Source organism: Anas platyrhynchos, chromosome 1 (genome assembly GCF_047663525.1).
Source record: "Anas platyrhynchos isolate ZD024472 breed Pekin duck chromosome 1, IASCAAS_PekinDuck_T2T, whole genome shotgun sequence".
NCBI lineage: Eukaryota > Metazoa > Chordata > Aves > Anseriformes > Anatidae > Anas > Anas platyrhynchos.
This window is the reverse complement of record NC_092587.1, coordinates 139,456,662-139,578,557: the sequence shown is the minus strand read 5'-3', so window position 1 is coordinate 139,578,557 and position 121,896 is coordinate 139,456,662. Positions and strand designations below refer to the sequence as shown.

The 121,896-nt window shown below is 40.8% G+C and overlaps 4 protein-coding genes across 4 annotated transcripts; 3 read left to right on the top strand and 1 right to left on the bottom strand.

Moving 5' to 3' along the window:
- Positions 1–259: 259 nt before the first annotated feature.
- LOC140000617 (uncharacterized) lies at positions 260–2,963 on the top strand. The gene has a single exon (XM_072030746.1). It carries the CDS (start codon positions 438–440, stop codon positions 1,686–1,688), a length of 1,251 nt encoding a protein of 416 aa, XP_071886847.1. The 5' UTR covers positions 260–437; the 3' UTR covers positions 1,689–2,963.
- A 3,052-nt stretch (positions 2,964–6,015) lies between these two features.
- Positions 6,016–8,933, top strand: LOC140000620 (uncharacterized). The gene has a single exon (XM_072030767.1). The coding sequence runs from the start codon at positions 6,408–6,410 to the stop codon at positions 7,656–7,658; it is 1,251 nt and encodes a 416-aa protein (XP_071886868.1). The 5' UTR covers positions 6,016–6,407; the 3' UTR covers positions 7,659–8,933.
- A 3,161-nt stretch (positions 8,934–12,094) lies between these two features.
- LOC140000619 (uncharacterized) lies at positions 12,095–14,043 on the top strand. Its single transcript, XM_072030760.1, has one exon. The coding sequence runs from the start codon at positions 12,378–12,380 to the stop codon at positions 13,626–13,628; it is 1,251 nt and encodes a 416-aa protein (XP_071886861.1). The 5' UTR covers positions 12,095–12,377; the 3' UTR covers positions 13,629–14,043.
- A 4,638-nt stretch (positions 14,044–18,681) lies between these two features.
- On the bottom strand, positions 18,682–115,203 carry TMEM131 (transmembrane protein 131). The gene is made up of 41 exons (XM_027446652.3): positions 114,942–115,203; positions 95,512–95,573; positions 84,294–84,334; positions 76,819–76,887; positions 69,320–69,443; positions 68,324–68,440; positions 67,374–67,496; positions 66,187–66,267; positions 63,235–63,385; positions 63,093–63,149; positions 62,049–62,110; positions 56,552–56,660; positions 54,080–54,188; positions 53,564–53,717; positions 53,291–53,461; positions 52,805–52,915; positions 52,584–52,718; positions 52,036–52,140; positions 50,781–50,867; positions 45,915–46,067; positions 45,695–45,770; positions 45,478–45,595; positions 43,410–43,548; positions 43,158–43,267; positions 42,731–42,797; positions 41,648–41,799; positions 40,820–40,962; positions 39,708–39,894; positions 38,375–38,560; positions 35,489–35,647; positions 34,357–34,952; positions 30,300–30,475; positions 28,959–29,086; positions 27,329–27,453; positions 27,021–27,179; positions 26,098–26,278; positions 25,648–25,769; positions 25,448–25,544; positions 24,263–24,360; positions 22,803–22,966; positions 18,682–19,422 (listed from the first exon to the last, which is right to left on the bottom strand). The coding sequence occupies exons 1-41, from the start codon at positions 115,126–115,128 to the stop codon at positions 19,129–19,131; spliced, it is 5,685 nt and encodes a 1,894-aa protein (XP_027302453.1). The 5' UTR covers positions 115,129–115,203; the 3' UTR covers positions 18,682–19,128.
- Between the last annotated feature and the right edge of the window lie 6,693 nt (positions 115,204–121,896).

Sequence of the window (121,896 nt, the reverse complement as noted above, 5' to 3'; positions counted from 1 at the left end):
AGGGAAGTGGTGGAGTCTCCATCCCTGGAGGCCTTTAAAAGATGTTTAGGTGTAGAGCTTAGGGATATAGTTTAGTGGAGGACTGTTAGCGTTAGGTCAGAGGTTGGACTCGATGATCTTGAGGTCTCTTCCAACCTAGAAATTCTGTGGTTCTGTGATTGGACGGTCCTGTGTGGACCTAGGAGTTGCACTCAATGATCCTCATGGGTCCTTTCCAACTCGGGAGAGCCTAGTATTCTATGTGCAGACGGCTTTTCACTCTCCCTCTATGTAGTTCTGCAGCGTTCACCAGGAGATGTTCTTTTCAGCTTGATCATTTCCCCCAAAGCAATTCAAGAAATAGCCTTTCTATCTGAAGGAGTAAGAGCAGGTATATTTTGCGTCACATCTGAAGAGAAGATGCAATTTGTCCCTGGTTTAGGGAGCTTGTGTGTGACATGCTAAGCCTTCTCCTGTCCAAGAGCTGCAAGGACCTTCACCCAAACCTAGAGATGCGAGGCCAGGGGGATTGCTGTGATGCGGCTGTGACGCCGGTGACAGCACAAAGGACGGGTCACAGTGCGGGAGCTGTCATCAGGGCCAGCAGCAGGCAGCGCCACCCCACTGTGGCCTGGGCCGTTGGTGAGTGCAGCTCGCACCTCCTGCTGGCTATGGCTCGCCTGATCTTCCTCGCCCTGGCTGTGCTGGGCATTGCCCAGAAGCCGTGGTTGCTGGATGATCCCATGGATGCGGATACACAGAAGAGAATGCGAGAGCATGAAGAGCAGCTGCGTCAGGGCATGGCTCGGCTGCTGCAAGAGATGGAGCAGAGGAGACTGGAGCAGAGCCGGGGCGTCCTGGGAGCTCTGCTCTTCAGTGCCTTGCAGCAGTGGCACCTCTGGGCCTTGCCTGACCTCCTTGTGCTGCTCTTTGGGCTCTGCCGCTGGCTCAAGAAAAGGAGCCGTGAGCCGGGCAGCCGCAGCAAGCAGGGCGGCTCTACAAGCAAGAAGGAGGACAACGGTGATGCGGACCAAGACGGTGACTCGCACAGCACCTGGCATCTGGGCAGGGTTTGGGCTGATTGCAGCCAGTGGCCGGCGCCGTCCATGGCTGACAAGTGCAAGGTGGTGGAGGAGCTGGTGGACGAACTGCTTGGGGCCTGCCGAGGACTCTGCAGCAAGTGTCCCTTCAAGCCACAGCTGCAGCCGGCCATCGGCCTGGGCTGCCTCTCCGAAGGCTGCAGTGCCCGCCAAGACGACGTCGTCTACCGCCTGCTCGTGCCCCTGAGGCCTCCCCCTGGACACGCCTTCCACCCAGAACTCGGCGCCATGGGGAAGAGAGCAACGAGGAAGCCCGGGCTGCGCGTGGACCTGCAGTGCACCTGCGCCAGGGAGCGGCTGCTGGGGGACATGCTGTGCTTCCTCCACCACTCCGAGGACGAGCTGAGCAGAAGGCAGGAACCCAGCCTCCTACGCAGCCTCTGCACGGGCTCCTACCTCAATGTGGAGGAAACCACACGCTGGTTCCAGGCCTTGGTGCAAGCAGCCTGGCAGCTTCTGCCGCGCTCGCGCCACTGCCACCTGACGCTGCTGCCCTCCCGCCGCTCCTGCAAGATCAAGCTGGCCAACGCCTCCAAGAGCACCGTCTCCATCGAGATCACGCTTGGGGTGCAGATAGATGGCTCGGGCAGCTTCCTGAGTCTGCAGTAGGCCGCGCACAGCTTCGGCTGCAGCCCGGCGCAGCCGCACAACACCACTTTCTCCAGCAGCGCAACACAGACACCTGTGCGCAGCCGGGCACTGACCAGCCAGACCCTTGGGCAGGCTCCATTCCATCCAGGAGCTTCAGCCCATGCAGATGCCAATAAACTGCTTGTGTTAACATCCACTCTGTGCGCGACTGTCTGTGCAGCACTGTGGGGGGAGGAATGCAGGCATTGCCCTGCTCCAGCAAGGCCACCTTGAGCAGGCTGCCCAAGGCTGAGCCCAAGATGTGCTAATTCCAGGCCTGTCAGGCTCGCCTCAGGGCCAGCTTAACCTGTGCAGGAAGTTCTAGGAGTCACTGAGAAACACCTGAAAGACACTGTAGTCCTCAGTCCTAGACAGCACAAGTTCCTGAGGGGGAAGTCCTGCTTAACAAACTTCTTTGCCTTTTACAACGAGCTTTCCCATCTAGTTGACCTAGGGAAGCCAGCTGAGGTCATCTTTTGGGATTTCAGCCAAGCTTTGGATACTGCTTCACGCAGTATCTATCCTGCTGGGCAAAACGTTGCGCCCACAGCTAGATCAACGCATAGGATGATGGGTGAACAATTGGCTGAAGGCTCAGGCTCAAAGGGTTATGGCAAATGGGGTTCCATCAGGCTGCTGGCCAGCCACTAGTGGGGTTGCCCAGGGCCCCATTTTCGGTCCACTTCTCTTCAGTGTTTTACATAAATGACTCGGGTGCAGGACTTGAAAGTGTTTTGAGTAGGCGACACTAAAAGTGTGACGCTGAACTGGGAGGCACCGTTGACTCCCTTCAAGGGTAGAGCGGCCTTGCAGGGAGATCGTGACAGACTCGAGTGCCGGGCAGTCATCAACTGTATGAAGTTCAACAAGAGCAAGTGCTGGACTCTGCCCCTGGGAAGGGGCAATCCTGAATATACATGCAAATTGGGAGATGAGAGGCTGCATGCAGAGCAGCCCCACAGCAAAGGGGGTTCTGGTCCAGGGCAAGCTGAATAGGAGTCAACAGTTTGGGGCACTGAAGTAGAAGGAGGGTCCAAAAAGAAAAAAAGGATCGGGTATCCAAAGGAGGCCAACAAAGATGGTGAAGGGTCTAGAGGGGAAAACTTGAGGAGCAGCTGAGGTAACGTGGCTTGTTGAGCTTAGAGAAGAGAAGGCTGAGGAGCGACCTCATCGCCGTCTCCTGCTTCCTCAAGATGGGAGCGGAAGGCGGTGGTGCTGACTTCTCCTCTGGTGAGCAGCACTGGGACCCAAGGGAACGGCACGCAGTTGTGACAGGGGAGGTTGGGGCTGGCTGTGAGGAAACCGTTCTTCTCTGGGAGGGTGGTGAGGCACTGGAAAAGGCTTCCCAGGGAACTGCTCACAGCACCAAATCTGCTGCAATTCAAGAGGCATTCGGGCAATGCTCTCAGACGTGGGGCTTGGTAGTTGGTCTGTCAGCCTGACCCTACCCGTAGGGAAGTCTGCTGCTTCCCTGGGGCCAGGGTCAGGGACGTCGCCAGGAAGCTTCCCAACCTGGTTCGCCCCTCTGACTATTATGCTCTTTTGATAGTCCAGGCTGGCAGTGATGACATTGAAGAGAGAAGCCTGAAGGCTATCAAACGGGACTTTAGGGGGCTGGGGCGATTAGTGGAGGGAGCGGGAGTACAGGTGATGTTTTTGTCTATCCCGACAGTGGCAGGGAGGGGCACTGACAGGACACGAAAAGCCCACCTGATAAACACATGGCTCAGAGGCTGGTGCCAGCACAGACATCTTGTCTTTTTTTGACCATGGGGCGCTTTACTCGGCACCCGGCCTGATGGCCGCAGACGGGTCCCTATCTCTTAGGGGAAAATGGATCCAGGGCCAGGAGCTGGCGGTGCTCTTTGGGAGGGCTTTAAACTAGGTAAGATGGGGGATGGGGCTGAAACAAGGCTTGTTGGAGCTGAGCCAGGGGGAACAATGGCAAGGCCAGGGGATAAGGCAATGGCCCAGCTGAAGTGCATCTACACCAATGCACGCAGCATGGGTAACAAACAGGAGGAGCTGGAAGCCATCGTGCGGCAGGCGGGCTACGACTTGGTTGCCATCACGGAAACGTGGTGGGACCACTTTCATGACCGGAGTGCTGCAATGCCTGGCTATAAGCTCTTCAGAAGGGACAGGCAGCACAGAAGGGGTGGTGGTGTGGCTCTCTGTATTAGAGAATCTTTCGATGTTGTGGAGCTCGAGGCTGGGAATGACAAGGTCGAGTCCCTTTGGGTTAGGATCGGCAGGGACAACAAGGCTAGCATCCTGGTCGGGGTCTGTTATAGAGCGCCAAACCAGGATGAGGAGACGGATGAGGAGTTGTACAGGCAGCTGACGGAAGTTGTGAAATCGTCGGCGCTTGTTCTCGTGTTGGACTTCAACTTCCCTGACATATCCTGGAAGCACAACACAGCCCAGAGAAGCAGTCTAGGAGGTTTCTGGAGAGCGTGGAAGACAGCTTCCTGACGCAGCTGGTTAGTGAGCCTACCAGGGGTGGCGCCCCGCTAGACCGTCTCTTCACAAACAGAGAAGGACTGGTGGAGGATGTGATTGTCGGGAGCTGTCTTGGGCAGAGTGACCCCGAAATGGTGGAGTTCTCTATTGTTGGCGAGGCCAGGAAGGGAACCAGTAAAACCACTGTATTGGACTTCCAGAGGGCTGACTTTGAGCTGCTGAGGACACTGGTTGGCAGAGTCCCTTGGGAGGCGGTTCTGAAGGGCAGAGGAGTCCAGGAAGGCTGGGTGCTCTTCAAGAGGGAAATCTTAATGGCGCAGGAGCGGTCTGTCCCCACGTGCCCAAAGACGAGCTGGCGGGGAAGAAGACCAGCCTGGCTGAACAGAGAATTGTGGCTTGAGCTTAGGAGAAAAAAGAGGGTTTATAATCTTTGGAAAAAAGGGCGGGCCACTGAGGAGGACTATAAGGAGGTAACGAGGCTGTGCAGGGACAAAATCAGAAAGGCCAAAGCTCATCTGGAGCTCAATCTGGCTACTGCCGTTAAAGACAACAAAAGATCTTTTTACAAACGCATCAACACAAAACGGAGGACTAAGGAGAATCTCCATCCTTTCCTGGATGCGGGGGGAAACCTAGTTAGAAGAGATGAGGAAAAGGCGGAGGTGCTTAATGCCGTCTTCGCCTCAGTCTTTAGCGGCAATACCGGTTGTTCTCTGGATACCCAGTACCCTGAGCTGGTGGAAGGGGATGGGGAGCAGGATGTGGCCCTCACTATCCACGAAGAACTGTTTGGTGACCTGGTACGGCACTGGGATGTGCACAAGTCGATGGGGCCGGATGGGATCCACCCAAGGGTACTGAGAGAACTGGCAGAGCAGCTGGCCAAGCCCCTATCCGTCATTTATCAACAGTCCTGGCTATCGGGGGAGGTCCCAGTTGACTGGCGGCTAGCAAACGTGACCCCCTTCTACAAGAAGGGCCGGAGGGCAGACCCGGGAAACTACAGGCCTGTCAGTTTGACCTCAGTGCCAGGGAAGCTCATGGAGCAGATTGTCTTGAGAGTCATCATGCGGCACTTGCAGGGCAAGCAGGCGATCAGGCCCAGTCAGCATGGGTTTATGAAAGGCAGGTCCTGCTTGACGAACCTGATCTCCTTCTACGACCAAGTGACGCGCTGAGTGGACGAGGGAAAGGCTGTGGATGTGGTCTACCTTGACTTCAGCAAGGCTTTTGACACCATTCCCCACAGCATTCTCCTCAAGAAACTGGCTGCTCTTGGCTTGGACTGGCGTATGCTTCGTTGGGTTAGAAACTGGCTGGATAGCCGGGCCCAAAGAGTCGTGGTGAATGGAGTCAACTCTAGCCTCCACACAGAAGCAGTGTGGCCAGCAGGGCAAGGGAAGCGGTTGTCCCCCTGTACTCGGATCTGGTGAGGCCGCACCTCGAGTACTGTGTTCAGTTTTGGGCCCCTCGCTACAAGAAGGACATGGAGGTGCTCAAGCGAGTCCAGAGAAGGGCAATGAAGGTGGTGAGGGGACTGGAGAACAAGTCCTACGAGGAGTGGCTGAGGGAGCTGGGCTTGTTCAGCCTGGGAAAGAGAAGGCTCAGGGACGACCTTATTGCTCTCGACAGGTACCTTGAAGGAGGCTGTAGCGAGGTGGGGGTTGGTCTGTTCTCCCACGTGCCTGGTGACAGGACAAGGGGAAATGGGCTAAAGTTGCGCCAGGGGAGTTTTAGGCTGGGTATTAGGAAGAACTTCTTTACCGAAAGGGTTGTGAGGCATTGGAACGGGCTGCCCAGGGAAGTGGTGGAGTCTCCATCCCTGGAGGCCTTTAAAAGATGTTTAGGTGTAGAGCTTAGGGATATAGTTTAGTGGAGGACTGTTAGCGTTAGGTCAGAGGTTGGACTCGATGATCTTGAGGTCTCTTCCAACCTAGAAATTCTGTGGTTCTGTGATTGGACGGTCCTGTGTGGACCTAGGAGTTGCACTCAATGATCCTCATGGGTCCTTTCCAACTCGGGAGAGCCTAGTATTCTATGTGCAGACGGCTTTTCACTCTCCCTCTATGTAGTTCTGCAGCGTTCACCAGGAGATGTTCTTTTCAGCTTGATCATTTCCCCCAAAGCAATTCAAGAAATAGCCTTTCTATCTGAAGGAGTAAGAGCAGGTATATTTTGCGTCACATCTGAAGAGAAGATGCAATTTGTCCCTGGTTTAGGGAGCTTGTGTGTGACATGCTAAGCCTTCTCCTGTCCAAGAGCTGCAAGGACCTTCACCCAAACCTAGAGATGCGAGGCCAGGGGGATTGCTGTGATGCGGCTGTGACGCCGGTGACAGCACAAAGGACGGGTCACAGTGCGGGAGCTGTCATCAGGGCCAGCAGCAGGCAGCGCCACCCCACTGTGGCCTGGGCCGTTGGTGAGTGCAGCTCGCACCTCCTGCTGGCTATGGCTCGCCTGATCTTCCTCGCCCTGGCTGTGCTGGGCATTGCCCAGAAGCCGTGGTTGCTGGATGATCCCATGGATGCGGATACACAGAAGAGAATGCGAGAGCATGAAGAGCAGCTGCGTCAGGGCATGGCTCGGCTGCTGCAAGAGATGGAGCAGAGGAGACTGGAGCAGAGCCGGGGCGTCCTGGGAGCTCTGCTCTTCAGTGCCTTGCAGCAGTGGCACCTCTGGGCCTTGCCTGACCTCCTTGTGCTGCTCTTTGGGCTCTGCCGCTGGCTCAAGAAAAGGAGCCGTGAGCCGGGCAGCCGCAGCAAGCAGGGCGGCTCTACAAGCAAGAAGGAGGACAACGGTGATGCGGACCAAGACGGTGACTCGCACAGCACCTGGCATCTGGGCAGGGTTTGGGCTGATTGCAGCCAGTGGCCGGCGCCGTCCATGGCTGACAAGTGCAAGGTGGTGGAGGAGCTGGTGGACGAACTGCTTGGGGCCTGCCGAGGACTCTGCAGCAAGTGTCCCTTCAAGCCACAGCTGCAGCCGGCCATCGGCCTGGGCTGCCTCTCCGAAGGCTGCAGTGCCCGCCAAGACGACGTCGTCTACCGCCTGCTCGTGCCCCTGAGGCCTCCCCCTGGACACGCCTTCCACCCAGAACTCGGCGCCATGGGGAAGAGAGCAACGAGGAAGCCCGGGCTGCGCGTGGACCTGCAGTGCACCTGCGCCAGGGAGCGGCTGCTGGGGGACATGCTGTGCTTCCTCCACCACTCCGAGGATGAGCTGAGCAGAAGGCAGGAACCCAGCCTCCTACGCAGCCTCTGCACGGGCTCCTACCTCAATGTGGAGGAAACCACACGCTGGTTCCAGGCCTTGGTGCAAGCAGCCTGGCAGCTTCTGCCGCGCTCGCGCCACTGCCACCTGACGCTGCTGCCCTCCCGCCGCTCCTGCAAGATCAAGCTGGCCAACGCCTCCAAGAGCACCGTCTCCATCGAGATCACGCTTGGGGTGCAGATAGATGGCTCGGGCAGCTTCCTGAGTCTGCAGTAGGCCGCGCACAGCTTCGGCTGCAGCCCGGCGCAGCCGCACAACACCACTTTCTCCAGCAGCGCAACACAGACACCTGTGCGCAGCCGGGCACTGACCAGCCAGACCCTTGGGCAGGCTCCATTCCATCCAGGAGCTTCAGCCCATGCAGATGCCAATAAACTGCTTGTGTTAACATCCACTCTGTGCGCGACTGTCTGTGCAGCACTGTGGGGGGAGGAATGCAGGCATTGCCCTGCTCCAGCAAGGCCACCTTGAGCAGGCTGCCCAAGGCTGAGCCCAAGATGTGCTAATTCCAGGCCTGTCAGGCTCGCCTCAGGGCCAGCTTAACCTGTGCAGGAAGTTCTAGGAGTCACTGAGAAACACCTGAAAGACACTGTAGTCCTCAGTCCTAGACAGCACAAGTTCCTGAGGGGGAAGTCCTGCTTAACAAACTTCTTTGCCTTTTACAACGAGCTTTCCCATCTAGTTGACCTAGGGAAGCCAGCTGAGGTCATCTTTTGGGATTTCAGCCAAGCTTTGGATACTGCTTCACGCAGTATCTATCCTGCTGGGCAAAACGTTGCGCCCACAGCTAGATCAACGCATAGGATGATGGGTGAACAATTGGCTGAAGGCTCAGGCTCAAAGGGTTATGGCAAATGGGGTTCCATCAGGCTGCTGGCCAGCCACTAGTGGGGTTGCCCAGGGCCCCATTTTCGGTCCACTTCTCTTCAGTGTTTTACATAAATGACTCGGGTGCAGGACTTGAAAGTGTTTTGAGTAGGCGACACTAAAAGTGTGACGCTGAACTGGGAGGCACCGTTGACTCCCTTCAAGGGTAGAGCGGCCTTGCAGGGAGATCGTGACAGACTCGAGTGCCGGGCAGTCATCAACTGTATGAAGTTCAACAAGAGCAAGTGCTGGACTCTGCCCCTGGGAAGGGGCAATCCTGAATATACATGCAAATTGGGAGATGAGAGGCTGCATGCAGAGCAGCCCCACAGCAAAGGGGGTTCTGGTCCAGGGCAAGCTGAATAGGAGTCAACAGTTTGGGGCACTGAAGTAGAAGGAGGGTCCAAAAAGAAAAAAAGGATCGGGTATCCAAAGGAGGCCAACAAAGATGGTGAAGGGTCTAGAGGGGAAAACTTGAGGAGCAGCTGAGGTAACGTGGCTTGTTGAGCTTAGAGAAGAGAAGGCTGAGGAGCGACCTCATCGCCGTCTCCTGCTTCCTCAAGATGGGAGCGGAAGGCGGTGGTGCTGACTTCTCCTCTGGTGAGCAGCACTGGGACCCAAGGGAACGGCACGCAGTTGTGACAGGGGAGGTTGGGGCTGGCTGTGAGGAAACCGTTCTTCTCTGGGAGGGTGGTGAGGCACTGGAAAAGGCTTCCCAGGGAACTGCTCACAGCACCAAATCTGCTGCAATTCAAGAGGCATTCGGGCAATGCTCTCAGACGTGGGGCTTGGTAGTTGGTCTGTCAGCCTGACCCTACCCGTAGGGAAGTCTGCTGCTTCCCTGGGGCCAGGGTCAGGGACGTCGCCAGGAAGCTTCCCAACCTGGTTCGCCCCTCTGACTATTATGCTCTTTTGATAGTCCAGGCTGGCAGTGATGACATTGAAGAGAGAAGCCTGAAGGCTATCAAACGGGACTTTAGGGGGCTGGGGCGATTAGTGGAGGGAGCGGGAGTACAGGTGATGTTTTTGTCTATCCCGACAGTGGCAGGGAGGGGCACTGACAGGACACGAAAAGCCCACCTGATAAACACATGGCTCAGAGGCTGGTGCCAGCACAGACATCTTGTCTTTTTTTGACCATGGGGCGCTTTACTCGGCACCCGGCCTGATGGCCGCAGACGGGTCCCTATCTCTTAGGGGAAAATGGATCCAGGGCCAGGAGCTGGCGGTGCTCTTTGGGAGGGCTTTAAACTAGGTAAGATGGGGGATGGGGCTGAAACAAGGCTTGTTGGAGCTGAGCCAGGGGGAACAATGGCAAGGCCAGGGGATAAGGCAATGGCCCAGCTGAAGTGCATCTACACCAATGCACGCAGCATGGGTAACAAACAGGAGGAGCTGGAAGCCATCGTGCGGCAGGCGGGCTACGACTTGGTTGCCATCACGGAAACGTGGTGGGACCACTTTCATGACCGGAGTGCTGCAATGCCTGGCTATAAGCTCTTCAGAAGGGACAGGCAGCACAGAAGGGGTGGTGGTGTGGCTCTCTGTATTAGAGAATCTTTCGATGTTGTGGAGCTCGAGGCTGGGAATGACAAGGTCGAGTCCCTTTGGGTTAGGATCGGCAGGGACAACAAGGCTAGCATCCTGGTCGGGGTCTGTTATAGAGCGCCAAACCAGGATGAGGAGACGGATGAGGAGTTGTACAGGCAGCTGACGGAAGTTGTGAAATCGTCGGCGCTTGTTCTCGTGTTGGACTTCAACTTCCCTGACATATCCTGGAAGCACAACACAGCCCAGAGAAGCAGTCTAGGAGGTTTCTGGAGAGCGTGGAAGACAGCTTCCTGACGCAGCTGGTTAGTGAGCCTACCAGGGGTGGCGCCCCGCTAGACCGTCTCTTCACAAACAGAGAAGGACTGGTGGAGGATGTGATTGTCGGGAGCTGTCTTGGGCAGAGTGACCCCGAAATGGTGGAGTTCTCTATTGTTGGCGAGGCCAGGAAGGGAACCAGTAAAACCACTGTATTGGACTTCCAGAGGGCTGACTTTGAGCTGCTGAGGACACTGGTTGGCAGAGTCCCTTGGGAGGCGGTTCTGAAGGGCAGAGGAGTCCAGGAAGGCTGGGTGCTCTTCAAGAGGGAAATCTTAATGGCGCAGGAGCGGTCTGTCCCCACGTGCCCAAAGACGAGCTGGCGGGGAAGAAGACCAGCCTGGCTGAACAGAGAATTGTGGCTTGAGCTTAGGAGAAAAAAGAGGGTTTATAATCTTTGGAAAAAAGGGCGGGCCACTGAGGAGGACTATAAGGAGGTAACGAGGCTGTGCAGGGACAAAATCAGAAAGGCCAAAGCTCATCTGGAGCTCAATCTGGCTACTGCCGTTAAAGACAACAAAAGATCTTTTTACAAACGCATCAACACAAAACGGAGGACTAAGGAGAATCTCCATCCTTTCCTGGATGCGGGGGGAAACCTAGTTAGAAGAGATGAGGAAAAGGCGGAGGTGCTTAATGCCGTCTTCGCCTCAGTCTTTAGCGGCAATACCGGTTGTTCTCTGGATACCCAGTACCCTGAGCTGGTGGAAGGGGATGGGGAGCAGGATGTGGCCCTCACTATCCACGAAGAACTGTTTGGTGACCTGGTACGGCACTGGGATGTGCACAAGTCGATGGGGCCGGATGGGATCCACCCAAGGGTACTGAGAGAACTGGCAGAGCAGCTGGCCAAGCCCCTATCCGTCATTTATCAACAGTCCTGGCTATCGGGGGAGGTCCCAGTTGACTGGCGGCTAGCAAACGTGACCCCCTTCTACAAGAAGGGCCGGAGGGCAGACCCGGGAAACTACAGGCCTGTCAGTTTGACCTCAGTGCCAGGGAAGCTCATGGAGCAGATTGTCTTGAGAGTCATCATGCGGCACTTGCAGGGCAAGCAGGCGATCAGGCCCAGTCAGCATGGGTTTATGAAAGGCAGGTCCTGCTTGACGAACCTGATCTCCTTCTACGACCAAGTGACGCGCTGAGTGGACGAGGGAAAGGCTGTGGATGTGGTCTACCTTGACTTCAGCAAGGCTTTTGACACCATTCCCCACAGCATTCTCCTCAAGAAACTGGCTGCTCTTGGCTTGGACTGGCGTATGCTTCGTTGGGTTAGAAACTGGCTGGATAGCCGGGCCCAAAGAGTCGTGGTGAATGGAGTCAACTCTAGCCTCCACACAGAAGCAGTGTGGCCAGCAGGGCAAGGGAAGCGGTTGTCCCCCTGTACTCGGATCTGGTGAGGCCGCACCTCGAGTACTGTGTTCAGTTTTGGGCCCCTCGCTACAAGAAGGACATGGAGGTGCTCAAGCGAGTCCAGAGAAGGGCAATGAAGGTGGTGAGGGGACTGGAGAACAAGTCCTACGAGGAGTGGCTGAGGGAGCTGGGCTTGTTCAGCCTGGGAAAGAGAAGGCTCAGGGACGACCTTATTGCTCTCGACAGGTACCTTGAAGGAGGCTGTAGCGAGGTGGGGGTTGGTCTGTTCTCCCACGTGCCTGGTGACAGGACAAGGGGAAATGGGCTAAAGTTGCGCCAGGGGAGTTTTAGGCTGGGTATTAGGAAGAACTTCTTTACCGAAAGGGTTGTGAGGCATTGGAACGGGCTGCCCAGGGAAGTGGTGGAGTCTCCATCCCTGGAGGCCTTTAAAAGATGTTTAGGTGTAGAGCTTAGGGATATAGTTTAGTGGAGGACTGTTAGCGTTAGGTCAGAGGTTGGACTCGATGATCTTGAGGTCTCTTCCAACCTAGAAATTCTGTGGTTCTGTGATTGGACGGTCCTGTGTGGACCTAGGAGTTGCACTCAATGATCCTCATGGGTCCTTTCCAACTCGGGAGAGCCTAGTATTCTATGTGCAGACGGCTTTTCACTCTCCCTCTATGTAGTTCTGCAGCGTTCACCAGGAGATGTTCTTTTCAGCTTGATCATTTCCCCCAAAGCAATTCAAGAAATAGCCTTTCTATCTGAAGGAGTAAGAGCAGGTATATTTTGCGTCACATCTGAAGAGAAGATGCAATTTGTCCCTGGTTTAGGGAGCTTGTGTGTGACATGCTAAGCCTTCTCCTGTCCAAGAGCTGCAAGGACCTTCACCCAAACCTAGAGATGCGAGGCCAGGGGGATTGCTGTGATGCGGCTGTGACGCCGGTGACAGCACAAAGGACGGGTCACAGTGCGGGAGCTGTCATCAGGGCCAGCAGCAGGCAGCGCCACCCCACTGTGGCCTGGGCCGTTGGTGAGTGCAGCTCGCACCTCCTGCTGGCTATGGCTCGCCTGATCTTCCTCGCCCTGGCTGTGCTGGGCATTGCCCAGAAGCCGTGGTTGCTGGATGATCCCATGGATGCGGATACACAGAAGAGAATGCGAGAGCATGAAGAGCAGCTGCGTCAGGGCATGGCTCGGCTGCTGCAAGAGATGGAGCAGAGGAGACTGGAGCAGAGCCGGGGCGTCCTGGGAGCTCTGCTCTTCAGTGCCTTGCAGCAGTGGCACCTCTGGGCCTTGCCTGACCTCCTTGTGCTGCTCTTTGGGCTCTGCCGCTGGCTCAAGAAAAGGAGCCGTGAGCCGGGCAGCCGCAGCAAGCAGGGCGGCTCTACAAGCAAGAAGGAGGACAACGGTGATGCGGACCAAGACGGTGACTCGCACAGCACCTGGCATCTGGGCAGGGTTTGGGCTGATTGCAGCCAGTGGCCGGCGCCGTCCATGGCTGACAAGTGCAAGGTGGTGGAGGAGCTGGTGGACGAACTGCTTGGGGCCTGCCGAGGACTCTGCAGCAAGTGTCCCTTCAAGCCACAGCTGCAGCCGGCCATCGGCCTGGGCTGCCTCTCCGAAGGCTGCAGTGCCCGCCAAGACGACGTCGTCTACCGCCTGCTCGTGCCCCTGAGGCCTCCCCCTGGACACGCCTTCCACCCAGAACTCGGCGCCATGGGGAAGAGAGCAACGAGGAAGCCCGGGCTGCGCGTGGACCTGCAGTGCACCTGCGCCAGGGAGCGGCTGCTGGGGGACATGCTGTGCTTCCTCCACCACTCCGAGGACGAGCTGAGCAGAAGGCAGGAACCCAGCCTCCTACGCAGCCTCTGCACGGGCTCCTACCTCAATGTGGAGGAAACCACACGCTGGTTCCAGGCCTTGGTGCAAGCAGCCTGGCAGCTTCTGCCGCGCTCGCGCCACTGCCACCTGACGCTGCTGCCCTCCCGCCGCTCCTGCAAGATCAAGCTGGCCAACGCCTCCAAGAGCACCGTCTCCATCGAGATCACGCTTGGGGTGCAGATAGATGGCTCGGGCAGCTTCCTGAGTCTGCAGTAGGCCGCGCACAGCTTCGGCTGCAGCCCGGCGCAGCCGCACAACACCACTTTCTCCAGCAGCGCAACACAGACACCTGTGCGCAGCCGGGCACTGACCAGCCAGACCCTTGGGCAGGCTCCATTCCATCCAGGAGCTTCAGCCCATGCAGATGCCAATAAACTGCTTGTGTTAACATCCACTCTGTGCGCGACTGTCTGTGCAGCACTGTGGGGGGAGGAATGCAGGCATTGCCCTGCTCCAGCAAGGCCACCTTGAGCAGGCTGCCCAAGGCTGAGCCCAAGATGTGCTAATTCCAGGCCTGTCAGGCTCGCCTCAGGGCCAGCTTAACCTGTGCAGGAAGTTCTAGGAGTCACTGAGAAACACCTGAAAGACACTGTAGTCCTCAGTCCTAGACAGCACAAGTTCCTGAGGGGGAAGTCCTGCTTAACAAACTTCTTTGCCTTTCACAACGAGCTTTCCCATCTAGTTGACCTAGGGAAGCCAGCTGAGGTCATCTTTTGGGATTTCAGCCAAGCTTTGGATACTGCTTCACGCAGTATCTATCCTGCTGGGCAAAACGTTGCGCCCACAGCTAGATCAACGCATAGGATGATGGGTGAACAATTGGCTGAAGGCTCAGGCTCAAAGGGTTATGGCAAATGGGGTTCCATCAGGCTGCTGGCCAGCCACTAGTGGGGTTGCCCAGGGCTCCATTTTCGGTTCTCTTCTAACCTCCTCACCCTAGCCATCCTCTTGGGAACACTTGCTACCGGTTCCTCATCCACCGGTCTCTTGAGCTCTAGGGCCTCAAACCTGTTGCGTAAGAATCTGTGATTCTTGCCTAGAGGCAGCTAGGCAGCCCCACCCCCAGGCAATGTCCTTGGGCTCTTTGAGGGATGGCAGACTTCAGATCCCCTGTTTGGTTTAGGCCAAGTAATTCAGCTGTGATTTTGCACAGCTTGCAAGGGAGTCCGGCGCAGATTCCAGGATAGTCTGCCCGCTTCACCTCTACAAATGCTCCCCAGCACGTACACCCCATAGGCTCCTTCTGTCACAGTACTAGGAAGCCCCACTCTAGTCTAAAACTTCAGGAGGGCCTGGGTGTACCCACTGAAGATACCATGTTGTCTAGTGTTAATGGCACTAACGCACACTTTTGCTTCACGGTAGGCAATGAGAGTGAAGTCAGGTCCCAGATACACCATCCTTCTTGAAGGACCACCAGCTGTTCCTTGCTTGAAGAAAGCCCTAAAAAGTATTTCCTTAGATAGTTTCCATAAAATCCTTCTTGACACTTCCACTTTGTGCATTGCTCTTCGTGCAGTGCGATTTGCTGCTTCCATCCAACTGATCCAACCGATGCTTTCAGACCTGAGCATTTTGAGCAGACCTGATACTTTTACATAGTTCTGTTAATAAAATAAAATAAAATAAAATAAAATAAAATAAAATAAAATAAAATAAAATAAAATAAAATCTTTAATAAGTAAATATGATAATATGGAAATTAATAAGTAAATATGACAATGTTTTTTGCTCCTTAATACTCTTGATTTTTATTAGTCCCCCTGAGTTTAGGCTAGCATTTTATTGTATTTTCTATGTCTCTTGCGGATGTTTGAGTTCTCTACTACATAGGGGGAAAAAAAGAAAAAAAGCATGCTCTACTCACTGTTGGATCACAGAACAGCTAAATAACTAACTCCGGGTAGTGAGTATGGTTAGCACTTGCATTCGGTGTGCCAATCCAGACATCCTGGATACTGCTTCACTACCGATGCAACTAAAGCAGCATTTGGATGTGACGTCCACCCTTGACTGGTTTTAGACGAACCCGGGCACTGGGCAAAAGGCAGTTTTGAAGCAGGACCTGTTTGAAGTGAGGTGACCGAACCTCAGCGCTCCCAGTAGCTGCAGGCACACGCTGGAGGCTGGGCTGTTTCCAACCTCAGCACGGCTTTGTTCATGCGGTGACTCACCGGGAGCTGAGGCCACTGTCCTTTCATGAGGCCAAAACGCCGAAGCTCAGAAAACTTGCTCATAATTACAGGCTGGCAAAGCAGGCAGCGCCAAGTCAGAGCTACGCTTGGCAAAAACATCCCTCCGAGTGGGATAGCTGCAGCGAAAGGTGGCTCCTCACCCCGTGGAGGTCCCTGGCTACTCCCAGTTTCTCTTTTCAATGGGTCTCTAGGACCTCTCGTGCCTTCCGAGTGCTTTTTGAAACAGAGCTAGCGCTAACGAAAGTGATTGCACGTCAGGGATGCACTTAGCCAGGTCAGGCTCCCAGATTTCAACAGAGCAGGGACTTTGTAGGCTTTTAAAGTTTATTTCTTAAAGTTGGCAGAATAGAAATGCCATTTGGAGCACCAAAATAATTAAGTAGAATTAACAGTAATTATTTCCCCTCATTGCTGGGAACGCTGTATTCCCAGTAGCTTCCAGGTCTGGAAGAGGAGAGCTGACTCATGGTAGCCTGGCCCTGATGCTATTTTGGGACAGAAAAAAAAAAAAAAAGCTTTGAATTATCAGCAGGGCTGTGAGCTCCAGCCCATCTTCAAGGAACCCTACGTTAATTTTTCTTTTCTTTTCTTTTTTTTCCCTCTGGTCTTTTTGAGATGGGACCTCCCTTGGGGGCTGAGCTTCAACCTTGGTTATTCCACTTCTGAAAGCATGGCCTGCTCTCATTTCAGGGCTTATGACCTTACTCTGCTCCCTGGCTTTGCTGCCTTTCCAGCAGGCTGCAACATTTTAAGCCCTATCTGGATTTTTTTTTATGTAGGACATCACTTGTGTCATCACATCTTCTTTTATTTTTACATCATCATCAGAGGTCTGCCACCATCCACTATTTCCACTGTGCTGGGATTCTGGCTTATCACACCCCCCTCCCTGCTTCTCCCGTCTCAAAAGCTTTGGATATTGCTTGCTCTTGAATGATTTTAGTCACAGCAAAACTAGAAATAATACTTAGGACCTAAAGGTAACCACATCAGAGCCATCATCCAGCATTTTCAGTGCCTATGAGGAATGACTGCACCATAAAGCTGGAAAGGAGGTTTGCTGTTTCCTTCCTGAGCTGTGTTGTATGAACACAAACCATACAGAGTTGATTTAGAAATACCTGAGTTTTGTCCAATTTCATTTGACCAAAGGTCTGTGAATTAGTTAGGACTCATTTTTTCAGAAGGTAGCTCTTTTGATTACTGTACCTGGGCAGAACAGAGTGAAGGCACCCTCCAAAACAAATTTTGAATAGAGAAAAGACTCAGAAAGAAGCTTTTGGCCCAGGACTTTTTCCATATATTTCAGCGGAGAACGGCCTGAAGGACTTGCTGCTGCTTCTCTTGTGAAACTGAAAAGCACCTGTCGAAGATCTTGAACTTTTGGGTTGTGAAATTTAATAATATTTAATTGGTGTTTGCAAAGAGACTCTTCAAAAGCAAGAAATTAAAATATTCTAAAGGCAGCAGAGGTCATTTGCATTAACACAACAGCTCACATTTTGGGGGGAGAAGTCTAAATTACTTGTCTTGCCTTGTCCTGTTCAAAGGGAAATTTTCAAAGCAGATTTTTTTTTCCTGTCCCCACAACTGCTTAAGCCACTGGGACTATCAGTGCATCCAGAACTAATTCCTGCTGATAGCCTCCATGGAACAACTCTAATATAAAGAGCTGCCAGGGAAAGGAGGTGGTCCATTATTAAGTTCAGCAGCTTCCTTCACCCTGAGGTTACCGCTGGGTTACCTTCCCAAGCTCCATCTTACAGAGAAGCAGGCCCCGGCTTGCCAGTAGCTGAACTACTTACTCTTTATTTTGCATGCAGTAAGAGACTTGTTTGCCCAGTTGCTCAAAAGGAAATTACACATAAACCCAAGCTGAACGTTTCATTAGCTTGCATGGCCCTAGAAACGCTCAGATTTTAAGAACAAAGGAGTTCCAGCAAGTTTGCATTTCAGAGCCCTCTCTCTGCAGCTGCTGCTGGTGGCAGCAAGACAACAGCAACCTGACTTATGCGGAGATTTTGTTTGCATAACGCTAGCTGGAAAAGTAGTCAGTTCAACCCTTGTATTTATTTTATTTTTGCATATAATATTCTTCGTAGCATAAGGTTTTAACTAAAATATCCAAAAGGATGCTGATAAAAATCTGCTGTAAATGTTGAGCAGTGCCACTGAGCTGTAAGTGATTTTGTGGTGCTAGTGTCTATTGATGCTTTCTTGTAACAGAAGGTTCCTTTTTTTTTTTTTTTTTTTACCTGGCATTAGCACAAACGAATGTATTTAGTCACTTAGACTTGCCTTACAGTTAGTGGAGAAAATGACACATTAAAAGGGAGAGAGAAATTGTGTCTACTAATAGTGAAGTTCTTTAGATCTGTCGGAAAAGTGTTACAAAGGTATGGGTGCAGCATGAAGAACAGCAGCTGCTCCTATGCCCGATACTCACAAACTTTAATAGTCTTGGTGTTTTTTCAGCATTTTGTTATCCAGCAAATCTTCATGTGGGTGGCATCTCAAAGCGCTGTGTAGCCCTGAACACAATTTATAGTTCTTACACGCTATACAAACCCATGCTGCTGAGAAACCGGGTTTCAGTTGCAGTGAAGCTTCTGTTAATATAGGCACTGTGCACAGGAGATTTTGGCCTCAAGGCTACCACCGTCAAGTGGATTCATGCAGGCACAAGCTTAGAAAATAGCTGGAGAACAGAACTACAGTAGACAGATCTTGAAAAAAGCATTATTTATTTTAAAGTACAACCCAAAGTTGTATCCCTAAGAAATGCACAAGGTATCTTGTTTCTTCCACAAGTCTTGGCTGTGTGCATTTCAGTTCAACTTAAAAATGCATTCAGGTTTACAAATGTACAAACAGCACAGAAAGTGTATTACAGTCTTAACAGAATGCTCTTACATTCAGCCATTTTACTCTTAAGGTTTTGTGTTGTATTTTTTTTTTTATTTTTTTATTATTTTTTCCTTTTTTATTTTTTATTTTTTTTTTACATTCTTAGAACCTGTGTTAACAAAGACAGCCTTATTTTAAAAAAATACTCTGCATTTTAGCACAAAGTGCCTTTTTTTCTTTAAATTAGAACTTGGAGGGTAATACTGGAAAAAATTTAAAAACCAAAACCGGTACTTTCATAAAAGTATTGCATGCCAGGACCGTTTTATAGTTCAAATTGTTTCCTAAATGGAAGTGGCAGATGGTAAAATATGAAACCAGTGAAATTGTTCAGATTTACAGGCTTCAGCTGCAGTTTGGATTTGTGACCACACCCAGACTTTTTCAAGCTTATCTGCAATCTCACACTACCATATCGCAGGACAGACTTTAAAAACGAGCAAGTGGTGAAAGCGTGACTGGCGGGATGAAGGGGAAGGGAAGGAAAGGGGCGGGAGAGAAAAAAAAGAAAAGCAATGACCAGCAACAGCCTGAAAACCATGTTTCAAAAATCCGCATTCAGAATTGTTTCATGACCTGGATGAGAGTCCTTTCCTTTTGCTTGACTTCAGATTTCAGTTTTCGTGAGGATAGTGTGAATTAGACCAAGGATCTGAACTTCTTCTTCCAATTGTTGGGCTCCAAATTCTCCAAGGATTGTAGGTCTGTCCCATGTCTTCAGCAGGATTGGCAACGGCGGCAGCAGTGGGTGGAGGAGGAGGAGAGGAGTTTTCACTACCCATGAGATCAATACCTGACAAGGCATTTGTTGGAGTGGTGAAGGGAAGGCCACTGTTGAGATTACTTGACCAAATGGAACTGCTGAATGGAGTGGTGGACCACAGGCCGCTTGGGTTGCCAAGGATCGACTGCAGTAAAGACAAGAGCCCAGTGAGTAGCTGTCAGGTAACCTCTGTTGTCACCACTTTTTATTTATTTTTACAGCCCCCCTCCAAAACAAAAGTATCTAAGAAAAAGCAAGCCCGCTGTAGAAGCCCTTCCACCTTCACTGCAACGTGCTGTTTTGAGATTGCTCTGGGCAAACAAAAAAGGAATCACACTACTAACGTGTGTCCAGTAACTGATGGGCCAAAGAGTGCAACTACATCACAGGTTTTACGCTGTTTTCATTTGAGCTTATACGTCCCCATACCATACTAGTTTAAGCACTACAGGTATTCAAGCTTAAAGAGACAAAGGCCAAAAAGCTTAAGCTTAATTAAACTAGTTAAAACAAGGTAGATAAACATGGTTCAAGTCTGGGAAAAAAAATAAGAAAAATCAATTGGAGGTAGCAGTGAAGTTTATTCCTGGATCCTTTTTTGGCAGTTTGCAAAGCTGTCTCCTTGTAATTCTTTCTAATGATTATTTATGAATACAGAGTTTGGATGACCCTACCTGTGTTCAGCCCCACCATATCTCCCCATATTCCCAGTATTTGCTCTTTTCTCCTATCCAGATGGAGATGAGATGGAATAACTGGCTCTCAAGACAGGTCTCTCTGACAAGTGGCCATGGTGCAGACACAGCTGTGCTGCAACATGCCACAAATGCACTTGGGAGGCATGGGAGAGGTAACAGCAAGCCTAGAGAACGCACGCAGAAATGAACAAGGCCCAGTTTCTCTGAACTGTTTCATGACAGCCCAAACAGCGGCCAGCAACAAGCAGAGGAATCTAACCAACTCTGTTGTGGAAAGTGATACTCAGAGGCAGCCAGAGATGGCAGTGAGAAAGGTTAGCCTAACTTTCATGCTAATATTAGCACAGAACCTGCTCCGTGTAGGCTTAACGCACTACACACCTCAGTGCCAACAGACTTAGTGCACATATGCTGTAAATTCAATTTGCAAATATACAGTAAACTTGATACAGCCAAAAGGCAGCGGACTTGCTGAGTACGTGCTGTAAGGTACCAACACCCTGATGTTTGGATTTACTGGGTGGAGAGATGGCATCCCTTCCCAAGATCTCAGCCCTCAGATAATGCACACTGAAGGTTAACCAGTGGCAGTGTACTCTGCATCTGAAGACTAAAATCAGAATACTTTTAGAAAAGCAAACAAGGTAAACTCTGAAATATTTTATTATTTTTTTGATCTCCCCTGGAATGAAGATAAATTCAACTAACCGTATCCAAAACTGGTTGGACACTAACACATTAGCAAAAGGCCCTCATACAATTTGATACACAGAGGTGGACAGGAATTTTGAGCATCTGAAAGGGTTAAACCAGGCCAGCATCATTAGGACCCTCCACTGTCACTGAGATGTTGAGTTAAACTGGGGTCAGAGTTTGTAATCATTACATAACTAAATGGTTATATTTAAGCTATGCAAGCATTAGACTACTAAGCCTGCAGCAAGAAACACTCATTCTGCTGCTCAGACAGCATCCCTGACACACTAAATCCACTCTATTTCTTGCTATGGGCAAAAGAGCCAGGAACTATTCCTGTGTGTCCCAAAAGCACTTGGGAGAGTCTGGTAGAAAGGCAGAGAAGAACACCTTTGATTAGACAGCTACTCCTTTTCAAGGCTTGTGGAGGGAGATGCAAAGCAGCCCACACACAGAAGTACAAGTAGGAAAATGGAGGGAAGATGAATAAGGGGCTGCCATTAGAAAGAAACTTGGGGAGAAGTAGCACTAATGCAGCAAGGCTTGAGGGGGGAAGAGATGCAGAAGTCAAATGCTGTTTAGTACAAAAGCAAAGAGTTATGCATAAAATGGGAGAGCAAAAGGAGTAAGGAAGGATAAAGTCAACTCCCCAGAACCCTTCTTAGAAAAGAGGATAATACAGAAGCCACTATATAGCTGCTGTTTGCAAGAAGAGATCTGTCTCGTGCCAGAAAGAAGAAAAGCACAGGCCCTGGTCTGATACCTGCTCCCTTATCTAGAATTTAGCTTCAGTGGCAGGAGTAGCAAAGTCTGCCTGTTCTGGCTCACCAAAAACACTTGAAAAATGACTAAAAATTATCATCATTAAAAAGGCTCTGAACATTTCAGTCTATTTCCTGCTTTCTTGTTTATTAAGTGATCTTCTTGAATAAAAATGCACTAAAACTATCTAAAATGCTATTATTATTTTTTTTCCTCAAAGTAGAGACTAACAATTCCTCTACACCATTTGTCTGGCTTCTGTCTCAATGCTTCCTGCAGCACACTTCCAGGTATTTGTCAGAAGTGGCCAGGAAACAGGTGGAGAGCTAGAGTGTTGTAGTTATCCTTAATCCCTCCTTCCATCACTTGATGAGAAATCTGCCCTCCATGTACCCAAAAAGCAAAGATTTCCGTTTTTGTATATTGCTATGTACAATATACATAGTTTTACACAGCAATGTTATAGCTACAGTTTTAACCACATGACAAACAAGGGATCAGTAAGCACGCGTCTTTAAGAAGCCGTGAGATGCTCTCTGGATTCCCCTGCCTGCCGCCTGCCCCCACTCCATCTGAACTGCTTGCTACCAGGTGAAGTAAAAACTGCATCTTATTCACTGCAGAAACATTTTCAGAGGACAAAATGAAGAACAGTTTCACCTGGCACTGAAGACAACTATTGTGGTATAAATTTTATTCTGATGTAAAGGCAGAAGGATGAGAGCGCAATGCTACAGTCTGTGTAAAAGCCTTTTTTTCATTTTTGTCTATACAGCTCTTTTGTTGAGACCTCCATCAAACTTAGTCAATTTAAAGACTTATGCTCAAGTCCACTAGCATTTTCCTGATGCTGAAAAACACACTTGAGTTTTTTGGTTTTGTTTTTTACTATTTAGATTATTATTATTAAGACTTCTGTTAATTTACAAGGTGTCACACTGGATTCAGCAAGCAGAATCAAAACCTGAAAGTTATCATACAGCTGTTTTGCAGCTGTCCATCAAATTGGAAGTGACAGCAGTGGCGTTCAGCCACAGCGCATGCACAGTGTCTCCTCACAATCCTCAAGTATGTGGAAACAGAACACATTTTTGCTAAGAGCTGTATGACACTATCATGATAAGTTTTATACGAACCAATTGACATGGTTTCGTTATCTGCATGTGAGGAGACTAATCACTCTTTGTCTGACAGCCATTTCAACTTAAATACATAGAACAATGAATTTTCATTTTCCTTTAAAATTCATCTGTTTTTGTTTTTGTTTTTTTTTTCATCTATTTTAAAAATCCCCTAACTGAAATTACATGGCAGGTACAGAACAGGTCAGTAACGGTAACAAAGCGCTGTATTTGCACTGAATACTTACTGCAGTTGTATGAGTTGGAGAGCTTGAGCTTGTTGGCCAGGAGGGTACAGAATCTGTAGCTGAAGGATCCCAGATGGATGACGGAACATTATTGAATTCACTCCAGTTTCTTTGAACATCCTGCCCATAAGCAGATCGAGCCGAACCAAGTTTGCTAAAGACCTCTAAAAATAAAATGAAATAAAAACTGAGTACATGGCTGTTCCTCCTTTTTCAAGAACAACTGCAGACTAATATAGTTCACTGTTACTTCCCACATTTTTCTAGTAGGTCCTGGTGCAGTACAAGAACTGAGATTAGAAAAGGCCACACACTAACACAGATCTCATCTCACTTGACCTGTATCAGACACTGGCTACAAAGTTGAATCAAGATTGTGGTGGGAAAAAACGAAGTTCTACACTTACTGTGCACATTGCAGTATCGAGCTGTGGAACTGATTTTATTCCAGATACTGATTGCACAAAGCCAAATAGTCAGAGAATCTGGCACAAGCACAGCGATACTGAAAATCCTGCTGGTTCATCATAACAAGTGAACTGCAGTTGGAGTAAGTGACGGTGCTGGAGCAGCCTCTTGCAAGCACAGTGCTCCCTTCCCAGGTAACTCCTGGTAGGGGACACGGCACTGGCTGTGCCCCAGCCCACCCAGACCCCAGCTCTGCTAAGGGAAGGAAAGGGCAGCACCAGCACTCGTGGTTTGCACAGTCCCTGCACACAGAATTAATCCCAGGAATCTTACTGCAGTCCCTCAAGTCACTGGTGCCTGGTGTTTTGGGATGAAGGTGAAAGCAGACCCCCAGCATTTTTCAGCAAACATACAATCAAACAGCATGCAGACACCTTAAAAAAATACCATGCACTCCCAAACATCATATGCAAATCTACGTTAAATATGCAGAACATTTGTCCCCTACAATATAGCCTGCCTGCATTAAGGTCTCATCTTATTAGCCACTTATGGAAAGTTTACCTAAATATTTATATATTTAAATGCAGGAATTAATTGCTGGTTTTAATGTGCATCAGTTCATTATGCAGCCATATGAATGCTAGAGGAATACACAAGAGGAAAGCAACGTGAAGGATGGACCATTACCTCATGTATATAGCAATGGTTTTATGCAAGCGTGAACTGTTCAGGAAACCACAGGCTTAGTGGCACACTTCTGAGACTTACTGTAAAGCTTTGGGGGAGGGATGGAGGGGAGGAAGACCAACAAAGAAATGTTTCTGAAACTGAGAAACTTCAAAGCAACTATTTTCAGTGCAACAAAATCTGAAAGTTTCCACTAACACTCTCTGGGCTGAAACACGGAACGTGGCACCAAGTTATAATGCATTTTCCTATGCAGTCATCCTTTTTGGGGGTAGGCATGGAAGCATGGGCCCATACTTAGAATGGTGTCACGGAAACATTTCTTTACCTGTATTTGGAAATACTTGAAAAGAAAACCTCACCTCCAGTTAAATTAAAAGAATGTCCAAACGCAGAGAACGAATTGAGAGGCGTGAAGTCAGGACTGCTGGGATTGCTGATAGGACTCCACAAACCCGAACTAAATATTAAGGAGTAACAGGAAAGAAATACACAACTTGTTAAAAAAAAAAAAAAGCATTACCAACAATCAACAATTGCAAATACATATATATACACAAATGTGTGCATACACATACTCATAAACACTTATAAAAACTAAAATGGTGATAAAGAGTTGGAAAATTAGCTTATTTTCATTTTAAAAAATGATTACAGTAAAACATATTATCTGGTGTATACATCCACTTTGGAGCAGCACACTCCTCTAGATATAATGCTCTTTAATCTGTATACTGAGCTCCAACACAAATCTGAGGACAGCTCTTTTGCTCTGTTTTTCAGAACACTTGCAGACATAGTGTAGTTTTTTGAGAAGCAGATAAAATTTAGAACTGCTCAGGAGCTGTAAAAAATGCTCACACTCTAGCTTGTGGGCAAGTTTATCGAAAATACAGATGGGCTAACTGGAATCAGTGATAAACATTTACAAAAACAAACCAGAAACCCACCCACAAACCTTGCTCAGAAAAGCAACTCCGTTGTGTATTAGAACTTGATTTCCAGTCTCATTCCTATTCCAGAAAGGCTAACAGACACACGCTGCTCTTTACAGACATGCACAGCCAAAATATATCAAAAAAGGCACTGTGCACTGGGGAATATGACTGAGCGCAGCTATATTCTGTTTCTACATGTGACAAAAAGGACAGTTACTGTTCTGGTCTTAGTGTTAAAATTGGGAGTGACAGACATTGCTGTACAGCAGTGTGAAAATCTGTCTATGAATTATTTTGAGTCACCCTGGTACATACTCCTCAATACTGAAACAGCCAAGCTGATTTCTCATTGTTTGGATGTTCAGAGAACACAAAATTAGGAATGAGGGGGGAAGTTCCTATCATATCCAGAATATTATTTTCTCTACTTTTGAGTCTAAGTTTATTTTTATTTTGTAAATGAGAGATGCTGTGCCTGAACTTTATATATTAAAAAAAAAACAAAAAAAAACACCACCACAGAACCAGAATAAACTCTGCTCACTACCTTCAAAATGCTATTAACTGCTTTCTAGGAGCCTAGATATTTTCAAGGGGTATAAAAGTTACCTGTCAGATCCATCACTGTCAACAACTGCGTGGGAAATGCTGATATTGCTGGAAACATCTGTCTTACTTGGTGAAACCTTTGGTAAACCACTGCCACCTGCAACAATATATCTAAACTGAGCAAAAAGTAAACCAGCCAACTAAATAGAATATTCAGGAAATATTCATAGGTATTTAGTATGCCAAGCTGGTTCTAGTACCTGGGCTCTTGTCATAACCAGCAGCTACAGCAGCAAAAGTGGGGTTACCATTCCTGCCTGGAAGAGAAGCTGCCTTTGCCAGCTTGTGCTTGGTACCACTAGGCTGCTTGCTTTTCATTTCACTGAAAGGTAAAAGAAAGAAAAAAAGGTTTAAGGTTTTGGACTTCAGCACTTTGATGAACAACCAACAATCTAATCTGGTAGTCGTGAAAGTGTTAACAACAGTTCAACAGTTTGTCTAAGCGCACTTTTCTCTAATCTACCAAGTTGTAACAAACCCCAGGAAAAAAAATAAATAGCATGGTAAGATATGCACAGTAATATCTGCAAAAAGTTTCCATGGGAAGAGGAAATGGGTATGAGAAAAGGGAGATGAACCATATCGAGCACATTGGTTCCTCAAGTATTCTGTGCTTGTGACATCAGGAGGAAGTACAGATTTGAACTCACTTGCTGCAGCTGCTGTTCACAATGCTGCTGTAAGTGCCTCCGCGTAGCCCATAAGCTAAGGATGCAGGAGGAGGAGGAGGAGGAGGAGATGGAGAGGCAGGGGTAGGTGAGGGCTGTCGTTGTTTCAGGAAAGCATCTGCATTCATGGTTTGTAGAGAGAGTTTATAAAGGTTGTCCGTAGCTATAAAAAGAAGCATAAAATACCTTCCTGTAGTATTTACTTTAAAATGATGGCTACTCATACTCTGCTATTATTCTGTTCAAATTGAAGAATTATTTCAAAGGCTGTTCCCGGTTACTGAGGAGCTGGCTCCTTCCCTGTATTCACGAACTACTGATCAGGTCTACTAATACTGTGAGACTGTACATCAGTGAAAGCACCAACACAAACAGATTTGTACAGAAGAAAAAGAATGAAACTTTTAACTTTTCTAAGTGAGCACTGTGGAGAGAGATGATTTTATGATCACATGCAACCAAGAGGAAGGTGACTTGGTTCCCACAAGGGGACTTACCATGCAACCAAAACTTATAATAGTGCCCCATGCTAACCACTGCAATAAGGTGTTTTCAACGTTTCCTCCCAAGGAGGGATCACTTAATTAGTTTAAACTTTGGCTGCAGCAGACTCTAGCAAACAAAACTCCATCTGCTGCAGAAAATACATTTTGTTTTCAAGCGGTAGTTCTCATTTCCTCAGCAGCTTCTGAAGAATTATTCATCACTGAAGAACTATGGAATGACCCATATGGTTTTCAAATCTCCCAAATTGTACAGGTTGCTATTAGTATTAGGCCTACAGCAGAAAATGGGAGCACAGCTATGCAGTGAAAAAAGGCTAGGAGGATCTATAAACAGATCAAGCCTGCCTACAGATATTCATTGCAGAAGACTAATTCTGTCATCCTCTACTGACTACTTACAGTTGCCAGCTTTGTGAAGTGGCACAGAGTCCCACTCTGGTGGTGGAGAATCCTTTTCGCCTTCTGAGCTGCTGGTGTTTCCTAGTTCATGTCCAGAACCACTGGGGAGAAGTTTTGCTAATACTGATGGCCTGCTCTCCATTAACTTACTGTTTGGACCTATTAAAACAAAAACAAAACAAAAGCAAGTCCGTGGATAATAAAGCGAGCAGCCTTATAACACCAAACTGAGAATTACACATTTAGAAGGGGTTACAAACAAACAGGATGAAAGTTGCAAGATATTTCTGAAAACAGCCTCATACTACCTCTTGTTTTCGGGAGGTTTCTTGATTTGGACCCATTCGTCAAGAGGTGCTGTGTAGATATCTTGGATGGAAAGGTCTTGCGCTGCTTGTTTTCCAGTGGGGGAGTATAAGATAATTCCAAGGAACTAAACAGAAATAAAGATCCATTTATTTTTTTGCTCTCTGAAGTGCTGAAGGATTTTTTATTTTTATATACATAAGGTACAATTTATACTTTTTTAAAAAAACTATATATATATATATATATATATATATATACACACGTGTGCTATACAATCAGTTTTACGGAAGACTCGACTCCTGTGGCTTTCTTACGTCAAACTTATGCTCACTTCAAAGCTATTCATGAACACAGTTTTGCTGTCATCTCTTGTATTTCTCCTATACACAGCTCCACCCTTTCATCCTTCCTAACCCCAGCTCATTTCCTTCCCACACTACTGCGCATATGTACTATGGCTCACTCATCTTGCAGGAGCAGCCTTCATCCTGGAGCTCTACAATTACAAAACCTGCTTGATCATGCAGGGGCAACCACGAGATGGCAATTGCTGTTTTACTACTCTCATCCCACTTGCATGCTCCTCATAAACTACTGCCATGAATGCGCAGGATGATCTATTTATCAATGACAAAACTATTCCACCTCACCAGCAAATTTATTTGGCTCTATTTTTTTTTTTTTATTATTTTTATTTTTTATTTCTCCAGCTATGTATGTCTCACTGTAAATTTTCCAGGGATAAACTTTATCCATTTCTTGCAGAAGAATTCCAACTCAGCTCTTACTTGAGCCTTTGAATACTGTCACATGTAATAAACTTGTGATGTAGATGATAGAGGAAAGTAGCTAACAGTAAGAAGAAAAAAATTCAAAGGGACTTCGCCTGGCAATGTTCTCAGAAATGTTTTGAAGAAAATGATTGTATACTAACTACTCAACTAAATCTCAGTCTAGTATTAACTACAGCAACAGGGAAAACAACGCAATATACCACACCTCAGTATGTGGCAAAACTTACTCTTGTGGCACTCTAGTACTGGTCTGACTTTAGAATTTCAGAATGAGATTTCAGTATGAACGGGATACAGCAAGACTGAGGTTCTTTGTTTTCTCTACTCTAAAAGCTGCAATCAGTTATCTGTCAGTGCGGGAAAGTGATTGACAGCAGCAGCATCTTTTAACAACAGATCCAAGACACTGATTTATTCTGATAAAAATGAAGGGAATTGCATGGCTGTAACTCCACCAAGAGCAACTAAAGGTACTCATGCTAACACTGGCTTACAGTGTTGCCACTAGAAGCTCCTGTAGAAATGTTTACCTTGTTTTGTGTCTGTGATACTTTTTTTTTTTTTCCAAAAAAATTTATCATTGCTTAACCTGATTTTCTTCTCTGGATTTAGTTCTCATATTATTAACGCACCATACTCCCACCAAATAATTCATTATTTACAAGCTTCAGATATTCCCTGATACCAGGAATGAAGACGAAGCTGCCTGAAGCTATCTGCTGCTGGCATTAGCCAGACTGGCAGCCACAACAGTTGAATACAGATTATTTTTTTAAATCAATCCATCTTCCCTCCAAGCATGATGTCTTTTTAGTAACAAACCCGTTACTCTTACCTGGTTTTCACATCTACAGGGATTTCTTTCTTGATACTTGTTAGCAGTTTTTTACTTTTCTGTTTCACTTGCACTGTTTCATTTTCATTTTTTTCTGGTGTAACTTTTCCCTTTTGTTTTTCAGGTTCCTATAAAAGACATTATAATAGCATATCAACAATGATGAGAAATAAACGAGAAGTCCCTCTTGCATTGCAACATACACAGTGCAAGTAGGACCGAGGAAAGAATGCTTGTTGGAAATAAGAGCAATTTTGAAGCACAGAAGTTATCTTTTTACTTCTTAGTAAGTATACTTATAAAGCACACTATCCAATTTTTCCTAGACGTTTTAAATTCCTGATTCTCCAAACAGCAAATTAACACACGCTGAGCAGATCAAAGCCATGGCCTCAAAAAGATTAGCTCTGCACTGAGACCTACACGGCATCCATTGTATGCAGTCCAGGCCATTTATAACAAACTGCTTGATTTAATCAACGAAGCAATGAATAAGTGCACCTTCCCCATACAATTACTGATTTCTAACTGCATTTCTAAAACTTTCCAAATGCGTGTATACAGTCAAATAGCCATCCTGAAAATCAGAAGTAATTAAATTAAACTGTAACTTTTAAAATGAAGTAGATGCACTATTTTTTCCCCTCCAGCTAGAAATGTCCATCTTTTCTAAAGTTCAAATTTAAGACATGCCAGAACTTAGGCTTTGTTTTCTTCTCTCACCAACCACCTTTGCTTTGTTTGGTTCCATAGTACATGCTTTAGAAGAAAACATTCATGACAAACTGACCACTACACAAGTGGTTAAAGAGCTTTTGTTTTATTACCTAGAAGCATGTAAGCTCAATGAATAAACTAATAGTAGAGGTCTGGTTGCACTCGCAGAGGTAATTAATACCTGTTGACAAGTTACCACCAGCAAACTGACCCTTTGTAACCGATTAAACGCATTGTTTTAGTGTACACTAACTATTGAGTGAAGTTAGCGTCCATACCTCGTGTTTTATTCTGCACACAGAATAGGCTAGGAGCATGCACAGAGATGATTACCACAATTCTGCTGACAACTGGTAGCTTGTTCAAACCGTAGTCACTCAGGCACTTTGTCCTGAGACTACATGATTCAAGCTTGTTCACTCTCCTCTTTTGTAAAGAGAAAGACTGAGAAGTGAAAGCAAGGATTGTGAAAGAGGGTTTTTAACATTCTTTCTTTGCTAGGTATTATAGTATATGAAGGCAGGCTGGGGGAAAAAAAGACCCTATTCCCAAGCGCCATGCTGCTCTCTAACAGGTGATGGATCCACCTGCTACACAGGAGTCTCTTTTCAAGCACTGCTGTACCTCTTTGAGAAGTGGTTCTGTATCTGGGTTGGAGGTTTCGGTTGTGGTTGAAGAACTGTCATCATCTGCCAAGGAATCCTTCAGTTCATCTTCCTGTTGCTTTCCTTTCCCTCTTCTGTCCTTTTCTTCCCGTTTCTTCTGTGGCTTAGTCTTCCGCTGAAGTGTTTTCCCTTTCCCTGGGGAGATAAGGACACTTTAGATTTTCAGCAGCAGTACTCTACGATGGACTAGTTCATTTCATTTTGGAGGCTAATACATTAAAAATTTGAAGTTAATCTTCTGTTATGATACAGAAACATTTACAACCACTTCACACCAAATGCAAGCAATACCAAACCTGAAGAACTCTTATCACCACTGTTACATTTATGTTCCTGAGCCCTACCTCCATTGCCTCTCTGTAGACATGGGGCACCTGGCTACATGCAGCGCTCCTCTGCTATGTTTCTGGGACTCAGTTTGACCATTTCACCATGTAAGACTATATTTAAACAAGAACTTCAGAACTTGGTACAAGCTTTATCATCCCAACAAATGAAGAACAGAAACACTGAGCATGCTTGTCAGTTAAAACAAAACAAAACCTTACAGTAAGACTAGAGTGGAAGAGAAAGATCACTAGCAGTGTTTGCTTGGCAAAGATGCCAAAAAAAAAAAAAAAAAAAAAAGAAAATTGAAAATCTCACACCCAAGTGAACTTTCTCTCCTTGACATGTTTTATTCTTCAGGGTGTACTGTTTTAAGAGCTATAGCTAAGCTGACTGTAAAACAGATTGGCCTTGACACATTTAAGTGTTACTGCATCTCAAGGTAGGGAAAATAATGCATTAAGTGTTCTTGAAGCAATCCACATATAAATAAATAGTGCTACATGAACAATCAATTATGTTTTTCCTGCATTTTCTGCAGGCTAACTGAAATGTAGCCCAGCATAAGTTCAAAATGTGGAGGTTTAAGAACCTTCAAAATCAAGCCGGAGGTCCTGGCTTGCAAAATAGAAGGGTATAAAGCAAGTTCCTGGGGAGAAAAGAAAGTTATCGAGAAAAACATCAGTACAGAGAAACTGTGTGTGCCTGTAGAGTCATCATCATCTTACCATCGCCTCTCGTTATTCTCACACAGGATGAGAGCATTCACAGTACTCTTATCATATCTTTCATTAGACATAATATATGCCCTTACCAATAAGATCTTTTAGATATTAAACTTCAGACTAAGCGTTTTCATTTATAAGCCACGCGGTGCTTGCAGGACAGACTTAATAGTTCGCTCCAAGATTCACTTAACCTGTGCTGAATAACTGGGTTTGACCCCTACTGGGATTTGTACCAGCTCACATCCAAATTCAGTTTAGCAGAAGAACAACGGTAGCTGTCATATTTAACTTGACAATGTGTCTCTCAGGGACAGTTTGTACCAAAACAAATTTCCCTTCAGTATTTTAGTAAATACCAAGTACATATCAAAGGGCAGTGTCTTCATATTTTCTTTTTCAGACTTAGTGTTTTCAGTATCAGTAACAATAAAAACATTGTTGATATATATATATATATATATATATCATTTTATTTTTTTTTTAACGTGAATGCAAATAGAAGTGTAAATACAAATAGGTCTGTACATAAATTTTATGGAGGTCAACTTCAAACTTGTTAACTTGTTGGGGGTATTCTACTTTTGCGTCAAAAGGCCTCATTATAAGATTTGCATCAACTTTAGTCTACATTCAGGATTGCTGAGCAGTTTAATGCTCATCATTAGCAAAAACGAATCTGAAGTGCAGTCATAAAACAAAAATGCAGCACAAAGTAGCTGTTTAACAAAAAATCTAGTGTAGCCTTCGCAGCAGTCTACTAGGACCCATGTATTAGGAACGTGAAACAACACTGAAATCCTGCATAAGATATTCTGACATAGAATTTTAGTTCAAAAGCTGCTGTTTCTGCAAATGTCTGCAACTGGCTCTAGCTATTTATCTAAAGAAAACGATCGGTATGTGTATGTAGATTCAGACAGATACGGGACTTCCCCTACAGTTTATATTTTTGAAGAGGGCCAATGGAAACAGGCAAATTTTATTTCATGTGTTGAGCTTCTCAAAGTCTAGTTATGGTTTATAGATAATGCCGGGGTTTCATATAAAGCTTACCCAAAAAGAAGTCCACATGAACTAATCTTATTTATTGATCTGAGGTGGTAAAGAAGTCAAAAAAAAACCTACCTGAATTGCAAAAAAAACCCTCATTATATATTTTGCAATACATAACATGTTTAAATATTCACCATACCACCATGCTAAAACACAAATGATGAAAAGGCTCCGTAATAGGAAGAAAGAATTGAATTTACCTGAATGCATTTGTAATCAGGAGAAAGTTGGAAAAAACATAAAAATCAAAGTTGTGCCAGAAAGTGATTCCCATATAGATTGATAAAGAAAGAAGTATTTCATCATTTTTTAGAAAGCTTTCCAAACTGATAGACAGGTCAATAGAAGCATCTATCTCAAGAAAACGTACTTAAATATGGTTGAAAAATGTAATCAAAGGTCCATCAAACACTTACGAGCAACTACTTGCTAAGACAAGTTTCCAATACATAGACTGCTAGAAACTGCTGTAGGTGCAAAAATGTTAATGTAGATATATAACCCATGTTACTTGGTCAGGAATGTTTCTGAAATGAAACTCAGGTGTCCCCACATACTGTGTAGCAGCTCCACTGTACAGCAGTTTTGGAGTGCAAGAATCAGTTTTTTTGGACTGAACTACAAATGGAAGATGCACTCCTCAAACACTCCCAACCCTCTCTGGCATTCGAGTAAATGGACTCGACCAGTCCACTGTAAATCCCCTCAGACATGCGCTCCATAAAGATGTTGCACCCTCTCTACCAGCCGTTTTGCTCTGTGGAGCCCCAGTACTGCACTATTTGCTAACATAGACGCTACCTATGAAACCTACCTATAGTCATGTAATTAGTTGGAGTACCATTTAGCCTTTATGAAGGCAAGCTGGTTTTATCTCTTGAGAGCACTTTTATTTAATTCCTCCTACCACATCCCTCAGCTAAATTAAAAAACAAAACACAAAGTAGCAGCATGCTTCAGTAGGACCCCAAAACCTCGCATCACTTCAGTGTCCCATTTGAAAGTCCAAATGCAACATCACATCCTGCTCATTACTAAAAACAGTGAAACTTTCTTCTGTTGTTGTGCATGACCATACTTCAGGATGTACCTTCCCCACCTTTCTTTTCTTAATCTCTAATAAATTAAATAGTACCAGTACCGTTTCTGCACAACATTGCTAGGATCAAGTGAAAAATTATTTAGAAAGAAACACATTAGGATTAAATTTCTAACAACATAACTCTGGGTCAACTAAAATGGCTAATTCAAAAAAGCAGAGTAAGAAGTTATACTCTAACAAAGTGATTATAGTAACATGTATGTTTAAGATACGAAAATATCTGATGTATGAAATCCAATAAATTATTTAAAGCATTAGACAACTGAAAAGATCCATAAAGAATTAAAACTCAACTCCAACCTCATACAGAGATAACGGTAACATATTAATCTGCTGACCACCTGACATCAAGGATTTTCTAAAAACAACTGCAAGCCTGAGCATGAAGAATTCCATTCCTGAACAATACCACAAAGGTTTATAGATCTCTCCTCCTCTTTCTGTCCTTTCCTGAACCCCCAGCTCCAAGTACAAAAGTTGGAGGTGGGAGGGATTGATGCTAATCCCACAGAGGAAGGGGCTGCAACCAAAATCATTTTCTTCTTTAGAGGGTCAGATGTCTAAATATTCACATTTGCTTTCACCAAAACGTTCCAAAAAATGTGCAGGAAAATCTAGCACTACATGGAGAACTTCACTGCTGTAAAATAGAAAGAGGAAGTGTTTCAAGACACAGATGCATACAGAAGAGTAGGGAAGAGCTATTACCTTCCACACTATGAAAACATGACCTTTACAGTTGATTAAATCTTGTTCTGTGGCTTACATAATGAATCATCCTGTTAAAAAATACAGAATTGTATTACCTTTGTTTTTTGCTAGCGGAGATGGGGGCTGCTCTGTAAACACATCTGGGGACGGGGTTTCTGGGTGGTCAAAGTCTTTTTCCATAGTTTCTATGAGCCCAGTGAGATCTGAGTCCTCTGAGCTGTGCCTTCTGTTGCTGGCACATTCGACATGAGGTGTGTTGAGAAGTGGTAGCTGTGGCAAAGCACTTTCAGTCTGTTGCTCTTGCTGCTGGGGCCCGGATGCTGGGGCTTGCTGGAGGGGCTGCTCTGCCAAAGCTGGTGCCTGCTGCTGCGTTGGCTGCTGGTTCTGCCTCGTGCCCTTGGCTCTTTTGCCTGCAGCATGAGTCTGAGATGTGGCACCTGAATCCAAGGTAAAGGGGCCCGTTCTGTTCACTGTTTGCACGGAAGCTGCTTGTGCTGAAGTCCTATTAGGTATGCTTGAACTGTTTTTGGATTTGATGTTTTCAACATCAGGTGCACTTCTATTGCTGTGAAGGTGTGCTGTTGCATTGCATTGTTTATGATTTCCTGCACTGGATCGTGAAGATGAACTGCCTGCTCCATAGATCCCTCTGGACGAGCCGTGATTGGAATCCGATCCAGGTGCATTCAAGCTGAAAGAACAGCAAATGTTTAAATGTACTCCACAATGTTTCCATTCTTCCACATGAAAAAAAGAATCATTATGTCCAAAAGAAACCTTTAACTACACTGTTCTTGGCAAATAATCAATAAAAAGGTTGAGAACTTGTTTGACAAGTCAGTAGTTTTTACCATTTCCTGTTCACTTGCTCACTGTACATATGAACAAAAAAAGTAAGATGGTATTCAAGATTAATGGAAGAAAAGAAGCCTGCCTTTAAAAAAATTAGACCCCAAAGGTAGGAAATTCTGGCCTGCTTTTTTTCTGCAGTTTATACCTCCCATTTTTCTAGAGCATAACGAGAAAATTTTATAGAGTTTGTTTTCAGAAAGAGATGAATAATCCTCTCAACCACAAAGTCCATTTTAGAACTCATCTTCCACCCATGGGAGACTAATAATTCATTCATCTGTTCAAAAGAACGTATTACTTTTTAACTGGCCTTATAACTGAAGAGGAAAAAATAAAAAGGCAAAAAGAAAAAGAAAAAAAGAAACATGTACTTACTTTCCATCAGATGAAATTCCAACTATTCTCCTGAGATCAAGTGGCCTTCCCATATCAAATGGTGGGCTTGAGGCCTCAAAAGACAGGCGTCTCCTAAATGGCTCCCAAATTCCTTGAGCTTCTAGATAGGCTGTTCCAATTACCAAGAGAAAGAGCACACTGCGGAGTAGAGAGGCAGTCATTTAAGTATTTCTATGTTTTGAGTATTTTAAGGTTAATGACGTTAATTACACATGATGAAAAGTTTGTATCTTACATAAAAAAGCTGAAAACTGCATCCAAACCACATTTCTGCCTAACAGAAACATAAATCACAGAAGTCTAGCATAATATGCACATCAATAATACTGAGAATAGAGGTTAAAGATGCAAATCTGATATGAAGTCCCCAATTATATTAACCCAAATTTTAAAGAGATACAATCAAAATATTAAAATGGCATCCAAGTGGCCAGCAGCTCTCACAGACTGCTGGTGTCATTCCGTTTTAAAAGCAGAGATCCTCCATAGATAATTGTGCTGCTGTTCAGAGAACTAAAATTTAGCATTATTATGTCAAGTTTTACAACTAATTGCATCTGCTGCAGTCGTGTTTAGGAGTTCTCCACTTACATAACACACTGCAGCAAACTGTATTTCTGATGAAGCCATAAAATCACTGCGGAGACATTCAGCACAGTGCTATGGAGTACATCCTCTAAAAGATGGGAATTTTGGGGTGATGGTGGGGGTACGAGACACACTGTTGATTACTAAAGATTGCCTTGCCTATTACCCTAGAAGGTTTATGGAAAAATAACTTCAAATTAGCAACTTCAGTTTCTGTTCTCAGTTCTGACTGCTGGTTTTTGTCAGCCAAATGTATGAAAGAGCATCAGTTCACAGAATAGGATGAGATACCTCTTGCTTAACTTTAGCTGTCTAGAAGAAATTTAGTCTAGGTATCATCTTAAGTTTTAACTGTCAGCAAAATGCAAGGAACTCTGGATACCAACTCAGCTGCTTATAGCTGGTTATCAGTGCTTTTTTCCACCCCAGGAATTAAAAAGGATCGCAGACATATAACCTGACAGCAGATGGTAGGCAATATAAATTTCATCCGAAGTGTCAACAAGCGACAGAAAAGGTGAATAAGGGAAGTTTTCAGACAAGCTTACACAAACTCCTACGCAAGAGAGCGACGCCTGCCTTGGGTGCTATACCATCAAATGTACAATTACTTTTGGAACATAAAGAGTAAGGTATGACCTCATTCACTTTTAAAGTATAATCCATGGTGCTATCTCAAAGTTTCACGAGACTGATACCAACAAGAGTATTACATCTCTATAGTGCCATACAGACTCGAGATGGAGCACACAGGGGTTGCATACCACACCCCTCAGTGTACGAGTGCTGGTCCATTCTGTATAAGCACTCTGCTCCCTTTACGTTAGTAAACTTTGTTTTCATAAGCAAGTACCAGCTTTGAAATTAAAAACAAAACCAAAAAAAACACACAGAACAAGTCTTGCTTTGTGGTCTTTTTAACTGCACTTTCCTGTCTTGCTGTGGTGGCAACAGTCCATTTTTTATTTGCTTCTTTGATTATAATAATAGAAAAAGATAACTAGCCTAGGGTATTTATGTCATTTAAACTAGTGTGAGGAACACCATGCAGTGGGGAATAAAATGTTCTAGACACAGTTGCTAGTAACACCTGTTTCCCCTCAAAGTTTTAGCCTGGAGCAAACTATGCATCCTTAGTAAGTTCATAAATAGGACTGGGTCCTTCACACAAGGCCTATCAAGTTGGACTTGAAAACTTGGAGCCACAAGTATGGTACCCATACATGCCAAGCAGTAATTTAGGGAAGGCACCTCAGACAATATTTTATTAAAAGAGAAAGATGAACTAAACAAACTCGAGTTTTTCATTTGTAGAAATTAGGGATAACAGATAATATGGAACTATATTAGTGGCAACAAGCAAAACTCTGTATTATGACTTCCTGAAAGTTAGAGGCCATCTGTGCACCCAATCCTTGGAATATGAAATGGTCACCTTAGGACTCCTCTAATTCGCTGTTGAGTTTTGTACTTGCAGGAAAAAACAGTGAGTGAAAGGATTAGTATTCTGTATCATTTTGTGAAGGCTAATTAATAAATACAGTACACATAAAATTACAAACTACACTTAGGAGCTGGCAAACATTCACTCTATCAATAAACTAAGCAGATACATAGAAGAAAAATAAGATAAAAACACTGCATTACTTTGTAAAGTGCTGAAGAATAAAAAAGAAAAAGAAGAAAGCTTTATCTTCTCTATTTCTTTTATCAATCCCTAGACAAGGAAAGAGCTTCACCAAATATTTATATAATGCAGTGTAGCAAAATGGAAAAAACAGTATCTTAATCTGAAAAACGCAGGAATATTACACCCCTAATTTGCTGCGAAGGCTTTGGATAATGCTTCAGATTTGCAACACACAGGAAAACCACTTCAGACTAAAAAAAATAGGTAGAGGTTAGGCTAGGAAAACACAATGGAACTTTCAACTCAAGTTTCAACCAGTCATAGCAAACGTGTCACTGAGGGGAAAAAAAGTGCACCAATACAATGCCCTTCAGGTTCTCAGAAACTCCATTTTTAGTATCACCAGTTGCCTGTCACTTACAAGTGGCAGCAAAGTTAAATTCATCCAAGGCATCTGCTAAGCTCACTGCAGCCATTGCCTCATATCTTTCTAAAGCACAATACTCAAGAAAGATGCTTCAACCTGTACACAAATATACGGTTAGCAGTGCTCTTCTGCCTGATTTGATTCAAGTTTGGCTGAATCTGTATTCAAATGGTGGTACCTCATGCACATATACTGATAAGAACAAACATATACACACTACCTCATTATTCCTGAGGTAAGGATGTACAGTGCCAATTCCCAGTTGGGCCTGGGTAGTGCTTCTGCACATGTTGCTAACATATGATATGGAAGGGATGCATTCAAGATAAATACGAATTCAGAGCCTCCTGCAGTGATGAATTTTAATTCACGAATTACTCTGGAAGCAGTGAAATCGGGTGTAAACCTGAAAACAAAGTAAATAATGTTAGAACTTGTCATTTGAGCAGCACAAAAATTTGAGATAATATTCAGCCATTTAACAACCCCCACCCCTGCAATTACTGTCATGACTGGGATTCCATTCAAATATTTACAACAAATAATCCTAGCAGTACAAGTAATAATCATCCACACAATTAGCTTACAAATACTTATGAATACCTTTCAAATACCTCAAGATGCGTTCAAAGTTCATAAACACTTATGCTTAACATATCTGATACTAGGTTACCCTGATATACCATAGGAAAATATAACTATATAACTGAAATCAAGTTTTAACCAAATCTGCTAAAAAAGGAGCTATAAATGTAGTAAAAAAAAAAAAAAAAAAAACAAACCAAACCACAACAATGGCTATAACTAAGCAATGGAACTGATCATTATGTGAGCTATAAAGTTTTTAAACATTTCACTTTTAAATCAAAATTGCATACCTTTTCAAAACATTGCTACGTTCCTGTCTCCAACTAAGATTGTTGCAGAAATACTAGCCAAGTTTCACTGCCTGTAATATCTTGTATGTTCTCTTGCATAACAGTACCATCTCCTGAACTATTTAGATACTGTATTATGAACAGCTAGCTTTAAATCGAAGCAATGTTAAAGAATAATTTTTGATGCAGACTTTTTTACAATAAAAACTGGCAGAATTAAATAATTGTTGTCATTAAGATACCGGATATAATATTTAAGACTGAAATGCTGTGCATTGTGGTGCTAACCCTTACACTAAAGGCACTTTTGTATCTACTGCAATGCACCAAAAACATACATAAATCTCCAGCTCATGTACATTCGTAACCCAAATGAAGGAAGCGTATAAAAAGCTGTATATAGCCCTTTTCCAATGCAGGATAATATCAAAAGTAATTCTATAGACAGTCATGAAAACTTAAGTTCTTTAAAAATCAAGTAATTGTTTGCAAGAAGAGAGAGAGGTTTCGTGTTTTGTGTTTTATAAAAAAAAAAACACAACACAAAAACAAAATACTCAAAGCTTAAGTAAAAAACCTTAGAATTTAACCGACACTCACTTCCTCTAAAAACAAATAGGTACACAGAATTTCTCAGGTATGACTATTTAGATGTAAGAAGAAAAAAATACTTACAATATGACAATGTCTTTAGAGGCATTGGCACTTAGTGCAAACTCTTGACAGTTAACTACTTTAAATCCATATCCTTCACATGTATAGCCACTGATTTCCATGGTTTTCACATTAATCTGCAGCTGCCCTGTATTTTCCACCTTAAATGTTCTTCTCAACGTGAAATTTGGTTCCTTGTATTTCATTTCTGGAAAAAACAGGGAAAAATAATTAATATTGTGCTAAATGGATATCCTTGACTATACACATCTTCTACACCAGGGCCTATGGAAACCTTTACATAAATGACAGAATAGATTTTTGTTACCAAACTCCTGTGCATTCCAACTCATCAGGGAAGAAAACAAAACCTCGAAATGTGATAGCGCTACCTCAGAAAAAAAACAAAAACGTATCTCAGCTGTAAAGTTCTGTGACGTACTGCTTAGTGTAGTAGTATTCAGTGAAAAGTCTCAGCACTTGGAGTATTAAAACTTACTTTTTGTGCCTTAGAAGTGAAATCCATTGTTGAGCTACAACAGCAAAAAAAAATCCCTACCTCACAACATGACTAAGTAATGACTAAGCTTTACTTTAAAATTTTATTTATTTATTTTTTTTACTCATCCTCTCAAAAAAAATTCAGACAATAATTAATGACGTATCTTGTAAATACACCTGGAAATCTGTAAAGCAATAAAGCAGATTTTAATATCAGATAAAAACTACACTGCTTTTACTAGTTCCTTTAGAAATACAGGAACTCTTGGCCCTCTGCTCAGAAGCAAGCCTGGGGCATGGAGCAGAAAACCTCTGACCCCAGAGAAGATTTTGCCTGTGATTTAATTTTCATCAAGGAATCAAGGAACATCATATCCTTCCCTTTTCCTTTTTAGCCATATGCATGCAGATTCTGAACATTTTCAGATTTTCTAATTTTCATGTTAAAATGAAAAGATCGAATATACCATTTTCTGTCTAAATTAAGAAGCAATTTTAATGTGTTTAAAGGTTAAAAAATTCTGGCACACTAGAACAGGGGAAAAAAACATTTCCACACATACATATTTTAAGTTGCACATGTAAAATGTCATTTATTTTCTGTTCAGCACAGTAGTTCACGAAGTACTCACTTTCTGAACAGTCTTTTAATAGTGCTTCTGTGATTTTAAAGCGTAAAGAACTTCCAGGACCAGGAGGTTTGCCTGCAACCTTCAAGCTCTCAGTCGTTCCCTGTCCTTGTACCATTATGGCATCTATTACAGTCAAATTATTTCTGTATGCAAAAAAAAAGGGGGGGGGGGTTGGAAACACTCATGAAAGGGTTATGCAGTCTATTGCTTCTGCAAGCTTCTCTACAGAATACAAAGCTATATCCTAGTCCTGAAAGACAGAAATATAAGCAGTCCCACTGTAGAGAAGTAGTATGAATTGCCATGTATATAGCATTTGAAAGACTAAAGCCTAAGAAAGCACACAATTAATAGAATGAAGCATACAATTAATATAACGAAGCATACAATTAATAGAACAATGACATACTAGTTATAATTTCTCTTTCATCATCATATCAAAGTATCACATGACACAAAAGGTAAATAATTACACAAACTCTTAAAGGGAAAAATTCCTCTTGAAGGGAAAAACTGAAATTGCAAACTTACATTGCAAATGGCATCTATAACTAGATACTCTACTTTCAAAGCAGTACAGGATGTATTTAAGGAATTGAGTCAAACTATAGCTATGCTAATATATCTGTATTAGCAAGTACATGTCAAATACAGCTTAACTACTGCAAAACATGTCAAAATTACATTTAAAGTAAATTTTTCTCCAGACACATGATTCTACAATTACTCTTGTAAGAGTGATAGTTTCTTATTGACAGTAAGTATGATTATACAAGTAAATAAAGACGTATCAGAAACTCAAACTCATTTCAGAAATATCTACCATACCTGATAACAATTAACGATGAAACAGTTTTATTAAGAACTGGAGTGAATTTTACTTTGACGGACTTTCTCTCACCAGGTTTTAATAATAGGCTTAAAACTGAATGACGAGCCAAGCCCTTTGTAAGGCCTACAGTGCTCTGTAATGGCTGGACCTTAAAAGAATGGGGAAAACAAAAGCAACACTTGAAAAAAAAGGAATTTTTAACACATATTTAATAGAACTTTCATTTAGATAGAAAATTATGTTATAGACAAGTGTACTACCAAATGGAACACACTTTTTTGTTTTTTAAAAGAAAAAAGACTTTTAGCACAATAAATTCAGTATTAGTAAATCATCTGCTTGACAAGTGGTAGAACACAGCAAGATAGAATGGAGCTAAACTATACACATGTGGATTCATAAAACTCTAATACTGGGAGTTGAGAAGGTTTTAAATGTATAGCTTTAAATACTAAATTAACATTAAGCCATTATGTAACGTTTTCTACCTTTAAAATGTCCCACTAGTAAAACATTTTTAAAATATTGTCTTTCTGGAGTAAAGAAAAAAGGAAAAAGACAAACTTAGAATAGAAGATCTGTTGAAAAAAGTATATTTTGCGTAGTTTGCTTTTAGATGCATTGCAAGCATTAAATTGCTAACAAAACTATTGCTAATATAAAACAAACGGAGGGGAAAGTGTCTATATATTGGATAAGGAAAGTGTTCAGGATGTGGCATACTCTATACAAAAAAAATGCGTTAAGTTGTACACAAAATACTAAAAAAATACTTTAACATAAAGAACAAAACAATGGAAAACTCAGTACCTTGCTAATTTTAGAACTACCAAGCATAAGACTGAATAATCCTGTATCAGTAAGAGAATTAATAAAGCAATAGTTTCCTGCAACTTTTGCAATTCTGTTGTAACAGAAGCAAAGTTAAAATGTAACTGTTATATTTGAAGAAATATTTTTCTCATTTCCCAAGTATATACACAATATCCACACACATCCTTCTAAAATTCAACACATGTATGACTGAACTCTTTCGAAAACAATAAAAATGTATCTAAAGAATGTAATGAAATACTTACACAATTTCTGAAGACTTGGAACTCTAGAGTCCTCAGATTGAAATTAGTTGGCTTACTCAAATTAAACCTGAAACACATGGAAGTTGTTCTTTTTTTTTGTTTCCCAGATAATTGAAGATAGCAACACACTTATACTAAGTACAGACTTTAGCACAAATCAATAGCTTATGGTAGGACTCAAAATGCAGCTGACAGAATCACTTGACTTACTTTATTTCCCCCCTCACCCCCTGAAGTTAAGGAAAAAAAAGTAAACATTTTTGCTGAGCTAAAACATTCTATGGGAATTCACCCTAGATTCATATCCCAACTGGACTAATGATACAAATTCTAGAAGTGGACAACACTATGAACAGTGTGCATTTTTTTGTAAAATGCATTTTGCTGTACAGTGAAAATACCCTTTGCACTCTAAGACAATACTTACCGTTCTAGCATTTTATCAACAAATGTGGATGGGTTAGAATACAGGGCTACAGGAAGGAACTGAACATACACAGGAACATCAGCTGGATTTTCTAGGAAGATTTCTTCTTCCTAATCAGAAACAGAATTTTTTGTAAAGCTTACATTTGATTAACTGTAATTAGAAGCTATTAAAAATGCAGAAGCTATTAAAAAGCTATTAGAAGCTATTAAAAATATTTTTTAAAATGGTACTACCAACAAAATAACTTACTGATGAACTGTTTGTATTGGTGAGTGGGAAGCTTAACTGGCGTGGTGAACTGAGTATGGAAGGCCAGGCCATTTCTGCTGTAATTTTCAACCGGACATCTTTCTGAAGGTCTGTGTCAACTTCAAATAGAGCATTCAGTCTGGAAAAATAGTTACAAAGCTTACTTTACAGGAGTAAAATGGCAAAAGCCTGGATAAAAACAACCATGTAAAAAGCAGAGTGCTTAGGAGTACTCTGAAAACAGTGTTAGTTTGAAAAATAATATATCACATTTGTACACAATCAAATTTAAACTCTGCCCATATTTACTGCTATTAAAAACTGCAATAGAAACCCCCAAATATGCTCCAGGAGATGAAGTGAAAAATTCTAAAGATGTTCACAATTTAAATATTGTTGTCAACATCCATCTGTTCTAAATTCTATTAGGGCCTATTTATGGATAAAGATGAGCAGAAAAGACAAAAGGACTTCTGTACCGTATCTCTAATCTTTCAGTATTTCTCTCACATTAGTAGTCTCTAGACAGTGAGACAGTTTTTATTGTTTGTGAGAAAATGTCTAGCTCTTACTATTGCAGAAACAAGTTTTGAGAATATGATTGAGATTCAGATCATTAAACAGAAATAAACCCAAATATATTTTAAAAGTTTGAGAGAGATTATATAACAGTGGTTGACTATGACAGTTTGCAAAGGTATAAATAGTAGAAAGGAAAAACATCAGCCCTACTACAGTGCGTTTCTAACACAACATTCAGATATCCACTACCCAGAAGACATACTGTGCATCCATCAAACTGTACAAGCGTAAAGTACAGTAAATCTGATGTGTGTTAGCTGCAGTGGAAACCATGAAATATGTGCCTATACTCCCATCTAACAAATCTTAATGAAATCTTAATGAATTAGCCACTTGGTGTAAGCTACAATTTTCACAAGTGAATGAAGTCCCTTGCTGTTAGCCAACCTGTACAACAGACTTGACTCTTGTTCCCCCAACAAGCTTTCCAACATGAGCTGAAACAAGATTAGTAGTATTGAGCTCTCCTGTTAGCAAAACAGACCAAACACTACACTTCAAACCTAGAGACATATTTTGGAGAGACTCTAAATACTCAAGTCAGAAACCCTCTGTATTCAGGAGCATTTTCTCCTGTGCTTGGATAGTGGGTTGATTTTAACACTCTTTAAAAAGCATTATATATTCACGAGAACTGCAACTTAGTCAGAAGTAGTTTTTAATAGCATATTCCTTTACTGTCTTCTTACTCTAGGCAATTCTGTAGAGAATTCTGTTTACATCAATTTTATTCATGTGTTATTACTATATCAACATTATATCAAAAAAGTGATAAAGGAAATATGTTTTTGTTACTCTATTTAGTTACATAGTCATTTTGTTTTTCTGCAAATATGTACACATTTTTTGAAATGATAGTCTAGATGTTATCACCACCAAAGACACTTGCTGTTACAGTAAACATCTCTTGAAGCTTAATTGCTTTACATATTAGAAAACAGATGTTTAAGAAGTATATAGAAGCCTACAGAGTTTTCTAAAAAAATAGATAGCAGTTATTAATGACTTTTTATTTAGCATCTCTCAAGGAGAAATACCAGACAATTTGACAATTCCCTGAAATGATCTCAGAATAGTAGCAATAGAAGACCTTATGAAATCCTAAAGGGACATTGAGGTTACTACTTTAAACAGATTAAACAGAGATACTACAGAAACACTATAATCTCTTTTAGGAAAGTTTTGCAGAATAGAGACTGTCCTGCTGTTGCCATGTTTTAAAGAACTGCAGCATGCTCCAGTTAATAGTAACTTCTAAGGCTTTGATTGACTTGAGGAAATTATTATTATTAGTAGTAAAATGTTAAACATACATGTTCTCTTCAAGGTTTTGCACAGAAGGCCAAGTAACTCCTTGACCCTCTCTCATAGAGCACTGCAATATATATATATATATATAAAATAAATCTGTATTTTATAATATGACATGTAACAGAATTATCTAGTGATTTAACATCTGAGGAAGTAACAGGCATAAAACACTTACCTATGGCTTGAGTTCTCTTTTATTTCTGTCCATGCTTTGAATAAGTTCTCATGCAAATCCCAGTCAGAATCCCACACATCATCTTGCATTGATATGCTGTGCTGAACTTTAGATTCCGCTTTAAAAACATAACATTTTTAAACCCTTCATGTAAAATCAATGCTTAAGCAGGAAACAATTGTTTTTTATTTTCATTAAAAAGGTGACAGTTACTTACATTTTGATAGAAAAGGCAATCCTACATAACAATGATCCCCACATTGTAAACCAGGATCAAAATAAATATTCGCAATCTGCAAAACAGGTAAAATCAGACCAATTAAGAAACTGCACAATAAATCTGATGACCAAAGAAAGAAGGAAGAAGATTTGACTACAGGACACTTGTGCTAAAAAACAGAATTTGTGAACTTGTAGAAATAAGGCAAAGCACAAACCTTTGATTTTTTTCCTGGCTCTAAATCTTCTTTATTGCTTCTTAGCCTTTTATAATAAAACCTTACATCTTCAGACAGGGAGCGTATGTGTTGTATTTTCACTTTCTGAGAGAAGGAGTTCATAATGTTCAGGCTCTGGTGAACTACTTTTCCCTAAAGAAAAGAAAGGATGAAAAAGGCTGCATGGCAAGCATCTTCCCTAGCATATATATTTATGTAGACTGGCAAAGACCACAGTAGAGCTGCAATAAACTCAGAATTTAACTGTGCTTTCTTAAAAATGCCATTTGTAACTTTACAGTAGGTTTCTGTGAGTTAGACTTCTTCCTTCATCTGCTTTCAAATACAGTTCATCTCTCTTAAGAAGCACAGCTTAAGGGTTTTGGAGAACTAGGACAACAGTTCTTAATCAAATCATGCTTTGAGAGTGCCAGAGCAGAAACATTTTGGTTTTATGAGCCCCCAAAAGAGAAACAAGCTTCTTTTAACAGATCTAGGACATAGTTACTACTAGTTAGGAATTATCTTAACATAGCAGACGAACAAAGCTGCAGATTATAAATGTTCCAGGTGAGAAACCATTTTAAAACACCCCTTCCCTTCCCAATGAAACTAGGACACTAGGCACTGAAACTACAACATTTACAAGGAAAACAGTGCATGTTTTTTCCCCACCAAACCCTTACATCCTGCAACTTCTGAGGCAAACATTATTTTATCTTTTAGATACAGAATGTAAGATTTCATAGTATGTCACGACCAGAATCATTGCAATGCTCAAGCTTTATACTCCCCACCCTTTTTAAAGCTCACTCCAGTGTGATCTCACTTGTAAGTCACTGATTCTGTAACCATATTTTTCCTCATATCTCAAAACCAGCTGTAACAAGTATATGGCAAACAATAAATAAAAGAAGTGAAAGGCTACTCAAGAGTGGTGACTGTTTTTCCAAACTGCATAAAACAAATAGAAGATAGTCCTAGGCATTTAAATTTGCTTCTAACAAACGGGTTTTAATGTTCCCCATAAACCAATATTCCAGTTGTGGTTTTGTTGGTTTTTATTTGTTTTGTTGTTGGTGGTTTTTGTTTGTTTTAAACAAATTTCTCAAGTGGGAAGATGAAGAGATGAACTTTGCAAGATCAAAATTTAACTGTGGTCTCAGGAAATAATCACATACTGAAACAGTTCTCAATAGCAACAACTGAAAAAAGAAATGAGACAAGAATAATACTCTAAACAGTATAATCTTGTTAAAATGAATGGGAAGCAGAAATTACTATGCCTGAGCTCCAACTACAGAATCCTGTGAGTAACCAACTTCTACCAACTGGGCAAGATAAAGGTTCATTAAGCAATGTAGAACAAATGGAAAGTAGTATACTGAGACCCTTACACAGAGTATCAGCAATTGGACTTAGGTGCAGATACAATAAAATTATAAACAGAAACAGACAGCATGGGGAACTGGGCAGCTATAGAAGAATTACTTTTCAATTCATTCCTAGGACGTAAGTGTTACTAAAATTGTAGCACCTAGCTATTCCTGGATGTTATAACTGTCAGATTTCCCTACCAGAAGACGGATCTAGAAGAACTAATTCTATTTTAGGCTTATTTTCATAAGTAATAGAAGTATTAGAGAACAACTAGGTGCAAGAGTATCATGAATTCAGTGATCACAAGTTTAGTTTGCCTTTTTTTTTTTTTTTTGGATTAATTTCAATCTGCTTTCAGTGTTCTCAAATATCAAAAGAACTAAGTGATCAACTAACAGAAGTAGTTGGGGAAGCTAACTGCTCTGAGAAGCTTGAGGCCTGAACTCAAAACTCAGAATTTGACAAAATTCTAGACTCTCTGAATTTATACTCTCAAACAAAATGCAGGAACTCAAAGGCCCCCTGAATGAATCATCTTGTGAAAATCTAAGATAGATCTGTAAGTTACTTAGTCATTCTAGAAGGATGAAACAGAAGGTTAGAAAATTACTCCTTTTTGACTCCAAATTTTACAGAACAGTTTATTGCAGTACTCAAGAGGAACAAAGATATTGACAAGAATTAGTATGTATTAGCTAGGATACAGCATATAGAAATTGCTTAGTCTATGGTGAAAGGGAAATGAACCAGTAAGTTATTTCTGTTTATCAAAGACTCATGGAGCAGTTGATGAAGTTACAGATAGAAAAGTCAGTGCAATAAATATCCAGATAATGGTGAGGCTGTACAGTAAAATAGGACACACAGATAAAAGATAAAAAGTGACAAATAATCCCTGCAACTGTAGGCATGACTGTTTGACCTTGAGAGTAACAACAGACTTTAGAACAATTTGTGAAGCAGATTAAAAAGGGAGATGGGTTGGGTAATGGGACAAATGTAGCGATGATTTACTGAAGTCCTGCTGCTTAGCCTGCCTTCCCCTGATGAGCCCTATTGCATTACTTTTTCAAAAAGTAATCATTTATCTACTGAACAGGAGGGAAAGCACTTGATAAAATAGCACTGAAAAGGTACTATTTAAGAGTACACAACTGGTAAGATCAACAAAAGGTGCTATTGGAAGAAGAGGTGATGAACAGGCAGTGTTCTAAGAATATAAAACTCAGGATGAAGTAACTCCTATTTACTCAAGTTTACTAAATACTGGTCAATGAATATTTTTTATTAATTGCTTTGATACCAAAAAGTAAGAAGAGAGAAAACTTTATCTTGCAAAGTTAAGAGGCATTTTCAGAATAGGAGGAAGAGCAAGCTGGCATACAGATTGACCTACTGAACTTGAGTAGGGAAAGCAGATTGAATTCAATAATTGCAAATAAGAGATTGTGAATTTAGAACCTCCCTCTTTGAAAAGGCAAAGCAGGTAGAGGAGATGAAGGCCTGTATCTGGTCATGGATCCCACAATAGATTAAGACTATACAGGACAGACAAGGAAACAAAACCATTTCCACCAATATGCATTACCTGAGGTATCCTCACTAGAGATAATCAAGACTTGTAAAAGAGTGTGGTAAAACCATACTCAGATGACAATGTACAATTGTGATCGCTCATTAAGAAAAGAGACTGCTGAAGATGAAAGATTAGAATGATGAGCAGGGAAAAGCACAGCCTGTGAAGTAGGAGAGAAACAAACAACCTCATGGCTTTTTTAAAAAAAAAAAAAAAAAACTACCATCAGGAAGCCACAGCAGAAGCACTGCTCTATACTAATGTCAAAAAAAAAAAAAAGGAGGGAACTAATTAAACTCAAGTACAGGGATGACATAGGATCAATGGTTACAAAATGACAAGGAGTAATTGTGGGCTGAAAATGCAGGAATGTTTGCAGCCATAAGTGCAATCCAGGAGTAGCTTCTTAGTAGGAAGAAGGAAGGCAAGTGCCATTACTACCAAATAAAAGAAAGAGTGAGAACCTTAAAATACTGTAAAAATGCTTAAATTAAAAAAGGGCCAGAGGAGATCTATACCCTTATCTGAAACCAAGAAAAAATGGGAAAAAAATTGTCCTGACTAAATACAGTGCTGTGACAGTGGGGTTACACACTGAAGGGAGCCCTGAAACATATGCTCTAAGCTAAACTAAGCATGAAACAGAATGTGTTCGCATAGACAAGTCATGTGAGCGGTATACGAGACACCTGTCAAATAGGCACCAAGCCAGACATTGCTTCAAGTATTTGTACAGTGTAGATGTGACCAGTCTGTTCAGGAAGGTGCTGCCTGTAAGACATTGATCTCAAAGTGACCTGCAAAAAACAACTCACTACTGACTGCTTGCTGGAATGGGTTACCAAATACAATTTAAAGGTACAAACCCCTCATTCAGAATACAGTCAGACAATAGGAGGTGTTTTGTTGTTCTGCCATAACACACTCTCAAGTCAAATATTTTTTTCCTAAACCTGCACAGCAGTCAAAGAAAAAACACCGGAGAACTGTCCCTTTTTTTGTATTGCTGCTTTTTCAAAGTATATTTAAAGTAGTTTTACTATTTCAGAAAATTGCCCAAGTAGTATTTCCATCCTGCTGTCTGTAACTCCTTTTGCTACTTTTCTTTTTTGGTTTTCAATCTCTCCCCATGGTTTTCTATCATAGTATGTTCCCTACTCTATCAAGTCACATGAAGCTCTAACTTCAATGAAATGCCAATTGCAAAGTCAACATCATTCAATCCCCCATACATCTATGGTGATGCTGAATGCCCCATAAGAGAAAGGTATTATCTGGTTAATAGCTTGGTGTCTGTAACCCTCAGAGTCTGTAACCCTAAGCAAAGGCTCTGCCTTCAGTACTCAACCACTACTGCAGGAGCAGGGATGAGAACAGCCTCTAGATACTTCTGCAGACAGTTGTAGACCCTCGGAGTTTTCTCGCTTTCCTGTTTGTGTACTCCATCACATACCTTCAAAGATATCTACTTTCAGTGTGGAAACAATACAATAATGCTTCCACAGAGATCAAGGAATTCTTACACTGAAACCTCAGTTCATTAGCTAGCTTTGCTCTTTGGCATTACACTTCAGAAATCTGGAAAGTATCTTTACGTAATTTTCTCAGTCTTTGTGCTAATACACACAGTAACCACAGTAACTTTAGAATGAAGCTGCAAAGAAACAGTTTTGGGATCATAACAGTATTCTAAGATCTCATTCAAGTGCTCAGTAGAGGAGAAATAGGGATAATTCATGCTTGGGACATGAGGGGGAAAAAGTGACAAACAGAATCATAAATAAAAACATATCTCTCCAGTAATTTGACATATAACAATTCAAGACAGAGATCTCTCTTGAAAAGATAGATAAATAAAAACAAACAAAAAAATACATTAAGAAAGTATTTAATGCTGTGACCTATCTTACCGGAAAAGAAGGTGGAAGAAAAACATGTTTGGGGGAGCAAGTAAGTGAGCCTACAGCAATCACTGCCTTCACTGGTATAGTTAAAATCTGAAAGAAAAAACAAAACAAAACAAAACAAAAACAAGGTAAGTTGAGGAAAAAATGTTAATTTCAGCTTTCAAACATCTCTTCCACTTTTAAATTGCATCGAGTAGCAAAACCTGAAGTTTTACAATTAGTGTAGCCTAGGCTATAAACACCTTTAAAACATGGAAGCAGATCAGGATTTCAACATCATTTTTGAAACAGTCATTTCATACTGTCAGGGAGCACACCTTTGCTCAGTCATACTTGGCATCATTCTACATGGAACACAAAAGTGAAGTTAAAATAAAAGCTCTCCAATGGGGCATTACACAGGTCTCACCTGAACGGAGCTCACTCTCTTGAAAAGCACCAGGATGACATATTTAAAATGCATTACTACAAGGGAAGAGAAACTTCCCCAAGAACATTAGAAGTCATGATAAGACCTTGAAATAGAAGTACACTTAGAAAAGGGAGAGTGGAAGGCCTAGCAATAATAATATCCTTACTGGGGATGGCTGAAGCTGAAAATAGAAGTAGAATGATTTGCAGGGAAAAAAAATAAAAGGCTTCAGGCTCTAAAACTGGAGAGTCACATACATGTGTGGACACAAAGAAAGTTCAAAATCTCAGTTTCTATTACGTATTGGAAGCACCCTCTCCTACAAAAAAAATAACAGGAAAGGGATATGAAATTCAGGATTAACTGTCTGTTCTTCTCTCCCTTACCAACTTCAAGATCTGTTTTCATCAATTGTCAGCAAACTGCAGTTTCTCCAAAGCAATTTTCACATGGGGTTTTGACAAAATCCCTTCAAAGTTATAGCTCAATTTCAGTTACTGACAATGTACTAAGAAGTAAATTATAAGTATGTTGTCAGAAGTTTCTTGCCTTGATGCTCAAGAACCCATACTGCAAAGCATCAGGTGAGACTTAAATGGAAATTTCTGAAAGCCAGATGAAAAGCTTAATATAAGTCATTCTTGTTCCTTAAGAGAAGATACAGTACCATTACTGTAGTTCCCTGAAAGAGTTAACCTGCAGAGTTAACTTGACCTCCAGATGTCCCTTTCAGCCTCAGCTTCTACCTGATATTACAATCTGTCCATTAATACAACACTTCAAAATTCACACTTAAAAATTAAACACTCCATTTGGACAACACCCATGAGTATACAATAAATATACCTCATAATCTGTTGTGATCTGTACAGCTCCATCATGAATCCCTTCAAGTTCTTTTGCTATTAATTTTACTCTAAACACAGCATAATAACCTGATGTTAGTATCACCTGTAAATGGCAGAAAAGAGAGTCATCCATTGTATTTCATTAAAAACAAAAAGAAATTTCACTAACACATCCAACCATCACTTATTTCCTTGAACTGAATCAAAATCCAATTGAAACAACTTACAGTGGTAAAAACAAAAATTCAGACATATTTCTAGTGCTGATAAATTCCACTCTTCCCTAATTATAAGCATCATTGAGTTTACAGATATAACTCTCTGAAATTCCTCTTTCAAATTCTTACCAACCTGAAAGTAACACTATTACTTGAAATATATTATTAATAACTTCAAAAAGTTTACACGCTATATCTTACTGAATAATTCTTATGTAACAATTCTTATTCTCCCTATCCCTTGCTAAAATTAAATTATAAAAAAAATACACCTTTTTATTCCCCTCCAAAATCTAGCTTTAAGCAATAGATTCAAAGAATTACTTACTGAAGACTGATCAGATGCAGTAGCATTTTGTAGTTCATGGTGGTTTGCGATTATTGTTGTTCTGTTTCCCTTTTCAGTTGTTAGGAGTTCTATGGCCAAACCATCCCCTATAATATGCCAACTTTTTATAGCCAGCTTAAAGAGAACAAAAAGGTACTGTTTCAGTAACAAGACCAATGTAAAATTTTTAAAAGGCGAGCTAAAAATAAACCCATCCTTACCTCTATTGGATTGCTGTTGATGACTGCAAATAAAATGCTGGTAGCTTCTGTTGCACTCAATATGCCAAAATCTATAAATCGTTCCTCAGTTTTTGGAGGCAGTACAAAGTACTAGAAAGATTGATAAAGGTATTTTAGCATATGTTAAATATAAAATATGCTCAAACTCTACTAAGCTCATTAACAAATTAATAAGTCAAATGCAGGAAGCAATACTGTGATAACCTCAAAAGTCTATACATTTTCTATGTATAACTAGAGGGAACAATTTTTTTTATTATTATTATTATTTTTTTTATTTTATTTTTAGCAATAACAGAAGTTGTTTAAGGACAGATCTGGTGAAGTGGGTGACATTTTCCATATCTTTAAAATCTGTTGAAATTTAAGAAAAAAAAGCCATCCTCCCATAGAAGCAGAATAAAGGAAGTCCCATGAAGATTGCCTCTAAGTAGACTGGAATAGCTAAAAAATGAAAATACTTACATCTAAAAATCCTGTGTATGCTCGGACAGGTAGGTGAAATTTAGAAGCATTGGTGATAAGTAAAATATTGTTATCTATATGAACAGATGATGTGGAAGGCATAAAATGAAGTGTAAAAATATATCTGGATTCATTAGGTGGAATTAAGACAGGTTTGCTGAAGTTCTGGACCTAGATCAGTGAAGAATGAAGATCAAAGTTAAAATTTAACAAAGTGCAGCATGCTTAAACATTTACTACTAGGTAAAAATGTTGAACCGAAACAAGACTTACTTTAAACATCGGTTTTGCTTCTTCTGGTAACACAACATCATGTATAAGGACTGCAAAATTGAATGTGTTTGTTAAATAGATTGGCCTTTCCACGGACTCAGAAGCACTGTCACGGATGTGGAAGAGTGTAGCAGCATGATCAAATCCTAAGTACCTATTAAAAGAAAACAGTATGAAAAAAATGAAAACTTTCTTTAAGTATGTATGTATTTTTAAAATACATATGGAAAATTTGGAAAAATTTCCAACGTCTCATCTAGTCTTCAGCTACTCTGAAAATCAACTCATGCAGGTCACTATGAATCCAAGCCTTCAAACCAGTTTGTGTGTTACTGAGACTACCTCAACTGTTTGTGTAAAAACAGAAAATTTGTAAAAGTAGTTGTAGTTCTAAATTAGCTCCATATACAGAAAACACAGGTACCACCTCTTTATATCCCTTCACTCCCCAAAAAGGCTGATTTTACCTTCTATATCAGCATTTAGTTTTTGAACAATGCTCAACTGTAAACTTACCCATCCAATACTTCTGCCTGATATGGAATTTCAAGTTTGGAGTAGCTCTTCTCTTTTGCTTTAACAGTTATCTTCCCAGAAGACTGTGATGCCTTTTTTGCTTTTGATGCTGTAAAAGAATATAAGCCATCCATCAAGGTAGATTAGCATGAGTGAAAAAATAAAAGCAAAGGACCAGCCCAAGTACCACAGAAGAGGAAAATGGATCTTAATGAAGTTTCAATGAGCATCTGACATGGAGTGAGTCTTGGGAAGTAAGAGATCTGAATTCATCCCCCTTATACCATTTAGCTGACATAGCTAAGACATTGCCCTGGTTTCATCTGGGACAGAATTAAATTTTCTTCCTATTAGTTGGTATGGTGCTGTGTTTTGGATAGAAGATGAGAATAATGTTGATAACCCCCCAAAGTGTCAGTTGTTGCAGAGCAGTGCTTACAGAGAGCCTAAGACTTTTCACTTTCTCGCGCTGCCCTGCCAGCCAGGAGGCTGGGGGTGCAGCAGGAACTGGGAGGGGACACAACCAGGACAGCTGGCCCAGGCTGACCGAAGGAATATCCCGTACCACATGCTCAGCAATAAAAGCTGCAGAGAATTGGCTAGGGCTCAGCAGCTCAAGGACTGACTGGGCATTGGTTGGCAAATAGTTAGCAATTGCATTGACCATCATTTGTTCTGTGTGTGTGTGTGTGTGTGTGTGTATGTACGTATGTATGTATATACATATATGTATATACATATATATACACCTATGTATGTATGTATGTGTGTGCGTGTGTGTGTGTGTGTGTATATATAAATAAAATAATTGGTTTTAATGACTATTTTCCCTTCATTTTCTGTCCTAGTAAACTCAGCCCATGAGCCTGATGGTTTAAACCACAACAGTTATGTACTTTATGGAAGCCTTGTTGTTCTCATCAAATAAACAAACATGTCCAGAAGGTAATGCAGATCCTAGATGAGCCAAATTCCCCACTTACAGTATGGATATATCCCTCTACACCAGCAGAACAGAAACGCAGAACTTTGGACCAGGAATACAGTGATAGAAATAGAATCCATGCAAGAACCCAGACCACACAAGTGCCAAGAATAAAACTGACAGGTCTCTTCCAGTATCACAGAACAAGCAATGTTATCCTGATGGCAACATCACCAAAAATGTCAACGGATTCAAATACTGTTTAGTAAAAATCTCCAGCCCCTAAAGCCCCTGCATGTAGTAGGACAGCTGAAAGAGCAAATATTTATAGCAGGCGGCTTCACTGAAAATAATTCACTTAGCAGTTTGACTGGACTTTTTTTCCACCTAACAATCCTTTCAAAAATCTACCATGTGTTAGTCAGTATGTCCTCATACAACTATTCCTTGCAGCTTCAAAATTCGGGCATATTACCACCTCAGGTTGACAGAGCTCAGCTATTTCAGAACTTAATATTTTTGGGCTAAGACATATTTAACTCATTTAATAAACTGTAAGCTATTCAGACTCTGAAGTAATAATCAAAAATGATAAATAAATCCTTTCGATGCATACAAATTCTGAAATTACATCTACACAATTCCTACTGCATCTATACAATTCCATTTTTAAGCAATCCAGGCTGAGAGACTTACAGCACCAACTAGTTAACGCAGTAGCACCTGAATAGGTCAACAGCATTCTGACAGTTGATTTAAATCTCTAATGAAAATGGAGGTCCCTTTCTACAAAATGTCAGCATAATGTTTATAGTCACACTACATAGGAGGGAAATGAACCAGCACTTCTTTCATAAAGATGTAAATGAAAGTCGGTATCAAGACATCTATCTTTGTAGGAAAGGTAACAGTGAGATGTTTTGCCACCCTCACCTGTCTTTTTCTTTAATATCAATTCAAGATAACAAAGCTAGCGTTCACAGTAAGATGCTCAAGCACATGACAGAACCCTTTTTCTGTGGGCATTACAATATTTATGGGGAGAGAGTGGAATAGTATATTGCATTCTTCTTTAAACTTTGTAAAGCTTGAAGGGTAATCTCAGGGATATACTCTAATTTACATTACTGTGAGGAATGTGTCTTTGTTAGGATTCCTCAAAAAATACGTAAACAGGCATTTTAATAGGTTAATAATACTTTTTAAAAAAGGGTGTCTTAACGTAAGAATACCACTTATGTTAAATACAATCTGATGTTCATTTTTTATATACGCACATATAGGATTGCTTAGGAATCCCCGTTCTTCTCGCTATTAGTTAGTTATCAGTCTAAGTTACCAGCCAATTGTGACTTCAGAACCAAATCTTCAGAAATACATGGTGTTGGAGGAGATGTAAAGAGGTAAAATTTTCCAGATAGGAAAATTCCATTTCCTCCTCAAAACAATAATTATCATTTTGTTAAGGGACCAGAACACAATTCATGAAGTTTCAGGAAGTGTAAGAAGCATTTGATGAGTTGTAAGAGGAGAGAAGCAGTACTTACCATCAAAGCTAATACTTGCAACTTTGGTATATTTACTTTCAGAGGCTTTCAACGTAACTGGCTTGAAATGTACTGTTATAGCTTCATTCTGTGGTGTAGGTCTAACACTCTGCAAAAAGAATCAAAATATGAAGCACCTTTAAATTTATCATTGTTAACACACTGTGTAGCCTTCAAGTACCTTTCAAAGTGATACAACTGCAAATAGTTTTTGCACAGTTACTACAGGTCTGTCTTCCCTATAACAAAGCCGAATTACAAGAAGCTTTAGATATTTCTTTTCAGGTCCTGAAAATCACTCAGTCAATATTCAGGAAAGTGGGCAAAAGAGAACTCTCCTTGGGAACACTGGGTAAAGTGACAGTATAGCCAGAAACACACAGATGAAACAGAAAAATATATATATATTTTAAAATTAAGATTTACTTTTTATTCTTAATGCCACAGGGTACAATAGCTACAGGCTATTTGTTTCTGCTTCATTCATTAACAAAGCTGTTAGCTGACTTGTGTAATTACTGGTGATACATTCAGCTCATCTCAGATCCCATGCTAAGTCTGCAAAGCTGCCACAGGAATAAAAAAAATATCTGTACAGAGAACAGTTTTGTAAATCTGAGATGATGCTCACTTTATAAGAAAAATTTTACACCATTGCCTTTTGTAACTGAGAATTATTGTTTTAAACTAAACAGAAAAGGCGAACTGGGCTGCAGCAGGATTATAGACTTTGAGTATCAATATCTGAAGAGTCTATACTGATTGCTAGCAAATTTTATCTAGATTCGATGGACAGAAACTGGGCACAAAGCACTTAAATGCTCTTATTCTTATTTTGCATAAAATTGGGATGGCTGCCATGATTCCTCCTCCCCAGCTGTCGTCTTCTGCTGTAAGAACAGCTCAGCTGCTCATGTAGCAGCTGCTAAGCTACCACAAATTACAAGACACTGCACTAAGGAAAGTGAAATGAGTGCTGGTTTACCTTATGCTACGCTGCAGAGGTTTAGCACCTGCTTCATCAGCAGCTGAGCCCTTCTTGCTCAGGGAAGAGAAAGGCAGAAAGCTAGTGCTACATGCCAGTTACAGTTCTTCCAGTTAAACTGTTCTCAATTGTAAATTAAAGTCATAAAATTTTGCATACATAATTAACTTCTGCTACATTATATAACTAACACATGACCCTTAGAGGAAACAAGCTGCACTGCTCTTGTAGCTAATGAATAATCTGTTTGCTCAATTAGAATATTTTGTATTTTGGATTTATAGCACTGACCTTTGTCAACCACCTGCATATGCACGGTGCAGATATTTGATACCTCTTGTCATGAGTTGATTTATAAATATCACAATTTCTTTTTAATGAAATCCATATTACAAAACTGAGGTCTTGAGGTATATTTAAAAAAACCTTAAAAGCAGACAAAATTGAAGCCGCAGTCAAGTTCATAATTTTTGCATGGCTGAAAGGATAACCATTTATAGCAGCTTTATTTCATATGAATGGATGTTTTTGAGTTATTAAAGTTTAAAATTATGCTGATTTCACTTAGCAAATCAAACAAAATACTCAAAAGGAGAGCCTGTTGTCAGAAAAATGATCTGTTTCAGAGGTTTATTTCGTAAAGTCACAAATATAACAAACCTAGGTGGATTTACTCAAAATATCCACAGCTAATGAATTTAGTTAAGGAAGGAATTTAGCACTGTTTTGTCAAAAAAATCTTAACTTTATCAGCCACGTTTCTTTCTTGCTGCTTGACTACATGCTACAAAAGAGGGTAGATTTAGATTAGATATTAGGAAGAAATTTTTTACTTAGACAGTGGTGAGGCAGTGGAACAGGCTGCCCAGAGAAGCTGTGGCTGCCCCATCCCTGGAGGTGTTCAAGGCCAGGCTGGATGGGGCTTTGGGCAACCTGGTGTGGTGGGAGGTGTCCCTGCCCATGGCAGGGGGCTGGAACTGGACAATCGTTAAGGTCCCTTCCAACCCAAACCATTCTTTGATTCTATACTATGAACAGAAATACAACATTAAGACAAGTAAGGGAAAAACAAACTTCCTTAAGAATCCTTCCAACATATAAAGCCCAAGCAAAACTTGTTTCCTGAGATGTGCCTTACGAACCATCAAATATGGACTCCTAAACAACAGATCATGAAAAAACATGCAAAAAAAAGTTCAACTGAGAATCTAATATCACCAATTTTCTCAGAAAATCTCCAATCAGCAACTTCTGCACGAAAAAATCATTTCAAATACATGTGCTTCATTAACATATGGTCCTTTCATGAAGTGCCCCAGCTGAGCTTCAAGACCCTGTTTTATGAAAATACATTCAATATCTAGCATAACAGCAGAAAACGTGGACCTTAAATGTTCTGGAGAACATGAAATGTGGGGGAATATTTGTGTAATTGCTGGCAGTTACTGGGGGAAATATATAAGGTTTAAGGGCTCTGGGGTATACCCATTCTAGTAAGACAAGAGTATGAGCTGAAACATGTTCATCATACTGTTTACCTGTCAGCAAGCTCCCAAACATAGTTTTGCCTCATCCACCTAGCATTTTGCTCTGAAGACTGAGCAGGCCATACAATTTGTCTTACAGATAGTTAAAACAAGACCACTCCGGTGCAAGAGGAAAAAGGGCTGTAGATGCAGGCAGCACTCTAAGGGTGGTTCCGTTAGTGTCAGAACAACCTCTGTGCTGTTTTATTCACTTCAACAGACAATTATTTTGTCAGTAATAACCTGGCCTTCAGTTTAAACGGGGACATGACTTAACTTCCACAGGAAATGGAAACAGAACCATAAAGCAGCCATCCAGAATTGCCATGTGCTGAACTACTAGATTTTAATCTGTGAGGTAACTTTCCCTTGATTACTTTGAGATGCATGCACTCAAGCATACAGACTGAAAGCATACCTCTGAAGTAAACTATTCCTCAAAGGTTGCTAAGAGCAATAAAAAACCTATCCAAGTATTTGTGATGAAAGTACTTTCCTATAGAAGCACTTTTATTATCAAACTGATAGAACTCAGCTTCAATATACAGCTTACAGCTGCCCTCAAGTTCCTGCTGCTTTATGCATGAACATGATCAGCAGCTGGAACTTTAAAATGGGCCTTTGCTTTTAGCAATCAAATTGGCTTAAACTGCCTCAAAGGACTATAAATTTTTTGTTCCACAGAAGGGAAAAACGCACACGATCAACCGTCTATACTTATTAGACTTTTGACAGCATGGCTTAATTGTTGCAGCATGACAACAGTTCATACATGAAATGAGCATGACGCTCCTTAATAACAAAGAAAACTCTAAAAAATGCAAATAAGGAAGTTCTTATAAAGAGTTCTAGAACTCAAAAAAGAAAGTCAAGTGACTCACTATTATTTTCCTTAACCAAATTGTTGGAACACAGCATGACTAAGTACTTAAAGGCAGAACTACAACTCTGGCAACACTATTAGCAGTCTCTCATACAGATGACCTGAAGATATTTAGTTCCTCCAGCAGCCAGATTAAATATATGCTAAATATAGCCCTGGCCTTTCCTTCTGACATTAAGATGAAATCTGTGACAGAACTCTGCCTCACAGCTTTTAAACTCTAGCTCTAAAGGGCCAGAAATCCATTTAAGCCTTCCTAGAAATAAACCATTTGCCAGGTTCTTTCCAAAAATGCTTTACTCTTACCTTTTTGAAACTATTTGATTGGCACAGCAGTGAAAGTTCACACAGTGCTTTAACTACTAGGAAGGTTACACAGTTCACAAACTTCACAACAAAGTTGTACCTTAATGAGAAGAACAGTTGACTTGGATGTGCCATATGCAACACCAAAAATGCATCATATTTGTACTTAAATGAGGTAACTTTATCATCACAAAATTAAGTCCTAAAGTCCTTCAAGATCTCCAAATTCACTGCTTTGATACACTGTAACAGAGTAATTCATCCAGAAAAAAAATATCTGTCATGACCTGTAGAATGGCCTACAGCCATGGTATATGGTCTACAGTCAATAGCCCTAAGACTATAGTTTTAAAAAGTGTAGATGTATTATTTTTCTCTGGAGAAGTATGATTTAGGTTTTAAGTTATCAGATATCAGAAGTGATACTGGTGGCTTGAATATAAAGTTATTTGTGTTGCACTCGCAAGTTATGTTAGCCACTTTACAAAAAACATGGCAAATCTATGAACATGGGCATGACATAAAACAGCATACATTGCTGGAAAAGCTGTTTAATGAATTCACCAATCCTCTGATTGTAAGAATTATATAGAGATCTTTTTAGAGGAAAATAAAGACAAACTTTTCAATTAGAACATATTACCACACTCCATTGGAGGGTGGTTCATAGCTTACATGGCCACAAGGGACCATACAGGATCATCTAGGCCTCACTAATGTAACAAAGAGTAGGACTTCCATTAGTTAAATTCTCTTTGTACTATACTATGAATTTGTCTTGACTTGAAAATTACCAGCGAAAAATAACTTATCAAGCATTGCAATTGACTATCACTTCAGTGGAAAGCTATCCTGGTTACTAAACGGGTGTCCTGTTTCTACCGTAAATTTGTCTCATCTTAACGTCCTGTATCCTGTTTTATGTTTCTGTTAGACCTCTACCATTAAAATATCATTCCCTACAGTTATAGCTATAAGCTTCAAAAACACAGTAATGCTCTCCAAGAGCTCAGTAAGAAACCTTTTCCACTCCTTCAGTCATTCTTCTGGCTCCTTTGGTTTCTTTTCAACACTTCAACATCTTTTGAAATGCACCAGGACAAGATATAGCTGATATAGCTAACCATACAAATAAATCTGGAGAACAAGGAAGACAGGAGGAAAAGGAAGAATAACTGAGAAAAATAGAGGACACAAAATTGCACAGGAGAAAGGCATGAATGAATGAGGGTGGGCCACAAGAACACAGCCAAAATTCTGTAACAAAAACAGAAAGCAGAAAATCCCAAAATTGGAATTCTGAAACTGTCTGCACTTTATATGCAGCTGCAGTGATCTCACTGGAAAGGGCTGTAGAGTGTTCTCAGGACTTTTTCTTATTTCAAGCTACAAGAGAGATGGACTTAAGAAAACAAGGGCCATTTCACAGTCTGCTTCTGAAAGCTACTCTTTGCTTATCTTAAAAGATTACGTTGGACCATCACTTTATACACTCTCATGGAGTCTCAGTTAATCTCACATGCTGAGCTGAGTTACTACGCACAAGCAGAAAAGCTTCAATAGGCTACGGTATTGTAGATACAACCTATTATATGCTGTTGAAAGAAGGCTATGAAGCAAATTAATTTTACCATGCATACACATTATTTCTGGTCCTACTAGTAAGTTATATTTTAAATCACACATCACCTAGCTTCTAATTCTGAACACCATATGATGAAACTGGAAATTATCAGTTTTTAGGAGAGGAAGTAAATCCAAGTAGAAAGTTTCAAATTGAAAGGAAATAAAACTTACTGTAATTGGCACATCTTTTGTTCCTGAATTTAATAAATGCAGATTTAAAATTTTTGGCAGATCTGTTAAAGAACAAAAAACATACCTGGCTATTAGGCTATATTAACATGAAAACCTTATACAAAGTCATCTGCACTAACTAATTCCTCATATAAATCCACTGTTCAGTGTTTAAAAGTGAGATTAACATGATAGCACAGCCAGTCAAAATTGCTAGTACCAAGAACCTGACACACTTAAAAACTGTATTTTTGTATATAGCAGGTATTACATGCTTCAGTTAACCATTCTTATTTCTAACTCATTAAGAAATGAGCTGGCTAAAAACACTAAAATGAATGATTTTGCCAGATGCACCCATGTTCAACAGAGACTAATCTTATTTAAACTTTACATGTTAACTAAGCTGCATGAAAAAGTACTTCAGAGGCTACCTTGCAGTGTTGTGTTTTTTTTTTTTTTAATGATATAAATGGACTATTTTTCATCAGTAGTGGCAAGCCCTTTTACAGCTTCAAAAGATAGCTTCAGTTTTTATTATTTTCTGTCATACACATATAATTCTTCAGATTTCAATAAATATTAACTTATGATGTAAAAAAATTAAAAAAGTGCTGTTTACACATTTGCACCAAAAAAGATCAAATCATAAACAAATGTACTCAACTTCATACACCTTTAGTGTTCCCTGTGTCTGAAAGTTAAAACTTATGCAGATATAAAGCAATCGTTCAAAAAAAAAAGTTCACAAAGTAAACTGACAGCAGTTTTCAGACAACATCATGTGTAACTGTGTAAAACTAAGGTCATCAGTAGACTTATAACTGGATGTGCAGACTGCTGTTTGCTTGTACTCATCTCAAGTGCACTCGAAGGTGAATACATTTGTGCACAGTTGAAATGGTATTATCCTATTTTTGAAACTGTCTCTTAAAGAAAAACACAGTATCACACCACAATGAATCCTGAATAGTACAAAGATAACCCGTCTTTTTTTCTCCTCCCTCTTTAAAAATACTGTTAAGTGATGAAGTATAGTTTTACCTTGTGTTCGTAGTGTACCAAAATCTAGCATTTCTGTTGATGAATAGATTCCTGGTGCTTTAAGAAAAAAAAAAAGTTAACTTTAAAAAAACGTATTACAAATTAATTAGCTGAATAACTTCAAAAATGCTTTTCTACAAACCTGTTGTAACCTCTACCTCAACAGGGAGAATGATAAATTCTGTGCTGTCTGATGCATTTGTTTTTATTCTAATGAACGCTGTATGATTATCTGCTTCTCTTGATGAAAAGCTGGCTCTCATCACTCCTTTTGTTTCATAGGGAGGAATTTCCTAATAAAATATTCAAAGTACATCTGTGAGTGTAGCAATTACAAAAATTGCTCCCACACCAAAAGAATACAACTTAAGTATAATTGTATTAAGAGAAAAAGCTGTAATAGCAGCAAGAGATAGGCTGTATGTCTTTAAAGTAACCATTACACTTAGGAGAGTTCTTTCATTTAACATGACACTGATTAAAAATAGTTAAACAAGAGGACTTTCGTGCCCCATTGGTTTAAGTTCTACTTATTAAAACTCTGACAAAAGAACAGTAGGTTAAATAAATTGACAGAACCTATCAATAAGAAAAATCCAGTGACAAAAATGTTTTTGGGAACAGTAACATCAAACATTGCTTTTACACATTCTGTTTTTTCTCTAAAGCAGACACGAGGCATACACAGTTTCATACACATATAGAAACACATGTCAAAACCATCTAACTAAACTCAAATTAAAATAGTTTAGAATTGCAAGTAGCCAGAACCTTGTGGAGTTGAAACACTAACACTGCATGCTGTTCCTCTCCATATTACGGAAGGGCTAGAAAGCTCAATTTTTTTCCAATAGAAGATGAAAACCTTGATTTCAAATTTGAAGCTCCCTCCACTTCAAATGCAAATAAATATAGTAGAAAATTTTGATGAGTAGCCTTTGCACCATCTGATCTTTCTTCAGCTGACAGTTTTTTTTCTTTTATGTTTTTGATAAAGGAAACTGGACAGGACATGATTCATATGGGTGCTGATTGTCTTGCACATCTCTTCTGTGCTTTCTGTAGTACAAACTCATTATCAATCCACTGAGGAGGTCAAGCCATATTTTGCACGGCATAATGACTGTAGATGTATTCTTTGGAGGTGTCAAATATCAAAGTAAGCACATCTAACTACTACTATTTGCTGAGTCCTTAAACTAAAAATTATACAGACCAGTCTAGCTCTCAAGTTGTTTCACACTTATTCAGGGACTTAACATAATGCAGCAGTTTATTAACACTTCCAAGGGTGTGATTTGACTCTTTCACACGCGTAACCAGTGATCCAAGGCTTGTCAGATCCCTGAAGTACCTTTAAACAGTTATCACAAAAACACCCCTGCATATATGGACTGCTCTGTCCAGTCACTGAAGCATTTGGCATCAATGCAATTTGAGACAACGATGCACACCCATATATCAGACTATCAGCATCGTATTTCAAATAATTTCTTCTACTTTGTGGCTTTTTCTTACTGCAATGCAGCTCTTGACATAAGCAATACAAACTTTTTTGAAACACCAATGGTTGATATGACAGCAAGGGGATTAACGCCGAATAGTACTAATCTGTCTTTCTATGCAATACACTGGTAGCTTCCACACGTGTGCCAACACTCATTTTAACTGGCAACCTGGCCTAGGGAAGCTGAAAAAGACACTTGCTCAAGAAACAGAAGTAGAAATACAGCAGGCATTTTAAAGTTTTCTGTGCTTTCACTAGTGGTCCTAACCACCAAACTGGTATGCTTGTTACCTACTTAATGACGACTACGGAATTCAACATTCCCCTTATCTTTTGTCAGTGATCTTTACAAGCAATGTCATTGGACTAAAACTGTGTCAAAGTATTAGGATTTTTTTTAAAACAAACAAACAAACAATTTTAATGTTTACTTGTAACTCCCAGCATTTGTTTGATCCTTCCACTAAATATTTGAAATACCTGCAATCTGCAATTCCTACTCACTTGTTTGCATTTTCTGCATCTAAAAGTAAAATGCTGCCATTATTGTAGACATCCTCCAGAAAAGTCAGGAATTAGTTTTTGTGATCTTTCTTCTTGCCTTACTTGTAAATATCCTGGCCTTACTCATTACAACAGATATAACAGTCAGTAACTATAATGATACACTTGAGGAAGAGACAAGTTTTGGAGGCCAATGACTCCCAGACAAAAAACAGATGTCAAAAAAAGAGTAACTTTCATCACAGAGGAATATAGGTTTCATCTCCAGTTGGATGTTGCCAAGTTTCTGATATGCAGCACAAAGCCAAACTTCACCTTCAGGATGCTTCCAAAATTTATTTGACTTGAGGATATCTGTATGTGCTACTTCAAAACTACATTAAGCAAAGAATGCAACAAAATAGTTTTAACAGGCCAGACCAAGTGTCCATCCAACCCATTATTCTGTCTCCAGCAGCAAATACGTAGAATAGAGTTACTGCATGGCATGCACAGAAGAATATCCTGCAGAACAGTGTCTGGTCTATTTTGATTCATGATTCAGGGATTTATTGTTGCTGGACACACTTAGTTTTATTTAATAGTCCTCAGTAGGTTCTTCTTCCTTAAGTTCATCCAGCTGATTTTTCAGCCCATGTAAATATTCCTAGCGACTTACTGGAAGGACTTCCTCAGTTTAAAAAAAAAAAAACAAAACCAAAAGTGTGTTTTCTCCATATTTGGCATTTTTCCTGTGGGCTAGATCCAGCTCACAAGCCATAGGAAGGACTACATTGCCCTGTATGTTCAAGTGGGTGTAATTAATCCTCTCATTTGAAAAAAGAGCTTAATGTAGATGACTTCTTGTAATTCTTCCTTCAATTATTCTTGTAATTTGTGTATTACGTATTATTCTTGTAATTCTTCCTTCAATTCCTATTACTGTGCAATTAATAGACTGTTATTGTTTCAGTTTTCACAGGCTACTTTTAACAATTACGTGACAAGAAACAAAGTTGGTAAAAACAAACAAATCCTAACAGTATATCAAAATAAAACCTCCTCAAACACCTATAATAGATGCTGCAAGACATTACTACTCACCCATAGTTTCCTTGTACCTCCTTGTTGACCTGTTGGAAGCTCTAAATGGAGATCACCTCCACTGGAATACATTTCTACCACCTAGGGTGGACAACAGGAAAATATTAACACTCAATGTTTGGCATTAGCAACTATTTGACCATCGCAGTTTCTTATAAGTTCCCTTTCAACGATGATAAAGCTACTGCTACACTTTATCTGTTGTCTGTAGCATTTTACAGTTTGTAGATCATTTACTGAACAGAAACACAACTTCATCAGCAGATTATTCATTTACTTGTTTGGTTAGGTTCAGACATTTCAGACATTTATCCTGCTTAATATAAGAACTCTTGCCATTGCTACACTGTAAAGACACACTGTGCTATAAGAAATTATAAATCATAGAATGGCTTGGGTTGGAAGGAATGTTAAAGATCATTTAATTCCCAACCCCCCTGACACAGGCAGGAATGCCACCCACTAAATCAGGTTGCTTAAAACTCCATCCAACCTGGCCTTGAGCACTTCCAGGGCTGGGGCATCCACAGCTTCTCTGGGCAACCTGTGCCTGGGCCTCACCATACGGAGTGAAAAATTTCCTCCTAACATTTAATCTAAATCTCCCCTTTTTTAGTTTATAATAGTACTATATTGTACTTTGCAGCAAAGTCTAGAGAGAAATTCATTTTATTGTATTCGTGTCACTGGTGAACCTTTCTGGCAGTATTTATCAGATCAAGAGAACATTATTCTTTTGTTGATTAATGATAAAGCTCATCACTAATAAAATACTAATAAAACATGGATGACCACAACAACAACCTCCTTATATCAATGCAAAACAAGCAAAAGGGAGCTAACAGATATGCCTGGATTGAAAACACAAAATCTATTTTACTTTGTTTCATTATTTTTCTCAATTACCAGTGAAGTTTAATTCTTTGTTTTGCAGTAATTACAACCATTTTTAAAATGGGAATTTTATAGTATATACTCAATCTATCAAAATATGGAGATCCATGAACATAATCTATAATTTCTAGAACTGATTTACATTTAAATAGATAAGCATTTATATAACCTGTAAAAATTCAAATATCCTCAAGTAGCTTTACAGTTCAAAGAATTTTAAGAAATACCACAATAAGCAAAATTTCAGTCTAATATTGAGAGTATAACTGAGCATGTCATGGTCTTAGGCTCACCTGCAAAGGCTCACTGTGAGGGTTATGTATATTTATTATAGGAGAAAAACTGCTATTTACAGGAACTCGTGCCCCAATAAAGGGGCGCAAACGATAGGGGTTCGGTACTCCAATGCCAAACACCTGGTTCAGAAAAAGAAAAAACAAGCTTCAGTAGCTGTATGCAATTGTCATAGCGCCTATTATAAATGCTGACTTTAGTAATCTACCTCTTTTAAATGAATTTTATAACATACTTCTAACTGAACACTTAAAATCAGCATCATGCTAAAGCACTGAAATAAAACTTGTTGCGTTTACAGCAAACAAGTATCTCTCATAGCTACTACTTACTTACACTGACATATTTAGAACACAGGAAGTCAAAATACCACATTTTTTTCTGATACTCTGAAATAGATAGCAACTAAAGGTTAAAAAGATGTGAAATATCCTTTAATGATACCAACATGGAACAAACTACCCATATGGGAAGGGTTGTTCCTGTAGTTTTCTGAATTTTGCCATGTAAGACTTATCTTTCAACAGCAGGATTTCTCTCACTTTTCAGACTCTTTCATCTGCATGGTTTATCTTTTTGAATTTCAAGTGAATAGATTTCTTTTTTGCCAGCTTAATGAATAAAATTGTCATTATATCAGATGAACACAGAGCAAAAGAATGAGCTAGATCACTGCAATTAACTGCTCAAATAACACACAAAAAAAAGCTGTTGGAAGGATTTAAAATCCTATATAATTCCAGTGATCTGGCTTAACAGTACCGCCCTACAGATATTTGCTGTGGTATTGCATTACAACAAGCAGCTGGGAAGGAAACTTCTTCAACTGGGCTGAAAAATATTGTTGAGCAAATATCCTTGGGCAGTTAAATACACAGTAATAGATACAGTGGTGGCTGAATCACAGTTTACAACTTTTTTCTGAAAGAATGTTCTCTACTTCACTTACCTGATAAGTAAATACCCCATGGTTAGAAGTGTTAATAAATAAAGTATTCTCTACATTTCCCACTACTCTTGCGAGGAAAACTACATCGAAGGACGTATTGCCTCCTGGAGGAATTTTCTGGAAAAAAAATTAAAAGAACAAAACTGTTTGAGATTATTGCACATTGCAGATGAACAAAAAAATGTTGTGCTACTGAATATTTCCATGTGTTCTTTATTGAACACTGAAGTTAGAAAGCCTGTTAAAGATTAAGAAAAAAAGTTTAGAAGCATGTAATAACAAAAAAAACAAAACAGTATTTTACAACTAATGTCTACTGCAAAATTATATTTAACTATATTTTTAAGCTGAACTGTAAGTTCAGAATTCAATATTGCACAGAAATATTTTGGACTGAGTTTAGAGAACATTGGAGAAAGGCAATTACAACTGAACTTTATGGGACCTGCTAAACCACAGGCCCTACATACAAAACTGAAACTAGATGACTATGTCTGACATTACCATGGTTAAGAGTTAACCCTACTGATACCAAGCTTTTCAACTTGCAAGTCCCTGTGACATGACTGTAGTAGTTACACCTGCATTAGGGTGACTGCTTCAGGCTAACAGCACTTCACTGGACCTACAATTTTCACAAAGATTCTACGAGCAGCATGTTCCTCTACATGTTCTCAGGTACAATACATTTAATCGTCATTTCAGCAACAAGGGATGTCTGCTGTTAAACACTCTGAGACAGCATATACTTCCACCTCTGACAGCACTCCTATAAAATATATTATTTCTTTTCTTCTACTAGGGTTTGCATGCGTTTACACACTCAGGTCAAATTTGCTTGGTAACAGTTTTGAGATCAAGTACCAATGCATCTTAAACACTTTAAGGTATGTAATTATTGCAATAAGTAGCTCTGTTAAAGAAGCAGCAGCGCAAGCAGGAATCAAGTTCACTTTCAGGAAAAAAAAAAGAATTGGAAAAAGCAGAATAGCTTACCCTATTTTGAAAAAATGACGCATGAAAATGCGATGTTGTAGCAGATATTGACACTAATGTAATTGTTTCTTCTGAGCTAGGGTTATGTAGGTAAACTTTTTCCATTTTTGGCATTCCAACCGGCCTGTCAAAAAACAAAACGTTTTAGAGTTAGAATTCTGGAAAACAGAAAAACACAACACTGGGCTTTGCCCCCTTAAGCCAGATAGGTACAAAGCAATCGTAAACACTGATAATAAAACTTTGCATTAAATGTTGGTGTTTTGTTTTTTTTTTTGTTCTTTTCTTCTGAAGTAATATGCACATTCAATCTTAAAGAAAGACTTAGTTTTTCTGTTTTCTTATGGATTACTTTTTGTGAAGGTTTACTTAACACCTTATAACTTGGTATTTATCCAAAAATAAATGCTATTTTTCAGGTTTCTATTTCACAATCAGAAGAAGCAAAAATCTCTATTCCTATGCTAGAACCTTCAAATAATCCTCTTACTTCAAGCATTCCTTCAGTGACATCAGTATAGATGGACTTGAGCATTTTATCTGCTTGGTAACTGAGACTCCCATAAGCCAGCAATTTCACAGTTAATTCATTGATTAGAGAAAGCAATTATGCCTTAAACAAGTACTTTCTGATTCTACTGACAGAAAAAAATTGAATGAAACGAAACAGCTCAACTCCTCTGACACTGAAGGAGGCTCTTTCAGCCTCTCCTGAGGATCAGCTGTCTGTTCCCAATTCTCACTGCAATTTCTCACGCTCTCCAGCTGAAGACAAGTTCCCAGCACCTTGTTGCAACTCTCGCTTGCCATAGTGCAGTTTCTCTTCCCCTGACCATGCTCAGGAAGCTCTCCAAGAAGAAGGGGAAACCATCCTCTTCCTCTATTACATTGTGCTCCAATGAGTCTTCATAAGAGGAGCTTAACAGCCAACACCAAAACCAAAGCAGAATCATTCCAGCCAACAAGAGCATCAGGAATTGACAGAATGAGGTAGATTTTGAGCACTGTATTGCTTATGAGCAACCTACATGATGAGCACATCACCTGTGCTCTCAGCAGGAGAACCAACTATGTACAGAAAACCTAGGATCAGAGTTGATTGAAGTATCACTTCTTAATGATGTGTACATAACGTGTGAAATAGCACAAAGCCAAGAGAATCGTGTTGAATGAACTGCTAATACTGTTTCTGTCAGAAAGGGAGTGGGGAAGTAAAACCCATTATCCCTGGAAACATTCCAAGTGCTAACAACCTCTTAAGGCCTGATCACTTTCCCTGCGCTGAGAAGAGGTGAATATAAGTCATATAAGTATATTTGAGAGGCTAAAAGCTATAAAAACAACTGGTAAGCAAGCAGTCACTTGACAGACACCACAGTTCACTGAACTTCAGACTCCAGACTAAAACACCACATTATAGGTGAAAGGCAATAGTCATTAAAGAGGAATTCTATTGCCAGGACGACCTTTTATTTTACTGTTTTGTTGACCATTCTGATTTTGTAACAAGTCTAATATTTTGTTTTCCTCAAATGTTGCTTTCCTTGTGTACTTTAAGCTTGATGTTAGCCAAATATACAGAAATATGAAGAACTTTGCTTTACCTCGATTTTACCATGTCTGATAGAGGAAAAAACAGGCAATGTGCTCCAGACACCTTTCATGAACCTACATCCAAGGCAAAAACCAGCTAAGGGATGCTCTCCAGGCTGTGGATTATCGAACCACAACCACCTGCACAAACACAGTATTACCTGGTGCCAAGTTTAACAGAATTTCCTGGAGCAGTCACAGCTAGCACATTTCATTGCAAGAAGCTGGTACAGACACACACCTTCAGGCAAACGTGAATTGTCAACACATGCAAGATTTTGCTCCTGATCTTTTGTCTCTGCAAAATGCTAGGTCCACCTACACTGATAAAAAAAGATACATCAACCTGGATGAGAAGATGATAATTAACAGTGCTGAGGTGCCTGTTGAAATGGGTAAATAAAATAAGCCTGCATTGACGTTTTTTTACTGCTGCACCTCAACTCTTTTTAATATTTGAGTTAGCATCTGCAGTACACTGTAAGCACATCTTTGTGATGGCATTAATTTCTACTCTAGGGATCAAGAGGTAGATTGCTTTAACTAAAGGAAACCAGCTACAGCAAGAAGTTGGGGAGACAAGTCCTTGAGCTGTTGGCTCAATCTTAATGTGGAAAAATATCTAACTACTCACTATAAAGCGAACATGGATTGAGAAACTGTCCTGTTAAAAAAATAACTACCATTTCTTATTGCATATAGTTTAGATACTTCTGTAAAAAAGACAGCCGAACTTACGAAAACTGATACCAATCCATTTGTTAAAAGCAAATGAAGTAAATTCAGCAGATACATTCTTTCTCTTCCATCTCCTACTCTTTTCAATGAGACTAGAGAGAGAGAAGAAGTCAACCAAAAGCTTCCCACTTAGATTAGGAAATGCTTGGAGTTACCCCTGGAGACTGAAAGGGAATGCCTTCTGCACCCTGCTGTTAAGAAAATGCTAGCTCCTCACATGAAGGAAGCCTGTGTGGTGTTCAAGAGTAGGGAATTAGCAAATAGAGCACTCTTCCTGTTTGACACAGGACTATACACATCGCTGGCTGAAGCGACCCATGCATGCTACTTCACTAACTGAAGTTAGAGTAACTGAAGCATGGGAGTTTGAGAATGCAAATACGTCTCATTAACTGAGAAAATCAAAAGAAAACAGAAGGGATCTATATACTAGCCTATAGGCCAATTGTTTATCAGCTACCAGATTATTGATTTGTTATAAGACGGTATAAAGTTCTTTTCTATTACACTTGACAAAAAATTGCACCCACGTAGCATACAAAACAAAGCAAATGCCCCATTTTATATTAGGAATCTGAGTCTGATCCCATTAGAAGCATCATGATTTTTCCAAACAGTTAGCAAAGCCCTGTGTTCAAAACACCACTAGTTGAGTCCTAACCAGTAATGACACCAGCTGTGATTTGAATGAAGTTAGTAGTGTCATAAGCTGTTGTTTGCTTTGGCAGCATTTCTACGTGCAAACAAAAGCAGAGGTAGATCTGGACTAAACGGCAATTTACTGTCAACAGTTTCATACATTTAACCAACTCCAACAGAAATGAAAATTCCATTTTGCAACATTAAAAAAAAAAAATCTAACAATCTCAACTTCGAGAACTTGAAGGATATCAAATGTACTGTATAAATGCTTGGCTGCACATTATAGGTACTTTATGAGCCCTTTCACCATTTATAAATATACCTGTTTGAAATATAAGAAACAATTATTACTTACAACACCTAATGATTTGGATAAACACTTCAGTTGATAAAATTCTCTGCTATTTACTGTTAAGAGATCAGAGTTCTTGAAGAAAAGTAATCAGTTTACTGATTTCCCATGCTCTTTTTTTTTAATTTAAGCCATACACTTGCAGGAAAGTCTCAAATATTCGAGCACTGCCAAACAATTCCTTTCAAGGCTATCTGAAGCCTTCAAAGATGAAACATCCTTCCAAGTACTACAGCTCACAGATGCGAAAATGCTACTAAATCCCCCTAAGCAAAATATTTTAAAGAAAATGCAAAACAAGATTGTTGATAAACAGAAAGCTGAAAGACAGCTTTTCAGAATACTGCCCTACAACCAAGAAAACTTTGTACAACAGGACCTTGCTCAAAGTGAGTACTGCAAGAAAGCCCATCCACCACAGAAGCACACTAAAAGCATCTTTTCACGTATTACCATTCATTACTCTGAAAAGCAGAGGTAGCAAGACAACTTCAGCTTTAAAATAATTTAACATTTAAAACCTTTGATGCATGTAAGCAGTTCTAGCTTATATTGCTAGTATCCTAAACTTCTTAATACCCAAATACTCCATTATCAGAAGTTAGTTCTGCCAAAAGTTAATCACGAAGAACTTATTAACTTTTACTTTTGATATTGTCAGAGTTGAATTAACCCAGATGAAAGCAATGTATCCAGATTTATCAAGATTCAAGTTTTATCACAAAGCCGGTGCAAGAACAGAGCGTAAGCTACCCAGCATCAGTAGTCTTCATCTAGATGGGCCACCTGCAAGAGCTCCAATATGAAGAAGCATGCCAAACAGAGAAAGTCATATAGGTAATGACTGTCCTGCCAAAACAACCCCTGAGCTCCCAAAGTTATGGGAGACAACCCAATGGTTACTCTTTTCACAGTAGAAACCAGAAGGTTTTTGTGTTAAAAAATAAACCAAAATAAAAATCAAGTATTCCACCTAGTCTAAGCAGTTCCCTGGAGCACTGATCTGAAAGAACTTGCCTCAGTCCCACCCCATTCCCAGAGGCCTATTGTATAACAAGAACGTTTGGGATCTTCTGAGATGAACTAAAGATTTGCTTATCGTAACACACAGCACACATTTCCTTTGATAAATTTGCGATTACCTGGATTGTCTCCAAAAGGGTAGAATATTGTATTGGTTGTTTTATATTAAAACAGTATTAAAAAAAAAAACCACCAGTTATAAAACAGAAGTTTAAAGCCACTGAAATCTCATCTCCAGGTGGAGCACAGGATGTGTACCTACAGCATCAATTTATGAAGTGAATACTGATTTTGATTTTCTATGATCACTAGATAAAATAGCTTTTAATAAATATCAGGTGCTCATGTCAGCATGTTTTTGAAACATCTGATTAAACCCAAACAATATTAGCAGATGAAAAATGTCACAAGGATAGGTTTATTACCTTATGACTGAAATTCAATAGTGCAACCTTATTTAGCCTAGGAATAAGACATGTTGATAGTTCTACATTAATACGAACTTTGAACAAGCTTACTCTACTCAATGCTACCTACTAACAAAACCCTGTTTAGGTACAATTCTTATTAAGAAACTAAAGATGCATTTTGTGCCTTTTCTATAACCCATTATTTTCTATAACCTGTTATAACACAAAAGGAAAAGACAGAAACTGAGCATGAAAAGGCTGCCTAATTTAAAGCTATTGGCTTTCTGCTTTTAAGTCTGCAATTATATGACTTCCAAGGTGGTTGGCACCTTCAGTTTATTCACACCATAAAACTGAGTTACTCAGCATTTCTCCAAGTTGGTTCACTTTTATTTTAATGCCTAAATATAGATTTTAAAGTGAACTATGGGTCTCCAGATCAAAACCTTTTCTAAAGCTCTTTTTGACATCTTACTGAAGTTTTAATAAATTAGAAGATGCTTTCTGCATGAAGTTATGATGAAAACTACGACAGCTAACTGAATAATCATATACTTCTAGATTTAAAAAATAAAATGAAAAGTAAAATACATGAAGAACCAAGGTCTGACACACAGGTTTCCCATTTTAACTGATAATAATTAGCAATCCCCTGGTACAGTTCTGTATTTATTGTACGGAATTGTTTATGCCTTTCCTGTGTAATGCAAATCAATTACTTTTAACAGTGTACTAGAGCTATACTGTTTTGGTGCTTTTAGCACTGGCAAGAACATCTTACATAAAAAGCCAAAATATAATGAAGAACAGATAAAAAAAAAAAAAAAAGAAGCATCTCTGGAAATCCAAAATAAAAGCACATGCAGCTTTCTTCAGAGAAGCAGGTAAACTACAGATGACCTTTAAAAGTAACATCCTTCAAACTACATCAAAAGAATACTTTATTCATATCCACCTAGAATCAAAAAGCTGTATAAAATATAATTTTAAACGTCAAATTCTATAATTATATAAGCTGAAAACATAATTTTAAGAGAAATTCACTTAAAAACAAATCAATAAGCAAGTTTTTACAGGATTCTAGTTAAACTGCTGAGCAAACTGCTGTACAAGTTTGAGTCTGTACTGCACTCCCCATTATAATTTAACTATAACATAATGGTGTTTGCTATAGCAAAGATGCAACAGAGCCAGGCTTACCACTAGGTATTTTACTACTCAGTTTAGAACCTCAATATCCTCTTAGCTATGACCAGTTACTGACAAATAAATAAGAAAACAACATATGAAACGCTAGTGGTTCTGATACTTTGAATAAATAGTAAGGAGGGGAATAGAGTGATTTATTATGTTGCTTTCCTAATCAGAATATTATGAGTCTATGGATTATTGTATTTCTGTCAGACTGAGTATAGATAACCTCTATAATATGAGGCATTTGCATATAGCTTTGCTATTTAGTGACATTAATATGTGCTCTTTTTTTTGTATAAGGACTATTTCTGGAAAACCACTGTCTGCAAACAATATTATAGTTACAGCTTTTCCTTCTTCAGAAACGCCTAAGCATGTGCTGTATCAATACACAGGAGCCTCCTTGCATATATCTATAGTCACTGCACCAACCATACATTGGTATTTCCTACATACAAGGAGTACTATGGTTTTTATTAATAATTTGTGGTTTATTTGAAAATAAAACAGCTTTTCATCCAGAAGCAGTGCTGGCTGGAGATGGTGGAAATTTATGTCACAAGCAATACTGCACTAGGGCACGCCTGGGCTGTTTTCTTTCTACCTTGTTGAACTGTTAACAAAACATAGGAAATGTCATCACTTCACTTTACATTGTGCCAAAATATCAGTCAAGCACAGAAATTGCTGCACCTCTGCACACCAAGGCCGGAACTAATTTCAGGTGTTAACAAGAAAGCAATGGTAGCTACCTATAATACAGTAACCAGTCACTGGTAAGAGGAAAAACTCCATAGCAGTTCTCATGAAAACTGATTACAGATGGGTAACTCTTAAAACAAAAACAGCCTTCCTCCTCTCTGTCTTCTACCTTTTAGAGAAGTCATGTTTGCTGTAAACCATTCAATTCATCCACTGAAAATCAAAATAGCAACTAGGTGTGAGATGGAACACGGGCCCAGTCACAGTGGAGCCTCAGAGCTGCATGTTCACAACTCTACATCACCGTTCTAATAACTGCAGATCTATTGACAAAATTTCTGACAAAGTTTCTTTTTGTACTGGACCATTTCACAGCTTACAGGTTGGTCAAACACTTAAAAGAGTAGCACCGAGCATGTAAGCACTCACAAGAGCACTAGAACAAGCCGTGAGGATGACAAGAATATTGTGCACCTTTCAAGTTGCACCTGACACACTGGAGTACCAGCTCTCTGAGGTAGGGTATTTATAGGCAGAAAGGTAGAATTGCTTCAGTATGTTAGAAGTCTAAATTGAAAACTGTTTCCATTCTTCAGAGAAGTTGTACGAGGACATACTCCAGCCCTGGGTACTCTGTGGAAGCGATTTCTACACAAAGACTGATGATGTGCAGCTACATGATGTTTAAGACCACATACATCAGCTCTTGAATGTGCAGGTCAACTACATGTACAGATGAGGTATCAATGCAATCTGTATACACAATCTTTTCCTCCAGTTTTAAACGTTCTTCGGATTTATTCTATTTGTCTAAACAAATTGATCAAAAAGATTTGTCCACTTACTGTTCATGGAAATCTAGCATTGGTGGCTCGAACCGGAGAGGTCGGCAATTTCCCCGATATAGGGATACACTGCAAGAAAAATGAAAATGCTGTAAGAGATACTGTAGATGATACATTTTTGCTCCTTTCATCTTGAATTGCCCTGTCTTAGCAGAAGATTTATGAATACTAATAACAGCATAACTAATTCAATAGAAGAAAGAGACTAACAAACTTGCCCAGTCAGAATATCAATTTTACCAATATTACATGAATATGTCGTGCCTACAAGAAAGACTACCCAAGAGTACAATTTTTGGAAATGGATATTATAGAAACATCAGTCATCACTATTTAGAGGAAAACTAAGTATAACAGTAAATTAGACAGGTTTATATATTTTTTTTCATAGCTATATCCAAACATCCTCCTCAGAATATATAACAAAGACATTCACATGCACATCATAAGTTTCTCTACCTACAACCACACTAGCACATAAACCATCCTGGGCCAATTTGATAGTACTGAGGCCATGTGGGAGAAACCAAACCATGCCTCTACTGTTAAAATCTCTTCATCTCCAAAGTACAGCTACTTTGCTCTAGGAACATTCCCTGGCTTTGCCTGTACTAACCTCCTGCTGGTAACTGTTTTGGAGAACGCTAGCAGATGAAGGCTAGAACTTAAATACCACCCAAACAATCCAGCAGTAAAGACCATAAATTATCTGGAAACATTCTCTGGTACTGCTTATTTTACCAGAACAGTCGTAGTCAAAGAGCACAATCAATAAGCCACAACTTAAGAATACGATGGCAGTTTAATTGACAGAAACATTTTCTCGTTCACAATGAAGCGACTGCAACCACACCTCTGCATCTCTGTAACACTCTCGTCTTGGGCTGGGTAAAATTAATATCCACACAATGAACATACAACAGAGGACAATGTAAAAAGAAACAAATAGGAAAGGCTAAAGATTGGCTCAAGATCAATGACAGCTAAATGGCTCAAGATCGATGGCTCTGCTTTTTCTTAAGATGCTTCTTTTTCTGATAGTAGAATAATACTCTGCTTTCCGATCCTTGTTTTCTGACTTGGCATTAACAGTGACAGACTCCCGAAGACTGAATTGCAACCAAGCATCCTGAGTAAACTGAGCTGCTCCACAAAGGCCACCAGGGCAGCGGAACCACCCAACTCTGCTTCCACAGAGAGAAAAGCAGAGAGGTAGGAGATGTCTTCTGGTTGGGCTTATGACAGCTGAGGTCTTAAACTTGATCAAAGTCCATCCAGCATACTTCCAGGAAAACGAATTATCAGTCAAATTCAGATGCCTTTCCACAATCCAGAAGCATTTAAAGAAGTTATTTAGAGGAGTAAAACTTCAAAAATGGGTATTAAATCTTCCCTGTATTCTCAAATAGCCTAGATTTGGGCAGTGACAACACCACCATATTTTATAACAAATTCAAGAACTCTCCATGATTCACTCCAGTATTCTATAACAGACATAATCTTCCCACTTCAAGTACATGTGTAATAGGGAGGTCTACTTATGTTGATTGTTATACAGCTCTCCAGGTTTAGATGTTGAACTGTTTTCAATGCTGCTTAGAGCTTAGCCATTGAAAATAGCCTTATTCACATGATAAAACTAAAACACTGTTTTATACTTACTCTTATCTCAATAGACAGCTTTAGTCACACACTCATCTCAGAACAGTAAAAGTGAAGGTGCAAGACACAACGACGGGAAGAACTGAATTCATGTTTACAGAAAATAACAATTTTTGCTGCTGTCAATTGCTGCTATGACTTAGAGTATTCAGAGAGCACTTGGGTATACCTTCTCAGTCTAAAACCGATCCTCACAGGAACATGTGCTCAGCAAAACAAAAGTTAAAAAGACAATTAAGTTGGAAAATTATATTAGCATTAATATTTTGAAAGGATAAGATGAATTTAAAACACGTCTTTGAAGTGATCAACTCACTTTTCCAAGTTTACTGTAAAATTAAAAAAACATTTTGAGTGCCCTTTAACTGAGAAGGTCAAAAAAGGCCATGCATTCCTATTATCAACATAGTCCTAACACTAAATGGAACTACTTTTCTTCTAAAATGACTGTTAAAGCAGTTCTTTCAGTAATACTCTACAATTTCTCCCTATTTTAAACCTCTGAATAGTCAGCCATGCAGCACCTCTGTTGTTGTGTTTGGTTGTTTTAATGAAGAACGCATTTCTTGGTAAAAAGAATTAACTTTTAAAAAGTTATCAGATATATTTACAATATTTACAAAACTGATTGCAAAGATCTTTATTTCAAATGCATTGAAAATAGTCAAGAGTCACTTAACCTAATCACAAAAATCAGGACATACTCAACTCTTCACATAGTTGAAAGGTTTAAGTATCATTCTCTCAGAATTCACAGCTATGTTATCCCGAATAACCACTTAGACAACACAGAATTTTTAAATGGCTGAATTTTGGTAATGGCAGCTACATCGTAACAAATGCCAATTATAATAAAAGTAACTGTAATAAGGTTCAAATGGGAACAAACAATCTAAGAATTCCCAAACTTTGTCTACTTAAAGGCCCAACATGAGTCAACTTGCAGCAGACCTACAAAACGATGATAATGTCTGCTCTGCTGGGCACTTGCTCACTGAAGGCTGGATACACCCATGGGTAGGGCAACTTTATAGCATAATGACATTTAAGTTAATTATTATGCATGCATGTAGAGCTATAGCTTGCTTCCCAGACTAATATAAGAATTTAAACATTTTTTGTTCCCTACCCCTCCGAGTTGTCTAACCTTCAAAGTGCAAAGAACATGAAAAAAAGATGCAACTGAATGAGAAAGAACTTCTGACATCTGCCAACAAGCTCCAGCAGACAAGAATTAGCCAGAAGTCATCTGAGTCTATGAGGTTTCAGGAAAGTCTAGTTCCTCAAAGTGGTTTAAGATGGTCCCTAAACTTTTACCCTTCTGTGAGAGTTTTGACTTTAAAAGTAAGACTTGAGAGTGAAGACCTACAAGCAGTCCTGGAAAAAAAAAAAATCCCTCACTGTACCATCCATTCTGTCACCAAAGTGAGAAAGCAGCATATTACAAGTTGTGATTGAGAGAAGGCGATAAACTCCCAATAAGTTTTAACCATCTTTATAACTGCATCTGTGGTAAAAATATTAATATCTGGGAAGAGCATAGGTGAAATGGATATCCACCAGTGCTGAGATACAGTATTCTATTATCTAAGGACATTCTGCAAAATTTTATTAAAATGTTTTGCTGCTTATCATAGCACGCTACATATTCAATTTTAATCACCCACGCACACCTCTGCATTTGGACAAAGTGTTTGTCAAATATAATAGAGTTCTGCAAAGTTGGGCAGTAACTGATTTTCTGTATTCTCCCTTTATCTTTCTAGCTGTTCTGGGATTTCTGGAGGAGGTCGGTGCTCTGTGGAATCTTATCTGTACCATCTTTAATTGCTACTGAGGAAAATTCAAATCTAACATTACTCTACATGTATTTTTCCCACGTTACTTTTACATTCGTTTAAAGGGTTTTACTTCCTTTCCTGTGCTGTAAATCAGCAATAAAAAGACAACATCATTAAACCGTCAAATGGCAAGAAATTTCATGATTTTAGCAACACTTAGGCTCTTAGAAAGCCACTACTTCGTTATTTCTACTACCACAAAATAAAATGAAAATGTCTCCAAAAATAGCTATGTGAATTTTTAAAGTAACAAACAGTCAAATTTCTCATAATGAGTACTTTTTATGCCAGAATGTCCTTGAAAGAGTCACCTAAAAGCAGAACATTTTTGGCTAAAATAAGTAAGTAACCAATCACATTTCCCTGACCACACCCAGAACTTGTAAACGTTAAAAAAAATTAAGGTTGAGCAGCAAATATTGGAAGATGTATTTAAATTTTTATAGTTAAAAGGATTTTAGAAATATGGGTATTAAAAGTAGCCTCAGGGAGAATGTCAGCTCCCACAAAACATTTGACCCCTTAGATATTTGGCAGTAGCCATAGCTATAAGCACAGATGAATAAAGAACACTAGCAAGAAAGGCTTCTCATAAACTACACCCAGCTAGTGGCTGGCTCAGTTATGCCAACATTAACCCTTTATCAGGAAAACATACTCATAATATCAGAAGTTAAAATCCAAAGTTTTCTTCCTGAGGGGTTGTCTGGGGAACGGGTGGGGAAAAGATAGGATAGAGAGAAGTTTGAATAGATGCGCTGTAGCCTGATCACAGGCAAGAACAAAACAAAAATTAAATGGGTAGTTCATTTCCCTCCTTCCAATTAGCGGTAAAAAACAAATCAAAGAAATGAATAAACTGCCTAGGTGGGGAAGATATACAAGCCGTACCAAGAAAGATAATAAGTACCATGAAGGATAAGTCATCTATAGAAGTTAAGCATGTGGAAGAGACACTCAGGAGATTTCAGTACTGCCATTTAAAAAATCACCTAGAAAGAAAATACCTATAAAGAAAAATGCATGCAAAAGCAGTAACGGGGGGTGGGGGGTGGAAATTGCATATTCACTTTGCAACATGGCATTGAAAAGTGTGCAATGCTGGTCTTTATCACACTGTGACTGAATGACAAATAGGCCAGTGATCTGCAGTGGAATGGGCAGTTTGTATATTTCTTTTATAATACGAAAATGAGGAGATTTTTCAAATCTGCAAAGCCACTGTTTTTATTAGAACACACTCTAAAAACACCAAAACTTCAAACACAGAAAGCTATCTTCTTGGACAAGAAATTAAAAGAAAAAAAAAAAAAAAGGAAGATCTGTGGCCTAAGCCTCTTTTTCAAAGACCACTAAGAACAGGTCTAACGAGAAGGGACCTGGGGATGATAAACTCAACATGAGTCAGCAATGTATGCTTGCAGACCAGAAAGCCAACTGTATCCTGGGGTGCAAAGCAGAAGAAGTGTAGCCAGCAGGGCAAGGGATGTAATTTCCCCCCTCTGCTTTGTTCTCATGAAACCCCACCTGGGCCACGCATTCAGCTCTGGTGGCCCCCAGCGCAAGGACTCAGAAATATTAGCATGAGTCCAGAGGAAGGTCACAAGGATGATCAGAGGGTTCCTGTGAAGACAGGCTGAGGAAGTTTGGGTTGTTCAGCTTGGAGAAGAAAAGGCCCCAGGGAGACCTACATTGTGGCACCCTTCCAATACCTAATGGGGACCTACAGGAAAGTTAGGGAGGGACTCTTATCAGGGCGTGTAGTGATAGGACAAGGGGTAATGGCTTTAATCTAAAAGAGGATAGGTTTAGATTAGATATTATAAAGAAATTCTTTACTGTCAGGGTGGTGAGGCCTTGGAACACGCTGCCAGTGAAGCTGTGGATGCCCCATCCTTGTAGGTGTTCAAGGCCAGGCTGGATGGGGCTTTGAGCAATCTGGCCTAGCAGAGGGTGTCCCTACCCATGGCAAGGGGTCTGGAACTGGATGATCTTTAAGGTCTCTTCCAATCCAAACCATTCATTGATTCTGTGACCACAAAGTTTCGTTGTTTCTTGGGAGACAAAAAAGTTGCACATAATCCTCAAGTCCCAGTAAAGGCACCTTCTTTTTGCCATGGAGGCACAATGATTTAAACAAGATATTATTCCACTTAAACTCCATAAAGACTGACCCTACATAAGATAAAATACATTCACCACAGGTCTTATAAGTTCCATCTTTATTCCTTGATTCATGTTTTCATCCTTGCAATCTGACTGACATATTGCAGCACGTATAGCTGTAGCATACGTGGAAAATTTATGCTGCAGCATGAAGTGGAAAGATTAAACAGAGACTTCACAGGCAAGAAATGAACAGGCAGAAGTCCTGAAGGGCAGAGAGAAGCCTCCATTGTTGGGGACAGGAAAATAAGAAAGATGTAGGGAAGGTGCAGCAACAAGAATTTTCAAGTTTTATGCAGACTTTTTTGACTAAGTCAAACTTCTTTAATTAAAAAGCAAATGAGAAGTTAGGATAATACAAGTTTGACAAAATTTACATTACCATAATACAGAAATTGCCTCAAGCTTCAGATTAAAATATGCAGTAACTGCCTTATTTCAATACATAACATTAACTCTTCTCTTTTACATTATCACAGTAAAGATAAAGTGAACTTATATTTTAATTTCATCTGAAATGAAAGACTTGCCATATCCTCATAGATTTTTCATGTTTGCTCTTTCCCCCTATTACCCCGCCTTCCAAGTTCACTTAGAAATCTAATACAAGGTAAGCCAGAACTTACAATATTTTCGTACAAAACAGAAGATTTACATCACAGGATTTATGTCAATGTCTAATCAGGAGGCAGTGAAGTCTTGCAACAAGTGATACAAATAGAATGAAGGCTTTTTAGGTATAAATTGAAAAAAGTAATGTTCCCCCCCCCCCAAGATTTTTTAAAACTTCTTGCAAAGAGATACTCTTAAACTCACACTTGGGCAACCTAGATCTATATACATATCAAAATAAGAACTTTTCATTAACTCCTCTGAAATTAAACAGTTTAGTCCTTCCCCTAGATTTCTTTGGGAAGAAATGGAAACAGCCTGTGAAAAAGTCTAGCTGTATTTCTTTAAATAGCTATGTTGTACATCCCATCTTGTTGAATGCTATTGTATAAGAAAAATGCTTCATTATTGCCATTCAATGCATATCATTAAATGCAAGGGAGTGTTTGAGGAGTCTTCAGAAAAAAAGTTAGGGATGGGGGGGAGGGGGAGGAAGAGGCCCCTCTTGCTTCTCTGATACTACACATGCAAAGTTCTTTGCAAGAAAAAAAAAGCATTGGAAGTAACATCAAAATTGTTCCTCAAAAGGACCCCCAGAACTTTAGAAACAGGCAAACAAACCCAATCCTTTCTTAATAAAAGTTCAGTAAAATGATACAAAAAATCTACAAGCAGTCTCAGTTTATCTCCCCTCTTTATTTACATAGAATCGCTCTGTGGTACGTATTATAAACTGAATTAAAGAATTGAACTTATTGATTCTTAAATTTCTTATTTCATATGCTAGTGATTTAGCTGTCCTAGCTTTCTCAATATTAAAAATACTATTACTCACACAGATACAGTGGGTATTTTCAGTGGAGCCTCCTATTAGCAAGAAAACCCTTATCAAGTATGAATAAACTACGTGAATCATTTTATATGCATAAAAGGTGTGTCCTTCCTCACACATCCAAAAGGACATAAAATGAAATATCTAAGCAAAAGCATTTTCTCTACACACAAAGACTTTAGATGTAAAACATTTTCTAATATTTTTGTTTTTAAAGTTTTCTCTGTACAACACAAACAATTGAAAGGCTACAAGATCTGTCCTTGATTTTTGTTTACACTACGACTTCATTATTCTTACAAAAAATATTAGCAATCTCACAATAGGATGTCTGCATTAAACTTTCAGACAATTATGCTTACCTTTTCTGTTGATATGAACTGAGGCCTATAGTTGTCTCAGTCTGTAACAGAAAAAAAAAAATAATTGAAGAGACTGACAGTATTATACTTCCTGGGGGAGGGGGGTGGGGGGGAAGCAATGTTACAAGTAATTAGATCAGATTTTGAAAGACAAAAGAGGAAGTTCTGATCTGGAGCAGAAAATGCAAATTGGCTTTTTTACACTTAATTACTTGAAGAAATTAAGCCATCAGCTTTATCCAAAGACAACTTGGCCCCAGATGAGAACTACCCACAGTTCCAGTGACAGGAACTGCTACGAACTGTGAGATAAGCAGTAACTAAAAACATGAAAATTGAGAGAAAGAAAAAAAAGACAACTAACGAATAACTTACCATAGACATAATAAAAATATTACAAGAAAGACACAAAACAAGTAACAGCCAAGCAATTATCATACTGATGTAATATAACAAGCTAGAAAACAAAGATACTACTCGGAAACTTAAACGTCCTTCCAGCTAACAATCTCCTAGCCTTTCTTCTTCACACAACTTTAACATCACAGTTAATTACCTGAAAAGAAGGAGCTTAGGTTTTCTAAGAAATTCCAACTAGTTTACCCTTCCTTGCCTCAGAAATCCCAGCTAGTTAAGAAGGCTGCGTATGGAATGTCCTCTTTGAAACATTAAAATCACAGAATGGTTTGGATTGAAAGGGACCTTGAAGATCTAATTCAAACCCCCTTTCCCAAGGGATATCTCCCACTAGACCAGGTTGCTCAAAACCCCATCCAGCCTGGCCTTGAACACCTCCAGGGATGGGGCATCCACAGCTTCTCTGGGCAGCGTGTTCAAAGGCCTCACCACCCTGACAGTAAAGAATTTCTTTCTAATATCTAATATAAACCTACCCTCTTCTAGTTTCAAGCCATTATCCTTGTCCTATCACTACACTCAGATGCCTTCTTTCATTTAAGCCACTTTTAAATACTGGAAAGCTGCTATGAGGTCTCTCTTCTCCAGGTTTAACAACCCCAACTCCCTCAGCTTGTCTTCATCAGAAAGGTGCTCCAGCCACCTGATCATCCTCGTGGCTCTGCTGTGGACTCACTCCAATACATCCATGTCCTTCTTCTGCTGGGGGCCCCAGAGCTGAACGCAGCACTCCAGGTGGGGTCTCACAAGAGCAGAGCAGAGGGTAGAGGATCACCTCCCTCACCCTGCTGGCCACACTTCTTTTGACATAGTGCAGGATACAGACGGCTTTCTGGTCTGCTTCTCATCAACCAGCATCCCAGGTCCTTCTCCTCAGAGCTGCTCTCAATCCATTCTCCACCCAGCCTGTATTTGTGCTTACAATTGCCCCAGCCCAGATGCAAGACCTTGCTCTTGGCCCTGTTGAACACAATGAGGTTCACACAGGCCTACCTCTCAGGCTTGTCAAGGTCCCTCTGGATGGCATCTCCTCCCTGCAGCATGTTGAATGCACCACACAGATTTTTGTCATTTGCAAACTTAACTGAGGGTGCACTTGATCCCACTGTCCATGTCACTGACAAATATGTTAAACAGTGCCAGTCCTAATACCAACCCCTGAGGAACACCACTCATTACTGATCTCCACCTGGACATTGAGCCATTGACTGCAACTCTGAGTGTGACCATCCAGCCAATTCCCTCCAGCCAATACGTGTCTCTCCAATTTAGAGAGAAGGATGTCAAATGGGATAGCGCAAAATGCTGTGCACAAGTCCAGGTAGATTATATCAAGTTACTCTTCCCATGAAAATATCTACTTTTAAGAAGTTCTGTCTTGCCATAGGATACAAAGATCAAATTTAGGATTTCAGTCCTTCTTGAAAATGCAATTTATGTCTAAGCCCAAGAATATTAATCTTCTGGGAGAAGGAAATAAAGGTTACAGGTTTGATAATGCCTATGGTGCACACCTTGACCCACCTGACACAGTTCATACCCCTAGTAGAAGGATATCTGTTCTCAATGGGAATGGGAATTTTTTCATATTGCATTTCAGAACTGAAGTCATAGCCCTTGGGAAGTCATAGCCCTTGGCTGGGCCACTGACTTCTATTTCAATTGCAAATTACACTTTCTGTCCTTCTCTTTGCTAGGAAAATAAAAATCCTTTAAAAAAAAAAAAAACCAAAATGTACAAGTGTGAAAAGACCAACAATTAAAGAAGCTATATTTTATTTTGCTTTTTGGAGATGCTTAAGAAACTTTACAATTACTACTAATAATAATTTACTTCACAAAAATAATGCTTGATTCACAACAAGGACCAAATCCTTACCAGTGTCCTTGAAAGTGCATTATTAACCCTAATTAAATAATAACTTCCTTCCAATAGTTGATTTTTCTTTAGAAATTAAGTAAACTTCATAACTAAAGCACATCATTAAACTATTAGCACTTACCTAACAGTCAGATGATGGAGCCAACAGGCTCAGATCCTGTGACAGGGCAATCAAAATAGTTGCTACCAACACTGCCCCATCCCTGACAACTAGCTTTGGCTCTAGCAAGAGAGCATGTTTTTGACTATTTGGGAGAGGAAGTTGTCTGTTATCTACTCTCTTAAGCACTGTGACGACTGGTGGTCAATATTCCCTAATACTAGTCTTAGCTTAAGACCCCACACAGGTCAACTTTTAGACAGAAGGCAGTGGAAATTTAACTCAAGTCTAAATTTAACTAAAGAACATAGAGGAACAAATGGAAATACACATCATTAACAATAGCTGAACTACTGCACAGCTAGAGCTGTAGTTAACTATTGGGAGTTAAATTCTCTGGCTGATTTTACACACAAGTTTTCCCTCCTATATTCTGTAACTACAGATCTGCAATGAAAATATTAGTCCGTACATCAAGTTTAAAGTGACAAATCACTTTGGCAGGGCATCTTAAGGTTGAAACATTTCAAATATCTTCTTTAAATTAGAAGCACGAAGTAAAAATATACTGAAGACTCATGCTTATGAAGCTTTTTTTTTTTTCCTTAAAAATGCCTGTTAAATACAACAAAATGACAAATTGATTTCAGTGACTTTTGGGGGGCTTGAAATCCAGGTCAATCAAGAGCAAAGACACAGCATACCAACTTCAGCAGCTCATCAGCTTAACCATAGCATCATGGAACTAAACCAAAAATAAATCTCATGTGGCAGTTTCTATAATTATCACTCATTTTTATTACATGTCAATCTTTATAGTCTTGCAGTAAACAAAAACATACAAATGCACTGTGTTACATGTTTTAAATTACTCTTATTTGATATTCAAGCAAAATCATGGATTTACTATGTTGCAGTCTGGCACGCTATGTTTCCTGTGTGAAAACTACACCCCCTTTCCAAAAACTGTTAAACAAATACCAAGAACTGAAACAGTGAATCAGATCAAGCCATTATATAAAGTGAATGTTTTGTTGAGTACTGCTGGTTTTTCAGGTAAAAAGAACTATAAATTAAGCTTTTTAATAAATACAGCTTTTTCTTTCCTGCTGCAGAGGATAGACCTATAATACAGCAGTACAAGAAAGTAATTTATAGGAAAAATATATTACATCTTATCTGTACAGGGGAAGCACTACAAATAACAAAATAGTACCTTGCAATGGCAAGCTTAGTACAGATCCAGAAGGCTGCATGTGAACACTATTAGTATTTCAATGGATCTAATAAGCTAAATTATAGGGGAAAAATACAATTGGAATAGTTTTCAGATCCAGCTGACTGCCTAACAACAAAAAAATAAGGTCAGCATGAGAAAAGCAGTAGAAGATATACAACTGAGTAGGATAATGAAGTGGGAGAGGGAACGATCAGTACTATGGGCTTTGTAATACTTCTACCCCAAAAAAGCCTGTGTTCAAGTCTTGGAAATGGATTGAACAATTTGAAGGCATTGAGCAATGGTTTAAATACTTGGAACAGCCTGCCTGCAGGGGCTTCCACCCTCAAAAAAAGATTTTGCACAGAGAATCTGTACCTGAAACCATGCCTTCCACACTCAGTAACAGTTGTGGGATGATCCAGGACAACTGTCTGGCATACAAAAAGAGTCGAAAAAAACAGACCTTACAGACTGAATGCTGCCTCTGAACAAGGGGGTTAACTGTAGCTGGAAAAACAAAACAATCGACAAAACCCAACCACCACCCGATTTTACTATCTCACCGGTTTGTTATAACTGCTATTCTTCAGTTCTTGGTAAGAGGTCACATTACCTAACACTACATTCAGTTATCTAAACATAGGCCTCTGCTGCCGCTGGAGATCAACGTCCCATGGCAACGTGCCTGGTCGCAGGCTGACAGTCCAGAAGGGTGCCCGGTTTCCCCTATGCCCTGTGCCATTATCTGCCATGTCCACGTAGATGTCCTGGATAGTCCAGGGCATCTCAAATAGCACCGGTTACCTATGTTTAGACAAATGAATTAAAGCCCTAATGTCTTGAACAAGGTTAAAAAAGGGTGAAGGGGGGTAGGGAACGAGTGGAAAAGAGGTCTTGATCAAGACCTAAGGTTTCTGGACACCAAATGTGTTTCTTTAACGTGAAATTATGAACTACAAAACCTTTCTGTATTCCTACATCCTTCCAGGTTCCTTTTTCTGTAAAGATTCAAAATATTTTTATCTTGTAGTAGGGCAGGTTTCTACTCATAGCAGAGCTAGGTACTGATTGCAACTAAATGCTGAGACAACTACAAAACTGATACACAGGTGGCACCTTAAGTCTTCATTGCTGCATTCATCAGCTCTATGGCAAGTAGTAGGATAATTAAAATAAAATTATTGATGAATATCTTGCTTAAGGTAATGTAAAAAAAAAAAAAAAAAAAGACTGCTGTGATATGGGAAGTAGCTGAAAGTGGACTGAGCATGAGTCATTCCTGCCATGCACTTTCATGACCCAAACTCAGAGAAAGAAACAAAAAGCATCAGTTGACTTTAGCTGATGCAACACATGCTTATTGACAGTGGCTTTACAGCAGTCACTGGCTCCTGGGCTGCAATTAATGACTTTTAAACTAAAGCCTGGGGATGGCAATTCTTCCTGCTCAAGAATAAACTGCTTTTTTATTTTTTCCATTAAAGGAGCAGAGGGACATCAGCTACTCATAAGCAATGGTGAGGAACTGAGATGATGGCTGTTCTTTTTGTAATATCACAAGCATTGGAATGGAGCTCCAGAGGCCAGCTAGTCCAAACCCCAGCTCAGAAGAGGTCCCGTTAATGCAGGTCACTCACAGCTTTTGGCCACTGGGTTGTAAATATCTACAAAGACAGAATTCCTACAATTTCTTTGAGTAACCTAGTCCAGCGTTTGATCAGCCTCAGGAAAAAAGCTTTTTTTCCCTCACATCAGTTTGGAATCTCCCACGCTGCAACCCGTGTCCAATGCTGCTCATCCTTCCACTGTGCCAAGTCTGGCTCTGTCAAGTGCACGCTGCCCTTGTGGGGCAGCGCGGGGGAAATCACATCCCTTATCTGCAGGCTCCATTTTTGTTCATGCAGCAGGCAGTTGGCCTTCTTTTCAACAAGGGCACATGGCTGACTTCTGTTCCGCTTGCTGTCTACCAGGACCCATCCAGTTGCGTTGCATGGTGTTATTCCGTTCCAGCTGCAAGTCCCTCTGAATGGCAGCCCTGCCTTCTTCCAGCATATCAACTACTTCGCACAATTTGGCAGCATCCACAAACTTACTCAGTGCTCTCTCCCCCATCATCCAGGTTGATGAAGATGACGTTAGGCAGCATTGTCGTAAATACCAAGCTCCAAGGAACATCACACAACTGACTGCCGGCAGAACTTTGTACTGCAGAGTACACTCAGAGAGGTCAAGAGTCCAGCAAATTTTCCACGTGCTTTTTTTTTGTCCACTTATGCAGCCTCTATCTTAGCAGTTGGGCTATATGAATATTAATGCAGATCATGTCAAAACCATGTTTTAAGTCAACATACAATGTGAAAATCTGAGGTAATAAAAAACATATTTGCACTGTACACCTGAATCTAGTCACCAACGCACCAGAACCAAACGGTTGCCACTTCTGTTGAGGTGATAATTCTAGATTTACCATGTCATAACGAATGAAGTACAGATCCTGCAGAAAATATTGAAATTCCTCCAGCAAGCAATAGCAATGCTGATTTCCACGCATGTAACTGAGCCCCTTAGTATTCAGCTTCCTCATGTCAAAGCCACTGCAAGTCACATTACAGTTCTATCTATTTGATTTTAAGGACAGTTGTGCTTCCCATTACCAGCTTTTGTGACTAACACTTCACAGCAGTTTATCAAATTAACAAGTTTAGCAAATACGTATTAACAATATATATCACACCATTCTCTCTTGCTATCTCAGCTATTCCACAATACGAGTAAATAGCAGTAAAAAAAATTCTAGGAGTTAACCTGTAAAAAAAAAAAAAGTAGGGGCATTTCATATCCTTACTGTGATAATCTTACGTATAAGTATAATGAATGAAGTATTTCATATCAGACAATTTGAAAATGAGAGTTCTACCATTTTCCTTTTTCCTTGTAAGAATATAACAAGAATTACTTTCCAAACGCTTATCCTCAGTGGAAGATCACTCACTATTATGCTGGAAATGTGAGATAACTATGGCAAGAGATCTCATGATAAATAGTTCATAAAAGGCTGTTTCCCAGGTCAATCTAAGAGCAAATGAAAACTTTGTTCTGAAACATAAGTTTTGCATTACAGTTTACTTTTCACAATACATTCCTCAAAAAGTTAGGCTGTGTGTTACCTTCACATGAAAGGATAACTGCAATTGTTACTTTTAATAAGTTATATCAGCACTCCTAATATTTGCAGATGACATCAGTCAGAGGGGCTGGAAGCATCTGTCAGGTCTGGATGAGGCACTCTAGGGGGGCCTGAGACTGACAAGGTGAAATTCTGCTGAAGGAGAGCTCGAATATAAAACTGGGAATAACTGCCTAAGCAGTAGTTCTAAAGAAAGAATGTGTCTGGAACTCAGTGAAATGCAAACTACATGAGCACACAAGATGCTGTTGAAAATGTACATCTCATTTGGAATTATTAAAACAAGTGTTATTATGCAGGGAAGCAACTACTCTGTCCTTTTGCAAAACCTCAAATCATTAATGCCCTGATTAAGTGCCATGCCTCAAGTACTGGATTCCTATTTGCCTGAGCACTAAAGAAAGTGACCCGGTGTTTTTAGAATTCTGTATAAATAAGCTATAGGTATTTTTAGTACAAAATGACCGTAACAAAGAAGCAGGAAAAAAAATCAACTCAAATATGTATTAGAAATAAAAGAAAAGCAAAACCAACTTAGGTATGAAACATATGTACTTAGGGAAGCCTGTGAACATTACTTCACTGGAGGTTTTAACAACAAGGGAGAGAAGCGTCTGCGCCAAGGGCAGTCCATCTATTCACAACACTACCCAAATAAAGTACCAGGTGATCTCCTGAGGTCCACTTCAATGAAATCTACGGCTGTCAAGTGCCAACCAATTAAACAGACTTCTGCAAATTGCCTCCTACTGAAGAAACCTCCAGGTATAAATTAAGGAGAATCTTGTATTGAGCAGCAGACAATTTGCATTAATACAATTCTTATGCTATGCTCAGGATCTAAATAAATTACTTCAAGAGTTCAAAAAGTTGTTGGATTCTTAAGGGGACTGAATTACGTGAACCAACGATGGCAGAAGTAAGTTCTCCCATTAGATCCATAGGCAGAAGTAACAAATTTATTCAGACATAAACCCTTACTCTAAGCATATATGTTAGAGAATAAAGTTCTCGCTATTGCTCTGTTAAGGCTACTTGGTGGAATATTGTGTTCAACCTGAATATTGTGCGCAGTCTGGGGCCCCTCACTACAAGAAGGCCACTGAGTTGCTCAAGTGTGGGCAGGGAAGAGCAGAGAAGCTGGTGAAGGGACAAGAAAACAAGACTTATGAGAAGTGGCTGAGGGAACTGGGGCTCGAAAAGAGGAAGCTGAGGGGAGACCTCATTGGTGTCTACAGCTACCTGAAAGGAAGTTGCAGTGAGAAAGGTGCTGGTCTCTTTTCTCAGGTACAAGTGATAGAACCCAAGGAAATGGTCTCAAGTTGTGCCAGGGCAGGTTTAGACTGGGTATCAGGAAGAATTTCTTCACAGAGGAGGTGGCCAAGCATTGGAACAGGCTGCCCAGCGAAGTGGTGGAGTCCCCACCCCTGAAGGTATTTAAGAGATGTATAGATGTGGCGCTAATGGACATGGTTTAGTGGTGGGACTTGGTAGATGGTTGGACTTAGTGACCTTAAAGGTCTTTTCCTACCTAGATGATTCTGAAATGGAGAACTCTAACCCATGTACTGGTAGCCAACCCTCAAAGGTAATCTTCACTTTGCTACAGTTACCCATTAGCACTAACTACTGACATTTCCATTGCCACTTCATTTTTACTAAATGCAAGTGATTTACTTAAATACGTAAGAGAAAAATACCTTTTCAATAACTTGAATCACTTTAAGTCAGTCTGGTCAAGCACAATTTTCCCAATGCATTTTGCTTATTTTTGAAAAGAGAAGTCTAAAATGTGATTGGTTTCATAACATGCAATGAATGTTTGACAATAGAACCTAGTTCCAGTAAGTACAGAACCAGTATCAAGAGGATATACTCTTAACTGGAGAGAGGTGACGGGAATTCCTAACAAATTATGCAGGACCCAGCCCTTGATTTGCCTTATTTAGAAAACAATTCCTTCAAACAAGAAAAAGGCCTGCTTTGGCTGAAGGGATACCAAATTCTCCAATGATAGAAGAGTAAACCAAGATTGGAGATGGCTTAGACGCTATCATTTATTGAATATTATTTGCTTTATGCACAATTATTTTTGATATGTAAAAAAATAATTTGAAGGTCACATAACAACTAGACAGTAGTTAATGTCTAGTAGTTAGTAGTACATCACTGTATTTACTCTGTAGTGACGGACGACCTAGAATCAAGAAACATTTGTGAGAAATTACAGAAAGACTAAAAAAGAAACATTCAGTGACATGCAGTAGGATTAAAACTTTAGGAACTGCTGTTCCCAAGATATAAATCTGTTTTTACAGCAACAAATTTGCTCTGGTCTTATTTCTTAATTGCACTAGGTAGTCACAAGAGGTCACCATCTTAAAATTGACAGAAAAGGAAATAAATTGTAAGCTACAGAAAACATGCTGTATCATTCTGTTTAAAAGGAACTGGCTTTAATTATGTAAGAATTTTTGGCCTAAAAGCCATAAGTAATTAATAACATAATATCTAACATATGAACCAATTATTAAATTTTTTGTCTCTTGCTGTGTTTTAAATTAAATATTCAGTGATGTATTAGGAAAAGTGGAAGCCAAAAGCAATCCAAAGCACTGCAAAGTTTACACTGCCAGTGTTTGTTCCACCCTCATATTTAAACTAACTTTTCACTGTCGCAATAAAGTCAGAACGATTAACAATTCATTTTACTTTTCCTTCTCATTTTTAAATCAATTATTGAGGTGGTTCACAGCAGCACCATCCTAGTCCTGAGAGCTACAGCAATTAAATGTGCTAATAAATAAATAAATTTCAAAATTTGTAAGATTAATTTTAATTAGTTAAGTAAGGAGTCCTGTGGAAAAAAATGCCTAAAATGTAGATAGCTGAATTAACTACATCCTTTTCATCTCAAAAATTGGGCCAACAACTGTCAGTCATTTTTATTAAGCCACTCTTGTCAAGCAAAATATATTCTAATCAAGTATGCAATAGAAAAGCAGCTAAGCCCAGTGATTTTTTTCTAATATTTATACTGATATGTGGTATTTCCATGCAAGTTAGAGAAATATTGAATCAAAAATGCAGTAATTGAGACCATAACCACTATTTGGAAAGTTTCCACCATTCTACTCAAAGTCCAAAAATAAGCCTATCTACGTATCTAGCAGAGGATGTATTTAGTGTGTTAGAGACAACTATTTGATTAGGGACCCGATTTTGGGGTGGCTTTTTTGGTGATGTTTTATTTTTTGACTGTAACCTTTTCAATTGTCAGTTTGGATCAATTTGATGGATCTTACCCTTGCATGGTATAATCTTAAAACCTGAAATAAGTTATTTTTGACTCACTAACACTAAGGCCAAGCAGTAGAAGAGGAGAAAAACCCACAACTTAAGAAAGTAGATGGGGGTTGGGGGAGCCCTCACAACTCTGAAATAAATAACCATATCATGAACCCAAAACTACAGAGCTTTCACATTCGTAGACTCTTCTGGACTAGACAGGAGGTAGGAACTGTAAATCAAATACTAACTAATGAAGTTAAACAAAGTCACCTGACTGACACATGTTAATTGTTTAAACAATTACTGTTGTTGGTTGTTCTCCCCTCCCCCCAATCTTCTCTCCTCCCTTTCACCTACCACAGCTAACAGCATCAAGGAATTTTAACAAAACATTCTCACCATACATACTATCATCAGGGTGTACTCATGAAATTCTAGTCAACAGAACTTCAAAACTCAGTAACTCAAAAGCATTAAGCCATGCTGCTGTATCTTTCAACCCAACATTTATCACCATCTCAAAGTTTTAGTACATATTCTATTAAAGTTATGTATTTTTCAGGTGTAGTGCTGCCACTCATCAGCTTTCTTTTGGCACATGACAAAACAGACAAGATAGTATTTGCAACAGCAGTCACCTCTCTTCATTGATGTGAACTTTCTTTAAACCTGGTGATGACTTGGTGCCAAGGTCTACATTTACATTAAGGAATCCTGTAACATCTCCCAGTTCCTCTAGCTGCACTATCCAACTGAATCATGACTTTATATCAAGATGAACCTTAAACACAAGGAAATATCCAGCTTTCCAGGGGTTGTGGGTGGAATTAAAAATAAAAGGGAAACCTGAACAAGCTGACCAGACAAAACTTGTGGTAAGCTCCATCAGTTTCCTGACATGATAAGACCAGGAAATGAGAGCCTCTGGACACACCAGTGCATACTATTGAAAATAAACCTGGAAGGCCAAGATGTTTTTGGACTGGCTGAAGTTCCAGGTTTATCTGTCTTCAAAAAAAAAAAAAAAAAAAATGCTTACCCATGAGTTTCAAAAAAAAACAGCTATCAAAAAGGAGATGGTGAAACACTTAATTTAGATCATTTACTCTGAGTACATACCTGCAATAGGTCTCCTTCATCAAAACGTAGCATTTCTATTATGCCATCCGACTGGATGAAAGCTATAAAGAAAGACAAAAAAAGTAAGTTACTTAACAGAAAAAAACATATTGTTATTAACAATAATCACTTACAGTACCTTGTTTTTTTTAAATAAGATCAGAACCATTGAGATTGGAAAAGCCCTCCAAGATCATCTGCTCCAACCAGCCCCCTACGGCCAACATCACCCACCAAACCATGTCCCCAAGCACCACGTCCAACCTTTCCCTGAACACCCCCAGGGACAGTAACTCCACCACCTCCCTGGGCAACCCGTCCCAGTGCCTGACTGCTCCTTCTGAGCAGAAATGTCTCCTCATTGCCAACCTGAACCTCCCCTGGCGCAACTTGAGGCCATTCCCTCTAACTGACTACCCAAAATATGAATGCAGAGTTTAACACATCAGCAAAAACAAGCTTATGATATTATCTGAGAGCTCCAAGATGGTCAAATTAATAAGCAACACACTTCACTTTGAAGTTAAGCATTGTTGTGCTACGAGACTGATCTGTGAACAACTTCTTCTAGGTTCCCTGAAAAGATCAGCTATATGATGCCAATTCAGTATTTTGGCTGGTATGAACGACGGGGTACCTAAACAAATTCAATGCACTGAAGGCCATGCTGAATTCTGACACTTAGAAACGGCATTTCAGTTTCGTAATCCTTACATCTAAAAGGATTAACTGTACATCTGGAAAACCTTGTTCACACTGTTTCCTAATCCTTGAGAAAGCAACAACTCTCCCCATCTTGACAGTAACATAATAAAATTTGAAAGTTTAGAAATATTTTTTACCAAGAACTTCCACATGACTCAAGTCAATGGAAAGCTCATGCCTCGGTCACATATAGGATACACAAATTGAGCATTCCTCCTCCACTCACTTCCTCTAAATGTTTGGTTTAGTAATTGTTCTCAATTCCTCTGAAAAGGGAATGCTCAATTCCTCTCTGTAGGGAATGCTATTTTCTTTGAAAGACAAAGAAATAAGGGCATTGCCCTTCCTGTAAAATATAATAAGCTGTACAAGAATGAACATGGTTAGAGAAGAAAGCAGTTCAAAGAGATCCCAGTTTTACCCCTCAAAAGACTATGCCCCTCACATACAAATCACAAGTCTTTGAGATAAAATACAGTAACAACCTCAAGCCAGAAAAGTAAAATAAATAAATAAATAAAAAACCCTCCATATAAATAACTCATACTCTCTTCTACCATCCTTTTTCCTAACTGTCTTTAAAATTAATTTTGATGAAGTTTAGAGAGCGAGAACACACAGCTCTCTGCAAAGAGGCACAGCTTCAACAGAAGAAGCTGAAGGTTTCCAGTTCACAGAAGCACACTGTGTGCTTCCAGAAGATGTTACTGCAATCACAGCCCCCCAAAAAAGGGATTTGAATCTTCACCTCCCCCTTTAAAGTCAGTGTTCTAACAACTGCAATTACAAGGTCACCAACATTGCCACTTGTCTCTGATATTTTACAAGAAAAAACAAAATATGCATTGTTTTCAAATGCTACTTAACATATCCACGTTTGCACATCCCATTTCAGGTCCCTAGCTCCCCCTATACACTGATACACCCTCCTAGAAAGTACACGGCTCCTGAACCTTGATTTCATATGTTCAAAAGTAAAAGTTAACATCAACCAAAGATTGCTGCTGCCATCTCCAAGCCTCTTTTTATGCAAAACAAAAGCAAAAAAACAACGCCCCAAAACAACACAATGCATTTATTACACGTTATTTTTCAAGCTTCAGAGTTGTGAAGCTGAGTGAGGCCACGTTGAGGACGCAGCCCCAGCTCATGCCAAAGGGTGAAAATCATGGTAGAGGGAGAGGCGGGCTCTGGCTATGAAGGAATGCACTGCACACCAGGCATATAACAGTGGCATGAGCAGGACTAGTCATCATGTCAGCAGTAACTTACAATTTTGTGTATTTATCATTACCTTAATAACTTTCAAAACAAACAAAAGGCATCCTTAAGGTAAGAATTGGGGTATTTGTCAATCCTTTGTATTGAAGAACTATACAGAACACGGGGGGGGGGGGGGGGGGGAGAGAGGGAACACACACACCAGAACAAAACAGCATTTTAACAGCTGTTATAATATCAAGTCCTAGAGTTCATCAAGATCTGGGCTTTTAAAACTTAAATTACTGGAGCAGATCTGTCAGTTTAAAGTTTAATCTGAAAAACAAAGAACAAGAGGATTCTTGTACGTGCATTGCCGGTTGAATCAACATTTAAGTCACTGTTTATTTTTGTCTTTAAAACCACCCAAAAACCTACACAAGAATTGGAGCACAGGAAGAGTGAAGCTCTGACACATTATGTTTAAAACCAAAGTATGACAGTTGATCGGGATTTCACAGATAAGCCATGCCCATCCTCTGAGCAAAAAATCCAAGCTACGGATTAGCTGATACAGAGGGAAAATTCTCCACTTTTAACTTAGGGAGACATCCAGAACGAGCTGATGTTTTCTAACATACAACATGGAAAATAAGTTTAACAGCAACAGTTTCATAAAACAATATGAGTACCCCTTTCCTAATAGTGAACAGGAATTGTACCTCTGAGGTTGGGCTTGTTGGTATTCCTTTAGTTTTCTAGCTTTCAGCTCCAGAGGTGAGTAATACGCAGAATGTGACTGAGACATCAGGTGGGAAAAATAATAATTAGAAAACAGCTTTTTCTATTCACAATCTATCATCAATCAGTAAAATTCAAATAAGTTACTTCTTCATATGTACATTTTTACATCAAATTACAAATTCTTAATATTTTCTCTTAATATTTTCCATGAGGATTTTTTCCCCCTATTTTAAATACGACACGCTGTAGGTACTATACTTGAGCAGCTTGAATGCAGGCAGCCCTTCTGCAAACACTTTTCTCAGCCACTCCACTGTTATTTCACCTTCGGTATACCTCACGAACAAAGCAGCAGATGTTGCAGACCATTTTGAGCGGATGACACTGTTAAATAGAAGTGCCATTCATCACTGTATCATTTGAGAACTGTTTTCCTAGAGCAGGTGACGGTGCCAGGTGAAGTCAGAGGCACTGCAAAGCTTGGCTGCTGGCCATTTCACAGCAGTTGCTTCTGAAGACAGATCACGAAGCAGTTTCTGCGGTTATACCTTTTACTTTGTTTTAAGCTAACTTTCAAGCTTCTGTTGGTACTTTATCAGTGATTTCATCAGAGCAAGGAAACGACACGTGAATACCTTCACCTTCATGAGACAAAAGCTCGGTTTTGCAACCGACTCCAAACTCAGGCTGAAGCAACAAGTCACCTCATTCAAATGAGGCAAAAACAATTACATTTTAAAAAACCTCCACAGGTGAGTCAAAGGATCGCCCAAACCCCAGTACGAGCAGCTCTCGAACTGCCCGACATGGCCCACAGTGGGGACAAAGGCTTCTTCAGACATTTGCCTGAGTAGCAGCACGCTTCCTTCTGGGTACGTGCCCCTTCCAGAATTAGAAGCAGCTGCTCACCACTTGGACTGCAATACCTGAGCTAAACAAGTTTGCAAGGCAGTGGAAGCCCAAAAATAGCCTTTTCTGTCCCTTTATACAAAATATGTATGTCACCAGTGGAGAATAGGGTATTACCAACGCCAAAAGACTCTGCCAGCAATTAAGTGTGAGATCATCTGGGCACGCTGCATTAGGTGAACCATTCCCCACACTACAGAGGAAGAGGGCAGCTCCTACAGAGTCCTCGACAACCTCTCCTGGAAAAACTCCTTCCCAAAGTCTGTGCTGATATCACTGCGCCCCGTAATCAGCCTAATATCGTAGCCAGTCTCTAATACAAAGGCAAACATATCCTACTACTGTGGCAGAGTGAACTGCAGCATGGTAAGAACTGCTGACTGCGCCACTCCAGCCACCCCTGCCACATGCCTGGCAACTGCTAGCAGAGGGGCACAACATAACATTTGGGGTAGGAAGCATTTCAGCTGTCACGGCACGATCCGCCACGGCACAAATCAGCAGCCAAGAAGCCAAATTACGCATTAGGAAAATCATTTCTTCCTGACCCTCCAGGCAGCTGAAGCCCTGAAGCCTGATTAATAGTTATTAGTCAAACTTAAGTGTTATTAGCAGGTCCAGGGCCCAAAGAAAAAAAGGGATGAATATTCAAATCCATGTATTTCGAGGCCAGAAGAATCAGTCTCCTTTCCTCCTTGCCTGTGCCAGAGTATTCTCTAAAAGGTAGACACAGATCCCTCGAAACAGACAGCCTTTATCCTTTAAAGCACCCCAAGAAGCAAATTTAAGGGATTCAGGAGAATCCCTTACAGTATCTGTCACTCTCACTACTAGGACATGACATGATCGCAGGGTCAAGCTTTGCAGCTTCCAGCTTATGTATCCTGTTTTCTTCCTTTCAGACAGTAGGTTAGTATTGACAGAATAGATAAAATGAGCAACAGCAAATGCTAAAAATACTGTTTCATTTTCTGTTTCCAGTTTACAGCCCTTAAAATGTCAATTCTTTGCTTAAGTTCGCTTTCCTATGAAAAACCCATAAAAGATACCATAAAAAAGAGACTATGAACATCAGTCTTTCCACTTGCTCCAAACGTCCCTTTTTTTTTTTTACAGAGCCTTTATTAAGCCTTTTCAAACCCTTTAAAAGAAAAAAAAAAAAAGCAGAACAAAAACCCACTACCCACAGCTGTACTCCTCCTCCACCCCAAACCACAGTTTTCTTTAACAGAAAAGTGCTATGTAGTCGTTATTACCAGTAGATTTTACTGTTTACCCCTTTTCAACAATACCATAGCACCTGACGATGCATCAACACCTGAAGTAACAGAACTGGAAACATCGTCTAGGCCAAAACGGATCCTGAATTCACTTAATGTTCCTAAGTTTGTATAGCTAGCAGACATGTTTGGCTCAAATACACTCATATTTTAGTTGTCTCTGGTTCCAGCATTTTGTATTTCAGCTTAAAGTGAAAAAATTTTAGAGACCTATCAAGCACCACATAACAAAACCCTAAAATCCTGCACTTCTCCAAGGTAAGATGGAACTTAGTATCAAAATCCCGTTAGCCAACATCAATCTTTAGATATGCCTGCGATACATACAGCAGAATAAATTTGCATGTAATGCGAGACCACTGCATACAGCAAGACTCTCGGTGCGTGACGATAAAAAACATTCTCCATGGTTCATAGGTTATGAGGCCTACTTCTGACTGAGATCTGATTTTTAAGGTGGCATTGCACGGTTTTCTTTCATTTAGCCACTGACAACTACTTTGGTTCAATAGGAATGTATGTTCTGGTATATAAAAACACTATTCTGAAACATTAACTTAGTTCTGCAACGGCTACTCCAGACCAGCCTTCGTTTATTTTTACATTAAGCATCATTACCTATGCTCTTAGATGCTTGTAAGAAGTATTTTCTCCCTTAACTCTTATCTAAACCAATTTTCTAACTCTTTTATAAGCTGTATTTATAGATCCTGGTATCATCTACTCTGTGGATTTTCTCCAAATTCTGCAAATAGTGTCTTAACTTACTAAAATACGGCCAGGTTGATTATTTAAATCTCTCCTAATTTACAATAAGATTTTTTTTTTTTTTTATTAAAAAAAGAAGTCCAACTTCTAACCCCTAGTCTCAGTGACTAAGCTCACTTCAAGCGAAGTGTAACCACAGGAGCCAATTACAGTGTGCTAAATGCCATGCACTTCTGTCTACGTAATTGTAATTACAGCACTTGTATCACCACCAGTTAAACAGCACAACTGGAACTGGACAAGTTGGTTTTGAACCTTTGACTATGAATTAACTGCTTATGCACAACCACACAATTCCAATCATCCTGAGCAGTGGAAAACTGAGCAGCACATAAAGTACAGGCAGTTGGGTATATAATGATAAATAACATTATTATGAAAGAAAAGATCACATGGTAAAAATTAAATACCAGACCGATAAACAGCGTTGAGCTGTAATGCAGGTGACCATTTTTATTGGCTTCAAGAACATAAAGGTCTGGTGAGCCTCAAAAAACACACCTCAGTTCAGCATTCAACACTATAAAAGCTGTTTAAAAAAAAAACAAAGCCATCTCTCCAAGATGGGAGAGTCAGTGTTCTTATCAGAGAGTCAGTGTTCTTATCAGTCTGAGCATCTGCCTGCATCCTAACCACTGACAGTTCACTGGAAACGCGAAAGATCGTTCTCTTATGTGCCAGTGAACTGCAGGCAACCTGCTCATAGAGACTCCGCAGCCAGTGTGCTTCCTTTCCAGGACAGTCCTCTTGCAGTTCCACAGCCAATTCATTTGCTTCTTTTCCAGTGGTCCATAAGGAAGGGAAATGAATCTGTTTTCCAACAGACCTCAAGAAGAGCCATCACAGCCAAGGCTGTAAATACATGCAAAGCAGTAGAGATCATATACAAAAATAATTTAACTCCTTTTAAATAGAAATATATTCATTCTTTGTTACCATCCTTTAATAAAGCCAGCTTGCTAATTTTGTTTGTTTGTTTCTGTTGACATATTAGGCAGCTGAAGTAGGATTCCTAGATAATGCACTTTAATCATCATGTGTTGCTTTTTGGTTTTGTATTAACCTAAGTAAAAAAAGTAGGCTATTCACTAAGAACACCCCTTTGTACTATCAATTATAAACATTCGTTTTTATGACTTCAGATAACACACACTCCAATAAGTGCTTATGCACAAACCTACGCCCAAGTCCATACAAGCTAAACCAACAGAGACAGGAGATCACTTGCACTGCAACACCTGAGTGCATGGATCTCGATTCCACAAGAGTGGGGGGAGCAAACAGTTTGAATTTTATTGCACACAACAGCACAAATTTGAGTCTGTACACCCAACTAAATCTGCATGTAATGCTTTGCTAACTTGTTCATGTGTCTTTTCTGATTTCATTTATAAGACAAGCTGCAGGCTAGTTTTCTTCGTACAGCCAAGATCTTTCCTAGTAAAGCTGTCACACTGAATTCATCCACTCCTCTCTTTCCCACTTGTTAAGACTGATGCAGATTTTTACTAACTCAGTTATCAGTTCGGTTTTAAAAGCCAGCCACAAAACAGAAAGTGGCAACATAGTTCTGATTCATAATATAGGCCGCAGAAAGACAATGAAGGTACAGCTTTGATAAAGGAAGAAAGCGGTTCTCTGCCCTGAAGACAGCTCATGTACTTGACTCACCACACTTGTTTCATGTTTTAGAAGATGGTGCAACTGCTTCACGGTTTCTTTTAAGGACAGAACAGGAGCTTGTACTGTCTAGAGGTGTTGCATAATAGAAATATTCTTCCAAGAAAGCTATAGAAACATACGTAGGAAAAAAAAGCTGACTGAAGAACATACACTATACCTGTCTGATTTTATTTTTAAGAAAATGACTCTAGAAAGACAGAAAAATAGGATCACAGCGTACTTAAATACCCTTCTCAAACACTTATTCTGTACTCATCCCATACTTCCACCTTACAGAAAATGTTAATTCTCATCACCGAGAGCAATTTTTCTTTTAATCTTTTTCTGTAATGAGTTTAAAACATTACCTGCCATTGACCAAAACAGTCAGTTTCAGATGACAGCAATAAATATCATAAAACCCCATTTTTTTTAAAAAACCTCAAGTGCTACCTTAAAAGATGCTAGATGCTTTAAACTGCCTATTAAAAACATCTTCAAGTTGGTGTTTTACTTTTAAATATTTCAGTCTTTTCCCCAAAGACACTTAATTGCTGGCTCCAAAATACTCCTTAGTATGAAATAATATCCCATTCTGTTTTTTCCAATGAGGAATTTCATAGAAGGGCATTAGAACACTGGTTTTAAATAAATAAGTAGTAAATCTCTCATCTGAAAAAAATAAAAATTAGATCACATTATTTTAAACTAAAGAGAACAATACTTCAGATACTCATGGAAACTTCTCCCAAATCATTAAAAGGGAGAAAAGAATGTTACATAGAAACCCAACATCTGAAAATAACTTTTTTTTTCCTAGCTGTGGGCCATACAAATTGATCACGGCTTTTTATTCTTTCAAATGATGGTGATTTTACATGTTTTACAGCTTCAATATGCTAAATTAGATTATAACTCTACAAATTTGTTGTAACTGAGCTTGCGCAGGCACAAAATTAATTGTAACTAGCTTCAAAAACAAGATAATCTGGCCTGCAATGTAAAAGGGAAAAAATAACAATCCTCCAAACTGTCTGTAATCTTCATCACATTCTCTTAATTTAGTTCTCAGATTTTAGACAGAAATCTCTAACTGTGGCAGTAAGTTTTGCCACTCATCTAGCACTGCAAATTGATGTGGGCACAGAGGATTTGGCCCTACTGGAATTCTAACCTTCACAGCACATAAAAGCATTTAATATTTAGTTTACAACAAGTGACAGACAGTTTATAGCTTCTGCAGCCTCAGGAGAACAATGCATTAACTGACAATAATTGTTTATTCCTTACATTAACATCAGCCTGCCAAACTTGCACTCCTACGAAATTAAGCCACCGAGCAGACCTACAAAGCCCACTTACTCAAAAAATGGATTGTGCCATCGCAGCGCAAAGAGCTGCTTAAGAGATGCATCCAGGCTGATTAATGACCTTAATAAGCCTAGGTTTATTAAACAGAGATCAAGAACTGTTCTCTGTAGAAAAGAGGAAGGAGGATGGGATTTTCATAGTTTCCAAAAAACCAAAACCACAGAACAGGAAGACAGCACCACGCAGACACCTCCCAACATCTAAATGTTTGCCACCAGTGGGAATGCAATCAGAGAAAAGCTACAGCTATGCTCTGTGACTACTGATCAGCTTTTAGCTCCTACCTCTGAATCCTGAGGTGCTACAGAGGATGCTTTGCATCACTAACCTCAACCCATATAATTGTCCAGGAACAGTGGCCTAATGGGCAACACAGCTCTGCTCCCCTCTCCTGATGCCCTCCTCTTTTTTATTTATTTATTTGCATTTATTTATCAGGGTGCAAGTGATTGAATTCACAGAACCACCACTGAATTGGAAGACATTAATTTACCTTTTGCTGCATAAGACCTGCAACGTGTTTAGGACCAGGCTGCAACTGGAGAGAGCTATTAGGAGGGAGGAGTGCCATACCTCCACCCTCTCCGTGCTCATGTGGCAACTCTTACCCAAGTGTCCACTGGAAACAGCAATTAAGCCTGGAGGACAAGGAAAAGAGCAGCAAGATAACGCTTAATCAGCTACCATGCAAAGCTTATAAATACAGTGATCGAAGGTCAAGAAGAGGTAGAAGCAGCCCTGATGTTAAACCTCCCGTGCTAATGATGTGGCACTGACAGCAGCTATTGATTGCTCAGCACGGCAATTCTGTTCCCTTGCAGCGTGGAAGCGGAGCCACAGGAAACAGCTGGCTGCAGCGCCCGATAAAACCAGCAAAAAACTGGGTGGAGAAGAGCTGCAACAAGTTCTGAAAGGAGATAATAACACACAGACCGAGAAGAATGAAACAAAATAGAAGAATTGCAGTCTTTGGGTGGGGAAAAAAAAAAAAAGTCCCAAACTGTTACTAAGGAACATCTTGGAAGCAGTTACCCCTGGTAAGTAAATAAACAGCCTCCTCTGCTCAGAGCCTTTCAGAAACTTCTATGACGATCTGGGTCACCACCCCGTGTTACACAGACCACAATTTCACCCAGTATTTCCAACCCCCTAGGCTTAGCTGCATGACATTTTTTGAAGAGACATCCAACTCTACTTCGAAGACTGCAAATAGCTCCGAACTCCCCACATCTCTGAAGTGCCCCTTACCCAAGGTAATGGTTAATTATCTTCGCTCCAAAATACCTCTCTTGTTTCTCCTTTGATGTGTCTAGCACCAAGTCTCAACCTAAATATGCTTGATTAAATGGCCCTTCAGTATTACAAGTTTTCCCCTGGCATAGGTACTTTTAAGGCACAATTAAATTATGCTTTATCGTTCCAAATAAATAAATCACACTAAATCACATCTATTTCATTTTTAGTACCTTATTCTAAAGTCTCTTTCCCTTGAGAAATTCAGTTTAGGACTCACAGTACTCATCAAGTCCTGGAGCTCTGATAAAATTTTCCTTGATAACTGGAAATTTGTTTCAGTCTTTGCTCCATCCGATAATGATATTCGGTGGTACCAACTGGCAGAGCAACTCCCCCCGTGAAGATTCAATCTCTGTCAATGAGAACGACCTCTCCTTCAGCACCAGACATAACCAGGCTTCCCCCAAAACCAAGAAATTTATTCATCACTTCATTATTTTGGAAGATACAGTTTAGCCCAAGCAATTTGGGTAGGTCATGCCCTGGTTAAGCTACGTGAAAGGCAACCGACAAGCCCTGTGAAGATATAAAAGCAGCTGTATGATAATATGGAAGCTGCACACACCATCCTCCCTCCTGTATGACATTCAGGAACAATAACTTGTAGGGCAAGGAGAATCTTAGTGCTTCCCCCCACCTCTGACAAAATTAAGCAGCTGGAGAGTTGGGGGCAGAGGCATTCCTGACAATGGTTGCTCCTGGCACCCCTACACATCCCCCTGATGGCTCCCCAGCCCGCAGTGCCACGCAGATGTGAACACCAGAGCAAACACAGGAGGAGGCCAAGGATTCCCTTCAGGACCCAGCCCTCCATGTCCCCTGCTGTAGGAACAGAACTGGCAGACCTGGCAACGCTCAGTAACCAGACTGCTCGGGGTCTCCTCAGACACACAAGCTGCACGGATCATTTGTTAAGTATTGCTTTGATGTCTCTGGTATATTAACATCCCAAGCACAATCCAATTCATTGTCATATTACTAGCAGCTGGCAAAAATGGGAAACTAATGGCTATATTGTTCTTCACATGAAGGATGGGTTTTTACTGTTTTACTGTTGAAACAAAAATTTTAAAGAAAGAATTAAAATTCTACGATCAATTTCCTTCAGTGATGCATGTGGAAGTTTCTGGATCCAATTATAGCTCAGCTTCTATCTAAATTATATATGAATTACTTCCACCATAGCACTGATTTCATGAGCATGCAGGATTCTGCTGAATTACAAATATTTCCATCAGTTGTGATAAAGTTATGATGACTTCCACCTCAGTTTTTAAGGTTGTGATGGAGATCCAGACACATAGAGAGCATATGAGTTTGGAGTGGACCTTAAGATCATCTAGGTCAGCCTCCTGTTGAAAGCATGGTAAACACTGAATTTGGGCCACGTTGCTTAGGCTTTTGTTTAGGCTGGTCTTAAAAATCTTCAAGGACGGAGATTCCCCAAACTCCCCAAGGAATCTGCTTCAGTGTCTGACCATCCTTATAGTGAAAGATGTTCTCGTTATGCCAAGCCAGAACAGAGCATTGTAATGACCCTGATCCTTGCACACTGAGGCATCTGTCATCCACGTTAGAAATAACCTGAACAAGTCCATGCCTGTGTTGCAGTCTCAGGCTGGCCTCCAGGCTCATGCTGTGCATACCTGCTGGCTGCAGGGTAACCTCAGCCAGCTCCATGTAGCAGAGGCACCTGCAGCAGCCCCCACCTGATACAGGCAATTCTGCCACCTGGGTGGCCTCACCTTGATCTACAAGCACAACAAGAAGTTCGTGCATGAACATCCTTTGTTTGACAGTAGAGATTATGAACAGAGTCACAGCACAAATTATGAATAGAGCTGTTTTCGTGTAAGGAAGTCCTATAATAGCTCAAACAACCAAAACGGGATAACCCTTCCTATGAACAGGGGCTGCACAGTATGTTGCGTGTGAACTGGAGGCCTGATCAATGATGCACAATTTGGGCTTCCCAGCATCTGACGGGATATGAGATTACCTGTACTATCATCTCTTTATAGCATTAGCTCTGATTCAATGGTATTTTACAGAGACAATATGACTTTCTTACTCGACTCATCACACACCAGCACATCCTGGCACAAACCAACCCTTCCCTGTTTCGATTTACAACCACTGTCCCTCAGCCTCCTGCCAAGCATCTCAAGTCTGGCTCCCTTTTGCTGAGAATCACTATTTTAATATCAACAGGCTGCCTCTGGGTCCCTCCAAAGCCCCCCCACCACGTGCAGCTTCCAGTCCTTCAGCCTCTCTCTCTGCATGACCATGTGTCACCTTTGTGGCCTTCCAGCAGGTCGGGGGGAGCAAAATTGGATGCGATGTTTTAGATGTGGTCTACTAAATGCTGAGTAAAGGGGAACAATCTCTTTGTTCCAGCTACTGGCTATGCTCCCCTGGGATGCCAGGGTACATTGCTGACTTGTATGTAGCATTCCCAGCTTGTACCCCCTGCAAATGGTTATTCTGTCTCAGATGAAGGACTTTCCACTCCTCCTTGCTGGTATTTCCATAATGGTCCTGTCATCTTGTTTCTCCATCTGTTTAGGTCCCTTTGAAATGTAGCCCTGAGCACACTGACTGCACCCCAGACTCAGCACACTCCATCTGCAGCACAATGACAAAGATATAAAGTACGAGAGGTCCCAGAACAGAGCCAGGAGGAACTCCTAGTAGCCACTCTCCAAGGCAGAGCAAGCATTAACCACTGCAGGGAATAAGCCAAAACCAAACACCATACAGTTTATCAAGTTGCCTGGATGATTTTTACCATTATCTACAAGTTCTGCCCGTAATTATTTGGGGAATATTTTGGTGCAGATCACTGATTCAGTAATTAAGTCTTTTTTTTCTGTATTCCTGGATGATTTCATTTCTTTTTTCTTTTTTTTTTTTTTTTTTTTAAAACAAGCTTCAGATAACCAGCTTTTAAATCCACTTAACATATACATCAACATTTCAAATGGGAGACAAAAATCCCCTAGCGGAAGCAGCTACCATGAAAACCAGCCAATTTCTTTACTCAATTTCAGTATCTTCTATCATCTTTAGTCTGAGTCAGACTTCTCAGCCTACAGCTTACCTATTACAAAAAGAAAGGAATTTCATAAGCCATTCAGATCAGACTACGCTGAAGCCATCCAATTTCACACTGAGAAATAAACTACCTCGAGACGTTTCCAACACAGTATGCCTGTAAGGAAAGGAGAGAACCTTCAGCTTTTAAATGCTAACATGCCTTTTTTTCTTAAAACTTCCTCTTTGTCAACTTTGCTCAGCCATTTTTCTCTTCTCTACCACCCTCCTCTGCAATGACCCCTTCTACTTCATATCTGTGGACCTAAAAAGCAAGTCTGATGCACGGGGGGCACACAAGGAGGTTCAACAGACATAAGAGTGACAAATTATTTATATCAGAACCATGCTTGGCCATAACTTTGACCCCTATTCTCACTCTCTGAAGTGGTGATTTCATCTGTTTACCACCATCATTAGCTGTACTTCCTGACTCAAATGGCTTTAAAAACACTCAAACCAAGGTGTGGAGCTTCATTTTTGTTTTTTTGGTTTTGTTTGTAAGTTTGAATAACTTTTTAAAAGTCTGCCTGCACTCTGTTACACCAAATATGTACAGTCCAACCAAGATCTGGATGTTCAACTGAAAACACACCCAAATAAGCCTCAAGGCATCCTTGTGAAGACAGATTTGTTTTATGAAGAAAATCTAATGGATACATTGGTAAAATAACTTTAAAAACCCGTGCACGTTATATATAATACAGTCAGCTAAACAGGTCTTTGAACTAACATTTTTAGCTTCATACCGGACACAGACAGAAGTAACTGTTAGTTACATAGTTTCATTTCCTGTGTATCTCCTCACATTACATTTCATTCAGGTGTCCTTAAAACCAGCTCAATGACTATAAGAAAACTCAACCTGTTCTCAGACAGTTCTCTACTGCTACGCACGCCAGGCAATAGGAGAAAAGAGGTATTAAAAAGGCCTCCAAGACAGTCTCAGTGAGAAAAGTGGCAGCGCATTGCAATCCTTCAGCTCTTTATGACTTCCACTGCTGGAGGGAGAAAAGGCACCTGAATTTGTTCATGTAATATACCAGAGTACAAGTTACCCAAGCCAGTTTATCAGAAAATGTTGAATTTTTAAGCAGATACTGCATCACATCTTTGCTACAGTCAGTAGGTTTCTAATTATTCCATGCAGACATTTCAGAAAACAGAAATAACTTATATTTCTGCATTGCTATTTAAAATGTTACCAGCTGCCTCTGTACAAACCCATATCTGACACTTGTATTTATATCTAGAAAGATAAATACCTCCCCTTTAACTCTAATGGTCACCGATTCCTTTGGCTTCCTTGATCATGATTTTAATTTACAAGCCTTACAGAAGGGAAAAAGGGAAAATTGCGGCAGGAGTTACTGCTGCCAGATCTGGCCTTAACACCCAATGCAAGAAGGAAACGTGCATCCACCATCTCGGCATTTAGTCATCAAAAATGCTGAAATACCAACACTTTTTTTTACATGGAAAACAAATAGCTTTTCAAATAACTGTAGCTCAGGCTCTGATGTGGTGAGTACTGCAGATGAAGGGCACCAGCTGGGTCTGAGCCGAGCACCCAGCGTGCTCACCCCCTGCAGCCACCACACGGCGGGCTGGGTGTGAGCTCCAGAGGCCGCTGGCCAAAAGCAGGTCCAGTGAGAGCAGGCCCACCAAGGCACTGCACAGCCCAGCTCCCAGCACCACCACAAAGAGCACAGGGCTGCTTCAAAAAATGCCTTTTAAATGGGGAGAGAGGCAGGGCCCCCCTCACGGCCCTGTTACACCCGGGTGGGCTCCCGCTGTGGAGGCACCACAGCGCAGAGCAGCTCTGAGCAGAAGGGAGACCCATCTCCACCGCCTTTTACCCTTGCCAAACCCACAAACACAGCAACGAACCAAACTGGTTCTAGGTTGCTCTTCTGTCACAGGACTTTTACTGCTGGTTATGCATGAACCACAGCATCCGCCATTTACTGTCCAACTCCCAGTGGATTCACCAGCACGCAGCTTGAAGGCCTCTTCACACTTGTGAACTCGGTCAGTCACGCCGGGGAACCGTGGTACGCTTATCTTTAAGCAGAGCTGAAGCGGCTAGGTTGTGAAATAAAGTGATACGTAGCAAATGATTGAGCTGTACTGCAACCAGCTGCGATTTTAAAACACACAAATGTATCCAAATGACTCAACTCGTATTGCAACGCTGGCAATCAATCACAATTACAACCAAAAGCCTTGAATCAATCAGGGCCCGTAGACTTCCTCATCAATGCCCACAGACTTCTGCAAAGTTTGGAGGGACCTTATCACGTTGGGCACTGCCCAAGTACACAGTACATTTCCCCCTGCGAGTGAGGGAACCGCAGCCTGCCTCGCACAAACCATGTAGCTGGATGCTGCTAGGGGAGAAAGAGATGCAGAGGAGGGAGGAACAGCTACTTCAAGATTACACACAAGGTCACGGAAAATACGGGGCCTGAGCTTCCTGTCCGCTGCGTTACAGTATTTGCTTACACTTAATTTCACCCAAAGATCCTATGAATGAGTTTGAGACCTTCCAGTGCCAGCACGTGGTCACTACTTATCACACACAAAGCAAAGATACAGCGCCAGCCTGACGAGCTCTCCCAAAGTTAAGCTGCAAAAACACAGCGAGACAGCATGGACAACTTTTGTTCTCACGGAGCTTTCCTCACACCGTACATGATTTTATTTCGCGTGCTACTTCAGCTTCTACAGTGTTTTCAGGTTGACTGAGGTCATTCTTTCTGGATCACAATTTCATTTATGTCAGGGTCAAAACATTAGCATTAAGATCGATGGTAGGATGCTTTACATTAGTTCTAACAGCAGGATAAAGAGAAACAAGCAGAGTACGTGAAGAGGTTTTTTAATGTTATTTTAAGCACATAAGCTGTCTCCCACATCACCTTCTTGCATTAGATTACTTTTGATACTCATATGAAGTATCCTGGGTTACCATTTCAGATATAAGCAAAAAGAGCTACCTGCCCCAATTCAGACACAACAACAAAAGCAGAACCACCCCAGTGGCCCAGTGCACCGTCCTAACAACAGGAACACCCTTCAAGCTCCTCCATCATTATTTTAGCAATCATTTACACTCAGTCACCTTAGTTTCATAGATATTAGTACAAAATATACCAAGCTTTAAAAGACAGAACATTCATCATTTTCACTGTTTTAGCTGGTTTCAAAACTTAGATGTGTAAGTAGAAGTTTTTCCCAGATTCAGCACTATGATTTGAATTCAAAAATTACAGCTAGGGATTGAACCTAGCCTAAATATCCATCTTGTATCACATTTGTGAACAACCTGTAGGGTAGGTAACAGAACTATCAGAATAGTTTAAAAGGGCTTTCAGTCAGCTCTCCAAACAAAAAGCAGCAAAATTCTCAAAAGCAACTTTTGTATAATATGAAGATTTTTTTTTTTAGGAAGTTACGCACTGAATAGGAACAAAGGCACAAGCACAAAACAATTCCCAGGTTTTAAAGCATGCTCATGGCAGACATTTGTCTTCAAAACAAAATTCTGACCCTGGGCTTATGGCATTACTACAGCCTCCTTCAACCTGAAGCCCAGAAGGATACTTTGACACCCCCTCAAAAAAACAACAACTAAAACAAAAACCACACGCTCATATATAAAAACTGAAAGTTGTCCTCAATCCAAGTGGCAACACAGTATATGGTAATTACACCAGGAAGGGATGAGTCTACAAAAAACCTGAAAATCATATGTATTTGCAAAAGAAACTCTTAAGTTATATTTTCGCTCCTCCCAGATGGCAGGCAGCTCTGAGATTGAAAGCACCACTTTCTTCCTGTCATGTCATTCTTCTGCTACAGGTTCACAGATTTCCCAAGTGACAGAACCAAAACAAAAAAAATGTAACAACTTTCTTCTCAGTCTTACTCATTCCTCAGTAATACCGGGTCACTGAGGACCCAGATAGACAAAGCAAAAAAGAAGTCGCACATCCGTATTTAGTCTGAAATTGATGCTTATATTTTTTGGTCAGTCTACATACAGTTTTCTCTGCTCTCATGTTTTTTTCATGTACTTTCAACGAGCTCTATTTCCCTAACACAGAGCGAGCATACAGCAACACCACTTTTTCCTCACGAGTTTGATTTACAGCTTGTATACACAAAGGATTTGAGTTTTGCTTTCTGCTGCTAGACAAATGGCAAAGCTGTTTATTTTCCATTTTTACTCCCAAACTCTAACTAGGACTGGGGACCAGAAGCAGTCACGTCAATCTGAAATACGCCAGCATCATTATTCTTCTTACTTGTCACAGCTCCACAAAGAACTGCTTGCTGCTCTTACTCCAAAGGCACATGAAGCAAGCATTACTCTTCTGTGCATCGGCTCTGTCCTTCCCCCAGCTTCTCCTCATACACATGCACAGTAGAAGAAAGCGTTCTCCTCCTTCATTTTTCACTCTGTTTTTGTGATATTCTGCTTTATTTTTCTCTCAGGTCTGTCATCCACCTGAGCGCCTACTCTTTTTTTTTTTTTTCCCCCCTCCCTGCAGCATCTTCTCTGGAATTGTACTGCACCGAGCCTTCCTACAGTCACCTTCACCTGAGCGCTGCAGAAATAGGACGGGAGCAAGAACACACAGCCTCGGTTCCACCTCCTCTCCACAGTTTCCTTCCTGCAGCTGTAGTGAAACACATACGTCCACGTTTGCGGGATGGAAAGGATATTCCTATTTTCTTACTTCCTGTTTTTTTTTTTTTTTTTTTTTTTTTTTAAACAGTGTCTTACTATGTTTAACTTGACACAACGTAGTAGAAGCTGAGGTGCCAAACAACAGAGGCAGAAATGCCCTCCCCTCCCTTCCTCCGAACTACCACTTCATCTCGAGCTCCTACCTACTGTCCAAACTGGTCCTTCCTCTTCTGAGCTCAATCACTGCCCCTCGCAGAATGGCACTTAGATTGCAGTTAAGATCAGTGGGACTGGATCTCACAAGCCATCATCTGAAGAGCCTTACTTTAAAAATCCACTGCTTCTTGTTTTTGTTTTATTTTGTTGTTATCTTCTTTCCAGGGCTACACACGTGCATTGTACTCAAGAAAACATTGGAGACAACGTTTTTAAACGTATGATCCACAAATGCAGGCCATCAAAGAACTGTTCTAAAGAATCCATGAAAGATGCATTTAAAAAACAGCAGAAACTCAGTGAAGTTTCTGATGAAACACCCAATGAAGACTTATTTGTAAGCTTAAACATACTACTTGGAGTCTGCACACAAGGAATACATTTTAAAAAACGAGCTGTATTAACACAAGGAAATGGGATCAGTACAAAATCTTCCATTTTCATGAAGGGCTTCAAGCATATCTTTTGAAACCCTGTGAGCCAAAAACTGCCTTCGTGTATCCAGGAACACCAAGGAAGTCCACAGAGAAACAGCAGTCTCTCTTCCACAAATCAACAAAGCCATGCAAGGAAGTCCGTAGAGAAACAGCAGTACCTCCTCCACAAACCAACAAAGCCATGCCACGGCTCTAGCTGTCCCAACTTCCAGGGCATGAATCAATCCCACGACACTGGCATATGACATCTCCGACAGATCTCGTATACTCACGTAAGCTATTACACGTGAAGGAATGCCATCAAAATCAGAGTTAAAAACACACATTTCCGAGGCACCTGCATTTGAGCTATTCTAGGAGCATGAGACGCTACAGACTGAACCGAGAGACTTGCATGTTTTTGTTGCTATAATACCGAGGCTTTTTTACGCTGTTTTCTACACGTTGAATTCTCTGAAAACGATGAAACGGAGTGGACAATGCGAGCCAAAACTGACCGCTTTTAAGACTGACATCATTGCATTTGCAGAAAAGGGTGTCAATGAGGAATTCCTTGCACCGAGACGTCCTTTAGGGAAGGGAAGGGTTCCGTATCTGTGCCTGTGCTGGTACCTGCACTGTTAGGCTCCCCGTGGCTCACTCCAGAGGCACTGTTAGGACAATCTTTGCCATCCCCTACCCCGTGCCCTTCCAGCTCTGCCTCCTCACCCCCTCCAAGCCCTCTCTCAGTGCAGCAGCTCGCAGGCAGCGCGATCCCTGCCTCCCCCCATCCGCGGGGCTGGCCGGGCCGGGGGGCTGCCTGCCTTTTTTCCCTCTTCACCCCCCTCCCTTTCCTTTCCCCTTCCCCTTCTTCCCCTTTCCCCCGGCCGCCCGCTCGCCCTGGCTCGCTCCCCGCTGGCCGCCTGCCGCCGGCCCTTTTTTGTCCTCCCCTCGCCGCGTTTAAAGGGCAGCCTCCACAGCAGCAGGGCGCAGGAGGCAGAGCCCAGCAAACAACGGCCCCAACGGCCCCGACAGACGGCTGAGGAGGATGAGGAAGGGCAGAGGGGCGCTCACCTTCCTTCTCGGCCTGGGCCGCGTGGAGCAGCACGGCCAGGGCGAGGCGCAGCGCGGCGCCCCACCACGACGCCGCCGCCGCCGCCAGCCGGGTGCTGCCGTGACGAGGCGGGGAGCGGGAGCCGGGCACGGGCACCGCCGCCGCCTCCTCCTCAGCCTCCATCCCCGGGGCCGCCGCCGCCGCCATCGCGCTGCCGCCGCCGGCCGCGGGTCCGCCGCCTCTCCCACGGGCCGCGGCGCGCGCGCGGAGGAGCTCGCGGAGGGGGGGCGGGGCCTGGGGGCGGGCACCGGGGAGGGAACGGGCGGGGGGGAGGGAACGGGAACGGGGCGGGGAGAGGGAGGAGGGAGCGGGCGCCATTTTGGGTGAGGGCAAGGCGCCTCCTTCCCTTACTCATAGGCCCACAGAAGACCCTTCTCATACACATATACACACGTATTTTCCCTTTTAACACGACTTTACACTTCCTTTAATATTACTCTCCACGAAAACCCATCTCTTCATTATTCTCCCCTCGAAGCCTCACGGCTCGCTCTCATTATTACCCCCCCCTCCCCCCAAACCGTGTCGACGGCTCTCCTGCCCGCTCTCAAGATGGCGGCGGCGGAGCGCCCGTGTGGAGGCAGGGGGCTGCCCGCTGAGGGCGTTCCTGCATGGCGGCCGCCGCCTGTGAGCCCCCTCCCGTTCCCCCCGTGCCCCTGTGGCGGCAGCCCTACGGGGATGGAGGGCACTGGGGGCCCTCCCTGCAAGGAAACAGCTTCCTAGTAGCATGGCATCAGCATTAAAACCCTAAGCAAGGGGGCTGTTGCACACCTCGCGTGGGGTGTGAGGCGTGGCGTGATGCCAGCCGTGTGTAGGGGAAAGGCAGGAGTCCCCCTCCAGCCATTTTAGCAATGTGTGGCCTTTCTGCCTTCACAAGACATGGGATGGAAAGTGCGGTTGGAGGGCATGTGCCTTATTACAAGTACAGGTTGCACATCCGTCAGATGAGGTGGTTTGGGGAGCTTTGCACCAGTGGTGAAAGGATCCCCAGGTGTCCGCTTTCCAAGGGTGGCAGGGATGCTGCTAAAGCCATCTCGGACGAAGTGTCAGAGGGAAAGGGCTGTGGTACAAATGGTCTGTGTTCATTGATGAACTGCCTTAGGGTTTTAGAGTAAAATGCTGCGTGCACCAGTGCTCTCCAGTCATTCATTTCCGTACAAGGTCAGCATCCCATACGGGGTCTGAAGTTCTTGAACATGTGGTCGTGTTTTAGCTGCCACAGCAGCGTAATAGATTTGGATAGCGTAGTAGATCCAGAGTCTCAAAGGAACTGACTGATGCACAGACTAAAAAAAAACAGTGAGTAACATTTATTATGGCTCTTACACAATCATACTATACGCTGTTCTTTATTGTCAAGAACACCCCAAAGAGACATTGAAATCCTGTATATCATTGATTTCTTGGACTATGGCCACAGCATCAAGTAGGTTTATTCTTGAAAATGGAAAATCAGTAACACTGGGTTGAAGGCTTCCGCAACAACAGTGACCATTTCCAGAAGACATGTTGTATGAGAAATCAAATTAAAGGCCTCTATGTAAATATTCAAGCTGCATAATTTTTTGACCACTGCACTGAAAAAGCATGTATGTGAATGAGTGACTTGGGATCATGAATCCCCGTTAACGTTTCTCAGAACCACCCAAACCACAGTGAATATGAAGTCAGATCAATGCTGTGAGCAGAAGCCCACATGTTGACATCTGTGGGGAATAGGTATGTACATCAAAGAGCACAAATTAAGGACTCAGAAAGACAAACAGCAGTTAGTGCTGCTTCTTTATCCCAGTGGATGTTGCATGATCTTGATTTTACCTTCTTAACTAGTCTTCTACTGTACACACATCACTTTTCTGGGAAAAGAAGTCAGCTTTTTTTTCTGTTTATTCTATTTTAAATCTGATGTTGCACAACTGAGCAACCAGGCTTTCTCACTGTAATTCATGCTGCAGTGCATTCCACAACTAAAATGAATGGGAACTCTAATGAAACTAAGATGTAAGGATGGCAAAATCTGCCTCAGAGTAAAAATGGAAATACCAGCTGTGTTATTAAAAAAAAAAAAAAAAAGGCTATGAAATAAAATGAGATAACAATTTATGCGAGTGCTACCATTATGGTATATATGAATCTTAAACCTTACAGCATAAAAATACATCCAGTTTTTAATTGTTCTGTACACAGAATGTCTTTCTCCAAGGATATTATTAGATGTGTAGAAAACAAATAGCTCACAGTACATATTCTCCCTTTCATCTTTGTCCAGAACTCCCACTGTTTTCAGTCAAGAGTTCTGTGAAGGAAAAAACAATACAATATGGTTCAATGTCTGTAAATGATAAAGCAAAAGGCCTTCTGTTAATTTATTTCTGAATTAATCTGGGTTATATTATTTCATACATGTTTGAGGCTCTTCAAGTTGCTTGGTTTATGCATGCAGGGCATATGAATATTAATATTTGGATATTGCAGTATTACTTGAGCCTATTGAAGGGTTTTTAAAAATACACAGTTCTTCTACTAAAAGAAATAAATTATGATGGGACATAGAACATAGTTCTTATGGAAATATAATTCCACAGATGAACAGAAACTGTGTGTGTACTGAGGCACTGAAGTTCAACAACTGATTAGTCATATGAAGGAACACCCACTTCTACTGGAGAACGTCAGAAATACTTTGAAATGGGCAGTCATGACTCTGTAGTTATTCTCAGCTTTGTTAGCATGATTTTTAAAAAATGTTAAATGGAACACAAGAACGTACAGTCAGTCTGCCTTCAGTGTTGGCTACCTTCAGTGGAAAGTTGTGTTCTTAAAGACTGCAATATTTACTGACCTATGGTAGTTTAAAATATTTCTCCTCTGCATACCCAAGTGTCAGTTTCCAACTGTCATGGAAGTTACCTACACTGATAGTTTAAACTCTTTTTCTAGGCAAGGAACAACCAGAACTGCTGAAATACATATGTGTGGTTTTCATCCTGACATCTTTGCAATGGAGGCAAAAGCTTCTCAGAGAGTGGTGGAGCAGTTAGTTAGAAGCCATAGCCTTGTCAGCTGCTGGTATTCCTTAGGGGTTGTCTGTCAGACTCCTAAAACTGTAAATGGATGTTTGGACCACCTCAGAGGGTTAGCTCTTCTGTGAAACACTGATCAAATCCAGTTGATGTTGCACTGTTCATGGGACCCCTTTCACAGGTGCAGCAGGGAGCCAGTAACTCTCAGTAGGAATTGTAAACTCCTAAACTGGCATGGAGATTTCTGTCATCAATATACCCCAGTTTACCTTCACTTTGCTTTTAACAGATGTTGAAAATGGTTTAAAATATGCCAAGAAAAGAAAGAAATGGGGAGAGAGTAAGCTGTTGAACCATCCAGTCAATTTCCTGCCAGTGGAGACATACTTCTGGTAGATCATTTGGAAATATATTTCAAGTTCATTTTAAAATGATTTAACTCAAAGAATTCCTACCACTTCCTCAGAAAAAAAAATAAATAATAATAATAATTGCACAACCCCTGGCTCTTCATTGCCAACAAGGCTTTCTGATATTCAGTCTTTACCCACCCTCTTTTCCTTTACTCCTACTTGTTCCCATATATATAAACCCAAGTTTTTTCTCCCCATCCTTAAGGTTTACATTACTTAAGCATTTGCCAGCTGGAGACATGCTTCCGTCTACCTCTGCTTTAAGATGTATTTAATACTAGATGTATTTAGCTCTTTTAACCTTTTTGTATAGCACAGCTCTTCCGGATAATTCTTGCTGCTGTTCCTTGAATTGCCTCATTTGCCTTGGCGTTATGATGGATTGCACAGAAACGCTGCACATACCAGCACTGAGTCTGCTAGGGAAAAGTTGTCCTTTCAGAAATGTTTCAATAAACTTGAGCTGCTCAAATGAGTTTGCATCACTTCGGCATCTTGCATCACTTGGCTATATTTTTGAGCTAGTACCAGGCACCCCGCAGCTGGGTTTACTGCTCTGGGAATCTGTGGGTTGTCTTTTACTTGCCGATACTTTGCAGCTCTGGGTACTCAGCGGGACCTGTGAGCTAAAGGCAAACCCTGCAACCAAGGATGAGCGGCTCAGGGCTCCCTCCTGCTTCATTATCCATGGCAGCTGCAAGTCATTGAAGGACTTTGTTTCCAGCATTTTATTTATGGCATTGCGAAACTGGTGCCTTGAAGAAAACAGAGGAGATATGATATACTGGAGTTTTAATATTCAAGTTTGTCTACAAGATTTATTTGCAGTGAACCCTTGTTCCTTTTTTCTTCATTCCATTATTCTCTAGATAAACAGTGGTAAACTTGCTTCTTTTTTATTCTTTGTTTGATTTTAATTTTCTGTTCAATTTATCATTCATATGACCATGCACCTAATTTAGAATCCAAAATATCACATCATTTTTGTGAACCTACTGAGAGAAAAAAAACCTTTCTTTCTTTAAGTATTTTAGATTTTACGAACTAAATGCATTGATCCAGAAAAGACTTCCTCAAAGAAGAGGGTGAACAACTTCTGGTTGTTCTTGGTATTTATGACAGCTGCTTGTGCTGTGAGAGCTTCCCTTCAGCTTTGTCATGATAAAGACCGCCACACTGTGTGATTTGGGCCTACCAGTTTCCTTTAACGAAGTAAATTAGATGGTATTTTAAGGGCAATAGTAGTAGCTGTGGTAGCTCTATGGTGAAATGTGATGTGAACTGTTGCTGTGGATATGACACTTTGGAGGGAAGGAAGAGACCTCGACAGGCGTGAGAGGTGGGCCTGTGTGAACTTCATGAAGTTCACCAAGGCCCAGTGCAAGGTCTTGCACCTGGTATGGAGCAATCCAAAACACCAGTACTGTCTGAGTGATGAGTGGATAGAGGGCAGCCCTGTGGAGAAGGATTTGAGGGTACTGGTGGATGAAAACTCAATATGAGCTGGCAATTGTGTGCTTGCAGCCCAGAAAGCCTACTGAGTCCTGGGCTCCATCAAAAGAAGCGTGGCCAGCATGGTCAAAGGAGGTGATTCTCCTCCTCTGCTCTGCTCTCATGAAACCCCACATGGAGCCCTGCATTCAGCTCTGGGGGCCCCAGCATAAGGATATGGACCTGTTGGAGATGGTCCAGAGGAGAGCCACAGGGATGATCAAAGGGCTGGAGCACCTCTCCTACAAAGACAGGCTGAGAGAGCTGGGGTTGTTCAGCTTGGAGAAGAAAAGGTTCCAGGGAGACCTTACAGTGGCCTTCCAGTACCTAAAGGAGACCTACAGGAGAGATGGGGAGAGACTCTTTGTCAGGGACTGGTAGGACAAGGGGTAGTGGCTTTAAGCTAAAAGAAGGTAGATTATAATTAGATATTAGAAAGAAATTCTTTACTGTGAGGGTGGTGAGGCGCTGGCACAGGCTGCCCAGAGAAGCTGTGGATGCCCCATCCCTGGAGGTGTTCAACGCCAGGTTGGATGGGCTTTGGGCAACCTGGTCTAGTGAGTGGCATCCCTGCCCATGGCAGGGAGGGGTGGAACTGGATGATCTTTAAGGCCCTTTCCAACCCAAACCACTCTGTGATTCTGTGATTCTACACATATCTTTTTGTTGCATGCAATGGGCATTAACCTTGTTCATTTGACCACAGCTTTGTTTCCGTGGTGCTGAATCTGTGTCATGCAATTGCCATAGCACAGCCCATCTCTTATGTTGTGATGCCTGCACCAGAGAGACTTGGTTCATCTGATCTGGGGTGACCCATGGCATATAAGTTTGATATGTAAAAGGTGAAGACACTGAGAGGAGCCTGGCTAGAAGTAGGTATTGCACAGCTGTACTGCAGTGACATGAGCTGAAAGTGCTGAGCGACTGCATGGATCACTGATATTTGACCTAACTTGTTGTCAATGTCCTCATGCCCTACTCATCCCATGTGGTGGTGTGCTATGGGGACATAGTGAACCTGGGAGATACAGCACAAAGGGTTCGGTCCTGCCATGAAGTCCAACACAGCAGAAGACTTCAACACCAGTTTAGTTCTGTGCTTAAGAGGAGTGTCAGTGAAGGGGACTGTTCCCATTTGACCATGTCTTTGTTGAATATCTTACTGGTATGCTCCCAGCTTTCCAGTTTCAGTCCCCAAGGGTGCAGCGACACAGCCCACTTGGGCTGCCAGCACAGTTGTATTGCCTCCGCAACGCTTGGCAACCTGGCAAATTTTCTTTTCTGGTGGCGTAGCTGATAGGTGTTCTGTTGTCACGGCAAGGTATGTGATATTTATTCCTCCCATATGCTCCACCGATACAGCAAGGCTGGAACTTTGTAGCACGCAACTCCTCTCAAGACTGGCCTGGTTCTTTGCTGACCTGCAGAGAAGAAATTGAGGGTTGCTGATGTGTTATCATAGTGTGGTACCCACAGAATGATCCTAGATGGGTGCTACATGTGCTCAATTCTGTTAAATTTTCTGCTGAAAGAGGAGGTATTGAGTGCAAAACCACTCTTGCATGCAGAAGCAGTCTATTGATGCAAAAGAAGGAGAGAGCAAAGAGGAAGAAATAGAAAAGGAATAGTCCTGATCTGAGTGTGACCAAGCAAATACCCTGTTCAGCCCAAAGATACATAGATGACATTCTTAAATTCCTAATGCTTTTCTGAGTGTTGAAACTTCATTATAAACCTGTTCTCCATGCAGGTTCAGAAGCCCAGCTAAAGACACCTCCATCTGAAGTTCGTGGGCTGGGTTTATTCAGTCCCAGACTAGCTGCCAATGCACGTAGAGCCCAGATATCCCTATCAGATGTCCCTAGCAGGACGTTTTTTTTAGATGCTGTTGATTTCAGTTCATCAGGTGAACAAAGCAATACATGAAGCGTGCAGAGAGGGCATACATCAGGGGCAGTGTCACCTATGGATTCTGGTTACCGTCT

What these genes read in the sequence shown, in the direction of transcription:
- LOC140000620 (XM_072030767.1), top strand. Translation starts at nt 6,408, where the DNA reads ATGCTAAGCCTTCTCCTGTCCAAGAGCTGCAAGGACCTTCACCCAAAC.
- LOC140000617 (XM_072030746.1), top strand. Translation starts at nt 438, where the DNA reads ATGCTAAGCCTTCTCCTGTCCAAGAGCTGCAAGGACCTTCACCCAAAC.
- LOC140000619 (XM_072030760.1), top strand. Translation starts at nt 12,378, where the DNA reads ATGCTAAGCCTTCTCCTGTCCAAGAGCTGCAAGGACCTTCACCCAAAC.
- TMEM131 (XM_027446652.3), bottom strand. Translation starts at nt 115,128, where the DNA reads ATGGCGGCGGCGGCGGCCCCGGGGATGGAGGCTGAGGAGGAGGCGGCG. An exon ending in CATACACAGGATTTTTAGAT is followed by an intron (nt 52,916 to 53,290) that starts GTAAGTATTTTC and finishes CAATCTTTCTAG; the next exon opens with TACTTTGTACTGCCTCCAAA. An exon ending in GTGAACAGCAGCTGCAGCAA is followed by an intron (nt 25,770 to 26,097) that starts GTGAGTTCAAAT and finishes TTTACCTTTCAG; the next exon opens with TGAAATGAAAAGCAAGCAGC.